Source organism: Drosophila erecta, unplaced genomic scaffold (assembly GCF_003286155.1).
Source record: "Drosophila erecta strain 14021-0224.00,06,07 unplaced genomic scaffold, DereRS2 tig00000126-arrow-pilon, whole genome shotgun sequence".
NCBI lineage: Eukaryota > Metazoa > Arthropoda > Insecta > Diptera > Drosophilidae > Drosophila > Drosophila erecta.
In genome coordinates this window covers 16,080,277-16,195,712 of record NW_020825209.1, presented here as the reverse complement: position 1 = coordinate 16,195,712, position 115,436 = coordinate 16,080,277, and the positions used below count along the sequence as shown (strand labels likewise).

At 43.1% G+C, this 115,436-nt stretch overlaps 4 protein-coding genes across 6 annotated transcripts; 2 read left to right on the top strand and 2 right to left on the bottom strand.

The window, feature by feature from the left end:
- Positions 1-39,274: 39,274 nt before the first annotated feature.
- Positions 39,275-89,517, bottom strand: LOC6549971 (chaoptin). Its single transcript, XM_001978708.3, has 6 exons — positions 89,478-89,517; positions 56,566-57,531; positions 55,449-55,711; positions 43,292-46,214; positions 42,359-42,894; positions 39,275-41,697 (listed from the first exon to the last, which is right to left on the bottom strand). The coding sequence occupies exons 2-6, from the start codon at positions 57,341-57,343 to the stop codon at positions 40,585-40,587; spliced, it is 5,613 nt and encodes a 1,870-aa protein (XP_001978744.2). The 5' UTR covers positions 57,344-57,531; positions 89,478-89,517; the 3' UTR covers positions 39,275-40,584.
- On the bottom strand, positions 48,948-51,197 carry LOC6549970 (serine/arginine repetitive matrix protein 2). Its single transcript, XM_015155938.2, has 2 exons — positions 49,664-51,197; positions 48,948-49,621 (listed from the first exon to the last, which is right to left on the bottom strand). The coding sequence occupies exons 1-2, from the start codon at positions 51,195-51,197 to the stop codon at positions 48,948-48,950; spliced, it is 2,208 nt and encodes a 735-aa protein (XP_015011424.1).
- LOC6549968 (protein folded gastrulation) lies at positions 67,602-95,199 on the top strand. Of its 3 annotated transcripts, XM_001978705.3 has the most exons (4): positions 67,602-67,681; positions 68,559-69,123; positions 78,728-78,871; positions 92,181-95,199. In XM_001978705.3, the coding sequence occupies exon 4, from the start codon at positions 92,223-92,225 to the stop codon at positions 94,419-94,421; it is 2,199 nt and encodes a 732-aa protein (XP_001978741.1). In that variant the 5' UTR covers positions 67,602-67,681; positions 68,559-69,123; positions 78,728-78,871; positions 92,181-92,222; the 3' UTR covers positions 94,422-95,199. The 3 variants fall into 3 exon arrangements, with proteins under 3 accessions (XP_001978741.1, XP_026837478.1, XP_026837479.1); XM_026981677.1 differs by lacking the exons at positions 67,602-67,681; positions 68,559-69,123; positions 78,728-78,871 and adding an exon at positions 86,017-86,326; XM_026981678.1 differs by lacking the exons at positions 67,602-67,681; positions 68,559-69,123; positions 78,728-78,871 and adding an exon at positions 91,821-91,836.
- A 7,475-nt stretch (positions 95,200-102,674) lies between these two features.
- On the top strand, positions 102,675-105,015 carry LOC6549967. Its single transcript, XM_001978704.2, has one exon. The coding sequence runs from the start codon at positions 102,675-102,677 to the stop codon at positions 104,766-104,768; it is 2,094 nt and encodes a 697-aa protein (XP_001978740.1). The 3' UTR covers positions 104,769-105,015.
- Positions 105,016-115,436: the final 10,421 nt, after the last annotated feature.

Here is a 115,436-nt window from a genome sequence, read left to right as displayed (position 1 = left end):
AAGTCAAAGTAAAATCAGAAATTTTCCATTTCTGATTAGTTGCCGATATCAGTCTCTGCTATAAAACGCTATGTACTACTATATACTTAAGGAAGCTATCGACTTGCACTGCATCAATAAGGAAGATTTATGGAATTTGAAACTTAGTTTTACTAACGGTTCATGCAATGACAACAAGTGGGCACGCTGTAGTCGACCTTCACGACTATTAGATACCCGTTACTAGGCTAAAGGGATTGCGAGGACTATGAAGTGGGAAAGCGACTCGGCGACCATCTAGCGACGGTTATATTTATTGCATTTATTTATTTATTGATCCTCCGCTAATCCCGACGTGGGTGACTGTTGGTAATGGGTGCGGCTACAGCACCACGGCATTATCGTGGTCATAATCAGCTATCATAATCAGGCGACACTCGAAGTGGGCGGATGGCTAAGGAGTTGGGGATGCAGATGGGGATGCAGATGGCGGCAACAGATTTCGGCCTGGCCAAGTTTCGTAACCGCGGCCTAGACAGCGAAAATTTCTGAGACGTCGCCGCCCGCAGCACGTTGCCATAAATTAGAAAGTGTCAGGTTCGTTACCTAAATTACCTGGCCCGTAAAGAGGAGCCCAATAAGCGAAACGGTATGCCCAAGAAGCCAAAGGGGCGTGGCAAACGTACCCAAGACAGGAGCAACATCGGCGATAGCAGCACCGTCCACCGCTAAAAATATGAATATGAACAATTTGAGATAAATCGATTTGGATTCCACTTATCTTTTGAACTGTGTTCAGCATTTAAATGCACTTTTATAAGTGAATTGAGGGTTAGTTCGTTTAATCACAAAAAGTGCATTTATCAAATAAATGTCTTTAGCCGCAAGCTACGTAGAACAATCTAAGCTAATAATTTACTCGGTGATAATTCATTATCGCACAGTTCAAACTGGACTCGAACCCTATTTCTTTCAGTGCACAAGCAGCGACGTCGGCAACAATAACACAACAACAACAAGAGCAACAACAGCGACAGCGACAACGACAACGACAACGACAACGAATTAATGTCTTTTTATTTGCGCCTGGCGCGCCAAAAGGGCAGAAAGATTTGTCAAGGATATTTACGGTAGGCGGCATTGCGAAGGCGTTTCGCCAGTGGGCGTGGTCCGGTGTCTAGCGCGCTTTGCATGAGACCGAAACCGGAGAGGGAGGGGGATGCAGACAGGAGCAGATGCAGGGACAGGACGAAAAAATAAATAAAGATGCTGACCCAGAAATAAAAATGAGATTAAGTGTGATTAACACGCCGCCGAGCTTAGACGGCGTCCCAACCTTTTTCCATATTTTCAAGCTGTGGGCGCTTTCTGACGCTGCACAGCGAGAAAAACATGAGACTTGACCCAATAATAAATTTATCTATGTTATGTAGCGTAAATACTAAGACCTCTACATATCCTACTGATTGCTTAAGGCCTTGGCATGTAAATTATTGAGTTTAAGCGGAGATTTTAGTGTATGTATACCCAACAATATATTATAACGACAGGCTTTTTTTTTCTCGTGCATATATTGCAGTGCACTCGTGCACTCTCTTGGTGTGCTTCGGCACTAAGTGGACTGCTGTTTCCCAAGGCCGTCCATAGTAATTATTCAAGGCTATATTAAATAACCAGTGTGAGTTTAACCTATCTGTAAGCTGTGGTAGTTAAGGCTCTCAGTTGGAAATCGGATAGTAATTGCTCAGTTATGTATGCTATATCTGGTCGAGGATGAACTAGAAGTCGACCATGAACTTGGTTTAATAACGAACAGGAAGCAGTTTTAGACTAATCTTTTCGGTGTAAGTGCGTTTGTTTCTTTTTCTTGCCGGCGCATTGCCTGGCATTAGCCGCATTATGCATTATTTTCGCTTTCAAAGCTCGAAAGGGAACAACGAAAGCGGAAAAGGGAAATCTGGCAAAGATAGATTGAATAAAACAAATGGCCTGCCCCGACCCCTTAGCACCATCAGCACCACCATTTCTCCGCTGGCGTATCTTCCATCTTTTGGCCGATTCAAGCTTATTCTGCCGCGGATTTCTAGCCGGCGGCTGGGGGTAATTTATTTAGTTACAACTTGATTTGCATAAAGCGAACATTTACTTTTTAATTAGGTGTAAAATTTATGCACTTCACTTTCATTTTAGCCATGGCCCCATAATTCCTTTCAACTGACCCAAGGCCGGGAGGAGAGGGTCGAGGACGTCCACCATTAGGTGGAAGGAGGAAAGCGAGTCCTGACTTTTTCCTAAATTTTGTCCAGGTTTTTGAGCCGGTTGATTACTTTCTTAATTTGTTCAGATAACTGGCAAGGCATTGCCAACGTAACAAATTACTAAGGTTGCTAAGGTATTTAGGAAGTCAAGACGACCAAAATGTTTTTTGAAAATATTTCAACGATATCTTCTTTGCTTTCATATGCTATAATATTACCTATCTTCATGTTTCAGGATCAGGCCTTCCACCTGTATGAACTTCGAGATCTCGAGTCCCTAGTTTTTAGTGACTAGGGACTTGGTACTCAACATGATTCTAGTAATGTAGTGCAAGTTTTTTACCACAGTGGTAAAATATTTCTGTGGCTACATGCTTGGAGATTCTCAGCTCTGTTCCAATTTTCACTTCCAGCTAGGTATTTAGGTTTCTGTTAGGAATGCAACTATCAAATTTGCATTCGAATGAGACGTTGCACTAGGGCTTTAATTCTTTCTTGCAAATCTAGCTGGCGAATATGCACAGGACTGCAACAAGAGCTTACATATATTCATTTATATGGTTTATAATGAGAAAAACAAGTCCTCGGACTCGCTCCTGACCAAGAATGTGCCTCTATATGAATCAAGCTCCCAAAGAAGAATAACAAAGAAGGAATATTTAGTATGGTTACGAGCAATTTTTTCGTGTGCAATATTAAACGGTATCCTTGCTGTTTGCGTTTCTTCATCTGCCTTTAGCTAAGTAAGTATCTAAGTATCTGACTATGACACAGTTCTGATTTTATAATTCATTGGATTCATTATATTTGATTTTTTTCAGCGTTTAAAATGACGGTCCATGAATGAGCATTTATCAGACGCATTTATCGAATAGCTGCGTTTGGAGAGGATATTGATTTTAAATTAAAATTGATTTAATTAATGTAACTTCAAGGAAATAGAAGCCCGTGGACCCGATATTCGAAGTGCTGTGCAATGGCCACGTATGAGGATTCGTTGGGACTCGCCGATGAATTGAGTTGCCGATGAATTCAAATCAGGTCCCTAAACATGACATTGTTCTCAAAGGCGACGCAGGTAAACGGAAGAGTCACTCCATTTGACTCGATGTGATTGCATTTAGCCGGCCAAACAAAATCTTCGTGGCCGGTAAGCGAGTTGTGAGCTACATCAGATTTTCGCCCTGTTTCGATTTCGATTTCGATTCAGATTTCTATTCCTATTCGTACTTCGACTCATATGCCACATTGTTCGAGTACGAGGGCGAATAGTTCGCCGGCTGCGGAGCGTATTACCAGATGTCTCACTGCCTCAGCACGTCCAAGATACATTTGCCGCTCTCAACGCCCCGGAAAATCCCACCGTCCACACTTATATCGCCCAGGCTGGTATGTGGAAATACTTTTGGTACTTTTGGGCGGGTAGTTAATCGGCTTGGCTGCACCACTGCCCTGACTTGGTCTTATTTCCACCGGCAAGGTAGGTGGCTGGTACTGACGAATCCAGGAATCCAGGTGTGTGGGCATCAGGACGAGAACGTGCCCGTGCCACAGGCTCATTTAATGCAGCACACTGAGGTGCGATAAGGCATTTCTACATTTCTTTTTGCCGCTCACTCGTACATAAAAGGGGGCGTTTTCTACACCGGGAGCTTCTCGAGTGAATGGCAGGATGGAATAATACCAGTAGGAGCCGAAGGACTGACACAGGTGAGGAGTCTAGTCACACTGAGTTTTTTGTGAACGAAAACAATTATAAGCTCATAAAATTTAGGCCTTAATACATATTCGAGCAGTTAGAACTAAGGCTCCTACTGGCTTTGTAGAAACACCAAATGGATTACGAAGGTGCTATGTGTATGCAGGGAAAAATAACTTTTAATCGCACGTGGGCACCCTGTTCTTCATTCGATTCATGCCTCTCGGTTGGCAACTTCTGTTGCTGCTATCTGTTGTGCTGTTTGTGTGCGCATTTCAGTGCCAACAACTGTCAATCTTTCCGTTTCTCAGCAGTGCCGACGAGAATTACCCAAGAAGCGGTTGGCCGGCAACCCGCCACCCAGCCACCCAGCCACACAGCCCATTTCCCATTTCCCAGTTTCCAAGTTTCCCACTTCACCACCCAAGGCCCCGGGTTCCCGCGCCGCACCGCTCGCCAACATCACTTATCCGCCATGTGGTCGTGTGTTTTGATACACATATTGTATCGTGTTGTGGCACAAGCCCAGTCGAGCAACGTACGTGAGTCGGCGGCAGGTGAGAGAGGGCAAGTGGAGCAGGGGCAAGCAGGGGCAAGCAGGGGCAAGCAGGGGCAGAGACTGGGGCTGGGCTCAGAGGAAAAGGGGGCACGGTAGACTGGGGACCCGTTTCGGTATAAGTGCCTGTATAAAAGAAGTCGACATTTATTTGCGAGCATGTTGTAAATTGTAAATTACATTCCTAATCTTTGGAAGGCCGCTGATGCGCAGACATGCCAGCTTTCCACTCCTCCACTCCTCCACATTTCCACCCGCCCCCATGCTTCCCCGCCCATCAGGGCTTTTCCAAATGACGCACAAATAGACAGCCGACGAGGAACAGGCACGCACTTTTGCTCATTTATGTATTAAATTTCATTTCGAGACAATGAGTGCGAAAGGGGAGTGAGTGGGGCTGGTTCCCTAACCAGGAAGGAAAGTTACAATTTAGACGCCCAACTTCAGATGTCCTGGTGCTTAATGCTTTGGGGACTTTAGTCCTTCCGCCTTGATTTGAATATATTCGCAAGAGTGCGAGTGTGGGCGGTGGTGTGCGTGTAATTCACAAGTGTGTGTTGCTTAAAAATCTGCCTCAGTGACAATGTCACGTTTTGTGTTAATTTAATTACAAGAAACCATTTGTAAATATTACGACGTGATTGCAAAGGCGTGCATGTGGGACTCCGCCGCTGCCACGCCTTCCCTGAGTTCCGTGATCATGCTATATAATTTGGAGCATTTTCATTTGCATTTGCAACTCATACGTAACACACACGCAGATAATGTCTTCGCGCAATTTGCTTGCACACTTTTGGGAAACTCCCAGCCCGTGGAGTCCCTTCCCACCTCTTGGGCGTCCTTTGACTGCCTTCATCGGGACTCGAAATAAATTCCCTTCTCCGCTGAGTCTGCTGTGCAGAGCAACATGATGCCGAGCAGCATGTTGCAGAGCGAGGATGCGCCTACAGAATCTGAATCTGTAAGAACTTTCTTACATATAAGTACTATCTATGCGTGGATGCCACCCAATCATGTCGTCCGCCTCTGATCCAATTAAAAGCGAAGTTAAATATTTTTAGAAACTGCTGTATACATTGACTAAAAGCAAGGATTTTAAGTACCATTCTATTTTTCTATGGGAGCTTTACTGATCCGATCTGGCCCTTTGCAGCTTACGAGTATATTCTACTCGTACTCGAGCAAGAAGACGAAGAAAAAAAGATAGTTTCAAACTGGAAGACTATCTTGCGTAGAAACGGACGGTGGGGCGGGCATACTATACCGACTCATCAATAAATTATATAATATTTTTTTTTATATATTTTATATTTCAAAGGACTCAAATGCCTCCTTCACTGCGATGCAAGCAAACATCAATATACCCCAATATAGAAAACCTCATGCCCACAATTTTGTTGTTGTAGTATTTGTCTTGGCAATTTCCATCGATGTGCCAAATATTTTTCCAAATTTCGATTCGCACCAGCTGGGTAACGGGTATCCGATAGTCGTTCTCTCTTCTTAAGTGTATAATTACTGCAAGGGTAAATAAGCCCTCCTTCTTGTTGGATTTGCTCCGTTCACAGGAAATGTGTTTTTCCTTTCGTGGCATTGATAAATGCTGGGCCAAAAGGATCGTATGACAAACTTAATCAGTATGTGTTTCTTCCTTTCCGATCCCCAGCTTTTGTGCCAGCTGCTGAAATCACCAGTTAATAAGAGAGGGGTGCCAATATAGTTGTAGGAACTGTTGCGTTGTGTAAAACTGCAATTCATAGTTCATGTTTAGATTGTATAATCAGAATTTATACTGCCGATTCGGATAGGTTGCTGTTGCAGGGAGTTGGCAAGTAGGACTGCCCCGCTATTGGGATATCTTAGTAGTTTGTGTGCAGTTTATAGGGATGGTAATATTATTGGTAGTGGGATAAGTAGGAATACCTCGAACGGAATTTGTATAAGGTTGTTGTTATTTCGAGTATATTTAGGTAACCATAATAATTAAGCTATGCATTTATGCGAGCTTGCAGTAGTTTTAGGATGCAGGGATTGAGAACAATTGGATAGGCCTGATTCTACATCTATACTCCGTTTTTTGAATTTCGTTTGATTTAGCTGGCAATGTTTTAAGTTTTAGTTCGTCGCTGCTTTCAGATCGTATTGAGGACTTTTATGGTGATGCAGTGAATTCCATAATTTACCTGGTAATAGGATTTGAAGTTGAAGTATGTGTTTCTGATGCTTTAGTGGCGTATGCTGTTGTTTCACTAGCTTGTGTTTTATGTTTTGAGGACAGGGGCCGTTGGTGGGTGACTGTGACGTTGTAAATAAAACGGGCTGTCTTGTAGTCCGCTTTTTGAATAGTGATGACAGCCACTTAATTTTGTTTAGGGAACAGGGAACATGATTAGTCCATTGCTTTGTGGTTTTTAATCTCGTCATCCTCGTGTTTGCGTTGGATGCAGATTCGAATATGGTTGTGTGTACTTTTTTTGAGCAGTGGGCACATATTTTTCGGCTTACAATATGTGGATGTGTGGTCCTAACCATGGCAGTTGAAACTTTTTATTGGTTGTTTATTTTTAAAAAGTTTCGAGCTTATAGTATTGGCGTGGTTCTAAATGCCAGGGTGTACAAACTTTGTCTTGCCGAAGTTAACTTCGTTTCTTTTATAAGTGTTGAATAACAATTCATCAAATAAAATCCGTTGTAGCCCCTACGTAATTAAAACTTGTAGTTTACAAAGCAGAACCATTTTGACCTACCGTATTATGAAATTACATCTCATTTGCCGTTTATATTTTGCCTTTTTTGCCATGCCTTCCGAATAGGGGACATTCAACTGCTAAGCTAGTTGTCCGTCAAAAACACATCCAGATTTCGATAAGGCTGCGGCAATTAACAGGCCGTAAGTTCAATTGGCTATAAAGTACAATTTGCATTGATAGGCGCCGCGGGCTTTGCGCAGGGATTACGAAAGTCACACGTGCTCAACTCAAAGTCGATGAATCAGAGCCATTACAGATGCGATATGTATCCCCAGGGATTAGTTGTGTGTTGTGCAATTACTCATGAGGTTGGGCAACTGCGGGAAATAGCCCAAACCCCCTTTACAGCTAATCCTATATTGCTACCTATACCTGCATACACCAGTAAGCACCTCTAGTCAAGTTAACCGAATCACCTGCTGTAAGAAAGCACCTAGAGTGCACTTTGGGTCGCCTCGCCTATTACTTCTGCTAATGGCGTGCAATTGCAGGTGGGCGGTACTAAAATCCGGGCTAAACACTTAAATTAAACACCCGCCAGTACTTAGGACAATCTATTTCACTTCAGTTCGCCTCGTTTCGGGCCGGAAAAGCAGCAGCCAACTGCACATCTTCAAGGTGCAGCAGATTGACAGGCAACCTACGCCACTTTAACCACCTCCCACGTCCCACTTTAGAGTTTTCCCCGTTTTCCGACTTTATTGGGACTGAGGCCTGGACTATGAAAATGAACTATTTTTGTAACTGATACAGATTTTCAGGAATTACGTCATTATTTTCAATACGAGCTATTTCAGTAATAAGTTCATTGGCATATTTCTTCGTTCGTATGCTGGACTGCTGTCCAAATCCTTGGGAAAGGATGTTTAATCGGGATAGAGTCAGTACCGCCAGTGGACTGAAGTCCACTTTGTTTCCATAAACAAAGAAGGCGCCGGTGAACTGGAACACTCGGCAGGCAAGATCGGAATATTTTCCTCGTTTCTTAAATTTAAACAAGATAGAATGCTATAGTCGAGTTCCCTGACTATCAGATACCCGTTACCCAGCTAGTGGAAGTGCGATCGAGAAATTTCCACATTTCTGGAATATCGGTAGAAATTGGTTAAAAAAATAATAAAATGAAAAAAAACTTAAACATTTTTTCAAACTGTGGGCGTGACAGTTTTGGGGAGTTTGTGGGCGGGGCACAAAGTTTTTAGGCAAATCTATAAAAATTTACAAGATGTATTCAAAAATTAAAAATTATCACACTTTTCGAAATTGTAGTTTTGGGCGGTTTGTGGGCGTTGCAAAAATTTGTTTGGGAAATCTATAGAAATTTACAAAATGTATAAAAAAAAGAAAAAATATCACAACATTTTTCAAAAGTGTGGCCGTGACAGTTTTGTACTTTTGGTGGGCGTTAGAGTGGGCGTGGCAACATTTGGAAACAAACTTGCATGCCTAATCTCAACCTTCTAGCTTTTGAAGTTCCTGAGATCGAGGCGTTCATACGGACAGACTGATCAAAAATATATATACTTTATATGGTCGGAAACGTTTCCTTCTTAAATACTTTACTAACGGGTATAAATAGAGCTTCCATAGGACTGCTCTCCTCGTTGGCAATAGCTTAAAAGTTATTTGGGGGAATTATTCTTTGGGTGGAAGCCACCAGAGGATGGTATTGAACATATTCGAACATTATCAACATTGAAACATTTTCCAAAGTGTGGGCATGGCAGTATTGTGCGGTCTGTAGGCATTATGATGGGCGTGAAAACGTTCTGATTTTCTGATTTACATTAATTTCGCTACAGTAGTGGTATTCAATAGTCGAGGAATTCGACAACAAGCAAACAATTTTATTCTTTGTTCTTGTTCCTTAAGATCCAGGTCATATAAGCAAGGCTTTGAATCATGGTGTTGCAGTATACTTATAAATTTGTATAAATAGTATAATACGAAAATCGAATCTAACTAAATTGTTAGTAATACATTTTTTTTACAATAATCGTCACAACATGTAATATTAGACATTTTCGGTGTTCATTACTTGTCATCACTTTTGTTTTATTCAATTACTATGAGCAAGCGCAACTGTAGACGACAAGTTTTACATATACGATTTATAACCGTGTGACAATTTGAACATGCAGAAACACAAGTAACATATGTATGGCGACAAAACGATTTTTTGTGACGAAATTCGCTTCACGATTCATCAGCGGACAAATCCAAATGGAAGCCAAAATATCAGCAGGTTATCGGGCAAACTCAATTAACTAATTGAGAGAAGAGTCACCGCATTGGCCAATGCATTTATTTCCGCTTTGCCATTTCGCCGACCGGAATTGTTGGCCAACCAGTAATGATGCCCTTTTCAAACGGATTGGTGAGGAATCGGCACCCATACGAGAAAAGTGTTGGGAGTCTGCACTCACTGGCATCATTTAATAATAGTAAGTGTTATATCAAATCATAATCGCAATTATGACCGACACATGGTAATCACCGACGTCATTATTAATGTGGGCAGGCTGGCTTGTAATTATCATGAATGTTTTGCAATTGCATACATTTTGAGGTTGGCTTTTGCGGCAAAAATCACTTTGCGCGGAACGGAAATACAAGTATATTGAAAACCACACTTATTATTCGCGATTATGATGTGATTATGCAAAGCCCAAGTGCATGGGTGTGGAATAGTCTGTTTAATGAGCGCCAGGCACTGCAAAATCGGCTTAGGAGCGAAACTAACGAGGATAATACAGACTACTCCGACATCAACCCCAAGCCAAGGGCTAAGAACTGGGAACTGGAAACTGGAAACTGGGAACTGGGAACTGAGAAGTCCAAACTTTGCCCCGCTTACGGTATAATCAACCAGCTCACCTCAATTTAAAGCCCAAACATAATTTAAGTAGCTGTCTGAGGTTCAGGATGGGGTTGTGACCCATAATCCGAAAGCCACTCAAACTGCTGAGCACTTAATTTGGCCGGGCAAACTTTTGACTAGCGCTAGTTGCAAATGCTGCACGTGTCCATGTTCAGCCTGGCGCACCATTCCCCCACCCGCCGCCTCTTTGGCGCACAGAGAGAACGCCAGGATGGCAAGTTTCCCGGTGAAATCATGCCAGTTTCTTCTGTTAATCAGGGGAAAACATTCGCGCTATTTTTTGTTGACATGATGTTGAATATTGATAAACAATAACGAACTCCCATTTCACTTTGAGTGGGTTTGGCTAAAATGCGCATGCTGGCCAGATAAATATATTGGCCAGATTGCGCTGCGTGGGAGTCGCTGGAATCCAAATGACCCATCTTCAGATGGTGAGCAAATAAGGATGCACTTCCATCCCCCGTTTCCCGCAGTGTGTCCGGCCGAAACGAATGCCTGTGAGTAGGCCACTGGGATGCCGGCTGGCCAGCGAAGTGGCCTCGTTTCAGACCTCACTGATCAGCGGGCAAAGTGGGCGGCTGGGCGGTTGACGTGTGTGTGGGAACGGCAGTCCTGGATAAATCCAGGTTCGGCACACGCGCACCTCCTTGACCTTTATATGAATTTAAACGATACCAAATTATACGCGCCTTTGTTTTTCCGAGTGCAAGCGCATAAGTGTGTGTGTGTGTGTGTGTGTGTGGTGGAAAACGAAAGTGTCACACACACAATTACATTCATTTGTCGTGTCGCCGTCATGGTTTTTCCCTTTCAGCTCCTGCAGCAAACAAAATGGGGAAAATTCTTCTAATTGTCACCCAAGTGCACTTTATCCCTTTCTCCCCCACTTGCATGGGGTCGTCGGATCGCCCTCTTCTTCCTGGCCTGGCGCCTGGCGCCTGGCTATGACTTGGTCTCTTTATTTTTGCCATTATGCATGCAGGAGCACAACGACACACGACAAGGGCAGACATTTTTCTTAAACACCGACAGAGGAGTTGCAAAATGTCCTTCTGCCTTCCGCTCCAACCGCATCTACTTCAGGGGCCTCAACCCGCACCCACCTCTCGTGTCGCCACGTTCGCAATTTGGACACACAACTTTTTCCGTTACGTGTTTCATTTGCTTCGGGTTTCCTAGATCCCGCCACGCCCACTTTTCGGTGACAACGCCCTAATGAACCCCACCGCTCCTGCAAAAGGCCCTTACCAACATATGTATGTACATGTGTATTCATGTAAGTATACATGCATTGCTGCATATATCCATATCGCACTTGAAGTCGTAACTTTCACCCAAGTTCCCTATGCACTTTCCATTGCCTTTTAACAATTTTAACACTTCTGATCAGAAACTGATAGCTGCCGTAGGACAACTGGGCTGATTACGGTTGGGCGGGGTCGCCAGGGTAGCCAGGGTAGCAGCAGGTCGTAACAAATGAGAGCACTTTAACACTTGACTTTTACAACTGAACATGAATACAGAATCGGTGCGAGTAATATAAAAAAAGCGATTTTCTTAAAATACATAGGTGGAAAAATGCGCCACAATTTCAGATTCAATGCCCTCCATGCAAGTGATGTGCAGATCTGGTAACGCTACACATAGAAAAAAATTCACCAAATAAAGGTAATGGAAGCCAAAATAAACTAAATATTTTTTTGAGAAAGTGATTACCTCAATAAGTGCAAATACTTCACCTAATCTTAAGGTAACGAAAAGACCTACTTTAGGAAATTTGTACCTATTACATATTAGTCTATTATTACCGGACTCCCCAACAGTTTGACACTCTCAAAAGACAGTTTTGAATGACAAAGTTATTGCCCTACATCGAACGAAGAAAGTTGTTCGGAGCAAATCGCCAGCACCTAGTAATGCGCGCATGGGTGTACCACTGCACCTGTAGCACTGTTCTCTTCTCTTTTCTTTTCGCCTTTCTTTCTTCTCTCGCTTATGCTTCTTTCTTCTGTAAGCTTATGCCCATGTCTATAGGTTTATACTTTTAAGACAAGCCTTTGCTTAGTCTGTATCTCCGAATTAACCAGAGTATATATTAATATAACGCTCTTATTAATTATAGCCCTAAGGGTGGCATCATATGGGTTGTCTTCCCCACAAACAAAAGTAATTGTTCATATTTCTTCCATTTATATTTATCCTAAATTTTATTTAAAATTACGTGTGGTTCGAAAGTGCTGATTCAAGTTAGTATGCAGCAGAACCAAACGGCTGTCGATAGACGATCCTACGATCATCTAAGTTCGTCGTAGTTTTAACTGCAAACTCACATTTCCAGATCTTAAGTGGTACGAGATCTTGACGCTTATACGGACAAACAGCCGGACGAACGTGGGTAGATCGACATTATAGGGTCGGTAACGCTTCCTTCTAACTGTTACATAAATTTTATCGGGTGCCTTATATTTTTTACTCTACTAGCAACAAGTACGTCTATTTTTTTTTGCTCACGTCCTTGGAGTCCTAATTCCAGTTTTCAGATTGTAGGGAGACAATGCTGCAAAGACCCTAGATTAATTATTATTATTATTATATTATTCTAGTGTCTTTGGTGCTGTGGTGTATTAACAAGTGGTTAAGCGAATTCAGAGAACCTCTAGGCAAAGTAGATAGGGCGTGAGTCTGGAATCACGCCTTGATAAAACAAAAGTGCATTTATTCGGGCGTTTGGATATTTATAACTAGCATGCCTGTAACCACGCAACCAATCCAAATGACTGTGATTTCCGAGGCCAACTGAAATCGAGGTGGGCGCTTGTCCAACTATTCGCCATCTGCATCCACCAGGTTTTGCAGCAGTGCTTTCTCCCAGGAGCAACCACGCCAGTCGAATCGATGGACTTCGATGAGTATATGTCTGCCACGCCCTCTTGGCCAAGTGCAACTGCATCGGTTGCAATTTGAAATTTGAGTAAAATAAATGAAGCTGAATTTGCCAGAGCGTAGCAATTGATGAGCAGAGGGCTGGCTGGTGGTGCAGTCGAGTGCTCACTGTGCACACGCTTTCTGCTGCCACAGCGACACTCGTATGTAATTCAAGTAAAACCCACATTAAGCTTACTTTGCTAATTGCAAGCGACACGTCGCCAAAGTCGCCACCCCTTTTTGGGGGGAAGCTTTTGCAAATGGAAAACCACTCCTTCCGTCCGACGTCTTATCTACATAAACGTGACATGGAAATCCGGCGGGCGGGGAAAAGCGGAGAGGAGTATCTTCCAGAGCAGGCCAATCATTTTAATTAATTTGTCAGAGTGTTGGTAACACACAAAAATTTATTATACTCCAATGACGCGACATCGTCTCCGCAGCATCTCTCTCTTATTCCACCGCCCTATCTCTTCGGTGTTAACCCATTTTCCCTCGGAAAACTGCAGAAAATTAAGCTTCAAACATCTGTTTGTATGACTGTGCAAATGTATGTGGGTCGGGAATCAGTGCTAACGCGCTGTGGGAATAAAACTTTTGATTGCAAAAGCCAAGAAAATCAATCCCACCCCAAGCCACGAAAACTAAAGATATTATAAGGCAATTCTCGGCGGATTAGGAAATTCTTTAGAGAGGTCTTTGGACCAAATGCTTTAAGTTCGATTTTCCCCTAAAACAAAAACACAATTTAAGAATTTAACAAGGGAGAACAGAGAGAAATGAAGCAGACAGAAATTAGTTCGTTCGTGAACTGCACTCCTGGTAAGTAGGCCCACTCTCCAATTTGTGCAATTTTAGTTCATAACCAACATTATCTCAACCTCCAAAGCAGTCAAATTCCATCTTCCTTTATAGAACACAACAAACGAAAATACCGAAACAAACCAATCTAACGCTTTTAGACCTATGAATCGACAAAAGCCAAGCCATCAATATCTGCCGCAAACATGAGTGCAGTGAAAAAACAGGATAGAATGCTATAGTCGAGTTCTCCGACTATCAGATACCCGTTACGCAGCTAGTGGAAGTGCGAACGAGAAATTTCCACATTTTCTGGAATATCGGTGGAAATTGGGGAAAAAATAATGAAATGAAAAAACATTTAAAATTTTTTTAAAAGTGTGGGCGTGACAGTTTTTTTTGGCAATTCGATCAAAATTTACAAGGATAATAGAAAATTAAAAAAATATCTTAATCATTTTTAAATCTTTGGGTGTAACTGTTTTGCGCGTTAGAGTGGGCGTGGCAGTATTTGGGAACAAACTTGCTCTGCGTTTATGTCTCTGGAAGCTGCTGCTTAATCTCAACATTCTAGCTTTTGTAGTTCCTCAGCTCCAGGCGTTCATACGGACAGACGGACATGTCCAGATCGGTCAAGAATATATACACTTTATATGGTCGGAAACGATTCCTTCTGCCTGTTACATACTTATCGACGAATCTAGTAAACCCTTTTGCTCTACAAGTAAGTGGTACAACAAGAGAGAACGCTACAGTCGAGTTCCCCGACTATCAGATACCTCGTTAGACACCGCAAACCTATCCAATTATACCAATTATAACCTTCAAATAGAGAACTGCCTTCCAATATACTATATGTATAGCCACGCACCGAAATCCCAACTCAACAGAATAAAAACCACGCTTAGCTCGGCAATTGAAGCTGGCTTTGGAGCCTTTCGTTCCTTCTTATAAAAGCCAACAAGAGAGACTTCTTAAAAGGAAAACTTTCAAAAACCTTTATCAATCCAAAGACCACATTCTTTAAAAACTAACATAAACACTGAAAATAATTTACAGATACTCCAGATCAATAGACCGCATTTCCCTAATAAAGCTACCAAGAAAATGTAATAAGAACTCAACACCAAAAAGAATTGAACCAGCTCTTCCAAACCCAAATCCTTTGACCCCAAGCACTATTTCCTATAGACTGATGGCTCCAAGTCCAGAGGTAGAACATCTTAGGCATTTACAGCGAAATACACACCGTCAAATCGGGTCTGCTGCTTAACTTCTGCTCAGTATTAGCGATTCACGAAGCTATCAAAATCTGCATCGAGATGCCAGTCAAATATCCTTTATCCGCAACCACCTCAACCACTCCCACTTTGACACCTCTGTCAGAAACCACTTCCCAAAATAGGAAACAAAAACCAAGACGGCTGCCCAACTCCCCTTAGCCTACATTGCGAAGACATAACGTATCTTTTTACCTTAATACAAACCTACATCTCAAACGATTGGAACTCCTTGACGCAACCTCCATCTGTTTCCAACAGATAATTCATTTTTCTACCTCCAACAAAAAATTCAAATCAAATATTTATAACAAGACTTAGACTAGGCCACACCAACCTAACAAACGCCCATTATCTAGAAAATATTAAGAGCATCAAGTTCCAAATGTGCAACAACTCCTCACCCATAGAATTCTAGCATTTGCTATCATACCCGCGTTAGGAAGTGATTTGCAATTAGTTGTTAGCTTTAATATATAAAATATATAACTAAAAGTTAAATAATAATAAAAAAAAGTTAAATAATAAGTATATACAAGTTTACTTAAAAATATAAATACCTTCTCAACTTTGCGACTACTTACTGCATAAATCTTTTCGGTTCAAAAAATGTAGTCATTAACGCGACTTTGGCAAGTACTACAGAAAAGTTGCATTATGTCTTTTATTTAGGGTGGTATGTTTTAATCAGACGATATGCTTACAGCAAAACACAAAGAAGTTTATCGACTACCAGATACTCATTATATAATAATAACAATAATAAAAAAAAAACAATACAACAATAATAATAGACAAGCGGACCTGATTATCTTTACAATGCTCGAGATAAACTTATTATTATTGCGACTTGGTTTTAACAATTAGGGTATTAGTTTACTCTGTAATCCAAAATTGAAAGACTGGAGAACTCGGAGTCCGTGGTTTTTTAACCATGAATGACTGCCCTTTCTAGCTGGGAACTTAACGGGACAAAAAAACACAAAAATTCTCTATAGCAGTATATTCAGAGTCAGTAATGTTTTGATCGTTTTAACAAAAATATTTACACTTAACAGAGAAAATAAATAAAAGAATTATCTGACTTCAGGTGTATATAAAACTTATTTCTTCCAATTTTATTCAAATTCTATGCAGTTAAACAGCTCTTGCCCCATTGCCGCATGTTGATAATGCCCTCCAGTGCAGATGATGCAACTCAGATGATATATGAATGGTGTCCGCTACCGTTTTAAGTAACCCACTCTCGAACCTTAGATGGTCAGTGCACTTTTATTGAAACGGAAGCGAAATTGAGAGAATGTGCTGCAGCCATCTATCCAATTTGGGTTAATCTGAATGCGAATCTGAGGCGAGGTTGTAAAAGTCATTCAGCCAGGAAGCAATAAAATCATTTTACGCCAGTGCCATGAAAATGCTGAATTTGAATAAAGCTGCTGCGCCATGACAGACTCCACAGCCAAACTCGGGCGAGGCTGCTGGATTGGTTATGGCATCGATGGCGTCTTGGCTGCCACGTTTCCTCCAGAAACTGAATTTTCTGCTGATGCAGCTACGAGTACGGCACAGCTGGCGACAGCCGAGTTAGGATGCCGCAAACTCCTTTCTGCAAGACTCTGCGTCAATTATGGGAATGTGTGGATTCCAGTCTGGCTGAAAGAGCGCGCACTTACGCAAAATGAGCTCAGCTAATGCACAGCGCATATGGAAGCTTTTCCCTTGGAATGGTCAATCGTTTCAATACAGGCGGGGCTGTTGCAGGGTTCACTAGCTCGCATTTTGCACTGGAAACAAATACAATCAAGTGGATAATAAAATAAGATAATAATAAATAATATCATTTTATTGAACATGGTGAACATGGTGAAAACCCTTTATGATCACGAACAACGGAACTATGAATTTGTTTTAAATATTTTGAAATCATTTTCCGATTTAATCGGAAATCCTAGTTTGGCATCCTTAAATACCAAGGTATGTGCGTAGGATAATATATTGTATTTATTTTATATAGAAAGCGTAAGAAACTCTTACATGGGGCGAAGCGTTAGCGTTAGAGAGGGACTTCCCCAATTGTGCTGTTTTCTTGACGTGTTTTGAAGAACTTTAGTTCTTGGCGCCGCCGCTAGAGGAGTCATAAGGGTTGCCACCCTAGGTGTTTTTTTTTTGTTTTTGGCTAGATGTTTAGATATTTACTATCGAGAAAAAGTCTCTGCCGAGCTCACTAGATTCGTTGAAAAGTATGTAGCAGGTATAAGGAAGCGTTTCCGATCCGATACATACAGTGGTGGAAAAAATAATAGAAACAAGAATCGCTCCTGCATGTAAAACAAAATTACTAATTATGTACGAAGTGTGTGTGGATAAACCGTTAGCACATAAGCCAGTCATAACGGTACTTTATTGTGCTCTTCTTTTTGAGTTCCGGATAAATGATAGGATGTGTGCTCCCGACTACGTTAACATATTGGAGAATGTTATGAAACCATATGCTGAGGAGGAAATGCTCTTAAAATGGGAGTTCATGCAGGATAATGATCCGAAACATTCGTCAACCCTTGCTAAGAAATGGTTTCAGGACCAAAAAATTAATGTTATGGAGTAGCCTGCCCAATCCCCGGACTTAAACCCCATAGAACATTTATAGGGAATATTAAAAAGAGGAATTGGAGGTTTTAAATAAAAAAATAAGGAAGAGCTGTGGGAAAAAGTTAAGTCAGAGTGGTATGCCATTAACCCCGAAATTTGCGCCAATTTAGTGAATTCAATGCCCCGTCCATGCTCAGCAGTTATAAAAAATAAAGGAAATACCACTAAATATTAATATTACAACTGTTTTTATAAGAATTCATAAAAATTAAGTTTTTCTTAGTTTTAAGAGTTTTGTTTCTATTATTTTTTTCAAGCGCCAAAAATGAAGTTAATTATTTTTAGTTAATATAAAGATGAAAAAATATTTTTGTTCCTTAATGTGAAATATACTTATATATGAATTTAAAAAAATAAAGATTAAAAAATATTACTTTCGTTCTAAGCACAAAATTTAAAATCAATGATTCAACCAACGTGTTTCTATTATTTTTTCCACCACTGTATATTCATGATCAGGATCTCTAGCCAAGTAGATCTGGCCTAGAATGCCTGGATTTTAGCGCCTCGAAGCAGCCCAAGGTCGCAAAATGCTGCCCACTTATCGCCGAAACTGCCACGTCCAAATGTTTACATTTTTTTTACTTTATTATATGACTTGCCAATTTCTATCGGAATGCCAAAAACTCTTTTGCCACGACCACGGCCACAAGCCGCCCAAAATTGCCATACCACACCTTTGAAAATGTATGTATCCAGAGACTTGCGCAACCCGTATTTGAAAATGAACTTTGAAACGCTGTGAAAGGTATTTATACTTATTATACATATCCTAAAATTGCCCAAAAATATTCCTAAAACTTGAACTAACGAAAAAATAACTTTTTTTATGAGTGGTAACTCCAAGCATATCATTGTGCTGCTTAGCAGAACATACTTTCCCATCCCTGCGTCATATTTGTCTGACCAGTGTGTGTGCATTTCGCATTTACCATAGTTTCTCTGGTCTTGTCCTTTTGATCCTGTGCCATTGTTGTCAATTGCATTGCAATTTCAACGGACATTACCATGCCTTTCGTGCCTAATGTCTTCGTCGCATCCTCCGGCTACATTGCTAGTATCCGCAATGGAATTTTCGTCCTGGCCAAACGCATTCATTTGGGGAAGCACAGCATGCATGCACATCCATCGTCCAGAGTCCTTAAGGACGTGCATAGGCGAATGCCAACTCGCAGCGAAGATCGCCCACGAATAACTCAACCAAAAACTGTCAATCAATTCTTTCTGGATTTCGATTTTGTAGTATGTAACAAGTTCTGACCCTGATTGTTTGTATTTCTATATGAACATTAGGGCCTCGGAACTATAACGATAATAAAAAAATTATTATGTATATTTAGAATTTATGGTATAAAGTTTACAATATAAACATTTGTTATTCGCCGTAATTGACTATGGCTAAACTGTTATCTTTTGCTAATATAATAACCAACCAACAGAAAATTTGTTTATACATTATACGATTTTAGACGACGCACGGAGCTCTGCTTAGTTAAAGAAAGTAAAGTAAACATTTGCACTGAGAGTCAGACATTCAGTTATTTTTTGTTTTTTATGGCCACAATTTACAGTGCCCCCTGCTTTCATTTACAATATTTTCATATCCATTCATTACACACAGCTACACGACAAACGGAGTTCTATGTAATTTGCCCTTTACTTCGTTTGAAAGTTTTGGTTCCGGTTTTGCATTTCATTGTTACCCAAAACTTTATTGAAATTGCTTCAATTCATTTTTCGCTTATTTGTTTTTGGCTTACCAAAGGACTACAAAAAAAATGTGAAAGTTGAGGTTCATTTCATTTATTTCCCTCATACGATTCCCGATTTCTTATTAACACAAAAATATAATTGTTTTTTGATTACTGCTGGTGAAATTAATTCATTTTTATTATTTAACTCGCTATCCGAATAATTTGCAAAAAAACTATAATAGAGAGTAAACTTACATAATAATATATAATGTGTTCCTATGGTAATAAATACATATTGTTTCCCCCGTTTTATCACATTCCTTAGTCTCCCAGGCGAGTAGACGGTCTGTATCCACGCTGATAGTATCTTCGTTTTGTAACGCGTATCTGGAAGTCGAGGAAGTGGACTATTGCTAAATTACTTACGTTTCCAGAACTTATCCATCTTTGGAAAATGTATCACTATTAAACCAACAAATAAATCAAACATGTACCGCTTGTGGCAGGTAAAATAGTTTGCAGTGCCATCAATGAGGCTAAAGGGTCGGTGCCGCCATCTATCTCTTGTTGCTGATATTAGAATAGGAGCAAAATAGAAATTTTTCGGGTCACGGGTTTCGGAGAAAAAGGGCAACAGAGCTCTGTAAATTGTTGTCAATTCCAAGAGCATAGCGGAGGCACCTTTAGCGAGAGCCGCGATAGGTTCAACCTGGATCCGAGTGCCAAGATGGTCCTTTCCATTTTTGTCAGTCCCAGAGGGCAGTCGCAACTACTAGAGATAGGATTGGAAACCATTTATATAATGAAATATTTTTAAGCGAGTGGTAAAAATCCTAAGCTTTGTTTTAAGTATTGTGTAGTTTTGGCGCTTAAAGATAATAACCCAGGAGCTGGTTTTTCGGCGTCGGCAGTAGCTGGAGGGTTCTTTCAAAGCGAACATCAGAACTCCAGCGTCCAATACCGGAGGTCAAGGATTTTCCATCATCGAGGAGGGGACCCTGAGGCGCGCAAAAGTGCAAGTTTGATTTTGGAGGATAGAGAAAAATCTTCCATGTGATCTTCAGGAAGTTAATATTCACGGAAGTGTAGAGGCAGAATTGGATATTTCTTCTTTATTAGGAAACAGGGAAAACAGAAGTTAGATTTCCCAAACGTGGGTAAGTGATTTATCACAAAAATACATATATTTTTATACCCGTTACTCGTAGAGTAAAAGGGCATACTATATTCGTTGAAACGTATGTAACAGGCAGAAGGGAACGTTTCCGACCATATAAAGAATATATATTCTTGATCAGGATCACCAGCCGAGTCGATTTGACCATGTCCGTATGAATGCCTCGATCTCAGGAACTAGAAAAGCTAGAATGTTGAGATTAAGCATGCAGCTTCCAGACTTAGACGCAGCATAAGTTTGTTTCCAAATGTCGCACATAACTGTCACGGCCACACTTTTGAAAAGTGTTGTGATATTTTTTCAAGTTTTCAAATATCGTGTAAGCTTCTATAGATTTGTTAAAAAACTTTTTGCCACGCCCACAAACCGCCCAAAACTCTCATGCTCACACTTAAAAAAAAAAAAATGTTGTAGGTGTTTTTTCATTTTATCATTTTTTTTTCCCTCACTTTTTACCGATATTCCAGAAAATATGGAAATTTCTCGTTTGCACTTCCACTAGCTGAGTAACGGGTATATGATAGTCGGGAACAGGACTATATCATTCTATCTTGATTTATCTATTCTGTTAACTAATAAAAAAAAAAAAAATCAAAACATTTTTCAAAGGTGTGGGCGTCGTAGTTTTGTCCTTTTATTTTATTGAATACGCTCTTAAATTATATTTCTTTATTAAGCGTGTAATTAAGAATGGTTGAATACAATGCTTATTAAATACATTTATTTAAGTCTAAAACAAATTTTCCCATTATTCATTCGATATAAATGGAAAGGATAATTTATAAATTCGTCAAGTTGAAAGTCAAAACATTTGACCTTTACTTTAAATTTAAAGCATGTTATAAAAACAGTTTCATTCTTGAACAGTGCTTAATTCTACAAATACTTATTTCGGCTTTTTTTTAAATGAGTTTAAATGAGTAACACTTATTAATAATTAAAATTATACTCCTCTTGTAGTCGTTAATAGTCCTCAAGAGAAGTGCCATGCTTTCCTGTACGTCTGCTAACGTCACCTTCCTGTTTCGGGATTCATCGAGAACAGCTGGCAGAAGGATAGAGTAAACAAAATCTTGGAAAAGTGTGAAAAATTGCAGGGAAATTGAAAGTATGGATTGCTTGCGGTTACGCAAATGTTATCTAGTATGTACATACATAGTATATATATTTTCAAAAGTTCACACTCGGATTAAAGATTGTGTCTTCTTACGGATACCTTTTACTTATTATATTGTTATGTAAGCATACCTTATCCTGGAATGTTCAGGCACCAGGTTGCCAGCAAAAGCCCACGTATTTAGGTCGTGGGATCTTGGTAAGCCTCTTACCTCTCAAATATAACGATAAATATTAAAGGCGCCTGAAAAATCTATCGCTTGATCGTCAATCGATCGTAAATTCCTTCCTCTTCACACGCTCGTTTGCCAAGTGGATCATCTCCTACTTTTGACCTACTCCAATTCTCGTGTCAGCACCCCCTATTAAAATTGAGTATTCACATACTTATTTTATCGTAGTTACATTCACATAGTATTTTTATAATTAAATGTATTGCGTAACAAAAAAAAAAGGTTTAAATAGACAATATTTTTTTTTAGCGGAGGGTATCGAATTCACCACCGGGAAACGTCAGCAAAACTGTTGACTATTCACGACTAATAACAAAATCAGGCCGATACTAGCCGCTGAAAAGTTTACTTTATTAATAAATATATTAAATATAAAACACTTAATTTTCATCAGTAAAATGGTTTTGCCTGGAAGAGGCTAACAATAACATTTCTTTTATGCCTAATACAATTTCTTAAACTTTATTACAAAGGTATGTTGTGCATAAAAGGAAATGAAGTTGGCACGAGAATAAATGTATGTATATATGTACATATATGGGCTAAGTGTTCCTATCTAGGAGTAATATGTCCCCTATTTTGGGACTCAATGCCCGGCTCATGACTTTGCCAATTACCGGAGTAGAATTTCCATGAAAACTATGGTGGCCGTTGGACTGGCTAAATTACACTCGTTAATTGTCGAACTGCATTTCTTTGTTGCAATCATTCTAACTCAAAGTGCTTCTGCATCAGATTCTTGGACTACGTAATAATATATAAAATATATATTTTGTAATACAATTTATATATTAATAAAATGAAATTTTTCACGTATATTTTTGTATTTGTTTTTTTAATAAACTTTTTAAATTAAACTTGGCAAATAGAGTTTAATTATTTTAACTATTAAACGAATGTTTTTCCGATTTCCTAATATTATTGGCGACTATAACTGCTCATTGTATATAGCTATTTCCCGCTAACATTCTGTCAGCACTAGCTCTGATGTTTCTTTTGCAGCCTTTAAGAGCAAATAAGTAAAAGCGAGATAGCAAGCCTTGACAGTTTCTGGGAGAAGGTAACGTGGGGAAGAGAATAACGGGCTAGGCGCCTTTAAAAAGTCTTATTTACATTTATTTTTGTAGCATACTTATGTACATACATACATATACATACGTACATACGTCATATGAAGCTATTTTCCGGGCCCTTCAAAATGCCATGGATGCCGAGTACACAGATACATATTATTTTCATTATTTGGTGTACAATTCATGTACCTGATATAAACTGGACTTTATAAGTAATTGGTAATGTTTCATGCATTCTGATTTTTTCCGTCAGAAGTTTAAAATGAACCAAACAATTGGCGTCCATGCATTTCAATTTTTAATTGTTGTATTTGCTTTGCCGTATGCAATGTTTGGACACCACTTGCCTATAACCATCGTAAAATTAAAAAAATTTTAAAAACCATTTAGGCGACGAAATATCTTGAATTATTTCCTATACAAAACAGGCCGTTTTGTTTTTATCATTTTTAATTAAACAAAAAAAGCAATTTTTATTTTTTTATACTTTTTATCAGGTTTTTCAATTATGATCTAAAGGTATGACAATTAGAGCCAAACGGTTATAATGATATAAGGACTAATACTGAACGGTCTAAAGGTCTTATTCATGAAAATTTGGTATGAGAATGAAAATCAGCAGGCAATTTTTGATACATATACAAATGGTCGACTGTTCTTAAATCAATACCAAATGGTTTCGATGTGTGGTCTTAAAAAAGAAAGTAACAAAATGGTATTTAAGAAATAATATGCAAAGTACATAAATATGTACATACATACATACATCGGCCGCGCTCCAATTTCCACATACGAAAGACTTAAACGGATTCCAATCTCACACACAAGTTCCAAGACCCACTTCTGAAAGAATTCTTTAATTACCATGTTAATCTCACGAAAACTTTCCGCCAAGCTGAATGCTTTAAAACGGGTTTGAAACCTCCAACGCTTATCACATTTTAAATTAATACTAGGGCTGACTTATAAAATACATATGTGTGTATGTGCATATGTTATAGAAGCAGCTTTAGAATACGGCCAACTCCAGCTTTTACAATTTTTGGAAATTTGCTGTTCCTTTTTTGAATTCCGCTTACATCCGTTATATATAATATATATAGAAATTTTCAATATATATTTAAAATGAAAAAATATCAGAACGTTTGTGGGCGTTAGAGTGCGTGGACAACATTTGGAAACAAACGCTGCGTCCAAGTCTCTGGAAGCTGCATGCTTAATCTCAACATTCTAGCTTTTGTAGTTCCTGAGATCGAGGCGTTCATACGGACAGACGGACGGACATGGCCACTCGGCTATTGATCCTGATCAAGAATATATATACTTTATATGGTCGGAAACGTTTCCTTCTGCCTGTTACATACTTTTCAACGAATCTAGTATACCCTTTTACTCTACGAGTAACGGGTATAACAACTCTGATTTGTATTATTATATAAGATATAGGAAAATGTATTTTTTTAAAACCCTGACTGCAATTTGAAAATATTTAGAAACAAGTAATTAATGCTCTGGCTTCGACTTTTTGCACTCAATTTGTTTACACATACACATTTGTTTTTTATATATATTACATAATTACGTCAAGGGTGTACAGGATATACATATTAAAGACTCGCATCTCAGCCTCTCAGCATCTTTAATAATGCGTTAGATGCATCGTCACAGAAATCTCAGTTCGGGCGGGATCTGGGCGTTGAGATCCATTAAGGACACAATTTGTCAGGCCATCTACGGGCCATCTGTATATACATAGCTAGTTAGCTTAGATCAGAACGAATTAATTTCGTAGGCAGCCGCGAGGGGTGGAGCATTTTCAACATTTTATAATACTTGAGCTTAAACCTTTAATATATCGACTTAGTTTGCTGTATGCAAGGCAAACTATGTGCCCTGTAAGGCGGTAAATCCAGCGTTTCTCTTCCCGGAAGCCTGCGGCTTGCTCTCACCTCCGAATTTCCGAGCTGCCGCCTTCTGCGCTTTTCTGCTTCTTTTACATCCGACAGCTGGGATTCCGCTTCTTGTCTCGTCTCAAAATCGCCCAGAGAGCGAAAGCAAAGTATTAAAAAAGTTTTCAAATTTTCGTGAAGCCCGGCAAGTGCAGGTTGCTCTTTATTGCGTTAAAATTTTTCGCTATCACAAAGCTGTATCTACGATTCAGTTCCCGCCCCGCCCCTCCCCTCCCCCCTCCCCTCCTCAGGACACACACATACACACACAGTTACTATCGGCAGTTGTGGGCGGGGCTATGCCACCAGCGGCTTTTTCATGAGCTCTGTAATTGATTTATGTGTGCGAACGTGCGTTGAACGTCTGCTTACAATTTACCGGCCGCCCGGTCCCCGACTCACGTCCGAGCAGAACGGTATAGTCGAGTACCTCGACTTTCAGATACCCTATACACGCCGAGGATGCACACGAACTCCACCTAGCGGGGAGCATATGATTTAAAGGTGCGATTCCCACAACTTTTGGAATGCAGATAGTTATTTAAAAGCAAAAAAAGTTGCATAATTTTATAAAATGGCACACTTTTCAATTATGGATTATGCTTGAAACTAGATTTTTTTGATATTTGAGTTTGAATAGATCTATACGGCACGGTAGACGCAATGAAAGCACCCGAAAAACAAGCATTCCTGGCGGGGACCAAATTAAAGTAAAGGAGACATCACTGGGCAAGTCTAGGATTTCGATGCAGGACTACAAATGAGCCAAGACCCCGACAAAGATTTAAAATGAGATCGAAAGTGGTCTCCGCTCCTGCATAATGGATGATTTGAGTGGAATAAAGGGATGCCGGAATACAAAAAAAGAATTTACAGATTGCGATGCTTGGGTCTTTTCTTTTTTTCGATTTCATTACATTTAAGAAAACGAAGTTAGCATTGGCAAGCTGAAGTGTGTACATCCTTGCAGTTTAAAACATGTGATTTTTATTCTCCGCTTACAATTCAGATAAAGAAAAAAAGTATTTTTAAAATATTTAATTTATACCTGCCTTGACAAATAATAAATAAATAATATTTTAAGAACGGAAATGTCTATGATCTATATTGTAATTATTTTCATTCTATAATTACATGTTGACGTCGATCTATGATGTATGTACACAATGTACATTTCAATTCCGTGCACTATCGTCTATCTAAATACAACCGTTTCTGGTACAGTATGTAAGAGGTAGGAAAAGTCCTTCCCGAGCCCATCCGCTAATACATCCAGGATTGCTAGTAGAGTTATTTCTTGTTATTTCATAATTTGACATGCCAATTTTTATCGATTTGCCAAAAGCCTTTTGGCCTCATTTCCTTGGATATGCCCGAAAAAAGTTACAATTTCTCTTTCGTACTCATACTAGCTGAGGAACAGCTAACTGACAGTCGAGGTATTCGACTATGGCGTTCGTTTCGTTTTATGGAATTAAGCTCTAACTAGTTAAAAGTATGTAACTGGTAGTAGGAAATGCTCTTCCTTTCGGTCCGTCATTGTTCAGCTGCCTTTTAAAGTTCAGGGATTTCAGCATTTTAGGGACTTCTACTCATCGCAAGCACATCGCATTGTTACACCCACTTCTACTGTCACAGGAAGCAAAGAAGTGTAGCGCCATACTTTAAGCCTTAAACTTTTAAAATCGAATACATTTTGCTTGCCAAAAACTCGTAATATGTCAAAAAGCATTTTGGCCACGTCCAAAAACGGTGTAAAAGGATTATCTGTACTTCAACATTCCTCTCCCTCGCCGGAAGTTCAACTAACGGCGTATAATCAAGAGCCCAGCTAAAGTAATGGTTTTAATGACGGTGCGCTTATTTCACCTGCAAAGCTTTCGATTTGCATGCGTCTACGCCATTTTCACGCATCCTTTGATTCGGAAAAGCAAACATTTCCCAGACGCACGACTGCGACTTGCCAGCAGTCCTACAGTTCCGTGTTCCCCTCCCTCAAGAACTCCATCTCTGGCTCTATTAAACTGACCGCAAGGGACGACGACGTGGCTTCAGATTGAGCACAGGATTGAGTTGGGCGAAGATAAAAAATTTATGGAGTGCTCATTTATCACATGGCGGACACAGAGACAACGGTGGGTTTGTTTCGGTGGTTTGGTGGCTTCCAAGTCTCGGCTTTCACATTACGTGTTCTCATCATTGCCACGTTTAAGGCCAGTCTCGTACAAGAAGAAAAAAACTCGTAAATATCCATCAGAGACGAGGATATTTTTTTGTAGTGCCGACGATTCTTTGAAAGTATATAGTCCTGTTCGCGTTCACCTTATTTTGGCAGGAGAGCTGGATCTTACACAGCACAAAATCCAGTGGAAAGCGTGAGTGCGTACACGTATGTTGTCAGTTTTTTGTTGTTCTTATGGTTACGTACCGTCTTATGTACCGTCCTGAAAACTTACCGCCGCAAAATTTAAAAGTCGTATTTTTAATGAAGTTTCCTTGTCAAACAAGGCATTGATTCCCTCGATGGGCCGACAGCTACAGTACATTCGCGCCGCTCTGATCACCCACTAATGTGATTTGTACTTGAATTGCCGCTTGCATACGAATGTACATATAGGAGCATACTCGTATGTACATTTACGTACGTACATTTACAGCGTACAGACAGGCAAGTGAGACACATACGGACACCGATGTATTTAAATGTTTCAGCATTTTTACACATACATATGTATGTACGTATGTATGTACGTATGCACATATCTCGCACGTCGCATTCCCCGCGGAATGGAGGCTGAAGTGAAATGCCTGGGCGGGAATCCCCGTGAAGTACACAGACACGCAAACACAACACCCACACGGCCCACTGGGAGCCTCGCACCAAGACTGTAATGGGTGTGAAAATCTGTGGCGAAATGCTATCATGCTTTCGAAATGCGTGAGGAAAACAGGTCGACACAAAACTGTTTAAACTGCGGCTGTGAGCACTTTAAAACGGTGTTACGCTAATTTGATTCGATGGCTGATTTGTTTGAAACAGAAACAAACACAAAAACCGTTCTCACCGGTTTCGATTACAGAATGTTCAATATCAAAAGCTGGCCAAGATCGATTTATACTCAACCAACTTAGATCATGATCGATGCGTTCTCGGATTACAAAGGGCTACCAATATATTTGGTTTTTGATTTGAAAATGAATGAAATAATTACAAACAGCAATTGGAACCTTCGGGTTCATTTTCGCGGAATTTATGTTTTTATCAGCTACTCGTAGAATAAAAGTGAGCAGGAATAATAAATAGTAAGAAAGAATAAATAAATACTTTGCCCACGCCCCCTCTAGAACCCACAAATTATAAAAACCTGTAGAGACTTTTTCTCGGCAGTAAATGATGGTCAATGACGTCGCTAGGTGACTCTCGTAGCTAATATGGAAATCAGTCGCTTTTGTACTTTCATATCTCCAAACATACAATTGAAAAAAAATTGTATGGTTCTCACATGAACATCGCAAAACTATTGAAAATTATTGTAGACAGCACCGCCAAAAACGTATGGACTTCTGGCCACACCAGAGAGAAAAAACGGCTCCAGTATATCATTATTATACCCGTTACTCGTAGAGTAAAAGGGTATACTAGATTCGTTGAGAAGTATGTAACAGGCAGAAAAAGTTTCCGACCATATAAAGTATACACATTCTTGATCAGGATCAATAGCCGAGTCGATCTAGATATGTCCGTCTGTACGTCTGTCTCTTCGTATGAACGCCTCGATCTCAGGAACTACAAAAGCTAGAATGCTGAGATTAAGTATGCAGCTCCAGATGTTGCCACGCCCACTCTAACGCCCACAACACTGTCACGGCCACAATTAGGAAAAATGTGACATTTTTTCATTTTTTATATAATATATTTTGTACATTTTTCCAGATTTGCCAAAAAGCTTTTTGCCACGGCCACTTCTACGCCCACAAACCGCAAAGTGGCATGCTCACAATTTTGAAAAATATTTTAATGTTTTTTCATTTTTGAATATATTCTGTAAATTTCTATAGATTTGTCAAAAATTCGCCCACTCTAACCCACTCTAGCCCACACTTTTAGAATTTTTTTTTACTTTTTTTCATTTTATTATTTTTGTTTTTCCAAATTTTTACCGATATTCCGGAAAATTTTGAAATTTCCTGTTTGCACTTCCACTAGCTGAGTAACGGGTACCCTATAGTCGGGGAACACGACTATAGCATTCTATCTTGTTTTTTATAATAGCCCGAGAACAGGCGTGCGCGATTCAATTCGATTCGATTTATGGGCGGCGATTTGTTGGCACTCATATGTACATATAACTTCATGTGGATATTTGTATTCATGTAATATACATATGTACATACGTATAAAAAGAGCATTCGTAAGCAACGGGAAGAAAAACAAACAAGTAGGAAAACGGAGCGAAAAGTTTTTCCATTAAGTCAATGAAGCGTACAAAGTATTCGCTCTAAGGCAGCGGTGACAGAAATCAAGTCGAAAATTGGCGAAGTTTTTGATTTAAACGGACATCTCAATCCAAATTTTTCTAGCCTCGAATATACATAAACATGTATCTTGCTGTTTACACGCTGTATTTCATGAAAAGTTCCAAATTATGTGTGCATAATCAGCTTTTCACGATTCTTCTAGCACACGAATTTGTCCATGTATTCAGACTGGAAGTGTAAAAGAGTGAAGCGCAAACTGAAAACTATTTAGACACATTTAAATTTGTTTCCATTTTGCTTTTGTACTTTTTATACCTGTTACTCAAAGAGTATATGGGTATACTATGTTCGTTTAATAGTATGTAACATCTAGAAGGAAGCCTTTCCGATCACATAAAGTATATATATTCTGGATCAGGATCAATAGCGGAGTCGATCTGGCCATGTTCATCTGTCCGTCCGTATGAACGTCAAGATCTCAGGAACTATAAAAGCTAGAAACATAGACGCAGAGTAAGTTTGTTGGCCCATGTTGCTACGCCAATTTCTATCGAAATGCCAAAAGAATGTTGAACTTTCTCGTTCACACTCGCACTAGTTGAGTAAGGGGTATCTGATAGTCGAGGAACTTTCTTGTTTTGTTTCATAATATAAGTTAATAAGTATATATTAGCAAAATAAAGTAGTTAGTAGTCAGTAGCTAACGTAAATAGTTATGAACTTAGCCTTTAACCATTACAATATTCCAGCACCTAAAAACTTTGGGAACCTAGTCCTGTTTGGTGATATATCGGTTTCTGAAATGTCGTATTTCGGTATATTCTTTTGCGGAATGGTCAAAGAAAAAGGATTGGCTTTACGGTATTCAAACTTTGTCTGCGGATAACCCCACCTTTCATCCTTCCACTCTGTGGAACACCATTTCAAGTGTCATTCCGTTTGTTATACACACATATTTTTATGGCTGACGACAGCTTAATTTTTCCCTCTAGTTTTTGCACTTTTCCCCAGCTCTTTACACAAAAAATACATAAAAGTTGCAAAACAACAAAGGTATTTTTTCGGCTCGAAAAAAGTAGAACAAAAAGCCAATTTTGCTCGGGCAAGTTTTGTAGAAAAAATGTATAGGAGCGTGGGGAGGACATATGTACGTTGCAAGTGGCGAGGCGCGGACAATAAATGGCCACATGACAAAACATACGTTTCATGTACAAATGTATGTCATAAATTTCGATTTGAAGGCCCTTTAGACACACTTTTTCAGCTTAGGTGAATATATACTTGATAAGTGCTTATGCAGCAATGAGTAAGTGGTTATTTTTTCGGCATTAAATTGAAGATGTAATACTTGTATTCTGTTATATAGTAAATGAAAAGAGTTACTCCGTCGAAGAGTTAGTAGGAGGAAGCGGTTTCGGCCCTGTGAAGTGTATGTATACGAGTATATACGATTATATATACATATAATTATATGTTACCAATGTACAATTCTATACCAAACTATTATACTTACAATTACAATTTTAACAAATCAAGGACCAACTGAAATAAAATTACTATACACTACCATACACAGATGATTCCCAAAACAAGAAAATAGTAAGGAGATACTGAAACAAGCTGTCCTCCCAAGCTATTCCTCAGTATTCTCATTAATAAAATAGCGTTAACAAGATAGAATGCTATAGTCGAGTTCCCGACTATCAGATACCCGTTACGCAGCTAGTGCAAGGGCAAACGAGAAATATCAAAATTTTCTGGAATATCGGTAAAAAGTGAGGGAAAAATAATAATAAAATGAAAAAAAAAGAGTTTTGCAAATCTATAGAAATTTACAAGATATGTATATAAAAAAGAGAAAAAATATCACATTTTACAAAAGTGTGCGCGTAAGAGTTTTGGGCGCTTTGTGGGCGTTATAGTGGGCGTGGCAACAATTGCACTGCGTTTGTCCCTGGAAGCTGCATGCTTAATCTCACCATTCTAGCTTATGTAGTTCCTGAGGTCGAGGCGTTCATACGGACAGACGGACGGACATACATAGCATACCTTTTACTCTACGAGTAACGGGTGTAATTAGTAGGGGTTTTTCAAGTGCCACGATGACACGATGAAACTATCATGGCCTTCGGAAGTAGGGTCTCTAAAGCTGGTCTTAACCCTAAACTCGGTCTATTTGCCGCTCAACTCGCAACCCAACCGCATCGACATCTCCGATTGGATCAACAAAAAAAGAAAACAAGAAGCTATTTTATTTCTTATTATATATTTATTTCTATTATTTTATTATTATCATTTTCTTTCTTATATATTTCTATTATATATCTCCAGATAAATTAACTCTATAGCCAGCGAAATATAAGCGCTGAAATTTATTGTAAAGATAAGGGAAAAGGAGAAAGGTATGTAATAGGCGGCGATCAATAGGTCAGAATTATGGCAATTTAATGGGTAATTGTTTTGGCAGGTCCAATGAGTAATCTCAATACCTATATCGTCGCAAATCCCCCGAAGTGCTAAAAGTTGGTTGCGCACAAACAGAGAGGGATACAGTTTTCGTCGAAAAGCCACATGAGAAACATCGCCGTGTAAAGCAGCTGCTGCTGAAAATCCGGAAGTCGTCGAACCGAGCTCTCTAGGCGCGGAAAATGTGTTAAAGTAACGCTCAAATGACTCAGAGAGCTCCGGAAATCGGGAAAACGTGAAAAATCCCATCCTATACATGCGATTACGTAGTTGCAAATATATACATATATAGAGCCCACTCAGCGCGGAAAACTAAAAAGTAGAGTCGGTGTTGCCTGGAAATGGCCGAATGAAGAATCAACCGAAATATTGCTAGTTTTTTTTTTTATTTTTGTTGCTATTTTATTTAATTTTTTTTTTGGTTACATATTTTTTTTTTAAATTTACTGAAGTATATAATGTAGGGGAATATCATAATATGTGAGAGAATGGTGTTGTGAATTATAAGGGCAAGGAGTTAAAATAAAACAAAACAAAAAAATTTAGAAAAACAAAGAACAGAAAGATAACAAAAAAAGTAAAATGATTTCCTTTTATAATTATTATTTATTATATAAAATCTATTCTTTCTATATATATATACAGTATATATATATATATGTATATATATATATATGTATATACAGAAGTATATAATGTAGGAGAATATCATAATATGTGAGAGAATGGTGTTGTGAATTATAAGGGCAAGGAGTTAAAATAAAACAAAACAAAAAAAAATCAAAGAACAGAGAGATTACAAAAAAAAAGTGAAATGATTTCCTTTTATACTTATTATTTTTTATATAAAACCTATCTATAATCTATACATATATAGATATTGTTATATATATAATTTTTTGTTAGCATGCTGATAAATAAATTAACCTATTTTAAAAATAGGGTTTAGATTAGGACACTAAAGTTGGTCAAATTAAATAGCGATTTCTGATGACAAATTATTATTATAAATAATATGTATGAAATAAAGATAAATTGCTAAACTATTGCCGAGGGGTCATACTGATCAGAAATATGATAGGGTATTGAAAAGCGAGCTTGAACTTAGGGACCATTTGAAATACATTTTTTTTTACGGAATAATTGGTTAAGGTTGGGAGGGCTACTACCAGTTGCTATAACAACAGCAATGGCAATTATTTTCAAGTCGCCTTGTTTTAGGAATGTGAATGAATTTTTTGAATTTCTTTTGAATTTGAGTGCGCTTATTTTCATAGCAGTTTCTATAGCACGCGAATTTTAATAATATTTGTGCATACGACGCCAGAAATTCGAGTGATACACTTAAAGAAACCCACCCATCGTCCCGATCCTGAGCAGTGCCGGAAGCAGCGCGTGCTGTATTACCTCGTACGTCCATCAGCTGGTCCCAGCCGATACCCTAGTATTATTCACCCGTGACATGCTACATTACGTCAACAACACAATATTCTACATCTCAACGATCCGCGACTTACTCACCAAGCAAAATTCTATGGGTCCCCCCACATCGGCATCAAAGGCAATGAATATGCAGATACTGCAGGCAAGGAATCAACAAACCTTCCCCTAAAAACCATACCAGATTTTAACAGCACCGAAACATTATTTATGAGAAAAATAATTACGTACATTAGGAATTCATCTCCCTGGTACCAATCGATAGTCTCAAATGACGAAAAAGTAAGCATTTATACCAAATACTCTAAAACCCGTGATATACCCAGAAGAGATCTCACAATAATCATATGACTACTTCTATTGATTCCCCACATCCTAACCGACCTAATTGTCCTCCAAACACATAGAACCAGAAACCCAAAGTCAAACCTTTCAGACGATGGCAAACTTCAACATTTACTAAAATTCCTAAAAAAAAATTAAACTTCTGTAAACATTTCTTCAGATTACAAAAACAAATCTCTGAAAATATATTGCAAATAATTTTGTAACTAAATACTTAAGTCAATATTAAAAAAGGCCGACCGAAGGCAGCAGCTATGACCGATATCTTTCTGTAGCATTAGTTTAAAATTTTTGTCTACAACGTACAAATAAATAAATAAATATTACGCGTTCTGACTTCTACCTGTTATAAATCACTTGATTCTTTCTAAGGAATCAGAGAATTTATGTATTTAAGAACACCAATCCCACACTCCATTCTTTACTACCATTTATGAACGTTTAGACGTTTTTAAATAAATTGTCGTACGCAAGAATAGCCGAATCTAAAAAGCACCCAATACAAACACCCAAATGGAACAAACTAAGAAACCCCAACAACGACCTTTACTGAACTATGACGACGTATTGGACAACAAACCTTCCACTTCCCGGACTCCAACTTCCCGGACATCCAAAGGATGACATGGAAATCGACCGCATCGAAGCCTATATTCAGATCAAGAAAAAGGACCCACCAGAATCAGACCGTAAGCTGAGAAGCCATAACTAAGAAATATCAGTTTTTTCTAAGATCGAGTAAGATCTTTCTTAAGATCATTCAACTGCTGGAATGGAAAACAGGTCCAAAAATAATCAACTACATAAAAAACTTTATGATCAACAGCATACATCGAACCTATTTCCCCTATTCAATGGAATCCCCAAAGGTTCACCCATATCCGTAGTACTATTCCTCAAAGCTATCAATAAATTATCTAACATCATATCCTTTCACAACTTCTTCGCCGACGACTTCTTTCTCATAATAAATTTCAACAAAAACAAAAACACAGACTTCAGCATAGACAACCTCTTAAACAATATCGCGAATTGGGGCTCCTACTCAGGGGCATTGCTATCCCTATCCAAATGCAACACCTCCATATTTTTAAAAAACATAACTGCAGTTCCAGAATAAGCTCCATTAACGTACAAATTCCTACCGTTACTTCCTTAAAAATTCTAGGTATAACAATAAACAATAAATATAAATGGAACACACACATAAATTCACTTCTACCTAATCTCCACAATAAGCTAAATATAATAAAATGTCTATCCAGTCCAAAATTTAATTGGAACACGTATACACTCCTCGAAGTCGCCAAGGCAACGGTCATCGCCAAATTAGAATACGGTCTGTTTCTATACGGCCACGCTCCCAAATGCATTATAAAGAAATTAAAAACACCGCTCAACTCCGTAATCCGTCCACCCCAATAAACAACTTACTCTACGAAGCAAATATTCCCTCCTAGAAATGAAACGAGACCTTCAAACAGCCAAACTATCCCAAAACCTTATTATTCCCAAAACAAATTATTATTTGTCAAAGTTAAAAAATATAAAAAGAAAGCATTACCAATAACAGACCAGACCATCAAAATTAGCCTAGAACTTAATCTACCCTACAAATCAGAACAGCTCCATTAATACAGACCCTCCCCAATCTAATGGACACATCACTCCAAGCCCATAAAAAACTGTACGAACTCACAAAAAAACAATCTCAAACCACATACTTTCATATTCACTGACGGGTCAAAAATTAACTGCACCATAACATTCGCCGTCACAACGGAAACAAACATTTTAAAATACGACATACTGCCGCCATATTCATCCGTCCTCCTCAGAAACAATCGATGCGATAGATGCAATTGAACTTATTTAAAACCGAAAAGGCAAATTCATTATCTGTTCCGACTCCCTGTCAGCAATAGACTCAATCCAAAATTCAAATAACAGTTAGATCAGATCAGAATTAGATGAGTTTTAACACAACATGCTCGGAAATTAAAATATTGTGGATCCATAAAGGGAAACGAATTAGCCGACCAAGCTGCAAAATCAGCAGGCAATACGCCACTTATCCTTACCCGAAACATAAACCACACAGATATAAAAAGACATCACAAACAAAAGAAAACATTATAAACAAAAGGAAAACATTATACACTGCAGTCAATGGAACCAATCAATCAATATGAGTAACTCACACACCTGCGACTATCTTAAAAAATCCCACCCAAATTATACTAGACTCGACCAAATACAAATAATACGACTTCGACTAGGACACACGAAAATAAACCACCAATACTACCTGAACCCAAACTCTATACCAAATTGTCCTTTTGCCAAGGTGATGTTTCAATAAGCCATATACTTAACTCATGCCCATCCCTCCAACAAGCCAAACAAGCCACTTAACCGACCCAGATAACATAGAAAAAATCCTACTTTTTCTCAAAAAACAGAATTATACCATAAAATCTAAAAAATAAAAGTACAAATAATTTAGCACACTACCCAATATGATTAAGATTAAGATACATAGGCCCTGCACCTGCGCTATAATAATTAAGTTGGGTTAGTTTTGTACACTACTCTATCCACTTTAAACAAATAAAAATTAAATTGTCCTAAAACATTGCAAAACCAAAGCTGAAGTCACAGGCGGCGTAGCCCGCAATCCTCCACCAGCTCTCAATTGTAATTATTTGCTCCTTGCAATTGGAAAAACAAAAAACACTTGTAAATTAAACTTTGTCCAAGCTGAACAACTTAGGACACTGCCAGTCGCTGTTGCAGGTGAAATATATTTGAGTCGGCTCGTTTCGGCGGCCCATTTCCGCTGCTTACACACGGCCAAGATGTTTATGCTCTGAAATTCTTTTTGGACTGCTGGCCACCACTCGATTCCCCAGAAGGAACCAGAAGTATCCTTGCGCTGCAAGTCCTGCTGCAGGCACCCACCGTCTAGTCAACATGCGTTCGTGGGTGTCTGTAGCAGCCTAATTAAAATTCTGCATGGCATTTAATGCCGTTGATGAGAAAACGTGCTCGAGAAGGCGGAAATTTCCATTTAATGAAAATTTGCAACAAAAATTTGCAGCAGATAAAGCAAGTCGGGCTTCTCGACTATGAGGTGCGCATTGTTTCTTCGCAGACAGTTCCAAGTGATCATTTGCAGCGTATAAGCCAATATTTATTTACTTGTACCTTGTAGACAAAAGTTTTAAACTTATGCTACAATTAGAGATATCGGCTTTCAGACGGACTTCGACAATATTTACTTAGGTATGAAGTTACAGCAATATTTACAGTTACTTACAACATATATACAGTGATTCACATTACGAAGATTGGTTATGTGTGCTACGAAAGAAAGTTCACAGTGGATGGATTATGTTTGCTTTTCTCAGAAACTTGAGTAAATGTTCCAGATTTTCTGTAAGTGTAAATTCGAGTTGCTGGATGCAATCGTCTAGGATGTGGGGAATCGATATGTTATCGATATTGCAGAATCGGCATTGGCTGTTGGGTGACTGGGAGAATCGATGCTCATGGGTCAGTCAGGTGTGTCCTAGGCGTAGTCTTCTGATTTTTGAGATATCTCTTATGGGTATATCAGTTTTGTTTTCGTTATTTGGGGTTATCGATGAATTTGTAATGTCATTGGATTAGCCATTAATAATGTGTGTCTTTGTGTATCGATATATATCTGTGCGGTTAAAGTCTGATGCCGATGTTTACTTTGAGATCGTTGAGATGTAGAATGTTGTGTTGCTTATATTGGCAACTGCTTCTACTGTGGAAAGGGAGTCGGAGCAGATGCAGCTTTTCCCTCTTCTTGTTGCGGCTGTTTTTATTGCTTCCACGGTGGCTATGGCTTCTGCTGGGAATACTGGGGAGTAGCTTGGAAGCACTGCTTGTTTGCAAAGCCTGCTATTTCCTGGTTTCGAGAACCATCTGTGGATATATAAACTAATATATGTACACCCTTTTCGTATTTTTGTGGTATTGGGCTATCAAGCTTGAAGTAAAATAAGAGTGCAATTGGGAAAGACCAAAAGACTACCAGTAACTAGCTGTTACATGATGCTTAACGATGTAACAACCCCATCGCTCGACGAGTAAGGGGTATTCAAGGGAGACATCAGGGAAGCTGTACGGAAAGTGCATATAGATAGTAAAGCACAGGAGGAGGACCAGGCTCCTCCTGCTCATGTAATGCAATGATAGGAGTTGTGTACTAAGGTTGGAATTAAGCAAATTTCTCGAACACTCCAGCGCAGTTGACATTTTGTTATACTCGTGACAAAAAATGCTTATATATATTGAAACAGTTGGAAAGTGGATACGCCCCGTGGTCCTTGAATGACATATAGTGTCAGATTACTTACAAGCAGGTATAATTCTCAAACTGTAAAGAAATTAACATTGTTTTCACAAACCTGTAACACATTGCTCAAACGAACTTCTTTTAAATCATCCCCATACGCACTGTTCCACTTCCCCTGCCTAACGCTTAATTTAAAATAAATGGAAAAATAAGGATACAAAGGGCGATAAGAATTTGTGTCCCCAATTCAGCAAACTGCACCATTTTTGCACCAGTGGATATTGTAGGCAGTGCGCAAATACAATAGCGAGTGCAAATATCAACTGCAATCAAATGAAAACCCGTTTTCGCTTTTGTTTGAAAGTTTCTTGTCATTTATTAATATTTTACTTTGTGTTGCTTGCCATACAATATTATTGTTTTTTGGGTTTTAATTTATTACATTTATTGTATGTTTGCTCTATACTTGTTAATTTTTACCTCTGCATTGTGTATGTTTTGCGATTCCGGTTTTTAAGCCCTACAGTTGAACAAGAATCGAAGAAAAGGGCTTTTCCATGGCAGCGAATGCATCAATATGTGTTGGCTTTTCGTAGAGCATAACAAAGCTTTGTTTAATTTTATATTTCCACTTCAGTTTGGGTCCCCCTCCCCTTGTTTTTGTGTAATTCGTGTTGTCTTAAGTTTGATTTTTTGATTTTTAATTGCGTTCTTTTGTGTTCCTATTCCTCTGGCCATTGTTATAGTTGTTGCTTAAGTTTGATGCATGCATAATACAGTTGTTGTTTCGTATGTCGCATATAACAATATTAAAATATTTGAGAAGTCCAGTCACACAGAAACGTACACGGGAAGAAATGGGAACCGAGTAGTTAGAAGTCTCGCAAGACCTCTTTGCATTAGCTCTTAGTTTCGGTGTGTGAATGTGTCTTTTGCTTGGAGTTTTGATTTCATTTCACTTGAACCGGTTGCTTAATTTTCTAGAAATTCTTTAGCCGTTTTATTATTAGTATTATGATTATTATTATTTTGCTTGTCGCTGCATTTGGCTTCTTGTCATCATGCGTAATGTTTACTTGCTAAAGTAAATAATTTATGTATTTCCCTTCTCCACTAAAGCTTAATTTGTTTTTGAGTTGAAAATTAGGAAAACCATACAGTTAACTATGAGAAAAATGTATGTATGTATATATATATGTATATGAAACTCTTTGAGTTCTGCTAACAATTATGCATACTTTGGGGTCTGCACTTAAACTAGTTAATGTTATTGTTTATCTTTTTATAATTATTTAGTTACTTTTGGTAATATGTCTTGCCGCTTTTGTATTGTTTTATATAACTAGTTTATTCTTGATTTCTCAGCGTTCGGTCTAAAAAAAAAAAACACAAAAACCCGCTCATACATTATTCATTCACTAAGTCTAGTTCAAAAAAAATTTTCTGCATGTGTGATTTCCATTACAGGTATATGTGTATATTTAAATATCTTTACGGCCATGTGTGTATTTCTTATAGATAGCATTATATAGAGCTTAGTTTGATTTAGATTCAACATTTACGGCTGAGATTTTGCTTTGATTCCACATTATTTACATTGAAAACTCCACATTGCCCTCCGATTTTCGCACTGTGCTCTACCTTCAATTGTCATAACTAAACGAACGTTGAACGCATCATCGTAATTATCACTAACCTAGATTTTCTTCATTTTTCTATATTTATCTCTTTTGCCTTTTTTTTGTTTTCCTATCGTAAATTAAATGCATGTGGGCACATTGAAAAACATAAAACTGCTTTACGCTTGTTCTGGTTGGTAAAAGTTTTTGACTCCATTTGGAATATGAAATATGCGAGTTTTTGCTCGCTTTTTTAGGGATTGCAGATTTGATTTGAAAGGGGTGCTGAAGTGGATGAAATCACTCTAAATTCCAATAAATCACGCCATCCATTTAATTATTAAAAGCGGATTTGAGTGTTAAATGTCAAAAAATGCAGCCTGCACAGGCGCTGGTAGATCCTCTTATAACTCATTTATTCTCGAATGGGTAAGCGATTATGTTTCACTATTTTCAGTTGGGTTGGATGTACAGAACCGCCGTGCTTGCTGCGCTTTAACGTTTTGTAAAGCAATACACATATCTAATCGTTAGCTGATTGAAACCAATTTCACACTCGCATAAGTACAAATAAGTGATGTAACACTTAAATTATTTGTTCCAAGCAATCCTCTGCGCATCTAAATGGATAGTTGCTACAGATAGTTGAGAGATGAGCCTTAAGAGAGACAGTCGTTGGGAAATAGCGGTATTCAGAAGGGAAGTTAATTTTTGAAAGCCTCTCATTTTTGAAAAGGACTTTTGAAAAGGCTCACTAAAGGCTGGGTTTCAAGCTGAATGTGGAATTGGGTGAAGTGCAGAAAATATGTTTTAGAAGCTAGCACCCCACGCGGCAACTGCTCCCACGCTTCTAGTATTTACTTAATCCTTCTGGTGGAGCGACTAACACACGCTCAAGTGGTTTGTATTGAGCACCACGCCGGCCGCCATGTAACCGTTATTCGGCCGGTGGGCGTGGGCATGGGCGTGGGCGTGGTTGTGATTGTGGTTGTGGTTGTGGGCGTGCCCTACGTCCACAGGAGCGTCGGCCACCACCAAGCCCACGCCCACAAGGGGAGCTCCCGCCTTGCCCAGAGGCAGGCCAACAATTGGCACGCCCCCGATGGGCGTGGTGGCGGTGGCGGTGGTGGTGGTGGAGCCGGTGCCCGTGCCCGTGCCACCTGTGCTGAGGCTGGTCCCGCTGATGTGCGCACTAATGCCGCTGGGCACACTGGACATGTGCGGCGAGCTCCCCGCGTCGGTCGAATTATTGGAGGCGTTCGAATTATTCGCTGCGGCTGCAGCCGCGGCCGCCGCTGCTGCTGCCACTGCTCCTGCATTGGCAGCGGTCCTGGTCAGCTCCTCGTTGGGTATGGAGAAGTGCCTGTAGGATATATACTCCGGCGGCAGGGCGGCCTGCCGCTTGGCGTTTTCGATGCGCTGCTTCTTCAGCTTGACATAGCTCAAAACCGAGATCATTACGATGAACACTATGATGCCCAGGCAACAGCCCACAATCAGGCCCAATCTTCTGGTCAGGATGGAGTGAATGAAGCCATTGCTGGAGAGCCCGTTCTCGTCGGTGACCAAGCTGGGCGTGGAGTCCAGTGTCTGGACATCTGTGCAGGCGGAGATGTGCGAGTTCTTCAGCACCTCCATCAGAGCGTGGTCCTGACCAATGGCGTTGTCCAGGTCCTGGTCAGGACTCTGGTTCTGGTTCTGGTTCTGGCTGTGGGTCTGGGCCATGCCTGCATTAGTGTGGCCATTGGAGTTCCGGTTGTGCTGATGCTGGTGCTGGTGCTGATAGGGCGAAAAGGACTCGGGCAGCGGCGCCGACATCACCACCGCCTCCTCCTCGTGCAAGGACTCGTTGGCATGGAGCCGTTGCAGAGCGTTCGCCAGCGGCTCCGAGAGCCAATTACCGCTCCCGATGACACAGATGTGATAGCGGGTATTGGGGCTCAGCTTGGTTAGCTTGGTCGAGCTGGCCGTCCCATTTAGCCGCTTGCCGTGGATCTGTGGAATAAATTAAGCAGGTTGTAAGATGGTTATTGTCATCGCCATGTAGCCATTGTCGTTTCCATTCTCGTTTTCATTTTCATCAGCATTTTCATCGCCGATGTCGATTCCGTGTCCGTGTCGCTTTATTAAAAACGTTCCCTGCGGCCCTCTGCTTTCCGCGGCCAAAGTGGCCGCAGTGGCCTGTTTGCTGGTGGATGATGGCGCGGAATGGGGAGCTGTGCGATCTGAAGGATAGGATTTATCGACAGGATAGTGGCTAATTGGCAGGGCATGAAGCTGCCAAGGACTTGGGACAAGCGGCACAAAAGAGCTAAAAGGATTATGGATAGGTGTGCGGGCTATTCAGCTATATTCACTACATTGAGGCCTTGTATTTTGGACATCATTTAGCTTTGACCTCTATGGACGCCTCTTATCGAAGAATACAGGAAGAAGTAATTAAATAATGGTATATCCGCCGTTAGGAACGTGTCGAATGTGCTCAGGGTTTAAAGAACCTACTTTGAACGTAATTCCGTGTTATGGAACATTTAAGAAACAGGGATTCTGTAACATGTAGCTCATACTTAATACACCATTGTGTAGGACTAGGATTAGTCTGGAGACGAGTGTTCGAATGGCGCTGAAAAGAATTGCTGTTTGCACAGGTCCTTACCTCATCGGTGGCGACGGGGAAGCGCTCCCTGTCCCGTTCCCGTTCCCTCTCGCGATCCCGCTCCCGCTCCCGTGCTCGCTGCTCCTGCTCCTGCTCCTGCTGCTGCGCCCGACTTCGCTGCCTGTCGGGGTCGTGAACCCTGTCCCTGTGACTATCCCGCTCACGGTTCGTTGGAGATCCGGCCGGAACGAGCCCGTCGCCAGTGGCGTGGTAAACAATTTCGAAGCCATTGAGGCCCAAATGGTCGCGGCTCTGCCAGGACACGACCACCGAGTACGGCTGAATGTCCTGGATGGCCATTTTGGGTATTAGCGGCGCGTCGCAAAACTGCTGCGGCTCCATCCTGCCGAACACCTTGCCCCGCAGCTCCGTCGGGTGTTCGCACCTCAGGTAATTAATGGAATCGCCGCCCAGCCCTCTGGTCAGTCCGCCTATTCCTCCTCCGGCGCCGGAGCCAGTGGAAAGAGACCATTTACGATGATCCCGCAACCATTCCCAGAGCTTCTGGGCATCACAGCTGCAATGCAGTGGATTCTCTGAAACGAGCACGCAATATGAGCAACAAATTGGCCATGACAACGGGTCGACAGAAGGTAATACTGCTGTGTTCCAAAAACTAAATATTTAAAGGCCGGTTATGCCAGGTATGTATGTTTCATCTCATGCCATGTATAAACAGGGGTAACAAAAACCAGTTTATTTCAGGTTAAAAGTTGACAGCTGGAAGAGCCCATTGAACTTTGACTCCTTAGTTTCGTACCAATGCAACTTTTTTTTACAAAACTAGGAGTCAATTAGTTGGCTTCTGTAATATTTTGGAAATTTAAACTATTGCTTAGAAGGATTCCGTGAATGAAGAGCGAGTTAAACAAAATGGCGTTTAAAATGAGTTCGGGAACCATCCAGATGACGAAGGAATAGCAAAGCACTTACCCTCCAGCCTCAGGGTTCTTAGATTGGTTTCCAGAGGCTTCAGGGGATCCAACGGCACCAGCTCGAAATAATTCTTGCGCAGATCCAGAACATGCAGCTTCCTCAAGAAGCGGAAGGCGTCGTTTGATAGAACCGTCATCCGATTGCCCATGAGCAGCAGTTCCAGCAGACCGTGCAGATTTCGGAAGGTCTTCTTTGAAATGCGGTCCAGCTGGTTGAAGCTCAGGTCCAGAGTTTGCATCTCCGCGAGATCGGCACTGAACTCCTCCAGATCCTTAAGGGTATTATGCGAAATATTGAGGAAACGCAGCAGCCGAAGTCCTTGCAGCCGCTCCTTGGGCAGCATTTCCAACTCATTGACGCTCAAGTCCAGAGTGAGCAGATTGGTCAGTGACTTAAAGGCGCCCGGGGATATTCTGGTGATTCTGTTGTTCACCAAGTGGAGGTGCTGCAACGCCTGGAAGGCCTCAAAGTCCTTGGACGTGAGTATGGAAAGGTTCGTCTGGCAAATGTAGAGTTCCTTTAGGTAGGGATACCGCTCTTCCTTCACAGTATAAATCCTGTTAATAGGGTTGCCAGTCAAGTTCAACCATGAGAGGCGTGGTATGGAAACATCCGACAAAGCTGATGAGGGTATTTGCAGGAATCGATTGCTGGACAAGTCCACCTTCTGCAAATTGATCGAATGACGCAGGAAATTAGCCGGCAATGACAGCAGTAGGTTGCCGCTCAAGTCCACACTGTCCAACTGGGTTAGGTTAACGGCATTAAAGCCACTCAAGGCGGTAATCTTATTGTCCCTCAGGATTAGTTGCCTGAGATTTAAGGTTCCGCTTAGCTTGAAGAAATCAATCGAGGTCAACTCGTTTCGTGCTAGGTCCAGGCTTTCCAATGTGCTCAGATTATAGAGAGCTATGTGCGGGAACTCGGAGAGTTGATTTCTGCAGAGCTTCAGCTCCTTAAACACATTCAGGCCACTGAAGATGTTCCGATTCATCTGGGTGAGTCGGTTGTCACACAGGTCTAGTCTGACCAAATTTGTGTTTTTGGCAAACAGCAAGTCGGGTATTTGTCCCAAGCTGCAGTTGGACATAGAGAGTTGCTGCAGGGAGCGAAGTCTATCAAACATTCCAGCCATGATGCCTACGGATCCGACGTAGCTGAAGTTGTTGTGGCTCAAAAGCAGTCTTCTGAGATTTGGTATATCTAGCTTTTGGATATCCGCTGGATTCAGTTGGTTCTTTTCCAGATTGAGCTCGTTAAGATTGGTCAGAGACTTAAACGCATGTTGCTCTAGTTTTCTTAGTGAACAATTTGCCAAATTTAGGGAGTTTAAGGGCAGTTCATCTAGGAAAACATCTCGTGTTAGTTGCACCAGCGGATTGTGAGAAAGATCCAGAGACTTTAGGTTCCTAAGCTTGGCAAAGGCATAACCTTCTATGGCCTCAATGTGATTTCGGGCAAGACTAAGTTCCTCGAGGCCCTGAAGCGGTGCGAAATAGTCCCTCCTTAGTTGCCTCAGTTGGTTGCCGCTTAAGTCAAGGAATTGCAGTAGTAACAAGTTCAAAAAAGTGTCCTTTTCTATATCTCGTATCCTATTGTCGCTCAGGTACAACCTCCCTAATTGAGGAGTATCGGCGAAGAAGGACCTCTCCACTCTGGTCAACTGATTGTCTTTTAGCCACATAATTTGCACCTTCTGTTGCCGACGAAAGGTGCGCTGGTGAACTTTGTGCAGGTAGTTGGATTCCAGCTGCACGGAAAGTAGGGAGGAGTTTTCGTCTGGGAAGATATCTTCCAGCACAGTTAGCTGATTATCCTGCAGATTTATGTGCTGCATATTTTCGAGAGTGCTAAACGCCTGCGGCTCGATATCCTCAATGCTGTTCTTCTGGATGTGCAACTCCTGAAGGGAGGGCAGGGGCTCAAACACCCCCCTTCTTACCCGACGGATGCGATTGTTGTGCAGCCTCACCTCCCGCAGGTGCTCCAACTTCCGGAACATGCCTATTTCCAGGTCCTGGATCTCGTTGTTGTCCAAGGAGAGCGATGTGAGCTTGGTGCTCTTATCAAACAGGGTCACGGGTAAGAGGGGTATGAAGTTTGACCTCAAGTACAGGTGATCGAGGTTAACCAGGGTGCTAAACACATTGGGATCTATGTGGGCTATGGCATTGGACTCCAGGTAAATGACATCGACATTTGTGGAGTTGGTAAACGCATCTGCCGGCAGCTCCAGGATGTTGTTCTCGCTCAGGAAGACCTCTCTTAACTGCGGTAGATCCGAAAACACCCCACCAATAGCGTGTATATGATTGTGGCTAAGATCCACCGTTTGCAGTCTCTTGTTCTTCTCGAATACCTTGGGATCCAATGCTATAATCCTGTTGTGTGACATATCCAGGGACATGAGCTCACGCAGGCTCTTGAAAGCCTCCGGTTGAACCAGCTCTATCTGATTGGCGTAGAAGGAGAGAGTCTTCAGTTGGGGAAAGGCCCTGAAGCAGTCGTCTCCGATTTCGGCAAAGTGATTGGAGCTCAGATCCAGAAAAATCAGGGATGGCAGCTGGAACGCACCTACTGCAGCCGCCGCCGCCGAGGCATTGTTTGTGGCCAACTGGATGTCCCCGTAGAAGGTGGGAATCCGGTTGTTCGAGAGCCGCAGGATTCGCAGGTGGTCCAGTTTCCGGAGGGCCATCAGTGGAAAGGTGCGCAGTCCGTTCTCCGAGACGTCTATCTCCTGCATGCACTCCTCCAACCCGGCAAAGGCGTGCTCCGGCATTCCCTGCAGCCGGTTACCCTTCAGGTTCAGTTTGGAGATCCGCAGCCCGTAGAAGCTGTAGTCCTCTACCCGCACGATCTCGTTGTAGTCAAAATCTAGGGCCGTCAGCTTTTGCATCGAGCTTAGAGCTCGGGATGGCATCTGGAAACATAAGAACAAAAATTAATGTATTTATTTTGGTCCTAACGAAGGAGGCAATATTTCCTCCTATATTTGGTTGGCAGTGTAAAATCCATGAAGATATTTACTTCCTTGACTCTTTTCCTCTGCTTCTTTGCATAAAATCATTTTCACGCCATAACTATGGATTTTCCGGGTTTTTATTTTATTATGAGCAACCTAAAGCACTTACGAGTATATGCATCTTAAAATGTTGACCATTCAGCATTTACAGAGGTTATTTTCAGTTTTGCCCATTTGATAGTAACAACAATAAGCCAATACATTATTGTAACTCCATCGAGCTGGCCGACTAGAAGATTTACTGTCAGATAATGTCGTTGGGAACTGGTTATGCATCGATTTTTATACTTGAGCTGTAGAGCAATGAGGCGTATCCGACTTTATAAAGAATAAGTTAAGATTCTTGATCAGCATCACTAGCCGAATCGATCTAGTCATATCCCTCTCTTTTTGTTCCGTCTTTTTATTTTATAGAAACACAGTTCTACATCCTTTATGACGAATCTAATATGCCCTCGGAATATGTATATATTCTCGTTTTCCTTTTGTATACCATTACCCTTAAGTTAATGATATTTGGCTTTTTATTAAACGGTTGAATATAACTGAATAAAATTACCGCTTATCACCATTGTAATTCATAAAAAAAAAAGAATTCGTAAAAGAAAAAAATACTATTACTTTTGCGCTAAGTACTACACGAGAGCTTGTTTTTGTTTTGTTTGTGCGCCCGTGTGGTTAAGATAATTGTTTGACTTACAATGTTTTTAAGAAATTTTTATTAAAAATCTGGAAACGTTGAATAGCCATTTCATAAAATATTGAAAAGAGAAACAGGAGCCTCCTCATTCGGCTTGCGCGTTTATTTGCTCATCTGCTTTGAAAACAAGTAAATTCCACTCGTCGGCATTAAGCTAAAAGCTCTTTCGATTTGATATGCATATTTGAAATTTACAAGACTATTGAAGAAATGAAAAATATTAAAACATTTTTCAACAGTGAAGGCGTGGCAGTCTTGGTCGGATTATGGGCGGTAGAGTTGGCAAATAGATAGAAATGTACAAGACTAAAAATTTAAAAATATTATTCAAAAGTGTGACAGTTTTGGACGGTATAGGGTATAGGGTATCTGACAGTCGGGGAACTCGACTATAGCATTCTCTCTTATTTTTCGATTATTTCTTAGGCAGTTATAATATATACATTATATATTACTATATGAAATAGAAGCGAGACTTTTGGAATGGTTTCAATGAGCAACTAGTTTACATATTTTAGAAGGACTCAGTCCTCGCTACTGATGTACAAATATACTCTTGTGCTCCGAGACACTTTATCCACAAGTGTTTCAAAGAATCTAATATACCATTGTCCTCTACGAAATACCATTTACGTGTATATTGAAAATCGATTGTTTAAGCTTATATCACCGTGCCAGCACGGTTTTTTGAAGATAACTTCCTTTCTAATGCAGGGCTTCAAACATAATTTTCAAAGAGATGACATCTACACAGACTGTAGTAAAGTTGACTCTGTTTAAAATTCACTTTTGGTTAGGAAACTTGATTTAATAGGATTTCCGGTTGATCTTCTAAATTGGATTTTAAGTTATCTTAATGGCAGGAAGCAAAGGGTCCTCTACAAAAATTCGGAGTCACATCCGGCGTGTCACAAGGGACTTCTTTTACTTTATTTAATAACGACCTTCCATTGGTAATAAAACATTCGCAGGCGATGTTAAATTATGCCTGCAATATAAGGACTTTTCTTGCCATTCGGACTTACAATCCGATCTAGATAGCTTTCAAATATGGAGCCGTGATAACGTAGTAAACTTAAAAGGCTCCAAGTGTAAAGCTATGACCTTTTGCCGTGTCAACCCAAGACACGTGACTTACACTCGAAGTGGGTGCTCTTTGGACAGAATAAAATGTGTCAATGATCTTGGTGTTCTTCTCGACCCTAATCTAAAATTTCAGACCATATTTCGTCCATTGTCAATGAGGCCAGGGGTATGTTTAGTTTTACAAAGAGGTGGTCAACGGAATTTAATGATCCTTGACCAAATCATTCCGTCCGATTATTGAGTATGGATCACCCGTTTGGAGTCCGCAATACGCAGTTCACTCGGACCGCATTGAATCGGTACAACTTTCGTGGGGAAGTTAATAGTCCCGACTTGGCTTCTCTGTTCCACGCAGGTTCACTAGAAACTACTTACCCCCAATTTAATTCGTTGTAGATCTAACTATGAGTTGCATGACCCCTACGGAGTATTATGTTCGGACTTTAATAGATTTTATACCATTATCCATGATCCTGACTCTGCCGCTCTTAAAGCGATCAGTACTAACTTTTTAACGCCTAATTAGATCTTACTATACTCACATATTTCCTCGTTCTTTGCTATTTTCTATAGCAAAAAAGAAAAACAGTTCATGATATTACTAAGAGAACTCCTAGTTTCCTTTCTAATATAACACTTTTTTCGGAGCAGGAATGATTATTTTTATTTATTTTAAGCACAGGAGGGCTTTTCAATTAGCCTGGAATGAATAGGTAATCTAATCGCACGCTGTTCTAGCAAATCTCCACTTGCATTTAAGGTTTCAGTAGGCATCTGGCCGACTCCTGACCATCCTGTCTCGCTCAATCTTGCCTGCCACTGCAACATCGGACAGGTCCGCCTGCCTATGGCGAACGCGAATCGGGGCGATGGTAGTGCCCGTAGCGCGGCGACGAGCGGGAGTAGGAGCGCGAGTGCGAGCGGTTGCGCCGATGGAAGCGCGAACCCGACTTCGAGCGGAAGCGGGAGTGGGAGTGGGAGTCGGAGTGGGAGTGGGAGGAGCGCGACCCGGACTGGGAGCCGGACACCGAGCGGGACGGCGATCGCGAGCGGGACATCGAACGCGAGCGGGACAGTGTACGCTGGCTCTGGCGCCGGTTGACCGGCGAGTAACGGCGGTATTGGCGCCACGGCGCCTTAAGCATGCTCTCCTGGAAGGCGGACACCCTGATCCGCTTGCCGTCGATCTGGCCGCCGTTCATGTGCTTGATGGCACTGGCGCAGTCTTCTGGGCGCGAGTACTCCACGAAGGCGTATCCTCGACCCTGGCGCCCTTGGTAGCGGTCCATTGGGAAGTCGACTGCCGTCAGGGGTCCGAAGTGGCCAAATATCTCGGTGACGTGCTCCTTGGTCACCTGACGCGTCAGTCCCTTAATGTGGAGGCGCACATTACGCACGGGCTGGCGAAATCTGAAGGCGTCCTTTCCGTTTCTGTAGGACGTTTTCTGGCCCTCATTCACTGCTCTGTAGCCCCGTCCCTTTGCTTCTCCTCCTCCTCCATCACTTCCTCCATCACTTCCTCCATCACTTCCTCCATCCCCTCCTCCATCCGCTCCTCCACGCCGATGGTTCCACTGGTTGTTTTGGCTTTGACCACCATGTCTTTGGCGACTAGCCTCTGCGCTAGTGGACGGGGAGGAACCCTGACGTGGTCGATCGTTGGCTGACGACCTGCCCTTGGAGCCGGAGCTGCCTAAGCGATCGTGCTGTGGGCTCTTGATGTGCTCCTTGGCTGCCGAGGGCTTGCTACTGGAGTGCGCCTGGACGAAACTCGAGCTGGAGCTGGAATTGGTGTGGTCCCCGTGGCTCGAACTCGCGCTGGGGTTGGACCTGACCACCGCCTTCGAGGAGGTGCCTGCCACTGGGGTCTTGGGGGCATGGTTGACCGCCTTGCTGCCTGCGGGATGGGTCACAATCGTCTTTGCAGATTGCCCGGTGCTGCCGCCAGCCTTAATTTTTGTGCTGGCGCTGGCGCTGCCACTGGAGTGGCTTTCGGCCATGGCAGTAGCGTTGGCAATCGTCTTGGTGATGGTTATTGTGCTCGACTGGATGATGGCATGGTTGGCGCCGCTGGAACTGCTGGCGGCCGAGGTGATGGTCTGCGAAGTGGAGCTGCGCATGCGGGACTTGCGGTCCAATACGGAGCAGTTTGGGTCCCTCTTCGCAGTCAGCAAGGCGATAGGAGCAGGATTTGGAACCGGAACGGGGGCCGGAACGGGTTGCGGCTGGGGATTGCTATGGGATTGGGAGTGGGAATGGGAATGGGAATGGGAATGGGAATGTAATTGCGAACGGGAGTGGGAGCGGGAGTGGGGCTGGGAATGCGGTTGCGGTTGCGACTCCGGAATAGACAGGCAAGCCAAAATGGGTGCCGGCACGGGGAGCGGAATGGGGGCCGGTATCTGAATGACCCCTGGGGCTGGGGCTGCGGCTGAGGCAGGAGAAACTGCTGCGTCAATCTCCTCCTTAATCGGGACAGCGCCCTTGGCGGCGGATATGCCGCGACGACTCTTCTTAGCCAAGCGCTTGGAGGAGCGCCCGTGATTCGAGTGATGGCAACGGATGGCGTGCCGGCGACGGTGCGAGTGACGAGGATTGTGGTGGCGCCGATGGCGACGATAGTGTCGGTGATGGCAGCACGAGTGCTTGCTGCGCTCAAACTTCTTGCCGGTGCCTTCTGGCTCCGCCTCGCTGTCGCTGGACGAGGAGCTGCTGCTGGTGGAGCTCGAGAAGCTTGTGCAGCTGGAAGATTCGGTGGAGCTGTAGCTCGATTCAGAGTAGCTGGAGTCGCTGTAGCTGTCTTCTTCGGTGCTCTCTGAGGCCTTCGAGAGAATTGGCGAGATGTTCTTCATCCTGGATGAGGTGCCTCCGGCTGGCTCCCTGCGCTCCTTGCGATCCCTGTGCATGTCCCTGAGGTCCCTGAGGTCCCTGTGGTCCCTGTGGTCCCTGCGGTCATTGCGATCATGGCGATCATGGCGGTCCTTGCGCTCCTTGCGCTCCCTCCGATCTTTCTTGTGCGAATGCAGCTCCCTGCGTTCGCGCTTAGTGGCTGGCTCACCCTCGTCCCTTGGTTTCGTTCCCGTCACCTTGGTCATTTTCCACAAGCTGAATTTTCACTGCGAAAAAATTTGACGGCCTTCGAAACTTTTCTCGATTTGCTGCTACGTTAGTCACACGTTGGGGACGGCTGCCTTATGAACTGTGCTGGGGTGAAAAAATGTGGGTCGACAACTGTCACAAAAATGAAAGGTAGCCAGGCAAAGGCAACTCGATGGGAGAAAACACCTTTCTCGGTCCTTGGTTGCCACCTTAAGGTCACCTTAAAATCGAAATCCTAAGCAATTTACCACTAGACCACACACAAGATTCACTTTTGAGGTGTCTAACGACGCAATTTTCTAGAGCGGATTCCAAGCTACTACCTACAATTTAAAGTTTTTTAAAATTCTCTCTAGGCACTGTGGATATCGTTGTCCAACCCTTTCAAATCCAGGGATGTAACTATCGTCATTAAGGGAGGCAATCCTATAACCTGTCAACATACCTCAAGTATGCAAAAGCGAGCAAAGGAAGCTAGTTTCGCCAACCCGAAGCTGATATACCCTTGCAGTTACATATTGTACATTTAATAGCAAATTCGTTCTATTCGGCGTTCCAAGGTACGACACTTTTTTATTAAAAGCAAGATCGAATGCTATAGTCAAGTTCCCTATCAGATACCCGTTACTCAGCTAGTGGAAGTGCGAAAGAAAAATTTCATAATCTTCTGGAATATCGGTAAAAATTGCGAATAAACTGAGGAAAGTAAGAAAAATTAATAAAAAAAATAAAAATAAATATTAAATTATATTATATATATATATATATATATATATTATTATTATTGTAATATTTTATATATCTTGTAAATTTCTATAGATTTGGCAAAAACTTTTTGCCACGCCCACTCCAACGCCCACAAACCGCCAAAACTGTCACGTCCACACTTTTGAACTTCTTCACTCTTTTATATATCTTGTAAATTTCTATAGACTTGCAAAAAATAGCATTCTGTCTTGGTTTTTTTAAATGTTTCCGATCTTCCAGAAAATGTTGAAACATTTTGTTCGCACGAGTAACAGGTATCTGATAGTCGGCCAAATGCAGTGTAAAGGAAAATACAATTTGTTGGACATTTACAGCAATAAAACTTAATCTACCTGATTCCTCTGACATGAAATGTATTTTTATCATCATTTGTGTAGAGAAGGAGGGGTGATCTTAATTATTTCGCCTGAAATGTTTGGAATGCTTTCTGCAGCCAAAGTTTTTAGTAACTATGTTGAAATGATTCTTCGAAGCTGCCAATGCCACCTGCTGTCATGCAATTGAAAGTATTTTCTCGTTATATCTTTGTACGACCATCCGAGTGGAGGGAGTTTTAATTGCACTGATTGAGCAGAGTTTCCACCACACTGGCCACGTGTGGGTGAGCACTTCTGTGAGTGAATGCCAAAGGATCGAAAGGATGCAGATGCAGTGTCACCTGACATGGACAAAGCGAATTACGGCCTTTTAATTAATGTACTGACATGGAAATTTATGGCAGTCGATTTTAATTTATTGAACCTTTGCGCTGCCGTTTGGCGCCTTGCGAACGCGACACAGCCATCCAAGAGCGCCAGGACATGCGACTCCGCCCCGACTCGACCGAAATTTATGGCCAGTGGCTGGCCAGCTAAAAAATGTCTGCCATAAAATGATATTTATTTTTATTGTTGGCACATTATGAAATATTTATGGGCATTTTGAATTCCAAAGACAAAGAATAAGAAAGATTCACGGTTTTCCGCACTCTAATCCCTGATCACGGGTCGTTTCTTGGGGCACATGGCCCGCTTGAGCTACTGCTTCCAGATATCCAGCGACACTGGCTGCTGCACGTCTCTCGGAGCAACTCTCTTCCGGCGCTCCTGCGAATGCAGTTCTGCTCCAGGAGGCCACAGGGCAGGTATTGGTGGCTCTGTCGCGAACACAAAGGAGCCGTGGATTCCGCAGGTCCTGCCGGGTGCAGCGATCCCAGCAGCGGGGAGGGCGCGCGGTGCCATCGGCCTCAATGGCCACCACAATCGCAGCTGGGATAATGAGACATTATTAAGGGATATGTTTGGGCTTAGCTGGCTCTCAGTCAAGTCCTCCTCAAGCGAGTGATAACTGAATGATAGCCCCAAAAAGCCAGAGCTTTATAGTCATTGACTGTCATTATAGTCATTCTTCACCCCTCGTGACATATGGCGGCTTCTTTTGTTGGTGGCATTGTGGCTCGTTTCTGTTTTCAGTATAAAAGCCGATTTCGCTTAATTAAGGTAGGAATTAAGTAAGACCCTGCCTATTAGCATTTTTTAGTATATCGATCAGACTTCATTCATAGAAAGAATTACTATCTCTTCCTGGTTCTTGTCAGTCCCAGAAATGATAATTATGGACACTAGAATAATGTGCAAGCTGGACATGGGATCCGTTCTAGGTGTTGTAGAGTCTCTTCAATCCAATCGACCTTACTAACATTTAAAATGCAATTGCAATCGCTCTTGCGGCAGTTATTTGGAAAGCCCACTACCATCGAGTCCAGAGTGATTCGCGCCACGCCCCCTTTGCAATCTGCCGCCCAATGCACGCTTCCAGGACATATGCGTCCTCCTGGCTCTGAGTCGCGCGGAAGCCTCCTTCGAGTGCCCACACCCGAGAGCTGGACAACTGTCGGCTTCTCAACCAGAGTTGCCACGGCCGTCCGAGAAGCAGAAAGTAGTCGAAATGAGGGCTCCCTTAGGATGTGGTGTACTTGGAAGAACCGTTCCCAGAAACTCTTATAATGTCAATTTACCAAGGCAATATTGCATTGTGATTGTATGGGGTTATTTTCTAGACCGGCCCGATGCCTGTGAAAAAATGTGGCTGAAATAAATCAAGGCATGCTTTAAGCCTAAATTTAAACTCATCGAAACTCCGGGAAATTTCAGGGAAAACATGACTGTGATGCTGCTTTTTCTGGCTCTTGACCCCTTTTATGGAAGTTTGGATTTATGCCATACCTCGACTGCCTTAACATGGCTTTTCCGCGCACATGTTGCCTTCTTTATCAGCTCCTCAACTGTCTCTTTCTATGCGTTTCCGACAGGCCGATTTTGCCTGCAAATTATTTTATTGAACGCAATTGTTTTTGGCTTTGGCTTGGCTTTGGCTTTGGCTCGTTTGTTATTCGGCGGCGGTGGCAAATTACTTTTTATGGCTGGCGGCGGGCTTTTGACTTCCCATTTTACCATTTGCCATTCCGCGAGCCCATTTCCCGTTGCCACCGCCCCCGTTGAATGCGTGGCACTGGGCTCCACTGGGCACTGGGATGCCTGGATTCAGGACCCAGGACTCAGGACTCAGGATCCTGGACTCTGGATGGTGGATGGTGGCGCTGCCGTTGCGGCGGCTGTTTTCCAAATTTAATGGCTTAGAAAGCTATTTGCATTTTTTGGTTGCCCAACATTGTTTAACATTATGTTGCGCGGGATACGGTGCGGAGTTCCAGTTCGCAGTCACAGATTCCGATTCAGGTACAGCTTGGATGGACATGGACTAATTAGCTTTCCGAAACCGGCGCCAAAACCACCGCGAGATGCAATTAATGCAGCTCGACGCCAATTCCTCATAAGTGAGTATCTGCGACTATTTCACTGCGCCGCCCGAAAGTAGACTGCATATTTTGATCAAAGCCGCACAATTTGGCGCGTCAGCCGCGCCATTATTATACCCTAGCAGAGGGTATATTGTTTCCGTCAGATGTTTGCCATATAAAGTTGATCGGACCGGGACGGATCATAAGCGGCCACTTGAACTTGAATGCTAATTAAGACACAATTTCTAAGAAGCTAGATAGTATGATAAATCGTATTATTACCAAAGGGTTGTGCAAACTAAGGGTTGAGAATAATAACAGCACACTGGAAAATATAACTTCAGATTTCGGCTATTGTTGACCGCCCATGACAGGGATGCTCCTAACTTAGACTACCTCAGTTTTAATACGGGAAGCTGTGAAAATGCAATCCATGGTTTCTTTTCGTATCTATGATTTCTTGCCGCTGACTTATTTCAGATATCAGTGTGCACGGCAGTCTACGTAGTGACGAAGAGCTCTGAGAGCGCGATGAGTAAGCATAATACCAGATAGAGCCGTAGCATTGAAAATCTGCTACGATGAGTATTCAGGACCGTTTGTATGCTGATCAGAAGGTATGTATTTTTAACGTATGACACTTGAACTTGCCTCTAGCCCTGAAAACCAAAAGTTATATTCGAATGTAATTCCTTCTCACCTGCGTTAGTTTGCCATTGACAATGCTGAGCGACTCCAAGCTCGAGCGGACGTTGCGCAGACTGTTGTCCTTGAGCGCCTCCAGGTGCGAGTGGGAGAACTGCAGGTGCCGGATGTGGACGCCGGGCTGGAAGACGTCCTGCGATAGTGACGTCACCGAGCGGTCGAAGTCGTAGATGGACAGCGAGTGGATCGGCGCCGATATTCGCTCGAGGGTTGAGCGCAGCGATATCGCCGTCGTGCCAGGACACTCCAGGAATAGTCCTGAAAATAGGTCGAATTAATTATGTGCTTATCGCCGACGGGCAGGAGAAATTAGTTTTCGATTAGTTCAGATCCACTCTGGCCATCAAAGCAACTGTCCTGGCCCGTCGAAAGTCTGTCCAGATAAAGAGCCTGTCATATTCATTTCGTTTGACGCCCCATATGTATGCGAAAATGCCTGTCTTCCTCCGCAGGCGCTAATTAATATTCATGCGTGGTGTTGGAAGGACACGGATTGCAGGCGCCTTGTAAATACACTGTTTGGTTGGCCAAATCGAAGAAAATCACTCTTTGGTTTCTCTTCCGGTCGGTGGTTTTAAATTCGAAATGCAGCCTCAATCATCGTCCAAATTTTTAAATTATCTAACCTACTATCAACGAATATAACCAAAATATGGCAAAAATACCAAACATACATACAGGAATAATTTCCTTGACTCCACTGAATTAGTGTCCTGACAAACCTTGTTCAAACGATACTCTGGAGTCTTGGTAAACACCTCCTTTTCTGGGCGATGGTCTTGGTCCTACTCAACAAATTTCTGGGCTGCATATCTTTGGGAAGGCAATTGGAATAAGTTGTAGCTTTGTACCCTTGGTAGCATCAGGGTGCAACTCCAACAGAAATCTAAATAGGCTACAAAACCTAGGCTGACTAAATCAAAAGGGCTTCGATACTTTTCTTCTAACAATGGAAAAGGGAAACTAGTATCTATGGGGTATGAGGTATCTGATAGTCGATGGCTTCGTATTCGTCAGACTCGTTCCCACGTCCTGGGTGCAAAAACTTTGCCACTTTGCCTCGCCGTCTCGGCTGATGCGTTTAATTAGTTCGCTCGACCGTTCGCACTTACCATCCTCGAACTTGTAGCAGGGACAGGCGGTGTTGTCGAAGCTGGGGCACTCGATGCCAGCCGCACCCCCTCCGTCTCCCGCGGCGAGTCCTGTGCCGGGAGCACCGCCCGCCGGGGCTGCTGCTCCGCCGGGGGAGTCGGCCACTCCTCCTCCGCCCATCTCGGTGAAGAGGAGCTCACGTGCCGGGCCTTTGGCACTGGAGATCCTGGCTGAAGGTGTCATCGAGGCTGCGGCGCCCGGAGGCAGGGGCAGCAGCCCCAGCAGCAGGACAGCCGGCATCAGGGCGCACAGGAGCAAGTGCAGCTCCAAGTGCAACCGCAGGACATGCTCCTGTACGCCGGCAACATTATTGCGATTTCGGCCGTGTTGCTGTTGGTGTTGCCGTTGCTGTTGCCGTTGGTGTTTGTGTTTGCCTTTGCATTCGGAGTCTGTCGGTTTGGTCTGGTGTTCGTGCTCCTTGGCAGCCGCCGCCTCTTCATTTGTCCCCATTGCCATTTGCTCTATTTGACGTCCTTGTTGCTGGCGCTGATTATGCTGCTCCTGATGCGGCTCCTGTCGTTGCTGCTGCTGCGACTGTTGCTGCTGCTGCTGTGGATGCTGCTGCTGCTGCTGCTTGTTTTGACGTTTAGCTCGTTGTTTTTGCGGCACAAGTTTCCCCCGATTTTCCGATTCCTTTTCCTCTGCGAGGACTGCCGCCTGTCCGTTTGTTGACTTCGTGCATTTCGCTAATAAGTTTACCAGCGCTGCTGACGTCCTTAAATTGCTGCCTCTGCACATTTTCCTTGTAGTCCCCTGTTTCTCTGTGTTGCAGTTCCTGTTCCTGTTCCTGTTCCTGTTCCTTTTCCTGATCCTGGGCCTGTTCCTGCTCCTGCGTCTCTCAACGGCCGTCTGTTTATCCTCGTCTCGTTCAGCCGGTCTCAATCAGCGTGTCGCAATCGCCTTGATATCCTCCTGTTCCCATATCCCTGCAAAGTGGAAAGAGGAAAATCGAAGAGCCCAATTAATAAGGAATTAGCACACGCATTTTCATTCTAGAAGTGGATTTGGCATCGTTCAAAGTGGGGAAATAGTAACGAAAGGGCTTGAACAGTTTAACGCTTAACATACCGCCAAAAGCACACGGATGCCGAGACCCACCACGAATTAAAGAGCTAGTTAAAAATGTAATGTAATTAAAGTGCTAATGCGAAAACCCAGTTAGAGCTTAATTATACAGCAAATTAATGGTTCCATGCTTATGTGAGTGACTATGGAGTCAGGTCCCTGGACTAGCCCACATCCCACGGTCCCGGCCGCAATTTTATTTGTCTTTCGAGCGAGCGTCCTTTGGACCGAACTTTTTTCTGCCATGTTATGCTGACAGCATAAGACCATTTTTTTGTCGGACTGCCATCGTTTGTAATATGAAGTATTCTCTGGCATGCCTTTGCAGCAGCTCGCCCACTTTTTCTCACTCTTGAATTTCGTTTCATTTTTTTCATTTTTATTTTCAATTTTAATGCTCGCCGCCTCCCAAAAGGAATTTGTGTCAAGTGCGTGAATTTTTTTGGCCTTTCTGGTCCTAATATACCGGCTTCACCCTCGTGGGAGACGGTCACGTTGGCATGCTTTATTATTATTATTTTATTACTTAGTCGTTGTTGTTCGCTCGTTTAGTAATTAATGCGTTTTTTCGCTATTCCCTATTCGGTTCCACTCTAGGGCCATTAAATGCCATTAAAATTATGGCGGCTAATGCGCCAAATGACTCCTGCCGGCTGCCCGTCGTCTTAACCGGAAATTTCGTTGGCGAAAAATAAAAATGCCTGCAACGGCAGCTAAATATTAATTATTCCGAGTTTCCGGCGCGCAGCAACGATGACAGCAAAACAGTTCTAAATAATAAAACAAAGGGATTAGCGCAGCAGCTAGGGCATTGGAACAATAGTTTCTAACGGAGATAAACAGTATTGAAACAGCCTTTTTAGTCCTTCATGCTGTACTTCATTTATTTGTCCACGCTGAGCCCAGTAGACGTCCGCAGTTCCTTGGAGACTCTAATCCCCTGACCCACTCCACTGAGAACCACCTCTCCTTGGCCAAGAACTTGCCGGAGTTCCTTCGCCCCTGCTTGTGGCCTCGAAGCCCGTAACCTTTCACCCGCGCTGCGCTCGACCCCACTCCCGCCCCCTGCGACACCTGTAGTTGCCACCCCGTGCGCGATCGCCCCACCTGTCGCCTGCAGCGCTGGATGTCCCGTGGGGAATCGCAGTCCGGCGACCACCACGTTTCATCCCCTGGCTCCCGGCCTTTTCAATTAGTGGCCATGACAACTGAAGTTTTTATTGCGGCGTTTCCACTTTATTTTCCCATTATTCGGCGTTCGAACATTCATTTGAGTTGGGTTTCCCAAGTTTTCTCAGTCGCTGGTGGTCAGTTGGCCGGCAAGTCGCTCCGCTGCCCAGTCGGTCAGTCAGTCAGTCAGTCAGTCAGCCAGTCAGTCAGTCAGTCAGTCAGTCAGTTAGCCAGGTTTTGGTCAGTTGAAGGTTTAAGCTGGACTCGCTTACGCGGCTGGTTAAAAGTTATTTGAGTAACAACAAAAGCTCGTAATGCAAATGCTTTCGCCGTTGGCAAGCGAAACTGAACGAATTGAAATCAAATATGCAGTGGCAATTTATTTAACGCGGCCAAATCAATAAATTGGCATATCAATAAGTTAATGCAAAACGTGGCCGCCATTAAACAATTAAGGGCGAATTCAGTGAATGCAAAAGAACAGGCTCCAGTCTAACCAAGGACCACAGGTTTGTCCAGCCATTAAATAATTTGGCTGCATTTATTTTTTATGAGCTATGCTGCTGTTTACCGATGGACACAGTTTTTTCAACATTCAAGAAAAGCTAACATTGAGTGGCCGGTTGTTTTCTACGGGTACATATATTTCTAAATCATTTCAAATTTGGCCATAAATAAACTGATAGTTATTTATTAGCTAAATTACAAATGTACATCAAAACATCTCCGAAGGGCTGACGTTGCTATGGAAATTAAATGCAAGCTCCTTGGTTTTATAACCCTACTACTACTGGCTATCGAATTTCGAGAAAATTCCCAAGACAGAGCATATTGAATTGCGAATTCAATACGCATACGTACGAATCGTTAATAGGCAACTTGGCAAAAATAATGTACTTTACTGCACCACGATTAGATTATTTCGTCGCGGAAAAATAGATTGTTCCCTTATTAATTCAGCGAAATACAATGTTTTATATCGATGCCGTGGTTAGCCCAACAGTTGTATAAAGTATATGTACCATATGGAAAAGGGAACTCAAGTAAGTATCATCGGCTATTTGGCAGGATAATTTTGGCTGCTTCGTGGATTTGGATGGACATCCTGTAGTTTCTCAAATTCTCTGGTGCTAATTGGTGTGGATATCGCCGACGAAAGACCAAACTTGCATTTGTAGTGTAGTGTTTCTGTCGATAAGTTCAGAATAATTCTGCACACCACTAACACGCCGTCGTATAGTTATATACATATAAAAGGAGCCAAATACTTGTACATGTTGCCCACAACGCAGCCCTAGTGAAATCAGACCGCTAAATTCACACAGAAATACTCTGGCACCATTGCTACAGAGTAGTTAACACTATGCATCGTTAATCGACCTGAGATCGATTCGCATTGGCAACAAATAAAAGGGCCCGAGCAGCGAGATGAAGGGCCACTTAGCCCGGCTAGAAGAAGCGTCGAAAGCGAATGGCAAGCTAAAATCCAAGCTCCCAAGGACTGGGGCACGACAGGAGTGGACCGTTGTCCGTGGCAATGGAACCATCTGTAGGTCCAACTCGGGCCGAAAGCCCGGGAGAAACCTCAGCTCGGATGACATTAGCGATGACAAAGAGCACGCCAGGCGATTGCAAAATCAGCAGTGGCAACAAGCACTTTGCTTATTGGAGCAAGCAACCATCACTCACACGAATGCACTGAGAAAAACGATCACACTTAGCGCAGCGAGCCACTGCTGGGGATACTTCACCTCGTCGACATGAACTCGCTGAGGAGTCATCATGCCAATCGATATTTCCACTGTAATGCAATGGAGTCCGCATTCCAGCTCGAACATTCCATTCCTGAACAGCTCCGATCGAAAAACACAAAAACCGGGCACATAGTATATAGTGCTTTGGCACCACTGCTTTGTTTGTGCCAAATCTAGGCTTCCTTCTATGATTCCAGACCAACCTTACAATTATGTAATTGTTTTCCCTGCACAAAAGCTGGGTGGCAACGCTTGCTGTGGCCATGCTGACTTCCTGCCCCAGTGCCACATCCCCATCATCGCCTCCATTCGCTCTTTGTCATGCTTCTACTAGACTCGACTGCCATTTCATTTTAATGACTCACGTGACTCTTACCTATCTCTGCAGAACCAGACCAGCTCCCATCCGAGGAGGAGCACAGAGGCAATTCCAACTCCAACAGCTACACCAACAGCTACACCAACAGTACACCAACAGCAACATTGTCCATGGAAGCTGGGGCTGGGGCTGGGGATGGGGCTGGGGCGGGGGAAAGTATAATCATAATAATAAAAGTTATACACCTAACATGCTATTACATTGTAGAGGGGGCGTGGCTAGCAACAGCGGGGCATTGGACGAGATGGCGAGGTGTGTGTTTGTGTGTGTGTGCATTTTGAAGACGAGCTCCGCTGGGAAAGGACTGAGTACCACACCACCCCTATCGTAGTTAAAACAGCATCAACAGTAGTTAATTAGCATCGGCAAATGATAGGTTTTAATTAGCAGGACCTGGACAAGCCGATTTTCGAATTTCAAGGCCTTGGGGTTGCGATAAATGTTCCACATACAACTTTTGGAGGGAAAACTGTTTCAAGGGACATAATCGATTGGTCAAATCGGCGAGATGTGGCATTTTAGTGTGATAATTTACAAAGCATTGGCACTACTTTTACAAGATCAGTTTGTAAATAAAAGTATGTAAGTGATGCAGAACCCTTTGGCTGCGTGACAACGTGCCAATATTAGCCATACTTAGCTACCAGCACTTCATTTTGGCACTTGACATTGGTTTCCTTGCAATACTCGGCTTGCGAAACAGAGACATGCGTGTTTTCCTCAACTTCGACTGACAGGCCATTCATCAAAAAGCCGACTTCCGCCGTTCCCTGTTTTTCTTGGCCAACTTGTGCCCTTTCCCTGCTGTTCTACCAAGGGCGGGGTAATTGGCCACCCTGGAAAATGCCTGGTGCCCAGGGAAATGGCGGAAAAATACCACGTCAAATGAAGTTCAAATGAGGGAATATCACGTTGAAGCCATCGCATCAATTGTGATTGACAGTCGCGGAATTTTCAGCTAGGGGACGAGGCTGCTGGTGTTGAGACAAGCAATCTGCCGGTTGCTGTGGCTTTTAAGCGAACCAAACTCTGGGAAAATGTCACTTTGACAGGCGTAGGAGTGGGCCACAGAAGCTGAGATTCTGAAGACGTCTCAAATTAGATTTCCTTGTTGCCGGCTAACAGTCCCATTTCCATTTCGATTCAGATTCAGATTCCACTCGAAGCAGGCAGAGCTAGCTGCAGTTGGAGCTCCCATTGGAGAAGTGCCACAAAAACGGTTTCCATTTTCTGCCTAATACCATAAACAGCCATCCGCTCGTCTCAGTTCAGTTCAGTTCAGTGCAGTTCGGTTTAGTTCGTTTTAGATAGGTTTAGTTTGAAAATAGAATCAAGCGGAAAACGCCAAAGGCCCATAAACATGGCGTTTTGCCAAAAGAGAAAACAGTGTTGGAGCTCACGACGTTGGAATACCCTTTCGGGACTTTCGGGACTGGGTAAAAAGGAGGAAAAATTGGTGTTGCACTTGAGTTGGAAACTTGGTGAATGGACAGAAAGGGCTCCCCGCTTGAAATTCGGTAATTATTAAGCCAAATGATTTCAAAGTGCTATTTTACGGGATGGGTGACTACTTGGCATTTTCCGCTGTACTTTTCGAATGAAGCTTGAAATTGTTCGGATATTGGCTGGAAACCGAAAGCAGTGCGCGGAAAACCGCTGGTCAGGGTATTCTAATGGAAATTACATGCACATACTAAATGGCCAACTGGAAATGGTCAGCGAGAGAGCGGAAAAGGCGAGAAAAGCGGCCAGCACGGAGTGTGGAGTATGGAATATGGAGTATGGCCAACTGAGGAGGACGGCCGGGGAAACTGTTTGTTTGGTCAGCGCTGGCTTCGATTAGCTCCTGCAAGGCGGAAGCCCAGAAGCACACCAACAAACAGCACCTTTTAAAGTGCGGTCCAGAAAAGGAAGACTCAGAGGGCACTCACAGCAATTTAAAGGAGATTAGAATTGATTATAATTAGTTTACCCAGTAGCCCTGGCCATAACAAAGTTATTTTTACTCATCTAGGAGCCTCCAAGCGACACAAATTACGATCTTCGTTAGGAACGAGGAAATCGCGCAGGGTGAGTGCACTTTCCACCATCGATGGGGAGTTGGAAAGATCTTTGGTTAGCCTAGTTTCGGCGCTCGCTTTTGAGGTTTTCGATTTTTGTGCATATAAAGCGACCTATTTATTTACCGACTAACTAGGACTAGGTATCTTGAAAAGCTACATAGTTTGGCTACGGATGATCACAAGCATAATAATTATAAGTGTATATGTGAATGGATAATGCTTGGGCTTCATCTTGTATGCAAACCAAGAATGCTAGAGCCCATTTACGATCCCATGCTGCAAGTTGTAGCAGCGAGGGAGAGACTTCTGGAAGGCCTGACACATCCACTTATGGAGCACTCGAATAGCCCCAAATATGGCCAAGAAACAAAACACACGCAGACCTTGAGTGATGGTAACAAGATGGGGATGGGTTGGATGACGATACACCCGGATGAAATTAACCAAATGTTTAATAACATAGCGGTGTAGAAATTTCAAGTGGCGACTCATTATGGGCCACAGATGTGCGGAGTAAGTTGTTCTCCTTGTTTTCCTTGTTTCCCTCGTTTTCCCTTCCAGGAAGGTCAATGCAGCAGTGTCTTTGCGTTTTCTGATGACTCATTGCCAAGTTCGAATGTCACGAGTTTCTTCGGCTGCGATTTGGCCTGAGTGTCTCAGTGTTTCTGTGTTTCAGTGTTGGGGCTCTGCGTTTTGAGTTCTGCGCTGCCGGTTTCTGTCTTTGGGTTTTATCTCGGGTTCCCAGTAAGCCGTGTCCGCCGTGTCCGCCTTATCGGAGTCGAACATTGCCCGACTGCTCGCAAAGATGTGCTCCCGATTTTTGGTGTTTTCTTTTAGGGAAATATTTCACTGGCTGTCGTCGCCTTTGGTCAGGGGAACGGGGAGGAGGGCCTCCAGTTTCAAAAACCGAGCGTTGCCAGACGATAAATAAAAAACAAGAATGAAAGCTGGCTTCAGCAAGCCGAAGCTTCAATGCTCTTGCACTAAATAGGCTTATAATAACAAAAAAATGATTGATGATTGAAAAAAAAAGAAAAACGAAACTGTGATTTCTTTTCTATTTGTTCTAATACCCCTGTGACTGATTCTTTGGCAGCTACATGTGTGATATAGTCGAAAATAGTGGAAAATATCAAAACATTTTTCAAAAGTGTGGGCGTGACAGTTTTGGGCGGCTTGTGGGCGTGGCAAAAAGTTTTTTCTATAGAAATTTACAAGATATATTCAAAAGTATCACATTTTTAACAACTTTTACACTTATATTCCGTTTCGACTTTGAGTGGGCTGTTGAATCATGAGAATGCCAGTATACATTGTACATATACTTTGAACGCTTGCAAATGTCACTTCCACTGCGCCGCGAGCTGACTGAAGCCAATGTACCCTCTGCTAGGGTATAACAAGCTTTAAGCTGGTGCGCAGAGCCCAAACCTTCGAAATTATCAAATGTGTCCGAAGACATTGCCTCGTAATGTTCTCAAAACGAGAACAAAAAATGTAGCTGATAGTACGTATGCCTACAAATATGTACGAAAATATATCGTTTGAAAACATTCGTCTCTACACTGGTGTTGATTGAATGCTTCCCTAAATATCTTTCAAAATATTTTTTGTGTTGGAGCCACAGTAAAGCTCAAAGTTTAGCAATGCCAAGTATGATTGGCCGGCCCTGAATTCTCGTTCAGCTTCTCCCCACAGAATTTTCCGAGGCAGACGAAAGAGATACCGAGCACAGTGATATGTAAATGGCCTATGCTTTCGCAAACTTGCAAATTGCCGTCTACTTTCATGTTGTCCTGGCCATGTGATCCCTTTTTTGCAGCCATGTCTTTATTTTGTCCAACGGCCTTCTTTTTCCCGAATGTGTATGCCTGTATGGCTGTGGGCTATCTCGCCATTGGATTGTGTTGATGTTTTCTTTTGGAGGCCCGAGAGCAAATGAATCCCAAAAATGTTAAATGTTGGCTGCCCCTTTCGGGTTTTCTCGCTTTAAACTTGATTCACGTCGGCCCGCTCGGCATCGATATGTTTTCTTTACCAGTTTTTTTTCGGCTCTTTGGTATCTTTGGCATGCATATGCGGCTTAGTCCCTCCGCTCCCCACCCATCTTTTCCTTTCCATGCCCCTTCTCCTCCTCCTCCTCCTCCTCCTTCTCCGGCGGCGTGTTGATGTGTTTATCATTGTTATTATTTATGTTTAGATTTGAATGTCAATGTCGAATCGGAATCGGAATCGGGATCGACATTCGTTCCAAACTCTGGCCAGGGGGGGAATGCCTAGGAAAAGGGAGTGTTTCTGGATTTTTGTGTGCGCGCCCTTTGAACTCTGATGCCATTAAGTTGTCAATTTGCGTTCTGACTTTGGAGCCATCCAAAGCCGCCGTCGCGAGCCCACATAAGGGACTTGTACGGCGCATAGCGGCTGATCTGGTCTCCATTCACTAGCTATGAGAAAGACGATCTGAAACGAACCAGGAAGATTAAGTACAGAACCCCATATCATGACATTTTGGCTAGTGGTGGAGCCTCCTGTGGTGACAAGAATTCCAATTGTGCATCTTACGCTTCAATTTGCTCAGCTGCCACTTTTCCAATTCACTTACAGTTACAACCTCTTCGTTGCCAAATTCGTTTCCCTTGCCAACAGCTTCGTCTGTCCAATGTTTTTGACTTGTTTGTATTTTCATATTCAGACTCCCACGCAAAACTTTTGACAACGTTTGGTTTGGTTTTCGCCTCTTAATTAATGTTGGGTTTTTCTCCCCAGAGACGCAAACTTGTTCGAAAAGTGAAAACGAGAACATTAAAAAAGTGAAAATGATTAGCATTGCGGGGAGGGGAAGTAATACGCTGACGGGAAAAATGTAAAAAGAAATTAATTTTCATTGAAAATCCAAATGCCCCTCGCAGAGGGCGGTGAAGGGGGTGAGGAGGGAGCAGAAGAAGCAGCAGCGAAGGCAAACAATCGAAAGACAACGAAATTTTTTAATTGATTTCACTTAAATCACTTTTGCTCCAAAACAACGCAGCATCTGCCCAAGAAGAAGGAAAAGTACAAAAACACATTTCGGACTTTTTTCTTTTTTGTTAACATTTTTTTCTTCGGCTTTTTGTTTTTGGGCGAAAGGCCCCACACTTGACCGTCGAAAAGTCAACAAGGGGGAAGGCGGAGAAGAAAGAGAGAATGGGAAAAAGGCTGATCCGAATTCGTACACTTGGCGAAACAGCCCCTTGTTGGCCGTAGAAAGCTCTGATTTTGGCCATATTTAGTTGCCCGAGCAAACTGTATACATTTATATCTTTAGGTAATGGTCCTTGTGCTCGCCATAAATTATCCTAATTTACAACATTTTGCGAACTCTTGGTATCGTGGGTTTTAGCTGGCAACACCGCATTAAAAATAAGGGATTTCACCCAAATCAAATCGAAATTGAAACGCTGTATTCGGACAAAGTGGCCCTAATTGGCCGTTATGTTGGCCTAAACAGCGGTACGGGCTCAAGTGGCGGCTAATTAAGAGTACCGAGAAGTCCCCAATGGCGATAAGGGGGAACAAAAAGAGGACTGCTCCAACTTCGATCTAAGTTCGAGGAAACCCACCTCCGACTTTCCGGGCCTCTCGAGATTGTTAGCCTTATTTCCGATTGCTAGTGGTGCCTCTAGTGGTCTCCCGACCTCGGACAAAATTGAAAATAGATTTTACTCAATAACGAAAAGAAAAACGCACTGCCTACGGAAAATTACCAGGAAAAAAGAGCCGTATTGTCTATGTAAATTGAACAATTAGCTGCATTCAGAAAAAATGAAAAGCAGAGAAACTAAAGCAGAGTCATTAATCATCCTGTGCAGGCGGCCAAAAGAGAAAAAACACTCGGAAAAACATTCCATAGCAGGCGGGTATAGGTTTATCAAGAAAGTCAGCGCGCCTATCGGGTCTTACGTTCCACTTCAGTACTCTCGGAAGAATTCGGAAAATCCAAAAGGGTTTTGGAATCTTGTAAATTCTGTATATTTTTTTTATTCACATTCCCAAGGTGACCAATGATAGATCGGTTTTTTTTAAGAATTTGTAAGCTTACTATTCTCTTGGGGGATACAAAACAGGAGAACAAACAGATAGTATCGGAAATAAAAAATAGATACCAAGCCAAAAGGAATCAAGGACTTGCAAGTGGCCTACACCATTAAAGAATCAAAGTTGTTGGTTGATAATCTTAAGTTTCTTCTCCTGACAACCAAAAAATACACGTAAATCTTTTTGATGCACTTCTTTTTATTGCCTTAGCTAAATTTAAATATTTTGCCAGCATACAATGTTCGGCAATGCACAAACACTTTTTTTATTAATTATAGACAAATCAATTAAAGCGCGATGCTCAGTGCAGTTGCAGCTTAAGAGTAGTGAGATCTGAGCGCGGCTTAAGCGCGCTCTTCGAAGAGAGTTTTATTTGCTTCTCTTGACAAAGATCATTGCCGACATGTACATATGTATATACAAGTACATGCATATATTTATATCTGAACACTGACAATCCTCTCTCGTACTCTCTGCCTGTGAGGGCGACTGCGGCGACGACGTCGACGCCGGCCACGCGTTTTGAAGCCGCTTCTCATTCAAAAAACAACTGTGAACGTGATCGGTAACGGTGCGTGCTCTCTTTTCCGCCTCTGCAGTCTCTTTGCGAAAAGAACTTGGTATAAGTGAGGGGGGAAGAAAGCGGAGGAAAGTCACCAGCAATACCAAATGAAAAAACAACAATATTTCGTTTCGATTGAATTTGTAACATAAATTTATATTTAAGAGACATGTGCAATCGGCCAAAACGTGCGCATTTAACTCAGAAGCAAACAAATAGCATGGGAAATCTGAAGTTTTACTATATCTTCTGATTCCCGGTAGAAATGTGTCCCCTTAAAAAAAATTTCGAACGTTTTTTCGTGTACTTTTCGGTTTTATTTATTCTTCTTTTTTTTGGCCCCTTTTTATTTTTTCTAAATTTGACCCGATTTCCATTTGGATTTGAACGAGAACCTAAACTCTAAAACAAAACGAAAACAAAACAAAACATACGATTGCATATCTGTGAAAGGAAACAGGAAAAAGAGAACGAGCCAAGTGAAAAAAAAGTAAAATAAAATACATACTACGGAGGCGTGTATTAATATACTATACTTTTGTGTATATACTACATTGTGAAACAGTTGTTGTTGTGCTATTGTTGTCGGCTTTACAGCAACAGGCGTCCGATAATTTATAATCTTAAAAATATATGCGCCCTGTGCATATAGATTCGCCTATGTGCACTGAAAAAACCGGGATCAATTTAAAAAGACACACATAATAATCACAAGACCTCAATGAAAGTTTCATATTGATATTCTTAGGCATAAAAGTGGTAAACAAGTGTCTATTCCGCAATCTAAGTTGTTTTCGGTGCACGTGGGACTAATCTATTCTATTGATTTTTATTCAATACTTGTTTAAAAAAATAATTCCCTCTTTGTTTTTTTTCTTCCCAACAGTGTGTTACAATAGATACCTTTTGAAGTCGATTTTTGTAGTGTTTTTTTTTGTGTGCGCAAAAGTCTTTGTGAATGAAATAATACATGTGATACAGTCGGAGAAGTAAAATAGATAAATCGAAAAAATTGAATAATAAACAGTTGGTTGTCCTAATGAGAGTAACAATAATAAATGCAGTGACAAAAGTCGATTCAACCAACTGCAGCGAAAAATGAAAGGCAACCAGCGACGGGAAAACTTAAAGCAACTGAAAAAAATTTAGTATCTAATAAAGAAGTTTAAACTGGCTCTAACCAGCAAGCAACCGGGCTAGCAACCAACAAAAATATAAAATTCTTTAAAAACCAAACTAAAAAAACTCAACCGCCATCAAAACGAAATTCAAAACGAGCCAATTTGTGGTGTTTATTATTTATTTATATGCTAATTTATTTTTACAACAACTTGGTATTAACCCACAATCAAACAACAACAAAGCCGGGGAAGGAAAAAAGAAGAAGCAAAGAAAGGCAAAAGCAGCGCACCTTCTTTGACGTCTTTGTTTTGGGATATAAAACAGCAAAAGTAAGTGGATTGTATGTATTTTTGTTTAAACTTTATGTGTGTTTTATAATTCCCATCGAATTCATTGCCTTCCGCTGCGAAACTTGTTTTTTAATGCAAATTCAATTGAAGCGAAATCTTTACAGCTCTGCAAGTTCGGATCTCGGATCTCGGACCTCGGACCCGAAACCCACAGTATCCCTCACGTTCCCGGTCCTCCGCATTATCCTTGCACATTATGTGCTCGAATGTGCTCTCGGAATGTCTTATTTTCGTGGGCTTATCCTCGGGGATTTTCCGGGCTCACGCCCGATGCTGACCTTCTGACTCTGCGGACGTGGGAAATCTAGCCATTCTGCAGATGCAGGCTGACTCTTGGGATCTTTAGTGACCAAATCGCGAGGTATTTAGTCGAATGCTTTTTGGAATTGGGCGTTTCCTTGCTTTTGTGGAACAGCTTTTAGGCGTCCAAATGGATTCAACCTGGCTGAGTTCGGGTTAATGTCACTATGTATAATCTCCCTTAAATCTTTAAAAAAAAAAACTGATAAATAACACAAATAGTTCGAAACACTTATAGGTCAAGCAATAGCCACGCAAACCTTTGCCAACCTGATCAAGTTTTGTACTAGCTATTGCAAAAAGTAATTTCATGTAATGTATGATAGCCCTAGTGTCATCATACAACCAAAACTTCAAGCTGGTCAAGTACACCGAATTCGAGGGGCATTAGGTGTCTTATGTCTTATCTGGGTTCGCTCTCAAACATTTGCCAAACAAGTGAGTTCACGAATTTGTTTATAGAGATGAGCTCTATGGTCCCTGGTAATGGACAATGATGATAATGCCGATGAAGTCACGTGGTAACCCTATCAGCGCCGAAGTGGCAAAGTGATCACTTCCGCTGGACGTAGAATACATTGTGGCTTAAAATGGAAAACTAAGAGCGAACCATGAACGAATTTCGGAACCAAATTTCAGTCCCGCATGAAAGTGTAACCAAGTTAATTGCATTTAACCGACTGTCCAAAAAATAAAGAGTTGGAAGGGTGGCAAAGCACTCGAGTGGCTGGGAAATTGTTGACATTCGGGTTGGAAATTGCACACTGAGAAAAATTTCAATATACTAAATAGTACATTCAATATACCCTGTACTCGTATTTTTTTTGGCGTGTGCGCCAACTGCGAAATGTTTTCTGTGCAGTACCAAAACGCCCACAAAATGCTCCAAAAGTCATTATCAGCTTTAGAAAGTGTTACAGACGCCACGAAAATCAAATTCCGGGGATTGTGATGGTACATGCTATGTAGTATGTATGTACGTACTATATACACATGCTTAGTTCGTGGGGATCTGCGCGGAGCCCAGAGTGACGGACTTTCCCCACTTGCCTCGACTATCAGATACCCGTCACTCAGCTGGTGAATTTTATCTTCTAAAATAATTAACCGATTCGAATTATAACTGCAGTTATCGTCTCCCGATGCCAATCAAGATCATATGTGTATGGATGTATGTATGTATTTCTAAAAGGGTCGGAAACCTTTCCTGTAACATACTTTTCCGCGAATTTAGTTTACCCTTTTACTCTGCGAGCATGCGACCTATGTGTTTGATACCCCCTCAGAGAACGTGCAATGAAATCAGCAACCGAAAAAAACGAATCTATCACGAAATTATTTTCGAGGCTCTTTAAGTGTGCTGTATATAGCCGTGGCTATATAGCCGTGGTAAAATTGATTCAGCTGCATCGGGGCAAACAGCATCGAATGGGCGATCCGTAGGGCAGTACGTGCCTGAGGGCCCAAAAACCGAAAACCAAATGCCGATGCCGATGCCGATATACGACCTCCGCTTACACGGAAAACTTGGGGAATGTTTGTTCTGGAATTTTCTGAATCTATTCCCCATTCTAGACCATGCTTTTGAGGGGATTCCAAGAAATCGGCTAATGCTCGAGTAGGAAGTTACGAACAAGTTCCTACCTGGAAGTTCTTAAATATATGGCGTAAAAGAGTGGTTGTAAAAAGTTCTGACCAGCTAGTAATTTTGACTAGCTAGTAATACAAAATAGAAATTTATGGATATGCAGAGCACAAGGACTGTGCAATCATATATAATGTGCAATACGTATAATAAATGGTAACTACACAGAGCAAAAGAGCTCCGAAGTAGAGGACATTGGCAGTCGTCGCATAAATACACATGCATATGCTAGCCATCTCGATATACGCTCTCATTTACATGAGTTCTGGTCCAGAAGTCGTGAAATTGCATTGTTTTCATATCTCATTTTGGGATCATTTCCACTTCCCCACTCATGGTATTCACTCAGTTATTCACCTGTTGAACCTGAGCTTGGGTGGCCCATGCTAATAAGGTAATACATATTCGCCGTTAGAGCGCGGAATCCGCCTGCTAGGCCCCGGCAGTAGCTTGCGACCCCCCTTTCGACTTTTGGCCCCATGTGCAGCGGCGCGTTTCCCCCTCCTCCGTCCCCTGAGTGGGTGAGTCCCCGCGTGGTTATTTAGGCATGAAGGCGGATGGATGAATTGGCGGACGAGGGGTGTAGCATGGGGTCTGCTTTTCGGGAAGAGCACGTTGGCTGAGTCATCGCCAAGTCACAAGCGTAGCATGCAGCGCGCTCGCCTGAAGCAGCCAAGCGTCAAAGTGTCGACGAACAGGTGCCTCAGCTCCAGATGGTGGGTAAAAGTGGGGCTGTGCGGGGGAGGGGGGTTGCGACCAAATGGGGGCGGCTGCTACTGGGGCAGAACCTGTTACGCCCTTTCGGTTGCCGCGGATGCACAGCGAAAAATACATTGCCGTCGTTTTTCGTCAGTAGCGTGTACATCTGAGTCTTCACAAGATCAGTGGCATTGCCAAGGAAAGCTTCGAATCTTGGGTATTGTGCCTGTCCTTGTGACCCAACGTGCCTCAAAGGAAATACGTCTCGAGTTTTGCAATCCTAAATAGCTATGATGTATAATATATGTTGCGCGCGTTGGTTTGCCACCGTGTACCTCTACATTGATCCTAAAGACGCGGCGCCTTTTAAATATCATAAATAACATATCGGAATATGTGATCGAACTCATTACAAAATACTGGATGTTCGTTAGAGTTGAGTGTTTTTTTGCGTGTGCGCTGGCCGTTGATGTTGCCGCTGTTTTTGTGCGGCTGATGTGGCGGCCGCAAGCGGAAGCAGCGCGGCTTGGGGCAGCGTCCATCGAGGCGGCTCCATCGGAATTGTAGCGACTACAACTGTGCGGACGCCAATGGATATAGCCGCAGGTGCACTGCCCCCAGCACTGTGTTGCTGTTGCTGTTGTTGCTGTTGCTGTTGCTGCTATTACAATGCGATTTTTTATTGTTCTTGTCCGTGGACAGTGCTCGTAATTTCCATCGCACGCCGCCGCCGTTCTTCTTTCTTTATGACGACTCTTTCTTCCGCTTCTCGATATAAGTCCGTTTCTGTTCCAGCTGAATGCGTCGCTGCTACTTCCGCTTACAGTTCTTTTTTATTACACTTTATTACACATTTTATATTCCGTTTTGATTTCCATTTACACTGCGCTCCCTCTGTGTTTTGTTTTGGCCAAATGATTTAATCATTCCCCGCGTGTGGGGAGCACCGCGATGTGGAGAACCGTGAGGAGAGCGAAAGATGGCCAAGAGCCATGAAAATAGACGCAAGTTAAGCTTTGCCAGACGAAATAGTCACTGGCACTCCGTTAACCTGTTTGGAAAATTAGCTTCAAATGGGCAGTAATGGGTTATCAACTGGAAAAGAATATTTAACGAAGATCTTGAAACTTTAGCATGTTGCGTGATTCGTTTTTGTTTGTGTTGCAAACCTAGAGATTTTCGCTGAAGGTAATCAAAAAAGGGAGAAATTGGGTGGGACTAACTAAATCATAAAGGTTAGTATTGAAGACTTCAAAATGTTTCCAAAAGCCAGTATACGTCAAAAGTCACATTTAATGGTGTACCAGTTACCACAACATTTTCCACACTTAAATTTTTGTAGTTGTTACTCGTTCAGTAAGAGGGTATACTAGATTCGATTATGTATGTACACATGGATTGAGATAGATATATCGAGATTGCAGGAACTAAGAGCTAGAGAGCTGGAATTCAATAAGCAGATTTTAGAAAGGTCTTCGTAGTGGAAGTTTCTTTTAAAACTTTGCGAGAAATGGTTGAAATTAAAAGTTTTTCAGCAATTAATGTAACCGCCACTAGGAAACAGGCGCTTCCACCTCGCACCACCTCTAGATGAGTAATGGGTATACACTTAGTCGAGGTGTGCAATAAGGCGCGATCTCAGTTATCGAGATGGGATAAAAGTGACGGTGGCACCTGAAACCCTAAACATTCCTGATATCAGATTTTGTGAAGATTATTAGTAACATAAACATTAGGTAATAATTTTAAATAATTTAGTCTGTTTCATTTTCTATTATTTGTTGCTATTGCGCCCGACTCTCTCGGTGCTCATCGTCACTACGTGGACTGCCGTCCACAGTGATGGTAAAATAAAATACATATGCATATTACGTTTCCCAACAATACAAAACGTCTCTCAGTCACCGGCCAGTTTCCATTATACTTACAAAGTTATTACAAAAGTGTTTTACCCAATTGATTATTCCTAATAGCAGACGTCATTTTACGTTACGTACACGTATATCAGTTTTACCTGAATACAACGAGTAAGTAATCCCAAAATAAATACAATTAAAAACCGTTTATTTGTGTTATTGATGTCAATGGAGGAAAACCTCTTATTTATTTATCGTTTGTCATCTTAGTTAGGGATTTTGAGCAAGACAGCTTCTTCATTTCGGAGGATGTCACGATTCATCTGTTTTCCCCCTTTTCAAAGACCCTTCAGCAAGGTTTTCCCTTGCTAGTTCTCCATTTGGCATGTTTCCCGGGTTGTCGCATTTAGAACTCTGACAATTTTGTCTGTAGTTTTTCGTGCATCCACTCCCTCCCACTGGTTTTTCTCCCCTTTCCCCATTTTCCCCATTTTATGTTCGAGCACGGCAAGTGTGAAAGCATATGTTTTGATAATGCTATCGTTGTGCTCCAGGCCCAGGGCCTACAATTCGGCTTCTGGATTTTTGCAGCGGCGGAAGCTGAATGGGCGGGGGCGTGGCAGGTGAGAGGTGGCCAGGGGCGTGGGTTGATGGAATGCAAAGCATTTGCATGGCAAGTTTTTGGATTCGCGCGAAATGAAAACGCGTGTTTGCCAGCGACTCCATGTTGCTGATACTCTTGGTGTTGCCACCGTGGGTGTGATGCTGATGCGGCTGTGTAATTTTTGGCGTTCGTTACAGCTGTTTGCGGTGGCCAGAAGATGTTTTGGTTGAAAATTCCCGTTCGGTTTTTGGCATTTTTTCCCGCACTTCTGTATTATATTTTGCCGTATTTTTTTCCACTTTTTGTTATGGGTCTTTTTGTTTATGCTAGCATGTTGCCGCCGTGTTGTTAAGGTTGCTGTTGCTATAGTTTATTATGCAGAATGTTGCGATTTTGGTGTTTTCCGGGTTTAAGCAAACAAACACCATAAGCCCACAAGATGATTAACGAATAAACCATTAAATATTAACTTTGTCGAGCCGTGAACTACAAATTCACAATTATCCAGAAGAAAAGAAAATGTATGCATTAATATAATTTAAACGTGGTCTCATTTTAATCAAAAAACTGCTTAGGACACATTTTGGGATGTACTTGGTTTTCTTGATGACCGAAAACCCCACATATAGTGATTAATAACCGGGAAAAGGGGTTGAATTTCACGAACTCCGAACGCAAATTTCTGTAGAACTTTCTTCTTTCCTTGTGGGGCGTCTTTGTGTAGCTGGGCGTCGATGCTGCAGCTGTGCATGCTGCAGAGCGTGGCATGATCAATTACTCGGCCACATGACCGACTGACAGACAACCAGATCTGGCAACAATAGGTCCCGGAACACAAAACACAAAACACGAAAGTCGAAACACGAAACTCGAAACACTTGCAGCAGCCGTACCAGCGAATTGCATTGTATTGTACGGGTGTATGCGCTGCAAAATCATGTGAGAAGTGTATTAAAATTGTTGCGACAGCGAATTGCAAGCTAGCAGTTTCCAGTGGCCCTCGGAAGTGCGCCCTCCCAGAAGCCCCCTGGCCACCACCCCCGGTGGCACCCACGCCAATGCCTGAGAATGCAGCGCGGGGTCAAAGTTTACAGCAGCTGCATCAGTTGTTGCTGATGTCGCTGTTGCTGGTGCAGCAGCAAATCTTGTTTGCTGTATGTGGCATCTTCTAGAGCGGATTCCCATGAACCGTAGGCGCCCTCAGCTGGCGGAGCAGTGGAAGGGGTCATGTGACCACGAGTGCTGTCTTGCCGCAGATACAGATGTACAGTACCAGAACGAAGCTGCATTCGAACATTTACAGCAGTTTTTGGAATTACTTTTCAAAAATAGCCGCATGATTAACCTCATCATTGGGAATTTGGAAACTTGTCTCTGACTTCAAAGACCTATTTAACAGTTATTCATTGCGAAACGAAAAAAAGCTGCCTTTCGATAGTTCGATAGTGGTCTTCGATTACCGATTACTTACTAACAATTAGATACATGTTTTTCCGAGTGCACTGAGTACCATATACGTATATGTACACAGCACCAGCATGCGGAGTTGCAAGCTTCACCGCTGTCAATGTTTTGTAGTGCGAAGCAATTGAATTGATGCTGATGACTAAACGAGGCGCGCGGCAAATGGAAACTTGAATTCATGGGTGGCCGATCCCCCATCCCCCATCCCCCCCTCCTCATCCATTACCCCATGGCAACTGGCCAGAGGATCACGACCAGGCCCTTCGCGAACGTGAGACGCCAGATAAATCAGCACTGCAATAGATGCCTCATTGTTAGTTGCCCGCCGCGTCCAAAATCGCTGGGCTAATGAGCGGGCGAGCGGCAGGCGCTGCGCTCCAGCTGCAACATGTTGCTCGCGGCCAGCACGTCAGCGGCAACTGAAGCAACTGAAGCAACAACAGTGATAAGGCCAGCATAGAAAGTTTAATGACTTTGGGTAACCGAACCGAGCCGAACAGAAAGCTATGCGAAGATGCGGAGGGCGATCTTCTTGGGCTAATCGAAATCGAAGCACAAATCAGGCAAACGCAAAGTCGCAAAAAGCCTGGAACGGTGCAAGCAATTGTATTAAGCGGTCTGCTGCACTGGGAGAAAAGAAGAATCAATCGGCTTGTGGATTCTTGTGATGGTACCGCAAGACTGCAAGGCTGCACAATTTATTAATTGAGCTGCAGTTTGCTGATTCCGCACGGGCTTTGAACAGAAATGTGTCTATGGAAAGCAAATTGCATCGCACTGTTGATAAAGATTGCTGCTGCAGCTCATCCTCCACCCCATCCCACCACTCCAAAGACTAGACTCCACCGACCACACAAGCTGACGATGATGAGCTTGTCTCCTTGTCATCGGCCGCTGTTCTTGTCTAGAATGCTGTTTTGAAGCCCACGGAGGTCACGACCTGCGCCGTACCTCACAGATAATTATCAAACTAGCAGCGGATCCGCGTTGATGTAAAGTAACACACCATCCAACAGGACCGCTACTAAGACTACTCTTATAAGCGTGCGAGGAGTCAATGGCTGATACAACTAGTTGCTCCGATTTACCTAGAACTAGAACCAGCTTAGATTAACTGAGTGCCATCCATTTACCCGTCCGAAAATTCGTCTTGGTCCCGATAAAATCGACCCCTTTTAGTATATGAATGCGGATTCGTTTGACGTCTTCTTAATTTGAGACACACTTCCACAGCAGCCCGCGCTCGCCCTGAAATTTTTGTGGTCGTTGAAGTTTTCATTGTTCATAAATGTTAACGGACTTAAAATGATTATCATTTATATGTCTTCGTCGCCAACTCGTTGCGATTGTTGTTATTGCAGTGTTCCCCGTTTTTATTGCCAGAAGAAAACAAGTAAAAAGATTGCGTTTAATTTAAGCATTTTTTGCATAAGCGCGAATTATGAACGGCACTAAAAACACGATGAAAAAACAAAATTAATAACAACGTCCGTCGATTGCAACAGGCGCTAATTTGATTTTTGTTGCTGGTACGGCGCCCCAGCAACTTGCAGCATTGCAGCAATTGTTGTTGCCCGTCTGGTGTTTTTTTTTTTTCTTTTTTTTGTTGTTGTCTGGAAGTTACATTTTGACATTTAAACTTGTTTTTGGCACTTGGCGGTATTTCTCACTCGCTTTATTTTTATTATCTTTCTTGATTTGCTCTTCGCTGGCTTTCTGGCGGCTTTCTGACTGCTTTCTTGATTGCTCGCTTGATTTCTGGACGAGTTTTAGCCCGGGCCCTACCACTCAACCCCAACCCCAACCCCAACCCCTCGCCTGGGGATCCCGCAACGCCCATGAAAACCATTAGCAAACACGATCTTGAATGTCTGGTGGGCCACATAGAAAATGCTTTGCCTCGATGCAAATTTCTGTTCACTTATTGAGCGGCTTATGCAAACATTTTGTGGAGGGGATGGATATGTTTTTGTTTCTGTTTCTGTTTCAGTTTCGATTTTGTTGTCTGATTCAACATCTGTAGGACACAATATCTTAGTGGAGGCTTAGCTGGAGTTTTCCTTGAAAATCAAAATGTCAAAGTTGTTTGATTTTCAAATCAGCAGCAAAGCAGGCTATCAGATACATCTGATGTGTTTGTACCATGCTGGTGATGAGCGTGTGAGCGAATTTTCATTGTGTTCAATGGATGCCACCGTAAAGACCATCACTGGGCTATATCGACTGCTGATTATATATATATAATATATTCATACAGTGTTGGCATCTGCTACATGAATTTCGTATCTATAGGCCAGTATTGCTTTCAGTGCTGAGCCATGAGTTTAAGAACATATTCTTTTCAGGAACTTGTGACGCAGTGTAGTCACGAGCGCACATTTCTAGTCCGCCCGCCATTCATCCGTATCTGTGGGATTGAAACGGACACATGGCGTTGCGGGAGGGTTTAAGAGGGCCTTCATTTTGATTGGGGTTCGGTTGGTTCATCGAGGCGTAGAATTAAACTGTTAAATTCAAACAATAACTGGATTTGTAACACCAAACACTGGCTCGCAATGAATTTAAGTTAGCTGGAAAATATTAAACAACTTAGGGGGCTTTAAGGCCGGCATTCTAGACATTCCTTTAATGTGTTTATTGCTCGTAGGCATTTTAATTTTTGTACAGGCTAAGAGTAGAGTAGCATTAAATAGCACTTTAATCTTCCGCTTTATTTATCCAACTCGCATAACTCATGTTGGTCTTAAAAGTCTAGACTTAATGAATTATTTCTATTTAAAGCAAACAACTTATTTACTTATCGATTTCCGGATGTTGTGTTCGTATTCCCAAACTTAAGCTCTGTGAATTCGTTTCAATGTCAAATACTTTCTTTAATGCGCCATTTGAGACTTCCTGTTAACAAATCCCATTCTTTATTCTTTCATGTTTCATATTGCTTATCACAAAAATAGGGCACAATGTAACATTAAATTCAATTTAATTAAATTAAATTCTGCCTCTTTTTTATTGCAGAATTACCCCTGCTCACATCCAAATCATACAAAACGAGAAGAATTGACATTTTGCTAAAATATTGTCTGCGCGATTGTAAAGACCTTTTTTCACTGCGGCTCGGCCACTTCACATGTCATTTGGCTTTATGTGGCCAGACTTGGGGTGAGTATTGGCTTTTATAGCCGAAAAACGTATTATTTAATAGGACCGAGCAGGTCTATAACTTTTCGTAAAAGCCCCTCACGATTATGTTTGGGACACTTCATCGAATAATTACGGTTTATATTCGATTGATAATTAAGTGATTAACCTTTGACAATGACAAGTTTTGGGTATTTTTTTTTTTGATTTTGACTGACAGCGCTATATTTTTAATAAGTAATTCTAGTAATACCTTTCAAATACAGTAGACCACTGATATTTTTTGCAGAGCCTTTCGTACTTATCGTTTTAAAGTTACTTTACTCTTCAATAAGCCGCAAAAAAGAGTAGTTAACTTATTGGTTTTGGTTAGATTGCATTTTTGCGCATATTTTCCACCTGATATACTTTCTGCCATAAATCACAAAGAGGAACAATTTCGCGGGTGCTTACTTTAATTGATTAAACACAACTGTTTACGACTTCTGCTGAAAATGCAGTATGGCCAGTCCGAATTTCCTCTCATTTTTATAGTAACACTCGCTATTGGCAGGCGGTATTACTTAGACCCGAATTAAAATTTGAATATTACAATAGTTTGGCACTTCATTCAGTTGGGTGTACGTATGTCTTCATCGGCATTGATGTCTTGGAAAACTAACAGAGTTAAGAAATAATATCAATTTAAATAAATATTTACATTAGTACTGTACACCAAATTCTACATAGGGAATCGAGGGTCTTTGCTGGAAAATTCTTAATTGCTCCAAAATATATTCCTCTTCGGTTCCCATCGCGATGCTGATGTTTTTTTTTATCACAAGGCCCATAAATTGTGGGAGCTCCAAAAGTTCGGTGTGCATTAAAATTGGCAATGTTGTTGCTATCGTTGGTGTTGCTGTTACCGCACATTGTATAAAAGTTGCAAAATCCAAATTAATGAATACGTCTAGTTGGCAAGCATCGTTCGTGCTGGTTCAATAACATTTTCATTGCGTTGACATAATTTTAATTAAAATAAAATCGAAAACAAGTCCCAGCATATTGGGTGCAAACACGCAATGAATATAAAGAGATCGCTGAGTCTCGTAAAAATTCGCGAACCGGGTTAACCCAGGCAAATAAAAACCAGGAGGGTCGCGATTTACATGCGAATCGCACTGGCCAGGGCTGCATGTCTGATGTGACCAATTTTAGTAGCAAAATCACCGTAAAAGAACTGGAAAGATGATTGTTGCCGTCTCTCTCTCTCTCTCTCTCTCGCTACTCGATTCCTGCCGGCTCTTTCTCAGACTTTAATTTAAACCCGGAAGCGATAAGAACAGCTAACGAAAACGCCAAGATAACTGACCGTGCACCAAAAGTCCCATTTATAATATATTATATGGGAAAAGTGAGCAAAATGAAGAACGAGCGCTTATCTCTTTCATCTTACATACTGCCGTCTCTTTCTGGTGTCCCTGCTCTTGGTCTTGAGAAGATTGCATCGCAAGAACTGCGATGAAAAAACACAAAATCAGCGAAAATGCGTATAAGTGAATCCACTAAATGTTATAGGTCAGCATACACACATATGTGAAATTGCATTTATATATTGTACATATGTATATTATGTTCTATAATCCTTTCCTGGTTATAGATTCGAACAAATATCTTATCCATAATTACAGGCTTAAGCGTAGTTATGTGATTACGTTTCGAAAATCGGTACTTACTGATAATGGCAACATGATGATTGGAGATAAAAAGTATGTCCAATGCAAGATCGGCTAGACTCTAAAGTTGTACATACACGTATATACATATGTACATGAAATCTGACGCTTAGTTATAAAGTCGGGCCATTAAGATTACTCAAAGTAGTAAGATATGGCTAAATATAGGGGTGTGAAATGTTCAAGAGAACAACATGTTGAGCGAGTAATAGACAACATTTTAATATCAATCTGTGTCACTGTGTCAGCTTTTTAACGTTGCTATAAAACACTGTAAGATGTCTCAATGCGTCACAGAATCGTAGATAATATTTTTAAGGGCCCCAAAAATCACTGGCAAATATACGTTTAATCTTTTGCACACTACCATTAAATTAATCTGTTGAACCTCGCTGGGCTTCGAACACATACAACCGCATAATCAATTTCAGTTTGGGTAATGTTCTCGCATTTTGTCTCGGGCTCAGTCGATTTAATGCAATAACAATACAAATTATTTATCAATTAAGCTGTTACATTTAATTTAATTCAATTTAATACTGTTCATATATGTATGTATGTATGTGCCAATAAAAAGCACAAAAAAGCACAAGCTGGAGTTCTTGCCACGAAAATTTATGCGAAAAGTTCAATTGCGTTCAAAATGTGAATAATTCGAGGTTGTTGTTCTGGCTGCCTGCTATCAATGCGACCGATGTATTTTGAGAATTTTCTCATGAATTTTGCATGTGACAATTTATTTATTTATTGATTTACTTTGCATCCAGCAGTGGAACGAAACCGCGAGCTTTGCCCATCCTGTAAATTGGCTTGGGCATTGCAGATACATAGATACGCCGATATATGTATAGGTACACATCTACATTCAGTGATACTGTACGCACGGCGAGATGGTTCTCACACTCACACTAACGTCCACATCCATTTTCGTTTTCATTTCCATTCGAAACGTGTCAAAGGTGTTGGCAATTTCGCAGTCAATTGGCATTAATTGAGTGTGAACACAAAAATATTTTTGTAAATTGTCGGGGCGGGGTCGAGGGTTAGGAATGCGCCGCGACCTCTTGGGGCAGCTACCGATGTTGTTGGTGTTGATGTTGCTTTTGTTGTTAGCACGCCCGTTGTTACCGCAAATGTGCCGCGCAATATGCAAATTGATTTGCCGAACAATTCATTTAAAAATGCGTTGCATAAGCCGCAAAGCTGAAGCCCGCAAAACACAAAACAGAACAAAACAGCAGCCAAAAGCGAAATGAAGTCCCAAAAAGACTGATGGAAATTGCCAAAATTGTTTGCAAAGCCGAGCAAAAAGTTGTTAGCCAATTGAAAAGGCAGATCGGACCCCTTTTCCAAATGAATTAATAGTTTTCATGATGTCTCTACCAAATTCATGCCCACAGGGATATTTGTAGCTTTTCGGTGGTATTTCTCAAAAAGGAGTTTAAAGTTATAGCTAACTTTATTTTTGACACGCTTCTGACGTTATCATCATTATCGGATATTTGGGAACTCACTGAACATTTTAACATAATATATTAGGTCCAAAAAAGGCAGTTGCACAGTTCGATAAATAAACTGAAAACAATCCAGATATTTAATCTTCCAACGCCGTGTTAAGTTAACAATGAATGGCTTAAGTAACTGCAATTACTTGCAGCAATTAACTAACAGGATTTTAATCATTTAAAAAATGTAAATATATTACCCCAGCCCTGCCGAAAGCGATACCATTTGGGATTGTCATGCAATCAGGGGTCTTTCACTGTGCTTTGCATTCAGCTGAGAATATCAACGCGAAGCGGTTCATTTGCACCATCATCGCCCTTTTTCGGGCACTGCGGAGTTTAAAATATCCAAAATATGCAAACGGACGGGCCAAATACCGTTTCAAAATCTGTTTTCCCATTCAACTCACATGGCCAGTTAATTTGGCAATTTTTCTATGTTTACACGACGTCGCTCACGGAGGCAAAACGGCGAAAACCCGAAAATTCAAACAATGAAATATGGCACAAATAAAGGTTGGCCTTGAATTGCGCGCCACATACGCGAAAAGAAACAAATCAGCTACGACGAATACGTAAATAAATAATAAACAATTGTTTTCTTTTCCCCCTTTTCAGCCCCATTCAGCCCCATTCAGCCCCCATTTATTTATTTTTTATTTATCCGCCGTTGATTGGCCCTCTCGAACTCAGTGCTCGTTGGGAGTTATATAAAAATACTACGACTAAACTAAAAAACACAATTGATAAAACTGCAGCAATCGCATTTCGTAAAAATCGAATTCCATTAAATTCCCTTTCGGATTTTCGTTTCGATAACATAACGTTCCATTTTCATTCAAATGGTTGGATTGCCAATAGTTTTCAAATTAAATTTATTCATTTTGAGGCTACACAATGAGCTTTTTCAAGCTTTGAGTATTTTTCATTCGTAATATTGGGTTACAATGAGAAAGGTATTCCTCAACCTTTTTCCCTTTTTAGGAGCCAACAATTTTTCTTTTTTGTTTTAATGTAAGTACATTATACACAATTATACACAATAAAAAGGCGATGTCTCAGAGTAAATGTAGTATGCATAAAACCAAACATAATGTTAAAATTTTAGAAAATTGGACTTGGCTCAACTATTGTTTCCGCAGTTCTTAATGCCACATATTATTGTGCACAAGACCCTGACTTTTGATGAAAGTACACACTCAGTACAAGAGAATGTGTTTTGCCCAGAGCCAACAATTAATTCGGTTTGAAATGAGCTGTGTTTTGTCGTTTAACGATTATTGAAACTACATCTACTAATTGGGTCTGGTCTGGTCTGGTCTGCTATTTGATGTGGTCATTCGTCACGCCGTCACAGAGATAGAGGGTGATGATTGATTCGGCTTGGCGTTTGTCATTGAATGTTCGGCACATAGCCTAGACTCTTTTTGGGAAGGGGTGTATGCCTAGAAAACAAGGAAGCCCATTGTGTGGCAGAGCAGTTGCAGCACTTACCATGCAGACGTGCAATGTCAATGACAAGTTCTGACCTTAGATATTTTTTGGAACACGAAAACCCCCAGCGGACCCCATATTTGCTTTTTGCATCCTCTTTCCCGGTTCTTGACTCACTGCAGTTAGGTGGGTACCCCTACACTTTCTTTAGTCGATTTCTCACGTTACCTTTATACGTTCTTAATTTGATGAAGAACTGCTAGAGCTGCTATAGTGCAATGATATGTACAAATATTCCGAATTGGAATTCCTAACAAAAGTTGAATTTTCATTTGATATACTTTTATTTTGTTCGTTACTCGTAGAGTGAAAGGGATAAACTAGATTCGTTAAAAATATGTATCAGGTAGAATGAAGCGAAGCGACCCCTTAAGCATATATGTATATTCTCGACCAGGATGAATAGCCAAGTCGATCTATTCATGTCCGTCTGTCCGTCAGCCTGTATGTCTGCTTGTCCGTATGAACGTTGATATAACGGACTAAAATCTGGAAAGCTAAAATAAAGATTGCAGTATGCTTTAAAAGATTGCCGCCCAAATGTATCACGCCCACTCGACTATAGCGAATAAATAAATAAATATAGGGAATCTATATAGGATAACTCTGTCCATTGGCGTAAATAAATAAGTAAATTAAATGATGATTTACTGTACTAAAAGTAAAAATGTGCCACTTTTGTAGTATAACTTAACATTATTTGGTCGGACGCACACTGTACACGGCTCATATGTACATTTTGCATGGGAAAAGAGAGTAAATAATAAAATGGAACAGTTTGAACTGAATCCCGGATTGTTTTCTCAGTGTTGTTTGTTTCACATACACTTGTTGCTGCTTCTGTTTGCCGCTGCCTTAGTTCTTTCTGCTATTTGTGCATTGTCTGCCAACTGTAGATGCACCTATCAGAATCTGATTATGTGTATAGTATATTTTCCCATCCACAGAGTTTGGGCAGACAACAACTGGCAGTGAAGCGTGTCGTTTTGATAAGCCACAGAGCACAAGCTATCTAGCAGATACAGATGAATAGCGAGCTCAAGAAAGCAAAGCCATAAATACAGATATAGAGCTATGTTTTGGCTGACGATCGGCGCTGATCTTGTAATTGTTGCTCATCGGTTGCCGCGAAAACGATGTCGACATTCGGACGTTAATTGTATTGCAAGCACGGGTTATTTTTTTCTTTTCCATTTTTATATTGTGGTGCCAGAGCGAAAGCTTCGAGATCGGAGTGATCATTCACTTTCAGCGAACGGCGAAAAGAATCCAATTGCTGCCAAGAGAGATTGTGTTCAAGGGATCGGTTTATGGAGTGGTGCTGAGGTGTGGGGGAATCAGGTGTTGGGGACGGCTATATTCATTGACCTAGGTTGTGGATGTATTTGTTTGAGTTTCGCTTGGGTCTTTGATTTTTTGAGTGCTCTTTTTTCAACACTGATGAGACTTTGAAATGCTAAAAGGCTCAACTAGTTAATGCAGTTCACTTGATCGTGATTAGTCATTTATTACATTATTTGTTAGGAATTATGAACTAAAAATGCCCTGCATTTGCCACCCAGAGCATTTTGCATTCAAATAAAGATGAACTTTAAGCAAATATGTACATACGAGTACACTATCGACTATCAGTGTTGAAGCAGCCTGAAATATAGTGACTTATCTCTATTCTTTGAAGCATATAAGTAAAGTAACTTAGAATGACCTACTAATTTTACTTTATTCATACTAGTTTGCCAGCTTAGTCGACAACCAATTACTGTGTTGGGTCTCACCTTGGTTGCATCATACCATCGGCCCGTTATCAGGAATTTGCCTTGACCAGTAAAGAAAAACAGCAGAGAAGTGGTGAGAGAGATATACCGAGTGAGAGATGGAGAGAAAGAGAGAGAGAGAGAGAGAGAGAGAGAGACAGATAGAGACAGAAAGAGAGGGGGCGAGAGAGAGACTGCAATTTCATGGCCAAGTTTGTGTACCTTGTGATTGCTCGCTGCTATCAGCAGAAGATATTTGCGGATGCGTCTTTGCGATCTTTGGCGCCCGCACTTTGACGCAAGGACGTTCTTATCGATTCCATGGGCTTCTCTCTGCCTCGCTCCGTCTCGTTCTGTCTCGCTCGAACAGTATCTTCAAGCTGCTGGGCAGGTAGGTAGGGAGGGGAGAGCCGGATGCGGTGTTCTACCTGTCCTCAGGATCAAAACAAACAAGTGTGGAAAAGATTTACCGCCAAATGGCCAGGGCACAGATATACAGATACTAGTTGAGGCGCAGTTACAGATACTGATACAGCTGCATTAACAGATTCAGATACTTTTCCATTGTGGGTTCTCGGCTCTTTGGTTCTTTATATTGCGTAAGTTTATCTCCAGCGTGCTCTTCGTATCTCTCACACAAGAATATCGTTTTATCTACGTATCTCTGTGCCTTTGCATCTGCTGTGTGTGCTCGCTACTCTCGGCCAAGATTTTGTTTTGGTTTCGCTGTGATTTTTCTTGTATTTTCCACTCAGTCTGTATTCAGATCTTCAGCTATTCAAGTCGCTAAAATCTGGTTTTTGTGTGCGTTTTTTTTTAAGTGATATATTGTGAATGGCCGGATAATTTGACCAAACCGAACTAATTGGCAATTTTTATAAAAGATTTAGGAAAACAACCAGAAGAAAAAGCCGTTTCCTTCAAGTGTTGTGCAAAAAATCGTGAGTAAGAAAGTGAAAGAAGTGCGAAAATCATTCATCATCATCTTAAGTTTTTTTAGTTTCACGCGTAAGTACCTAGCCAAATCAATAAGGGCAAAGAGCAATAACTGCCAATCGTCTACAAAACTATTTGCGTCATCCAAAGCGGGAACCCAAACTATATCCATACCCCAATACATAGTACACATATAGCCCCACCTCCCGAGTCCCGAAAATCGGCGGTAAAGCGATTCATATATCAGACTTAGGCGAGGGCAACAAATTAGACTCACTCACGATTCTTGGTAGCCACTAATCGCTACTTATGCTAATGCCCTTCCAGACTTTCCGGAGGGGGTCACGTATTTGTGGGGGCCAAAGATTATGTCGTTGGGAAATGTTAAGACACTGCGGGGAAATGCATAATTTGGACATATTTACGGGGATTCCGCGGACCGCCTTCGACATGTCAAAATGGCTTTTGAGAAAATTTAGAAGATTAATATTTCCAAAGGAATCTTATGAACAAGAATACTTGGCTTTCGGAAGAATCTTACATATTTCGATACATATATTTGTAGCTTTCTTGCAACTTGCAGAACGGACAATGAAGTAATCGATTTTTAAATATATTTTTTGCCCTATCATCACTGAACGAGTTGATATCTCAGTTTAATCGCTAGACATTTTCTTTCTACTATTTTGATTCAATTTTTTATTTGCTCAAAATGAATCTATTTTGACCAACTCCAGGTAAAAGCCAAGATAAGGGTAAATCCATCCACAATGGAAATTTCGGTTAGCACATTATTCACTTTTGGGCCATATAATACTTGATCAGGTTCACGATCTATGTCCGTTCGTCTTCGCGTGAAAGTTGACATCTCGGGAACTATGAGAGTTTGAAAGCAGATATTAACCATGAAGGTTTTAGCGGTTATACGTTAGCAAACTGTGGTTCCCAACAACGCTAGAATCTGGTTAGTTCTAAACCTCCGTGGTCTTGCACTCAGTAACAGGTATATAACAGTTCTGCCTCATTTTTAAAAAGTTTAAAATTAGACTTGGTTTTCCAATTTCCATCACCGGCAACGTTCAATCCCGATTTTGTTCTGCTGCTTGTTTGTAAACGCTTATTTTGCTGTGTTACTTACTTCCCTTTGGGACTTTCAATTTATTGGGATCAAGTTTCGTGCCTCTCTTGCCGTTCTGGGGGTTTGAGGTCTTCGGGTCTTATGGGACTTAGGCCACCGAAATATACATACAATCGATTCGAGCGCGAATGCGTTTTTATGAATTCGGCACGCGTCTGCGTGCGCATTTCAGTCAGCTGCGTGTTTGTGGCCTGTGCCAGACCGTAGAACCCCCGACTTTCCTGTATCTGCAAGACTGTAGCCGCCGCACCCACACCCCAAACCGAGGCAAAGACAAAAAAACCAAAACCAAAAAAAAAATTAAGAAAAACACAATCGCACGACGGTGTCGTAAACAATTTTCAGTAGGACGACTTCATGTTGATCGTTAGTTGTCGATCTGGGCGCGTGTGCCCCCAATTGTATTAGCTATTGAGAACTGAGTTGTTATAGATGTGTGTTATCACTGAGTTTTGCTTTCGGCCGATGGTTTCGCAACTGCGAACTGATCCTGCCCCTTTGCGGCCACCTGCTGCGCAGTGGAAAACTAATTGCGTTTCTCACGCCCGATTTTCACACGCATCTCGGTTTGTTTGGAAATCAATTTACGACCTTAATAGTTTATGATGGGAAGGAAAAGCCCCTGAACATGCTGGGGAAATTGGCGTGTGAAGTGCTTGGGCACGTATTGCCTGTCGATTATGGGACGGAATCGCGCTTTTCATTTGCCAGCTTGCGGGGAGGGCGACAGAAGTTGGCAAACGAGATTCGCAATTGCACAAACGGCATCGATTGTCCGCGGTGCGGATAATGGAACTATGGAATTCGCAGCAATTACCCCAGAAGATGATGTCAGCATGCAGATTTCATTCCAGCGATAGGGCCAAGTGATCTCATGCGAGTGCCTGCAGCTTCTGAGTTGCCTTACAGCATTCGGCTCGAATTCAATTTCAGGTTAGGGCTAACGGTGCTCAAGTGCCTAACCAAGAGACAAAGGAGAAAATAAACAACAGAATCGGAAAAACTAATAGCCTCGGTAGCGAGAAAACCCGTCCGTTGCTTTGGACCACCTTTTGGCAGCCCAGCCAAGAGAGAGTGTCTGTGCACTTGGACACTTTTGAAGTGCAAGCCAACTTTGGAACTTCAAAGCAGTGTGTTTATTGAGTTCGATAATAGTAATAGTCATGATTAGTAGCCTGAACGTGTTTGATTGCATGTTGGACTTAGATCGGGTCACAAAGCGGCGCAACTTGTTGCATGGAATGGAAAAGGTGCCACCTATTTTTCCAAGTGTAGCTGTTGCCTTCGAGCCGGCAGTTAAGCGGCAATAAAAACTAAATGACACCACCGCGAACCACTTTGTGTCGCTGTTGCCTTCTGTTGCTGCTTTGTTGTTGCTACTGCGACCACTTGTTGCGCATCAGCAACATCGACGACAGCAAAGCAACAGCAGCAGCAGCACTTGTGCTTCACTTCTACTCGATTCGTTACGTTGCAGTTTGCATGTTCAGTCTTTAACCAGCCACCGAAAATGCGGCGTGGAAAATCGAGCACAATAATTGTCCGACACTGTAAAAAGTGTCCACGTGCGTGGGCAATGCAAAAGACACAGGGAGTCGGATGGCCGATACTCTACTCCTACATTCGAAATCGTATAATTCTTGGCCGACATTGACACAGTCGGCTGCATTTTAAGACATTCCAGTGGACGCATTTGCAGACACGTTTGTAGGCACTTGCGGCTAATTGAACCACTTTCCAGCAACTGCCTATTGAATCGCTGCAAGGAGTTATCGAAGTGATCAGAAATGATGCAAGTGACCTGCCACTTAGCGGTGGTTTGAAGCCTGTACTTTTGAAATATTCATTGCGCTTAGGGGTAAAATATTCGGAATAATAATATTTTTAAGCTGTACCCAAATGGACAATTGCACATATTTACCTATCTCTATGTATTTAGAGTAAGCTTAATTGGTAGTGCATTAAAGAAGCACAGCTAAAAACTTAAACACACCAACTATTTACATTCTGGCCTTTCTAAGTTGTTCGTCGTGAGTGTTGTGTTGCCTGAATGTTGTGTTCGAGACATGCTGTTTGCGCACTCACCTTTTTATTAGGACAGGAAGCCAACAAAGTGTTCTGTAAAGAAGAAAATATAATTTAATACCGGAGATATAGAATATTTGCTGGAAGGAGTGTGGAAAATCATTAAACAAAGTTTATCAGACACTGGCTTTTAAAGGAACTTTTGCAATCTTAGCCCCTTTTGGAAATTAAGATCTGACCTAAAGCCGATTTCATATCTCGGTGATAGTATATGTGTGTCAAGAGTCAAGGCGAATCTGGGCGGGAAGGGAATGGAGGGCGGAGCAGGAAAAACGTGTTCGTTGGCTGGCAAATGAAAAAGGGGACAGGACGCGCTTTCCGAAAAAGTCAAAATCCGTGGGCTCCTGGGCACGCACTCGTTCTGCTACGCAGCTGCGGGAAATCTAGGATGACTGTGCGTGTTTGCCAGGATACGGAACCAGGATGCGGAATGCGGAATGCGGGATTGAATCATTGAATCGAATTGAATACGTGTCGGCACGAAGCAGCAGGGCCCAACACCGAATTTTACGTGTTGCTGTTTTGTATTAGCAAGATGTCAATGTATGTTTGCGGAATTATGTACAAACAGCAGACACATCCATATCCACATGTCGATATGTCCTTTTTTATCTCTATCTCCATGTCCGCGTTAAAGGCATCAAATGTTGTCCGAATCAACGAGCAACGAACAACGAAAAAAGAGCCAAATAACGGGAACGGGAAGAGAGCGTCCCAAAATTGACATCAGTTGCTGATTTTTAATTAAAAATTTGCGACGTGTGAAGTTGATTTCAATTTGGGCCCCGCCAAACTGACAGATGAACTGATATAGGAAGCTCAACTGGGCGCTGATGCGAAGCCCCCTGGATGTTCCGATGTTTAGGACATGGAAGATGGAATGTCCGACCCTTCACGTCCGTTTGCTGACCGCAGAGGAAGGGGCCTGCGGGGGGCTTTCTAGTGGGTTTCTGTGAGGAGCTTCGAGAGGATTTCCGGCGGTTCCAGTAGGGAGTTTTTGTGGACACACAACGGGCAAATCGGGGGTTCTGGGCGTTCTGGGGGTTTTTACGGGACTCTCGTGGACGAAATAACAGTTGATGCCTGCTGACAGCCTTGAACAGCAGTCATCACATGTCCACCGAATGGTGGCAGCCAGTGCCAGCGGTGGATTCCATAGGATCCATCGCTTTTCCGGGCCTTCATAAATATAGATTAGCAAATCGAAACAGCAAATAGAGCGACACATTACATTATTGGGCGGATAGCGAGAGATGGGATAAGCCAGGCAATATGAACTCTCAAGGTAACCAGCATGACTATTCATGGCACCAGTCCAGATGTAATGACACCTATTCTGATTCGACCGTATCCCAGTCGTCAAATATTGCATTCAACATATAGCGTTAAATGCATTAATACAATTTAAATGCAATTTAAAATAGTGTAGGCTTTTCATGTCTTGCTTTCGGCACCACTAGAATTTGGTCGCTATACTGGGAGGTTTGCTTCTTATGCATTCTTGATATGCATTCACGTGCAGGTGCCTCCTCCACAATCTTCGACTGCTGCGGGTGTCAAAGTCATTGGCTTATATAACACCGTTACACTAGTGACATTAGGCTTATCGGGCAGGCCCGACTGCCCAAACAACCACTATCTACTAGGTACTTGACATTCAGCAGCGGGTTCCGAGGGAAAGATGAGAGTTCCGCTGATGACGGCTGCCGGCTGACGGCTGACGGCTTTTACGACCGATACGCGACCCAGAGACACCGACACACACGCACTTTCCCACTTTCCCACTCCACAGGGCTATTAACAAGTAGTAATGACAAGAGCAGCAGCAGCAGCAGCAGCAGCCATAAACCCAGTGCAACAGTTAGAAAAGTCGCGCGATTGGAGAGCCACACACTTGAACTCATAAATTCAAAGAACCCCGATAACCCACATGTATATATACCCTATAAATATATGTACATGCGTGCGCCCTGTCGCTGTCCTGCTCTGGCCGCCGCCGTCTCGCTCCCGCCGTCGTGTTGAGGGAAAGCCCTGGTGCGAGCTGATGAATGCCGCCCGGGACTTCGACGTGTGCGCTGGAGGCAAGTGCAGCAGCCAAAGTTGCAGTTGCAAGAGCATCTGCATAGCGGGAGAACAGCAACAAACATGGGCAGGAGCAACCAAGTGACCAGCACGTGCAGCAGTACCCGCATCACCCTACAGCTGCGGCGACAGCAGCAACAAGTTGTTGCAGTTGCGCATACTGCTGTTGCTGTTGCTGTTGCTGCTGCTGCTGCTGATGACGATGACGAACAACATGGTAGCATGGTGACATGGTAACATGGTGACTGATGTGCAACACGCCGTGTGACTGTCCTTGGTGAGCAGTGGAACCGCTGACATGACCAATTCGGAAACAGCGAGAAGCGGGCAAAACTTCTCCCACGCGGTTCGCTGAGATACATACATGCCACATTTGCATTTCCATTTCCCCGATGAATATTGTAAATTCCTAGGGCCTTAAATCGGTTGGAGAAAAGGCGGATCCAGCGGTTTACTGTGTATCTATAAGCTATTGGCACAAGCAAGGGAAAATAGAAAAATAGAAATAGCACAAAAAGTGCGTTCTACCCACTTGTTCCACTGTTTATCAGGGAGGTCCACCCCTTCAACCAATTTCCTTTCACCTATTTCATGTATGCCTACCTTCTTTGTGTTTTCCAGCGCTTGCCAGGAGTAAGCGATCGATCGATCGGTGCCGAGAAGATGGCTGCGCCAAACTGTCTGCTGGCGGTCCTGGCGCTCACGGTTTTCCTGGGGGCCAACAACGCACTGCCCATCACCTCGCGCCCCATCGAGGGCAATGTGCAGCGGATGGTGTGGGAGGACTGGGTGAACCTGGACCCGGAGCAGAGAAACCTCACCAAGGAGAAGAAGATAACCGCCAAGTCGATATTCACTCTGCCGTTTCGCCACTGTCCGCAGGGTCACACGCTGTTCAACCAGCTGTGCATCCCGCAGTCGAACATTGATCCCACGGATCTGGTCAAGCAGGAACTCATCCTGGCCGGTGGCTCCAACGGCAATCCCCCACCGCCCCCTATTGGAGATTACGACTACGGGGATGACGAGGAGAGCGATGAAATCGTGTACGATCTGTCGGTCATACCAACGGCCATGCAGGATGGCTTACCGCCCAGCGTTGGCGACGGCGACCAAGCCCTGCCCAGCGAGGACGCACCACTGAAGTTCAACATTTTTGAGAAGAAGTTCCCCACGGGCACGGGTGAGTCCGAGGAGCTGCCCCTGCCGCCGGACACGGTGGCTGCAACATATGCCCAAAACATCAGTACCACAGCAGAAACACTAACTAGCACAGCGCCCACGTCAACGACGCCTGTTGCCATACCGGCTGTGCCTTCGGGAGAGGCCAGTAACCGCATTTCCGGCGGCGACTTGCTGGCGGCCCCCAGTGATGCCTTCGCCACATCGACAACACTTACCATGGCCAGCAGCAACTCCACCAGCAGCCAAGTGGAGGCCATTCTGCTGCCGGCGGATCAGGCGCTCGATGGCTCTCCGCACCTGGTGACCAGTTCCCTCATCGACAATGACAGCGATGACTCTACCACTCTGCCAGTGAATGGATTCAACGCGGAGGCGGATCTGGCCCAGCTGCTCAAGGTCGACGCCTTTTTGCCGGCCTACGATGGCAGCATTGAGTTGTTGCCGCCGCTTTTCAGTCATCGCAAGGCAGCGCCGCCATTGAGCGCGGACCAGGATGTAAACACCAAACAGGCGGTTGCGGCTGCGGCTGCGGAGCAGGTGGGAACGGAGCTGGAAGAGGGGGAGGTGACCGCTACGGAAATTGTGCCTAGCGAGGAGGAGGAGTATACCACAGAGGCGGCGACAACGGTTGCGGAGGCGTCAATGGATACTTCGCCTGCCAGCTCCGCCTCCACCTCCACCTCCACCGTTGTCCCATCACTGGCACATCCGCCAAAAGAACCCGAGATAGATGAACGTGAAAACCGCCTGGTCTTGATAAAATCGAAAGTGCAACCGGTTCAGTTAACGACAACAACATCGGCCACAGCAACAGCAACAACTGCAGCTGATGTTGCTGATTCGAGCTCCTCCACTGACCGGTTTCACTATCAGCATTTTGTCGAAGATGCCGCCGCCAGCAGCACCACGACGGCGACACCAGAACCAAGCAGCACCAGCAGCACAGCCGGCGAGCCGATGGAGCAGCCCGATATGCCGGCGAGTGACAATGACAATTTAATGACAAATACAATTGGCGGCCGCGGCGACGAGGATGATGATGGGGGCCATAAGGCCAGCAGTGAAATGGATGTCCAACAGGAACTGCGGCTCATTAACGAGCTGGTAAAGGGCAAGCAGCGAAAGCAGCATCAGAAGCAGCAGCTCGAGCCAACCAGCACAGAAGCAACTTCGGCGGCAACATCAACGTCCAGTGAGGACTCCACCGCCACCACAGCACTGGCATACACAAATTGGTCAAAGGTGATGCCCCAATTGGGCCAGAGCACGTCTGAGTCAGCCGCCACCGCGGGGACAGCTGCAACTTCGAGCCAGGTTAATGAAAGCAGTTCGACAGCATCGTCAGCATCGTCAGCAGCAACAGCAGCAACAGAAGTAAAACATTTAAGTATTACTAATCGTAGCAATAGAAATAGTAAAATAATTAGAGTAGATCAGTTTGCCGATCAGCCGGAGGGAACTGCCGCAGCTGCGGAATCAGCAGCAGCCGCCGCCGCCGCCGCCGCCACGCCCCCCAACAGCAGCAGCGACCAAGACGGCTATACGCCCTTCTGGTGGCTACCGAGTATTGGGTGGCGTCTGGACCGCCAGCTGGATGGGAGAGGCGAGGATCAGTCGCTCTTGCTGCGGTTCTTCAGCACTTTTGGGGGCAGCAACGCAGCAGCAACCACACGCTAATAGCAACAGCGCAGCAGCAGCAGCAGCAGCAGCAGCAGCAACTCCTGGCTCTGGCCAGCGATTAGAGCCACAGGAAGTAGCTGGGTGCCGTGTAGTCTAGTGCAGCATAGTGTCGTGTTAGCAACAGCGTTTCAATGGCCTGTTGAAGTTTGTTCACAGTTGTCTCACCTTTACACTCTTTCCCTTTCTGAGTAAATATTTATTATGTTTTAATGTTTTAATCGAGTGTCAATTGTACATAGCATGTCCGAAACACTTACTTGCTACTTAGCAACCACTTTTTCTTTTTTTTTGCCTTGGCGTTATGTCATACTTTATTTTTGTGTTATTGCAACTGCTTTCTTTTTAAGTTGTTGATTTAATTTTAGGGAAACTTTTTTTTACATTACAATAGTTTTATATGTGAGTGCTGCTGTCGTTGTTGCGAGCCTTAGCAATATTTAATTGTGATTACTTAGGCATATGAATGGATCGCTAGGCTTAAGAAATCGTATTGTATACCCAGAATCTATCGATGTATCTTTTTTTTTACTACTATTATTACCTTTGTAACTCAATATATTTATATATGTGCGCACAATCTGAGCATTTGTTGTGGCTGCCTCAGTGTACATACATAAGTGCAGAAAACGTTCAAATCCAAGCATTTTTAAACGCATCTACCGAATCAACACGTGTATCTATACCTAGCATGTAAGCGCAACAGTTACGCTAACCATTGTAAACACAAATCGAAACTAAAGCCTAAAAAATAGTGTAATGCATGTATATATTTATAGAAAATGCGTTTCGATCCATTAGCTTAAACGAATGGAATCGAATCGAACAGAAACGAAACGAAACGAATCAGGCACCCAACTTGTTTTTGTCAATTGAAATTCAACCAACAACCAAAGTTCAGAAGAAAAACAAATGCAAAAATGGAAAAACCGTCTATTTCAATTGGCAAAATGGCAATGGCACGGCTGGGGCCTTCCTCACAATTTGATAGCTGGCCAAAAGTCTGCGGTAAGTATCCCACTATGAATTCGGTGCGAATGTGCTTGATTAGCCCCAACTTCGAAGAGAAGAAGGTGCCACCGCCACCCGGCTCGAACTTTACAAAGATTCCTTAACTGCTCACCTCAACAGTCTGGCCAAAATTCTGACGCTCGACTCTTCCTCTGCGAATTGGTCAAAATGCCAAAGGACAGACACAAAATGAACTGAATATTCAAGAGCAGGTCATCAGGTGGACAGATGGAAGCGTATTGGTCGGGCTTTGAGTGGCAACTGGCCCAAAGAGTTGTCAAAGAGAATTTTGTTGTCCAGTCTTGGCGACACACTGAGCGAAACAGGATCGGGATAGGATCACTTGAAGTTGGAGGTGTAATGAAAAATTACATCTCTTTAGGTGCAAACAACAAAATTCAGCGGTTTTCCAATGCGATTTCGTGTATTGGTTTGTTTTATATACGAGTAATCACTTGAAGTTGTTGGAGGTGTAATGCTCATGGTGTTCATGGAAATCAGGGATAGAATCACTTGAAGTTGGAGGTGTAATGAAAAATTACATCTCTTTAGGTGCAAACAACAAAATTCAGCGGTTTTCCAATGCGATTTCGTATGTTGGTTTCTTTTACATACGAGTAATCACTTGAAGTTGAAAAAATTAATGAACAAATTACATCACTTTAGGTTTAAGCAACAAAATTCAGCGGTTTTCCAATGCGATTTCGTATATTGGTTTGTTTTATATACGAGTATTATAATGCTGACATCAGCCAGTGAGAGCAGCAAGTAGATGCACCAATCAACCAAATATTATTCACTTGTTTAGTCGTTTTTCTCAGTGGAGCTAAGGGCAAATAAAGTGCGAAATGCCAGGTGCCAGCCACTGACGAATCCAGTCGGCAGGAGAATAGGGCGCTGGAAGGACTGGCAGTCGGAAACAAAATCAGGCAAATACACACACAGCTGGAGAAACGCCTAACATAATATGCCAAAATATCTGTCAAAAATATTCGTTGAAGGGGCGGGCGGCTGTCCTCCGTTGCCGAAGGAAATGCATTAGGAAAATATAGAATTTTCCCGCAGCAACGAAACGGCGCGACTGCCCCTGTCTCATTTCTTCGGTGGAACCTGGTCGGAAAATGTCCTCATTGAACATATGCAGAAGGCATGTTAACATGGCGAATAAAATCATGTGTGCCTGCATCTGTGTGTTTGCCTAACGAGCTGCATTAGTCGCTGATTGCAGCAGCTGAGCGGTGCCGACATATGTAGGCGGAGGGGGCGGGGCAGGACGAGGCAGTGGCAGTAGCAGTGGCGCCTGGGAAATACGCATCTCGTTTCCGGCACCTCAGCGCCTGGCTTCATTGCCGTCCCCGTCCCGACAACTTTAAATTTAAATCCCAAATGCACCAGCAGCCGCACCCGCACCCGCACCTCACCACACACGCGCCATCTGTGGGCGAGCGGCAAAACGCACTGCATCTCGTTTTTCCCCTGCATACTTTAAGGCTGAGAGTGTTAGTGCAGCGAGGATATTCATTGCGGCTGGCTGTTAACACCGTGTTACATGGGAGAAACTATAATCAAACTAATCAAACTTGGAAGAAACCATTTTTTGGCACTTTTGAGCGCCAACGACAGGCCAGCGGATTTTAGTTGTCAATTTTTCAAAAATGTAGGCGGGTGAAATTTGTCTTCAATGAATGCTAGCATTTATTTTAAGGCTATTTTTAGCAAAACTATTAAATGAACCTTTTGTTAAGCATGTAACAGCTTTTTGTGATCAGACTAGTAATATGTGCAATTTTTGTTGGTCTCTGACAATGAAATTAAGTCAGGGTCTCACTTTGTAATTGCTTTACAAGAACAGTTGAGATGTGGTTTCCATATATTTTACTACATTTTTCCTAGAAAGACCTGTTCCAAAGACAGTTCCATATTTATGTAGATAATAATTCGACAACATTCCGGCACAAGAGAAAATAGGCTATTTAAATTTTAAATAGAAACCCTCGATCTTTGTAATAATTGGATAAATGAAAAAGCATCACAATTGCCTGGACTATTAAAATCTAAATAACTGTAAAATGCTTTCCATTTCCATACACTTGGGAAAAAGGGATGGGGGATTTGGAAATGGACTGAAAAGCGTATGCGTGTGTGTCTTCAGTAATCGTGCGGATGCACAGTGGGCCAATAGGTAATAAAAAGAGCAAAAATAATAATGTTTTTTTACCTAATACCTACAATAATATTGTGTTATAATAATCAATGTATCTCTCTTACAGAAGTAGTTTAACTATTTGACACTTGTTTCAAAATGAAAGCTACTTGCATACTTCATTTGCATTAAACTAAATTAAGTACATAGAGTCCTTTATACATAAGGCCGTGCCAGAACTGGGACGGAAAAATTCTGGTCCAGTGTGCGTGGTAAAAGGAAACTTCTGTTTATTTAAATATTAAGCAGAAATGCACACACACAATCACACAATCACACAGGCACTAAAACGCTTGCAAGTTGTGTCTGCTTGCGAGTCTTCGTATCTGTGTGTGCATAAAATATAAATGAAACGGGCCTAATGCTTTGCAATACAACGTTTCAGAGTGTTGTGCAGTATTTTAGTTTTCAATGCCTGAGCTTTTATGCAAAGTAAACAAACCACTCACACACCCGGCATTTACACACACCTAAACACAAGTACAGTGCTGGAAATATTTTCTAATCCAGTCTAGCCATATTAATATTTAACTTACTTGATATCGTGATATTTTTTACAGCCCCCTCTAAGCTGAGTGTTTCTTTATCGCTAAATTTTAAACTATCTTCACTCTTTAGGGGCTACATCATATAATTTATTTCAATAGTACTATTTATTCGCCGACGCGTCCCAGAAGTTGAAGCTATGCGTTTTTACAAAGCCTCAGAACTTAAATCTTTGATAGTATTCAAACATTTGTCCCCAGTGTTTCCACTCCAACTGTTACAGCAGTAGCGCTCTCATCCATACATACATAATTTTTCAGTGTACATATTTGTGTTTGTATTTAGCAGTTGAGGCATTAGCCATTGTCTGTAGAACAAACCAGCCGACAAAAGCCCACAAACCAGCCACGCCTTCTTCACCAGACCCCTTTTGGGAAACCGCCCGCCCCTTGATAAGCCCTTGCAGCATCCCCTTTAAGCCACCAAAGCCCATGCCCATGGCCAGTGAACTGAAGCTTCACAATCTGCTCAATGAATCTCAATAAGTTTGTCATGGCTCTATGGCTAATGCATGAGTGTGTGATTGCCAGTGCGTGGGTGTGAGCACCGTGGGAGTGTGAGTGCGTATCTGTGTTTGCTTTGCATTCGTGTGCGTGTGCTAAATCAAGCGGTAATTGGTTCTTCGCCTGCCATTTCCACTGCCAACGGTTCGTCTGTGCCGTTGTTTATATAATTGAAACTAACACAAATAAAGTGCAAAAGCTTTCTGATTATGGGTATTTGCGCCTGCCGCACAATAAGGCAAATGCCGGTACCTTCCTACGCTTTCCACCGCCTCGCCGCTTCACCGCTTCACCGTTGCCCGAAGCCAGGAGTTCTGCCAGCGGGAAACGCTCGAGGATGCACACTTTGGGGACAGTGGGTCGGAAGTAGGTGCTTTCCCAATCAAAATGAGAAACCACTGAATTATAAAACTCATGTTAGACAACTGAAAGAAATGAACGCCTAGGTGAGTCTAACCATTATAAATGATACGCGATAAGGTAGTCGACTTACTGCTAAAACAACAAGCAACAATTTCATTTAAGTAATTCAAGTATCATGAAAATGGCGCCCGAACTGAGGAAGATACAAGGATATTTCAAATGATTGGACAATAATCTTCGAAATGGTCAATGGCCAGTTAATCAATGGAGAGATGGCATTAACATACACTGGACATAAGGCCATGGGAATACATTTTAAGATATGAAGATATGAATAAGTGTGTTGCAATGCAGCCCTAACATTGCTGAGGTTTCAGGATGCATCCTTTTTTGCCCACTGTGCGGCAACCATAAAAGCCAAGAGTGCGTGTGTGCTTGATTACTGGCGTAAGCTCGTGTGCGTTTGGTTACTTAAGCTGCTGTTAACTTAAGTATAACAATGATAAGGATAACGTCGGGCATTTATTTACCTACCCCTGCTTCCAACGCGTGTTTGCACCTTATTTATTTGCCACTTGCCTCCGTTTCCATGGGCCTGGGTTTGAGCCACTTGCTCGGCATTTCAGTTAAGTAATTGGTATGGCTAAGATTGGGCTCTAGTGCCAGATACCACTCTGTAATTTGCCGAAGACAGTCCGTATAAGTCCGCCTGTCTAAGCCTTAAGTCAGCTCATTCCCAAATACCCAAATGCTCACTGATCATCCAAACTACCAGCCTTCGCACTGCATCTCAATTAGTGGCAATATACGTGTATGTAAGTTTCATTTAGGCGGGAAGCTCTGTTCTTAATTTTATATGTAAGTGCTAGCAAGGCACCTGATTTATATTTCGTCACAATTATTTGACATCAATTAACCCATTGCGTCATTTCACGTTATAATGGGTTAAAGCCACGCACAAATTTGTAATCTTTGTGTGCAGCTGGACACTTCGCACGGCCTTTTATTCCCGGATCATTTGGACCATTTGCAGTCATTGCTTTCGCGGCTCGTGTTTTTGATAGAGGATAAAAGCTGTTTAAGAAGAGTACAGCGAAAAGCTGAAAAAGAGGAGAAAATGGGTGGACAACGTGGGGGTAACAAGCGCGTCGAGCCGCCTGTGTGCTGTGTAATTTTGGGGAAAACCAAAACCCAGCAATCTCATAATGCGTCGTCGCATTCATTGTCCGGCCGGAAAGCCACGCGCCCCTTGTCGCTGGCCACTTGTCATAAATAAGCAGTGCAGCTTGCAGGACCTTGTTTGCCACCCAATTTTCCCAGCGCTTCCCCGCTTCCCCGCTTCCCCAATTTTCTGTCCACAATCCTTGCTCGCACTTCGAATCCCAGGGCCCTCGCATTGAACGAGCAAATTCAATTTAACGAGAAGTTGCAACAATCAACGCTGCTCCTGTGTCCCGCGTCCTCCACGCCACCCACCGAGGATATGCCACCCGCTCTCCTCCCCGCATCCTTATGCCCCTGCACCACACCCCTCCACACATCCTGCGGACAGTCGGCGGGCGGGAAGAGCAAAAAATTGCCAAAAAACAACGCACAAAAACACAAATGTTCAGACAATGGCAAGGATTCCGAGCAACAGGAGCCGCAAAAACAACAAGCCGAACCAGAGCGAGACGGCCTGAAGAAGCTGGAAAGAGAGGGATATATGAGACAGCGAATGAGGCGGGTGGATGTGGCAGGAGCGGACTGCAAGAGGCACAAAAAAATTGGGGCCAGAAAAAGGCAGCGTATGCCAACAATGTAATTTTGACGCTTGATCTCGGCGGACACACATGCACCTATGCACAGAGAGAAATTAAGCGAACTATTTGCGAGTCCTGTGAGATAAAATGCAAGTTACTTCAATTTCGAACTCAATATACAAATAGGAAATCGTGAAAAAATATAATATATAAATATTATTTTATATTTCGAAAATGTTGTCTTTGCTCCGGATTCCTTATGATTTAGGGCAAGTTATTCCTAAAAAAAAATTAAATCTTACTCCTTTCTTCCTCTTTTAAGGGCTTCAGAGGATTTGCTGTAGTTGGAGATATGAAAAGGAGAAGAGTTCATTAAAATATTGGCTAGATCGATCGAATCAGATCAGGAGTGAGAGCGGAAATACCTAACTTGAGCATTTCCGTCCGTTTAGCTTTAAATTTGAGCTCAATTGAACTAATTCCTGTACTACAGGGGCTTTTGTTATAGTTTAGCCATTGCAGTGTAGGTTCATATAAAAAGCAACTGCAAATGGTAAATGGAAAACGCGTTGGTTTCACAGAACAGCGTAAAAACTATGCTAGATAATGGACACCGAGGAATTCACTGCCCGCAGCGCCCAAAAAAATGTGGAATTTCGTAAATGGGAGTGTATCGATGCGTTAAATACCCTTCAAATTGTAGCTCCTAGCTCATTGATTTAATGTCTCTCAGAAAAGGAACGTATTTGTCTACTCGGGTGTCATTTTCAAAGTTTCCATGCCTATGTAACTAAAGTATTTTGAATAAGCCTAGTAAGTTCGAATTATAAAGGCGGTTTTCCGAGGCGGCCAGCACACTTTCAAAAATATGCTGCTGTGGATTGCAGAGTATAGCAGCCGGAAAAAGGAAGCATGCCTGACCACTTATGTGTGGGTCAGTGCATCTGTGTGCGTGTTTGTTGTGAGGTTTTGCATCCTTTATTGGTTCGTTTTTCACGCGTTTTCCGTGCGACTTTCGCGTGGTGCATTACTACCGCCGAAACGCCAGCAGCTTCCACACTTTTCCCACCCACAAAGTCTCATAATATTTCATGGCTGTTGCAGATTGTTGACATTTTGGCTGCTCTGCACCTCCGGCCGCGTTCCGTTCGGTTTTTTCGAATTTTTTCTATACCGGAGTTGCTGTAGTTCTTTCGATTATGCGGCAAACAGGGGGAGTGTTCAGGGGAGCGGGCTTTTCACAAAGCAGCCACTGCAGCGGATGCAAACAAACGCAGCCAGAAGCGCCAGGAAAATGTTGGCATAGGGGTGGCATTTTAGGGGCTTAAATGGAGTGGGGTCCCGGGACTCCGCGCATCCGGGGGATCCGGGGGATCCGGGGGATAGCTGCCTCCGCAGTCGCGTGCACACAGGATAAAACACGCATCTGTCGCAGTGTCCGTCATCATCATCCTCATCAAGTCCATCATCACAAGAGCGTCCACATCAGGATGTTGCAACGGATATGTCCATTGTTTTGATGTGAGTTTTGGTTCAGACACAAAGGGGCGGAGGGGTTTTCCGCGGCTCTAGCCGAAGGACTCTGGGTTCAGAGGAGCCTCTGAACGCTTTAGTGGAAACCCATGTGGCCATCGAGTTTTATATTTGATATTGAAAAACGAGCTAATAAGCATGCATTCAAAGTTACTGAATATTTGAACAGCTGAACTGAGTCGTATACGTTGGAATCCACATTTCAGCGGCGAGATTGATCCCAGTAGCTCCTCAGTGAATCATCGAAACTGAGTACAGCCGTTTCGATCCGCTTCACACTCCCACACTACATTCCCACTGTGAGGCTGAGGACTTCAGATTCGGTGGCTGGGATCCAAGCAAGTGCCTGCAAATGTGCGCCGCCGTCTGCGTGGTGGTCACGGTGCCCACCGAGGCCGAGGAACTGAAACTGGACGCCAGTTTGACCAAGCCGTTGGCCAGCACCTCATATTGCGCCAGCTGCGGCGGCTGGGTGAGGAGCTGGTGCCCAGATGCGCCGAGTGGCGGTCTGTGCGAGCGGTGTGGCCGCTTGAGTCAGATAGCCGGGAGCAGTGTGCATCCAATGGAGTCGAGCACTACGCCAGCGCTTAGGAGCCAGAGCAGGGCCCTGCAGCTGCCCAATCTTGGGGAGGACGCGCCTTTGGAGCAGCTCTTGAGGGCCATTGCCCAGGAGCTGCGCTTGGAGGACGTCTTCTGGTCGCACGACATCAGCGGGAGGCAGCTCCAGGCACGCTTCGACCTGCTGCAGGATGAGCGCTACGAGAGATTGCTGTGCACGCTGCAGGAGTGGGGCGTTGGCGAGCGAGCCGGCACCCATGTGTCCGCCCTCACCTGCCTGGAAACGCGGGCTAGGCCCGGCCAGCAGCTGCCCAGACAGCACCTTGACGAAGTCGTGGATCAGCATCAGCATCCGCATCAGCAGCAGCAGCAGCAGCAGGAGCAGCAGCAGCATCACGAGCAGGGCCAGGGCTGGCAGAGCTTCATGGACTCGGTAAGATGTAGGCTGAATGTGAACCAGGTGGTGCGCCAGGTTCGACGGGATGCCACCCTGACCTTTGACTTCGTGGTGCTGCTCATGGCTGCCGCCCTGCTCTCGTGCGTGGGTCTCGTCGAGAATAGCTTCCTGTTCCTCTCCAGCTCCATGCTGATTTCCCCCCTGATGGGCCCCATCATAGCGGCCATATTCGGATCGGTGATCGGCGATCGGGACCTGCGTTGGCTGGGCCTGAAGAACGAACTGCTGGGCATAGCTGCGTCCGTGGCCATTGGATTCTTTTTTGGGGCCATGGTCTGTGGCTTCGGGCACTTCTTCGCCATATCCACGGGTCTCACGGAGGAGATCGTCTCCCGCTGCGACACCCACTCCCTGGCCATCGGAGTATGCACCGCCCTCGCCTCGGGGGCAGCGGGCGCCATAGCGGTTCTGGGTGGCAATACGGGCTCCCTGGTGGGCGTGGCCATCTCAGCCTCCCTGCTGCCGCCCGCTGTGAACGCCGGACTTCTGTGGGCCCTGGCCATCGGAGTCCACATACTGCCGCCCGACCATGAGCCCCTGGCCAGCCTGGCGAAGCACAGGCTGTACTCCTCGCAGCTCTCCGTTGAGCTGCTGGTTTGCGCCGCTGTCAGCATGGGCCTCACCCTGCTCAATATCATTTGCGTTTGGCTGATGGGCGTGGTGGTTCTGCGGATCAAGGAGGTTGCCCCAGCGGTTCAGCGGCATCAGAAGTTCTGGCGCCACGACGTGCGCACAGCACGCGAGGTGGCGCTCCTGGATCCAGCCCTGCAGACCGCCATAGATCGCCTGGACGAATCGCAGCTGGATGCGGACGCGCCGCACTACCAGCGCGCCTGGTCGACTGGCATAGATCGTCCGGCCGCCTCGCACACAGGAATCGGAAGCTACGACATTAACCTGTCCAGCAGCAAGGATCCGCCGAACAACTACCATACGGTACATGGCTTCCAGGAGTTCTGCATCACGCTGCATCGCCTGAAGTCTGCGCCCAAGGTCCTCCCGCCGCCGACTATAATGGAGCTGTTCACTCGCCCGGCGCCGAGCTCCGACCAGACCAACACGGCGGGCAGTGACTTCAGCAGCTGCCGCAGTCTGCCGGACATCGGCAGCCACTCCCGTCTCTGGCCACATGGACCGTCCAGTGCCATGAGCATCCAGTGCCTGTTCGCCGGGCCTGGACCAACGGCAACTGTCCCTACGGAGGCGAGTCCGAAGGGGGAGCGCGAAAGGCGGAGTGTCCACTGGCGGGGGGAGAAACTGAAGGTCCTGAACAGCAGGGCGAGCAGTCCGCTCAGGCGGACCGGGCAGGTTCTGATACCCCTGCCCAGGCTGGACTGCAATTTCCCGGCGGATCGCACCCTAAGCCTGTTGCCCTTCGGCTCGCCAAAGGTAGCGAGTCCCGACGAAGAGCAAGACGAGTTCCAGGCTTAGCACTCTGCCACTGTGCCAGCCCCAAGTCGCATCCTTAAACCTATTACCACCAGACGCCAGCCACCAGACGCCATCAAGAGTTCCGCAAGCATCCCAGATGAAGTCCCGAGCTTCGTGTCCAGCACTGATTACTCGCCGCTCCGGCGGCGGTGTCCTTGTTTGCCCACCACTTTAAGCCGCCAGCACTGGCGGTCGTGTAATTTAAAAAAATATGTGTTTGCTATGGCTGTGTAAAAATTGATGGAGATTAAATATATAAAGCCCCAACAGGAGGCTGAAGAACAGTTCGAGTTCCTTTGTATTTATGCATTACTTGCACCTATTTTAATGTACAATAATTTCGCGTGCATTTAGCTGCAAGATCAAACAAAGAATATTTTAGCCCGTAGGAGCTACGAAATGCACCCTTATGAACTTCGTTATATTCACTTGTCTCAAGCGAACTGCAAGGGGAAATTAATTGAATAAAAGCCATATGCTTTTATTTCTTTGCCTTCCGTCATTTGCTTTTTTTGCACTGCTGTTTCCGTCAAAAACCGGTTTCTTTTAAATCACAAGGTGGCGACACCGATGTGGCGACAGTGCCAACATTCCACACCACACTCTACTGTGGACACCTTGTCCTCGGCACAGCTGAATTCCACTCCACCCAGGTCCGGCATTTTCATAGCTCTTAACTTGGCCAAGTGAGGCTGCCGAATGAAGACTGCCTCGCTTAATTCACTTACCATTGAGCAGATTGTTGGCCATCGGGGCATTTGCTCCTTTTTCCTTTTTTCCTGGTCCACTGCCAAGTGAAGCCAAGCAAGTCAATGGATATCGAGCTAGCTTCTGCTTTTCTTTCTCCTTTACCCATACTCACTTAACAAGTATTTAAGCCGCCTCGTGGATTTAAAGAGCCCATTTTTGTAGCAAACAAAATCGTCTCCAAGAGTCTCCTATCACTTTACAAATTGTAAGATATTTTCTCGGGCAGGTGTTTTAAATTGAGGCATAACTGTTTATTAAATGTTATATATGTCAAAACTACTTTGTTTAAATTCGATTCTATCTTCTCTGTTCTGATTTGCATGGGAAGTACGTATCAAAACTCTCCACAGCATGGTTAACAGTTCCTTATGGATGGTTTGTTCCTTCCCCTATATCTGATCTGATTTTTTATAATTTTCCCCATTGGGAGGTACTTGTTAGTAGCTTGGACCAGCGACTTTCCTTGGCATCACCACGCGTGTTTCTTGCGTACTCGAGCATTTCCTACCACTGATTGTTTTATCGTTGGTTTCGTTTTGTGGGCCGTTCATGTGTTATTGTCCTGGCCGAGTGTCCTTTTCAGATGCGCCCATCCAGTCGGACGCCCATTAGATGGGAACAACAATTACGTGTTGCGCTTTTATGGCGGCCAGCTCGTTTGGTCCCACCCTCTTCTCTGTTATGCATCCTTTGGCGAGGATAGCAGGGAGCCGGGACAAGTGCGAAAAAAGGATACGAGCCACGTGTGATTGCCCTTTGATGTGCGCCTGCCGTTGTTGTATTTTCTCTAATGTTTATTTGCCATTTCTGTGCCTGTTGTGTGCCATTTCACCTATCCTTGATCCTTTTCCGTCGCTCCTCGACGTGGTCCACTCGTTTCCTGTCCGCCAGTTTGCCGATTGTCCTGTTTGGCCAGGGCAGGTGCGACATTTGGCATGTCCGCGCAATTAGCGCCCTTGTCCGGTCCGCTTTCCGAAGTCCATTTTCCATTTTCCATTTTCCACACCCACACCCACACCCGCACTCTATCGTCCTTGCAGCCCTCGATTAACTCGTTTTCACCAGCCAGCCGCTAACGAGGCCGCATTTGTCCGGCCATCGAAAAGCGGAGGAGGCAAAACACGCCGAAATGCACTTTAAAAAATTCCCCTTGCTTCTTCTCGTACGCAGGTGTCGGGCGTGGGTACTTACCCTAAATATCAAAAGGTCCTGATGACTTGTGTAAAAAGACATTGAAAAATAATAAAAATATTGAAAGTTGGTGCGCCTGACCCTCGATTGCCCAAAGGTTTTCTCAGTGAGTATTCTCGGCCATGAAGTGCCTGCTCAAGTACACATTCTCCGTGTGATTTTATGATGGATGTGAGCCCTACGGACCATCCGCCTTAATAGATGTGTGAAAGGGTTATGGGTCGATACAGGCCCTACATTTATATATTCCGGAGTTTGTAACGCTTAAAAGATAAAGGGCATGGATAAAACGCCTCAAGTAGGACTGATGTCCATCTGGGAAAGAAATGTTACACCTTTAAACAAGCATTATCCTATGGGATGATTAGGACCATCAGCACTTTTGATATCGCGCTCCACCAACTGTGATTTGATTATTTTACAATTTTACACACTTTTCTGTCTATAGCATAGCTATATTCCTAGCTGCTATCCGCGATTGCCCTGTTGTGCCCAACTCATTATTTAGCATAATTATTTATAGTCTCATCCAGCACTCCCGACGAGCTGGGTGCCTTTGTAGCCCCCGAACAAAAGGTGTGGAAGCCAAAAGACGGGCGGAAAAATAGGGGGAATCTCCTGCAGGGCGGAGGACGTGGAGCTGCGGGTGCAGCTGACGGTCCCACGGAGCTGGGCAAGCAAAACATTTAGTATCAAATGGGGCGGGAGCAGGGCGAGATTTGATCCTGTTGTGCACTGCACTGGCCCACAGGAATCAGAAGAGCGGCATGGTCTACACTGCACAAAACCTACAGAATGGGCTACTATCCAACTTCGAGCTAAGACCCAGGTACTTAGGGAATATAGTTGTACAAACTGCAGCTTCTGCTCGCTAAACACCAGCATATAGCACCATTGTATAGTCATGATGGGGCTGCGGATTTTTCTGAGTGTGCTTGTTCCGCCTGCCTTGGGGCAGTCTTAGTGCCTTAAATAGTTGCACCTTTGGCCACTCCAAGCCAGGAGAAGTCCAGTGCAGAGGGCCAGTGGGAAAGTGGGAAAGTGGGAAAGTGGGAAAGTGGAAAGTGGAAAGTGGAAAGAGGAAAGCGGAATGGACGTGAGTGGAGTGCAGTCAAGTCGAGTGGCTGCCAGTGGAGTGGACTGGATTGTTGCGCTGTTTTCTGCTTTTATTTTCAATTTTTTGTCGTATACTTCGGGCACTGCTGCCGGATTACCAAGCACATGCTTAGTGCCTATTATTTATGGACTCTTGCCACTGCAGCAGCTGCAGTGGCAGCCACAAGAAGCCATCGCCACGGCATGGTCAATTGATTTCCGGGTTCTTCGTCCAGCTTTCATTGTCCGTCGTCCTTTGTACGGCTAAATACGAATCCCCTGCCGTGGCCACAGCAACGTGACATCAACATTACATCGTCCTTGGTGCGGCAATCAGGTGAGGAGGGGCATTTCGTCCTGACAAAGTAATGTTATAAGTAAGCGCCTAATTTATGCTAAACTGCCTTTGTTTAGTCGGTCCTTTCTCGATCCTCGATCAGCTTCTAAGGCACAGGGATACCGAGTCTTATCGAAAAAATTTCAAAGTCCCAGAAGTGGCATGGTGCAGCTGAAAAGTGTTAATTACGACTGCAAAGGACTCGCAGTTCTCTTCTCCTCCACTTTCCTTTTTCATATATCCTAAACTCCTTGACTCGGCTTTCGGTCGAATCTCTTTTTGTGAACTTGCAACTCGGGGCCAACTTTGCTTTGGCAACAAATTGCACGGGCTTTGTCTTTGGGATGCGTTTTAATCTGGCCATTGTTCCTCGTCCCCAAGCCCCGCTGCTGCCCTTTTGGCGCTTTCCTTTTCCTGCCACTCCGCCTTGTAAATTATGTGTTTTAATATTTTACAAAGACTCAAAAACTGAGCACTTTGTTTATAATCTTATGCCGTTTTTGCAGCTCCCTCGCCTCATCTTCCCTGGCTTTTATAAGCCCCGAATGCTTACAGCGCGCTTCAAGTGGGCGTGGCGTGGGCATGGCGTGGGCGGCGGGGTCGTAAATAAAAATAACTGCTACGGACAAAGATCCGACAGGCAACGAGCAGAAATGATAGAAAAATCTTGCGGATGTAGCTCTTAATTTTCGCAAGAGGAAACGAATTTCAGCAGTTCTCGTTTACTGTATTTGCGTTCTCCCTGCTGCTTAACCCTTTGATGGCCCTACGGCGTGCTAATTGCCGGATTCCGACTTGATTAGGCAGATCTTGAGCTGAAATGGGAATCGGACTACCGAAAATAGGTCGGTATGGCGAAACTAAATCAGAATTTAATGATTTATTCAGAGCCAGCCCCAACTTGCTTAAATGAAAAGCATATGCACAAATTTTGTAGGCAGTAAGCCTTGTCGGCTACAACTTCAAGGAGTTGGATATTCGAAGGATATTTTGCAGCGCAAATAGTTTGATTTCAAACTCGACCAAGAAACGATTTATTTTTGTGTGCGCCCAGAAAATGAATTCGACAATTACTCGTCTGTCTGGAAGTCGGCGGAAACATGTGACTGCTTTCCCCCAATTTCCCCCTTTTTCCCCAGGAGGATCCTTCAACGGCCAGAACCGACGACCTGGCACAAGCTAGGCACTTGCGAGTAGAGGCGACTTAATCATCTGCGACAATTACAAGCAGGCAACAAATCTAAGCTGGAATGTCCTGTGCACATGGCGTGTGTGTGTGTGTGTGTGTGTGGGCTGTCAGCACATTTGTCTACATGGCGTATGAATAATTGCAAATGCCAACAATGGGCGGCATTTGTCGTTGTGGCTGTCCGTGTTTTGTCCTCCAGCTCCAGCTCTGTACATGCCCCATTTGATATATAACGCACAGACATGTATACCTGGCTCTGTGATCACTGGGATAAATAATTCTGAATGTTAATTGAGTGCAAGGGTTTGCTGTGTGAAAATTAATTAACTAAATTATTAAGTGGCTGGCGAAGGCAAGAGCCCGGCCGACCAGAATGAATATTGTAAGTTATGCTTTTATTATTGCCGCAAGTTGTCCAGTTGCTCAGTGGTTCAGTTGTTCAGTTGTTCAGCACGATAATGACGATGTCCTGGCCATGTGCCGGCTTTTGGCATTAATTGCGGCCTAGTGACCAAAAATTACCTGACCCAAAGACGCCATTACTGGTCAAGACATTAAGCAGTATTTATGACAGACTCGCCCACAAATTGCAACGCCAAATGCTTATTTAATGAGTTAATTATTTTTTGTATTTATTGCAGTGCCGAAATATGCGAATGAGCAAACGTGAAAATATGCGCAATTAAACGTTAAGCACACGAGCAGTGGAGAAAACCCCATTAGAATTTTCGGGGTTTTCCTTTTCCGGAGGCAAACTCAATTAGCGAGGGGTCTTAATGTGAAATGACTGCGGAAAATTGGGGAAATGCGAGGAGCAACCCGCAAATCATGCATGTAAGCCATACACATTTTCCCCAATATTTGAATAGTTTATGGCTCACTTTTAATTACGATGTCGACACAATTATTAGAAATATTTCATTGTTTTCATTGTTTCGTTGTTGCTATCGGAAATGAAAGGCATTTATGAAATGGAAACACCATTCTTCACAATCAAAACAATTTGTATCTGCTGGTTGTCTGTATTTGGGTTGAATACAATCACATTAAATGCCCGAATAAATGAAATATTCTTTCTATTTTAAAATTCCTAAATATTTAACCATTTCCTTAAGCAGCTACCTGCATTTTATATTTCTTCTCATCTATTATTTCGCCATTTGATATCGTTTATCATCCGAAAACAATTGAGGGCGATGACGACCTGCACCAATCAGGCCGAAAGAGTTCATATGATGGAAAGCCAAGAGCCACGCAATCGTTAACCAGAATTAACTTGTTTAACCCATTCGTGGCCGGCCGCAGAGATTAAAGGCGAGCATGGAATGTTTTCGGCCGCGCAGACAAAGGAAACTTTTCCAATTTTCCGAGCACACTGGCCCGATTGCTGCTTCTGCGTCAATCAATCAATCAGGCAATCGTTCATGCGCACATTAATTTATTCATTTTAGCGGAATCGCCACGCGATATATTTTTCCCATTTAATTGCTCTCTTGCCAATTTTCGTGCGGAGCGGGCGCAAAACGCTTTTAATTACTTAACCGGAAATTGGCAATTAAAGCGATTTAACGGCCCACATGAATGCGGGGTCTGAATGCCCCAAAAGCCGAGCAGCCGGCAGTCCCTCCTTTAATAGGCATTTTCCTCGCTGCTCCTCGCTTTCTCATCAACTAACGTCATCGTTCAGGCCCTAATCAAGTTTTAAATGGCCACAACCCCCACATTCCCGCTTTCCCGCTTTTCCACTTTCCCAGCACCCCTGGTTTCCGCAGCCCCTCAAGATGCTGCCAACTCGTTCATTGTTATTTATTGTGTGCTGTTGTTATTGCCGGAAATTTATTTCAATTTTCGCCGAGCAGCAAACTTTTGTATTGTCATTGCGAACGTTCGCCTTTTTCCAATTAGAGATGGGCGATGGCTGGAACGGAGGACCAGGACTCGGTTACAGGGGAGTTTCCAAGGGGGGCATGAAAACTCATTTAACTTTTTTGCCGCCGAAACGTCAAACGCCCAGCGAAAGTTGCCGCGGCACATTGGTTTTTCCGAGCGACGCACCGATATCTGTTGCATAGTTCTCGCGGCCCTGCATAATTAATTACTTGCCCCTGCGAGGCTCTAGTTGAGTTACGCAAAGCCCCATTCGAACATCTGCTATCCAACATGGACTACACCAAAGACGCCAGCTACTCCAGCTGGTCATCTGGGCGCTCCTCCCTAGAACAGAACCAAATCTTCGCCGACCACCTTGCCGAAGGACTCACGACATTCAGCACTGCAACTCTGGGAAACTCGGGGAAATATTGATGTCTCCACCCATCAGACCGTTGCCACTTGAAGAGCTGCAACTGGCGGGAAAGCCCTTGAAGTCAAGGAAGCCCCTGGAAGGATCTGATTACAAATGGATGATAAAAATACTCCCGAAGCGAGCACTTATTTCGATCACATGGATCTGCAAAGCCATCCTAAGAGTTTACTATCTTCCGAAGCAATGGAAGAGTGCCACGATCTCAATGATCCTCAAGCCGGGAAACCCAGTTCCTACCGGCCGATCAGTCTTCTGCCTTCCTTATCGAAGGTGTACAGCTGGCCCAGTGAATATGTAGTAGGTAGATAGATTTGAGCAATGGGCCACGAGGTGGAACCTGGGAATCAACGCTCGAAGGAGTGGAAAAGTGTGCTTCGCCTTAAAGCAAGGAGCTCCTCCAGCAGTCCGCATGAATGATACTCCACTGGAGCAGCCACGAAAAGCCAAGTATCTGGGGTTGACACTAGACTCAAGGCTATACTCAACACTAGACTCAACTAGAAGTATCTATTGGTTGCTGAATAAGAGTAGTAAGTTGGCACTTCGGTGCAAGCGGCTTATCTAGCAACAGGTCAAAGCGCACACTTTGACCTGTGGACTCCAGTCTGACGCATTGCGGCAGCATCAAATAGAAAAAAGGTGCAAGCGATGAAGAACAAGTCGTTAAGAGTCATTTCCGGCTGCGAATGGTACGTGAGTAACAAGACATCTTCATACGGTGGAAGATCGGATCTCCCAATGAGGCGTTTGGAAAGGAGACACTTCAAAAACCTCCTCAATGTAACCCAAGTAACTATAATTAATAATCTACTACATTTATATATACATATATAAATTTTGGGGAACAAGCAACTAGAGCTACACATTGGGTTATAGTTGAATTTGAAAGCTGATTCCTAAGGAAAATAAACAATTGATAATAAAAAAAACGCAGGGAAATGGAACGGAACTAAGTTGACCGGAAGTGGAACGGAAGTGGGTGCGAAGTGGAACGAATGAAGAATTCCGCCAACTGGGTTTGGCTGCCTGTTTATAAGGTCTTCATTTGGGGAGAATTTAAGGCGGGGGAAGTGGTTGGGGTAGTCGAAATTCCACAGGAAACAGCCAATTATGTTTCCGCTCGTTTTATTATGCTTCGGTTTCGAAGCCCAATGCTTAACAATGTGCAATAAATTCAACAAATTTTGAGAAAATGTGTTCCAAGAATGGAATTCATATTTATTTCGTTACTTCGTTACTTTGGACCTCTGTCTATCTGCGCTTTTCCACAGTCAAAATGATGGGAGTACGGACGCACTACCCCTTGTTTCCCGCTATTTTCCGGAAAATGGCCGCACTATTAGCCACTTCATTCTTGTGGTTCGCCGCCGCTGATGAATTAAAGTTCTTAAATTCAGTGGGACATGTTCGCCGGAGATCGCTCCTGCGGTAGGAAGATGGGAAATGGAAAACGGAGCGCGGAGCGAGGAAAGCGGATGACTTGCGGCTGGCCGCTTAATTTTCGGTCTTTGCCAAGCGCCCAATTTGCCGCCACATTGCAGCCAAAGTTATTCGCGAAAAACTTAAAACTTTGCCACCATCTATCCCCAAAGTGAAGTCCCTCCGACTAAAGCACTAATTTCAATTGCTCTTGGCTAATGTGGGACAAGTCGCGAACCCTTCGTCCTTCCCTCGCTGGTTTATGGCGAAAGTTGAGCTGAAAAATGCGCGGAGAAAATGTCAAGTGCAATTTATACAAATTTCACGGTTACTGCTAAAGTGTCGAAAACTTTTCACGGTTACTCGGCCAACTGACGGCCACGGCATTAGCCTAAGTCCGTTGGAGCTTCAAGGCCTCATGCATTTCGAATACTTCCAAACTCCCAAGTTCCATTCAGCGCGATTGGATCTCAACATTTCCAAGATAGTTAATTATTCGATGCGTTTATGTTTGTGCAGAGGACTGTCCTCTGGTGCAATCGCAGTATGTGTTAGCCGCATTTCGCGATTGACTGGTGAAGAGCTAACAAAAAAGTTGGGGATATATAGTGTATAAGCGAAACTAATATGTCTTTCATAATCCTTGATGGATTGTGGCAACATGGGGATGCACCACATAAGCAGTTAGATAATATAACTGCCACATAAAACGAGTTACATATATTATTTATATATTTCCGCATGCCCACCCCGCTTGTTTATATACGAATCCAAAAATTTAATCGTTGCAGATAGCTCAAATATTGCCACTAATAATGATATTGGTTGTACATAATGTGAGCTCTCTCTAAAGAATAAACGAAAACGGAAATGAAAATGAAAATGAAAAGGAATTAAATTAAAAGAAAAAATGCAGTCCGGTTCACCCGCACGGTTTGATTAAATATATATCCACAAATTCTCTTTCGTGCGCCACGTGCACTTGTATGTATTTTTAAAACATTTCTGGCGGGGCTGAAAATGTTTGTGCATTCGATGCGCAAAACAAATGCAATCGCCAGAGTGGTCAGGGTTTTATATTTTTCCGCTGCAGCTGAATGTTTTATCTCGCCCGCTGCGTTTTGGGGGCTTTGTAATACTCCCCGGTGTCAGTTTGATGGCCAAAAAATACAAACTTTCCGCAACAACAAACAACAAGGGGCCGGCGGACGGAGCAAAAAAGTTCGCCGTTTAATTGGAAAATTAAATTTTCCGCTGCTGCAGCGTGCAACAATGCGGGCGCGCAGTTTCTCGGCTGCGCCGGGATTGTGGCACCTTGCACTTTTCACTTGCCAGGTAATATCTAAAGCGAAATGCATTTAAAACATTTTGCCTCGCTGCATTCCGGGAATTCCCAGGCCACTCCAAGTGTCATGTCAAGTGTTCCCAGTTCCGTGCGCTCCCTGCCGTTTTTTCCTTCCAGCTTATGCAATTTCCCAAAATGACTCGGAATTCATTTGACAAATTGTCTGCGCAGTGGCCGGCGAGTGGCCAAGGAGTGGGTGCGGAGGCCAAATGCATCATTTCACTCCTCGGACTGCTGTCGGAATTCGTTTTGTGCCCTGTCATTGGTCGGGCAAGTGGCAAAATTAAATTTAACAAGACGAGCGCCTGGGCTGCCACATTGTTTAAAGTGCTTAACAAGCGTCAGGATCACAAGGACGACAGCAGGCGGACACCACAGCTCAGCCAGCTCGGCTCGGCCGGAGCCAACACCTTCGAAGGACCTTCACCACTTTCACCACGCCCACCACTCCACCACTCCACCACTCCACCACGCCCACCACTCTGCCCCGGCCAGTTGACCCACTCGCCAGCAAGAAGTAGTGGCATGAAAAATGAAATGAAAACCAGCAAGTAACCGCAATCATTGCTCGACTCGCCGCTCGTTAGCAGCTACCGGAAAAGTGGGAAAAGCGGGGCGGCGGAGTTAGTGGTCCGAGCGACCTCAAAGAAAAGCGTCCAATGTATTTTCTTGCACTCTGATGCGAGCCGAGTTTTCGTTGCCATCTTTTGTCAGCTTGGCACCGCATTGCGATGATTTGCCTGACACTAAGGAATACCTTGCTCTGGTTGAATCCTAATGCACCAAAAGATTTGTATTTAATTTATTAATTTGTATTTTCTTTTTTTAACTTTACCTTTGGTACACATTAACCGTAAAACTAGAATGCCCAGAGTTAAAGCCTTGACGAAAAAAGAAAAAGCTTAGCTTCAAAACAAATTCCCCCTGTCTTTGATATGTTAATTAAACGTAAAGAGCGCATTAATTATTTTGTGCCAATACACATATATATTTATTAAATACCGCTTTGCAACTGAATATAGGTGTTTTGAATGGCT

Bases quoted from the DNA above. Each gene is read 5' to 3' on its own strand.
- LOC6549970 (XM_015155938.2), bottom strand. From the start codon at position 51,197: ATGACCAAGGTGACGGGAACGAAACCAAGGGACGAGGGTGAGCCAGCC. The intron at 49,622-49,663 runs GTGGAGGAGCGG...GAAGTGATGGAG, and splicing joins CAACCAGTGGAACCATCGGC to GAAGTGATGGAGGAAGTGAT.
- LOC6549971 (XM_001978708.3), bottom strand. From the start codon at position 57,343: ATGTGCAGAGGCAGCAATTTAAGGACGTCAGCAGCGCTGGTAAACTTA. The intron at 55,712-56,565 runs GTAAGTGCGAAC...ACCTATTTTCAG, and splicing joins CTGCTACAAGTTCGAGGATG to GACTATTCCTGGAGTGTCCT. The intron at 42,895-43,291 runs GTAAGTGCTTTG...TGCTCGTTTCAG, and splicing joins AAGAACCCTGAGGCTGGAGG to AGAATCCACTGCATTGCAGC.
- LOC6549968 (XM_001978705.3), top strand. From the start codon at position 92,223: ATGGCTGCGCCAAACTGTCTGCTGGCGGTCCTGGCGCTCACGGTTTTC.
- LOC6549967 (XM_001978704.2), top strand. From the start codon at position 102,675: ATGTGCGCCGCCGTCTGCGTGGTGGTCACGGTGCCCACCGAGGCCGAG.